Here is a 144179-nt window from a genome sequence, read left to right as displayed (position 1 = left end):
CATATTCAGCCATCCCCCCCCCCCCCATCCATACACCAGCCCACCTTCCTGTCCAGTCTCCATCTGTACATCAGCTCATATTCCATTTCTGAACCATCCACACACCAACCCATGTTCCTGGCCACATTCCATCCACATCCCTGCCTATGTTCCCATCCACTCTCTATCTGAAAACCTGCTCACATTCCATCCACCCACGTACCCACATTCCCATCCACTCTCCATCGGCACATCTGCCCAAGTTCCAGCTGATAGTCATCCACAAGCGATTCATCCACCTTCAACCCTGTGTGCTCTTGTGCAGCCATCAGTCATTGAATGTCTTCTGGAAGTACAAATGCACTATATTGGCTCATCCTGTATCCATTCTACTTGTCACCGAGTTCCACAAAGAACTCGAGCAAATTTGTTGAAGAAGTTTGGAATAAGTTTAGGAGTTTGATGCTGACATAGAAATGATGTGACCAGCCTATTGGGCCAAACTGAATGCTTGGATGTTGGCTTGGGAGAGGATCCTGAGGTCAGTCTGCTTTAAGTTGGAGGGAATTCCAGTGGATTTGAATGATCTTGCGGATACATTGATAATACCTCTCCAGTGGTTTGAGTTACCTGCTGTAAATATACATGGCAGTATTTCTATTATTATAGACATACACATTTACAGTGAATTTCTAAATTGCTAAACAAAAAACTAAACAAAAAGGAAGCAAAGCAATAGTCATCGGATAACAATGAAGAATTAACCAAAAATGTTCACTTGGGCAAAGCTGTAGGATAGAGATCCTCCAGGGACTTCAGCAAAGCCTCTGATAAGGTTCCACATGGCAGGCTGCTCTGGAAGGTTAGATTGCATGGGATCCAGGGAGAGCTCACTGACGGAAGGAAGCAGAGGGTGATGGTGGAAAGTTGTTTTTTTTACTGGAGGACCGTGACAAGCAGTGTGACTTGGGGATGAGTGCTGGGCCCACTGCTGTTTGTAATTTATGTCATATTGGATGAAAATGTACAAGACAGGATTAGTAAGTTTGCAGATGGAAATGGCACTAAAATGGGTGGTATCATAGATAGTGAAGGTGGTTATCAAAAATGAAATCAGGTTCTTGGTCAACTGGGCAAGTGGGCTGAAGGGTGGCTAATCGAGTGGCAAAGAAGACCTTTGATACGTTGCCTGTCAATACTCAGGGTATTGAGTATAGAAATTGGGACATTATGTTACAGTTGTATAAGATATTGGTAAGGCCGCCTTTGGAGTATTGTGTTCAGTTTTGGTAATCCTACTATAGGAAGAATGCCATTAAGCTGGAAAGAGTGCAGAATTTGAGGGCCTGATCTTGGGGAGAGGCTCGAGGCTAGAACTTTATTTCTTGGAGTGCAGGAGGTGAGGGGTGATCCTATAGAGGTATATAAAATCATAAGGGGAATAGATAGGGTGATAGGAACCTGAGGAGTAACTTTTACACAGAGAGAGGGCCGTGAGTATATGGAACAAGCTCTCAGAGGAGGTAGTGGGGGAAGACAATGTAATGACATTTAAAAGACATTTGGACAGGCACATGGATAGAAACGTTTTAGAGGGATATGGACCAAACATGGGCATGTTTGACTAGCATACAGTAGATGGGGCACTTTTGTCGGCATGGAGAAGTTGGGCCGAAGGATCTGTTTCTATGCTTTATGATTCTAGGATTCTTAGCCTAGTCAATAAATATTGTTTCTAATCTCAATCAGTCAAATTATTCTCAGGAATACTTTATGATGCAAAATTTGGGGAAAGAATACAAAAGGCTTCTTTATATTTACAATCAGAGGAGATGGAAAACTTAATTTAGAGAGGATTGGAAAACAATCAGTTTCTACTTCTTTCTGTTCTGTGCGTAACACAACAGGAAGCATATATTATGCTTGGAGGAGGTGTCCAACAGGTTTTTCAGAACGATGCAGATGAATAAATTTATAAGCACAGATTGTATATACTGTATCAAGCTTGTATTTTGTTTTGATGATTAAGACCTTGATCTAACTCAACATAAGATGATTAAAGACATAAACAGAATGATAGAAGCTATTACCTAGAAATACATCAGCACCAAATGTGTTTTATGATAGCAGCAGCACTTCTCAAATAAGTTACAGCAGAGTCGATATACTGTAATTGATCATTGGCGTCATACTGTAATACAGAGCCACCATCATCGAGCATGCATTGGTTTAATGTTACCATCCAATCATGCTGGCTGACGGTGCTATGAATCTGACAGGTCACATCCAGGTAGGAGAGAACCAGGATCTATGATAAGAATCTAATTGGCTGCTGCTGAGGTCAACCCCACCTCACCTAGATCAACCTTTAATTTGTTAGCTGTTGCCCTACCCTTTCCCCACACCTCTTTCTACGAGCTATCTCCCCTATAGAGGTATACAAGTGAAGGGCCCTGACCCGAAATATCATCTTTTTATTTCCCTCCACTGATGCTACCTGACCTGTTGTATCTTGTCCTAATATAATGCAGTCAGTCCCATTCCCGAGGACCGGTCTCTCTAAATTTGCCTATTCAATTCCTATTTGAAGGTGATTGATTCAATTGTCACAACGTTCAAAAGCAGTGAGTTCCAAATCATTGAGTCATAGAGTGATACAGTGTGGAAACACCCCTTTAGTCCAACTTGTTCACACTGACCAACATATCCCATCTACAATAGTCCCACCTGCCTGCTTTGGCTCATCTATATAACTAAAAGTCTCATCTTGACCACTTATTGTCTGCGTTGTATAATGATTTTAGAAAAAACGCTACCATATATCACTATGATCTTTGGACATCTTACTCACAGTTCTCCTCCACTGAGGCAGCCCCGAAGATTTTTCCGATCAATGAAAAATAAAAAAGTTATGAATATTTTAAAAATCTTGAGATCAGCTGATTGGTCCTCTCGCCTGTCAATCATCACGATGAAGGTAACGCCCCTACTGGGGGGGGGGGGGCAGGACTATAAAACCCCAGATGCCTGGACGTGACTCAGTCACTCTGGAAGATCGCGAGGGAGAGGCCACAACTGTGATTCCGCTGTGAGTCTACTGAACTGTGAGCCTACTGAACTGTGAGTCTACTGAACTGTGAGTCTACTGAACTGTGAGTCTACCCTTTATGTGCTTTATGTGGTTAACCCTTTATGTGCTTGCAATAAATGATTTGTTAGCCAGCAATGTGCTTGCAATGAATGATGATTTGTTAACCCTTAATGTGCATGCAATAAATGATTTATTAGCCAGCAATGTGCTTGCAATGAATGATCATTTGTTAACCCTTAATGTGCTTGCAATAAATGATTTGTTAGCCGGCAATGTGCTTGCAATGAATGATGATTTGTTAACCCTTAATGTGCTTGCAATAAATGATTTGTTAGCCAGCAATGTGCATGCAATGAATGATGATTTGTTAACCCTTAATGTGCTTGCAATAAATGATTTGTTAGCCAGCAATGTGCTTGCAATGAATGATAATTTGTTAACCCTTAATGTACTTGCAATAAATGATTTGTTAGCCCTTAATGAAATGAAATGAGTTGTTTGGCCTGCCCTGTGCTTGAAATTGAAATGGAAATGGAAATGAAATGAGTTGTTTGGCCTGCCCTGTGCTTTTGCTTTGCTTGACCTCATCTGAAATGAAAGCAAATGGATTGTATTGTTGGCTGGCCGCGCCTGCCCTGTGCTTTTGGTTTTGTCTTTGCTTTGTTTGAGCTCACCAGAAATGAAAGCAAACGGATTGTATTGTTGGCTGGCCCCGCCTGCCCTGTGCTTTTGCTTTTGCTTTGCCTTTGCTTTGCTTTTGCTTTGCTTGAGCTCATCTGAAATGAAAGCAAATTGATTGTATTGTTGGCTGGCCCCGCCTGCCCTGTGCTTTTGTTTTGCCTTTGCTTTGCTTGACCTCACCTGAAATTAAAGCAAATGTATTGTATTGTTGGCTGGCCCCGCCTGCCCTGTTCTTGACTTGACTTTACTTGACTTGAAATGGATTGACTTGACATGCAAATGATTGTTGGCCCTGCACTCACTGTGCTTGACTTAACTTGACACCCATGCTACCCCCTCCCCCGCACCCCCTCTCACCGCACACCCCTCTACTGCACACACCCCCTCCCCGCACACAATTCTCCCCCGCACACACCCCCTCCCCAGCAAACTCTCCTCCCCCACACACACCCGCACCCCCCTCCCAGCACACCCCCCAATGCCGCACCCCCCTCCCCGCCCACCCACCATCCCCCTCCCCCGCACGCCCTCTCCCTCCCCCACACGCCCTCTCCCTCCCCCGCACGCTCTCTCCCTCTCCCGCACACACCCTCTTTCCCTCCCGCACACACCCCCTTTCCCTCCCGGACACCCCCTTCCCCGCGCACCCCCCCCTTCCCCCCCACGCCCCCCCACCCGACTCGCACTCGGCCAGCCATCCGCCCCACTCGGCAGCCCAGCCCCCCCCCCTCCCTCCCCCCCCCCCAATGCTCAGGATTGAAGCCACTGAACACGCAGTAATTTGGTTGGGCTTCCGAAGTCTTCCCCCCCCTCCCCCTCCCCTCTTTCCCCCCTCTCTCCCCCCCTCTCTCTCCCCCCACCCACTCTCTCTCCATCCCTCCCCTCCTCACACCCTTCCCCCCCTCTCTCTCCCTCCCTCCCACTCCCCTCTCCCCCCTGTTCATCTCCCCTCATCCCCCCTACTCCCCCCTCTCTCCCCCTCTCTCCACCTCTCTCCCACTCCCCTCTCCCTCTCCCCCTCCCTCTCTTCCTCCTCCCTTCCCTGGACCCTCCCCTCCATACTCCACCTCTCCCACTCTCCCCCCATCTCCCACTCTCCCCCCCCATCTCTCTCCTCCCTCCCACTCCCCTCTCCCCCCATCCCCCTCTCTTTCCTACTCCCCCGTCCCCCACTCCTCCCCCTCCTCTCCCCCCCTCTCTCCACCCCTCCCACCCCCTCCTCTCCCCCCTCTTCTGCCTCCCTCTCTCCCCCCCTCTCCCACTCCCCTCTCCCCCCCTCTTCGCCTCCCTCGACCCTCCCCTCCCCCTCCCCCCTTCTCCTCTCCTCCCCCCCTCCCCCCCTCTCCCCCCTCCCCCCCCTCCTCCCCCCCTCTCCTCCCCCCCCCTCTCCTCCCTCCCCCCCTCTCCTCCCTCCCCCCTCTCCTTCCTTCCTCCCCCCTCTCCTTCCTTCCCCCCCTTTCCTTCCTTCCCCCCCCTCTCCTTCCTCCCCCCCCTCTCCTTCCTCCCCCCCTCTCCTTCCTCCCCCCCCTCTCCTCCCCCCCCTCTCCTCCCCCCTCCTCTTCTTCCCCCTTCCTCCAACCCCCTCTCCCTTCCCCCCACTCTCCCTCTCTCTCTGTCTCGGGGTGGTTAGAGTGTGTGGGGGGGGGGGGTGGTTAGTGTGTGTGTGATGCCGCAGACCGCCCCCCCCCCCACCAACCTCCGCAACCGCTCGTTGAGGGGACGGGACCCAATGGGTCCCCCTTGGTCGAGTAACCTCTAAATTCTTCCTATCTTATATCTGCCCAAATGTCTATGAAAAAAAATCCCAAACATTTACTTGTCAAGGGCATGTTTGTTAGATCCATGGACATTAATAATTTATCAATTTTAGCAGTGTAAACATCACCTTTTAAGCTAATTTGACTGATCTGTTCAATGACTGCATCTTTGTAAAAATTAAATTTGTATTTCCTGGATTGGTGTATCTGATGATTTTGCATGCAATTGTCTGCAGCCTCTGGGCTTCAACATGGAAACTGATAACAATCCATCCATGACATTGTAAGAGGAACCCTCAGTACAATTTCTCAAGCAATCTCAGGTTGAGGTGAAGTAAATCTCTGAAAGATACATTTCAAGGGGAATAGATTCTGGCTGCACTGACTGTCAGCTAACAAAATTATAATTCTTAATAACCTCAGGGTCTTCAGTGGGAACATGAGGTGCAGATGGTATAATACATTAGAAACGGGTTAATTGACTGCTGCATACAGGGGAAATGATTCAGTGAATACGAATGAGGTTGTGATCCTAATAACATAAGAGATTAACTCACATAAAGATCTCTTGCAGTTCAGATGTGTACCTGGCATGGAGCCGATTCACGGGGTGCTACATATGCAGTGTGTATGAAGCAATGTTGACAGTCTGGCAACTAATGTATGCTGTCGTTATTACAGGCAGGGCAATGAACAAGATCCATTCAGAGCACTCACGGGCTGTGTATCTAGCACGGCAACCACTTACTGTAACCACCTCTCACATACCATTTTTCTAGACAGAACACATTATTTATGAATCCCTTATCAGCACAGACTCCATGAAAAACGCTGGCTTCGTAACATGATCATATGTATAACACATTTAATGGTATTCAATGCATGTCCATCAAGAGTGATTAGGTTACTTTTTCAGTCTCCCTTTCACCAGTATGGCAGCTAAAGAACAGCCAAATGAATTACAGCCATATCTGTGACCTCAGCTTTTCCCGCAAGCCTACAGAGAAAAAAATGATTAATGCAGGCAAAATCAAACAGGGCAAATGTCCTGTGATTCTGAAGGGGTGACTTACAGTGCCCTCCATAATATTTGGGACAAAGACCCATCATTTATTTATTTGCCTCTGCATTCCACAATTTGAGATTTGTAATAGAAAAAATCGCATGTGGTTAAAGTGCACATTGTCAGATTTTAATAAAGGGCATTTTTATACATTTTGGTTTCACCATGTCGAAATTACAGCAGTGTTTATACATAGTCCCCCCCAATTCAGGGCACCATAATTTTTGGGACACAGCAATGTCATGTAAATGATAGTAGTTATGTTTAGTATTTTGTTGCATATCGTTTGCATGCAATTACTGCTTGAAGTCTGCGATTCATGGGCATCTCCAGTTGCTGGGTGCCTTCTCTGGTGCTGCTCTGCCAGGCCTGTATTACAGCCATCTTTAGATGCTTGTTTTGGGGGTTAGTCCTTTCAGATTTCTCTTCAACATATAAAATGCATGCTCAATTAGGGTCAGATTGGGTGATTGACTTGGCCACTCAAGAATTGACCATTTTTTAGCTTTGAAAAACTCCTTTGTTGCTTTAGCAGTATGTTTGGGATCATTGCTTTGCTGTAGAATGAACCACCGGCCAATGAGTTTTGAGGTATTTGCTTGAACCTGAGCAGATAGGATGTGTCTATACACTTCAGAATTCATTATGCTACTACCGTCAGCAGTTGTATCATCAATGAAGATAAGTGAGCCAGTACCTTCAGCAGCCATACACGCCCAGGCCATAACACCCCCACCCGTGTTTCACAGATGAGATCATATGATTTGGATCTTGAGCAGTTCCTTCTCTCCTCCATACTTTGCTCTTGCCATCATTCTGATATAAGTTAATCTTCGTCTCATCTGTCCACAATACCTTTTTCCAGAACTGTGGTTGCTTTTTTAAGTACTTGGCAAACTGTAACCTGGCCATCCTATTTTTGCGGCTAACCAGTGGTTTGCATCTTGCAGTGTAGCCTCTGTATTTCTGTTCAAGAAGTCTTCTGCGGACAGTGGTCTTTGACAAATCCACACCTGAGTCCTGAAGAGTGTTTCTGATCTGTTGGACAGGTGTTTGAGGATTTTGCTTTATTATAGAGAGAGTTTTTCTGTCATCAGCTGTGGAGGTCTTCCTTGGCCTGCCAGTCCCTTTGCGATTAGTAAGCTCACCAGTGCTCTCTTTCTTCTTAATGATGTTCCAAACAGTTGATTTTGGTCAGCCTAAGGTTTGGCTGATGTCTCTAACAGTTTTATTCTTGTTTCTCAGTCTCATAATGGCTTCTTTGACTTTCATTGGCACAACTTTGGTCCTCATGTTGATAAACAGCAATAAAAGTTTCCAAAGATGATGGAAAGGGCTAGGTGCTGCGAGCTCTCTTATACCTGCATTAAGGAGGCATTTAAACACACCTGAGCAATTACAAACACCTGTAAACCGATGTGTCCCAAACATTATGGTGCCCTGAAATGGAGGGACCATGTATAAACACAGCTGTAATTTCTACATGGTGAAATCAAAATGTATAAAAATACCCTTTAATAAAATCTGACAATGTGCACTTTAACCACATGTAATTTTTTCTATTACAAATCTCAAATTATGGAGTACAGAGGCAAATAAATAAATGATGGGTCTTTGTCCCAAACATTATGGAGGGCACTGTATCTTCTAGGATATGGCCACTAACAAAACACATCACAGATATAGCTGGAAAACAAAAAATTAAACTAGTAATGATCCTAATGATGTGTGTGTGTGTGTGTGTGTGTGTGTGTGTGTGTGTGCGCGTGTGCGCGTGTGCGTGTGCGTGTGCGTGTGCGTGTGCGTGTGCGTGTGCGTGTGCGTGTGTGTGTGTGTGTGTGTGTGTGCAGAAACGCCGAGATTTTTTCCATTTCGGTAGAGATTTCACTTTTCATTCCAAGTACCCACTCCTGATTACATTTCGTCGTGTTTATATACACACTTTTAATAACATCTTTCTCCCCCTCCCACCCCCAAAATTTCAAAATAAAACAGCTCTCACCCATAACATGTTGGTGAACGTTCAACCGTGTGATGTCACAATGCCCAATGCTCACAGATGTCCAATCGGAATGGAGCCATTTACATATTCCTTTGCAGCAGCCCCAGCCCCTCCCCCCCACCCCCGCAGCCTGTGTCGAAGCGCGTCATCACGTGTGTGGGAATGGGGAAAGAGGATTGGGGGTGATAGGGAATGGGGAACAGAAGGACTGTCCCTACTCCTCCCCCTTCCACTCTCCCTCCCCACTATTTCCCCTCTCTCCCCCCACCCCTCTCCCCCTCCCTCCACACTCTTCTCCCTCCCTCCCCTACCCCATCTCCCTCCTCCCCTCCCACCCCATCCCTCCCCCCCTCCCACACACATCTCTCCCCCTCCCCATCCCTCTTTCCTCCCGTCCCCCACCCCTCTCCATCTCCTCACCCTTCTCCCTCTCCTCCCCTCCTCCTCCCCTCCTCCTCCCACCCCATCCCTCTCTCCCCCACCCCCTTCTCCCTCCACACTCTTCCCCCTCCCTCCCCTCCCCATCTCCCTAATCCCCTCCCTCCCCATCCCTTCCCCCCTCCTCCACACCTCTCCCCCTCCCCATCCCTCTCTCCTCCCGTCCCCCTTCCCTCTCTCCCCCACCTTCTTCCCCCTACCCCTCTGTCCCTCATCCACCACTCCCCCTACCCCTCCCTCTCCACTCTTCCACTTTTTTCCCCTTACCCCACCCCTCTCTCTCCCTCCCCAATCCCTCTCCCCCCGCCCCCTTCCCCTTACCCCTCTGTCCCTCATCCACCACTCCCCCTACCCCTCCCTCCCCACTCTTCCACTTCTTTCCCCCTTACCCCACCCCTCTCTCTCCCTCCCCAATCCCTCTCTCTCCCCCTCCCTCCCCACTCTTCCCCCTCTCTCCCCCCACCCCTCTCCTCCTCCCTCCACACTCTTCCTCCTCCCCCCCTCCCCCACACCTCTCTCCCCCTCCCCCATCCCTCTCTCCTCCCCTCCCCCACCCCTCCTCCCGCTCTCCATCTCCCTCTCCTCACCCCTCTCCCTCTCCTCCCCCTCCTCCTCCCACCCCCATCCCTCTCTCCCCCTACACCTCTGTCCCTCATCCACCATTCCCCCTACCCCTCCCTCCCCATTCTTCCACTTCTCTCTCCCCCTACCCCTCTCCCCTCCCTCCCTTCACACTCTTCCCCCTCTTCCTCTCCCCTCCATCCTCCCCTCCCTCTCTCCACCTCCCCCACCCTCTTACCCCCCTCCGCCCACCCCCCATCCTCTCTCACCCCCTCCCGCACCCTCTCTCCTCCTCCCTTTCCCCCCCTCTCCCTCCTCCCCTCCCCCCCAACCGCCACCCCTCTCTCCCCCCACCTTTCCCCCCTACGCATCTCTGCCTCTTCCACCACCCCCTCTGCCCCTCTTCAGCACTCTTACCCTCCCCCTCCCTCCCCTTATCCCCCCCTCTCCCCCCCTACCCCCTCTCCCCTCCCTCCCACTCTCCCCCCCCCGCCCCCTCCTCCCCCCCCTCCTCCACCCCCCCTCTCCCCCTTCTCCCCTCTCCCCTCTCTCCTCCATCCCCCTCTCTCCCACTCTCCCCTCCCCCCACCCCCCTCTCCCCCCCCCCTCTCCCCTCCCCCTCTCCCTCTCTCCCCACCTCTCTCTCCCTCTCTCCCCCCTCTCCCCCCCCCCATTCTCCCCACCACCCCCTTCCCCTCTCTCTTGCCACCACTCCCCGCTACCCTCTCCCCCCCCCCCCCCCCTCCCCTCTCCCCCCTTCCTGCCCTCCCCCGTTCTCCTCCTCCCCCTCCCCACTCTCCTCCCTCCTCCCCATCCCCCTCTCCTCCCCCTACCCCCTCTCTTCCCTCCCAAATCTCTCCCGTTTCCCTCCTCCCCCTCTCCCCTCCCTCCCCTCTTCTCACCCTCCCCTCTCCCCACCCCATCTCCCCCTCCCCTTCTCGTCCCCCTCCCCCCACCTGTGTATTTGGGGGGTGGTTAGTGTGAGTGTGATGCCGCAGCCCCGCCCCCCCCTCGCAAACGTGCGTTGGGGAAACAGACCCAACGGGTCTGCACTTGGTCTAGTACATAACTAAAACTCTGATCTTGTTATCTTCCGGTTTGGTGGTCTTTCTATTTGCGCAAAAACGGTTCGCGATAGCACTACGATTTTTTACCAGTTCACTTACCGTTCTCCTGTACCAAGTTTCGTTCCTATCGGTTGAATGTCGTAAAAGTTAGCGAGGTTTAAAAATCTTAAAAACGACGTGTGCACAGATCGATCTCTTCTCCTGCCAGTCGGCGCTGTGCGAATTAGTCTCTTCCCCTGTCACTCCCCGGGACGGTCCGCCCCTTCCTGCATCATCGCATCCTTACTGGAGCTGAGGGTGGCTGGCGGAGATTTCCAACCGGAGTTTCAGTGGGACCCAAAGCAGACCCAAACCTCCCCCACAACCCACTCCGCCCTCACAACCCCCCCCCCCCCCTTGTCCCTACAGCCCCCCTCCTCCTCTTCATGTGTGGGGAGGGAGTGCTTGGGAATGAGGGGAAATAAGCCGTGCCTGCGCAGTTTGGGGCTATGGGCAAGTGGTGGAATATTGCATTGGGGGAACGGGTTGCGTTGGGGGAACAGGTCCTACTTAGTCTAGTTGAATTTAAAAAGAAAATTAATGTACAGAGACTCATTTAGAAAAAGGAAAAAAAACACTTGTGAAGTGGCTTCATGGATTCCAATGTGAGAAAATAATTGTTTCTCCTTGTTTTCCTTGAACATTGTGCAATGAAATAAAGGGGAAAAAATCAATATAGGGATGAAATAGTATGTCGATGAAGCATGTAAACATTTCTGGGATGTATGCAACCCTGAGACTACCAGATGTCATTCATGAATAATACTCCTAACATTTGCAATTTAGAAAGGAAGTTATTAAGGATGGAAAACTCAGACATAAAGTTGAAGGAATGCAACTCAATCAGTCCTTAATCCTTCGAATTACAGTCTGGTACATGCCAGATAACATAGCTTAAAGGGCTGTCACACTGCAGCGACCTAATTCAGAAGAATGTCTTTGACTTTCAAGCTGCACGTGCGCACGCACACACACACACACACACACACACACACACACAAATTTCCGCAATCTAGCTGAGGCCGCAAGTATGCGGGAACTTCCTTCGAGCATGAAGGAGAGTTCCAGTGACCTCATAGGACCATGTGTGGACCATGCTGTGAGTTTGAGTCAAGGGTAAACTCTTCCAAACTCGCAGATTAGGTCGCCGCAGTGGGACAGCCCTTTTATTATATATAGGCAGGACTGAAATTAATGAAAATATAATAAAAATGCAAGTCCAACCTATTTTCTTCTTTCAAATGCCAATTGCCATTATATACATTTCCACAAATCCCAACTTCTCCCTCATCAAGACACTATTTAACTGTTATCCCTTAATCAAGCTATTAATCAACTTCACTGATACCTTATTCTTTGACTTATTGTCTCTGTTCTACCTTATGTCTCTGACCTCCAATTTGCTTCCAGTTCCTCGTACTGGCGAGAGCAGGACCAGGGAGATACAGGACCTGAACGTGTAGCTGAGGACCTGATGCAGGGGGCAGGGACGTCAATCAATTCAGCTTGTTTATTTATGTATTGTATTTATTTACCTTTCTTGTACATCAGTGGAGCTGCACACTAAATCTCGTTGCACTGACGTGCAATGACAATAAAAGATATATTATTATTATATTATTAGATTCTTAGATCACTGGGATCTGTTTTGGAGTAAGGGGGAACTGTACAAAAGGGACGGATTGCACCTTAACAGGTGAGGGGCCGGCATTCTGGCAGGCAGGTTTGCCACTGCTACACGGGTGGTTTTAAACTAAATAACGGGGGGGGGTCAAATGGGATAGTCAAGGACGGAGTTAAAGGAAAAGGGAGTGAAGTGATAGTTAATGACCCCAGAATTAACGTGAAAGAAAGCTCACAAAGAGATAGGAGAGTATGGCCAAATGTAATAGGGACCGATTTGAAAGGTGAGATGCGGAAGGAATTGCAAATTTTGTATATGAATGCGTGAAGTATAAGAAGTAAAGTAGATGAGCTTGAGGCTCAGTTAGAGGTTGGTAGATATTGTGGGGATTACTGAGACGCGGCTGCAGGAGGATCGGGCATGGGAACTTAATATTCAGGGTTATACATCTATAGAAAGTTCAGGCAAGTGGGCAGAGGGGCAGGGGGGGGGGGGGGTAGCTCTGCTGGTGAGGGATGGAATTCAGACACTTGCGAGGGAAGACATAGGGACTGACAAGGTAGAGTCACTGTGGATTGAGTTGAGGAATTGCAAAGGCAAGAAGACACTCATTGGTGTTATCTACAAACCTCCAAATAGTAGCCTGGATGTAGGGTGTGTTTTGCAGCAGGAGTTAAAACTGGCATGTAACAAAGGTAATGCCACTGTGGTGATGGGGGATTGCAGGTGGACTGGGAAAATCAGGTTGGTTCAGGACCCCAAGAAAGAGAGTTTGTAGAGTGTCTCCGAGATGGATTCTTGGAGCAGCTTGTAATGGAGCTGACCAGAGAAAAGGCAATTCTGGATTTAGTGTTGTCCAATGAACCAGATTTGATAAGAGAACTAGAGGTAAAGGAACCGCTTGGAGATAGTGATCATAATATGATTAGTTTTAATCTGCAATTTGAGAAGAAGGTTAAGAAGAAAGGAGAAAGGAAGAGGAGGAGCCAGAGGGCTGAGAGAGAGCAGAGAAGGGGAGGAGACATCAAGGGCTATCGGAAATTTGAGAAGTCAATGTTTATGCCGCTATGGTGCAAACTGCCCAAGCGGAATATGAGGTGCTGCTCCTCCAATTTCCGGTGGTGCCCACTCTGGCCATAGAGGAGGCCCAGAACAGAAAGGTCGGATTCGGAATGGGAGGGGGAGTTGAAGTGCTGAGCCACAGGGAGATCAGGTTGGTTAATGCGGACCGAGCGGAGGTGTTCGGCGAAACGATTGCCAAGCCTATGCTTGGTCTCACCGATGTAGATCAACTGATATCTAGAGCAGCGGATACAATAGATGAGGTTGGAGGAGATGCAGGTGAACCTCTGTCGCACCTGGAAAGACTGCTTGGGTCCTTGAATGAGTCGAGGGGGGAGGTGAAGCGCCAAGTGTAACATCTCTTGCGGTTGCAAGGGAAAGTGCCCGGAGGGGGGTGGTGTGGGAGGGAAGGGAAGAATTGACCAGGGAGTTACGGAGGGAGCGGTCTTTGCGGAAAGCAGACAGGGGGGGAGATGGGAAGATGTGGTGAGTGGTGGGGTTACATTGGAGGTGGCAAAAATGACGGCGGACTATTTGTTGTATGTGACGGCTAGTGGGGTGAAAGGTGAGGACTAGGGGGACTCTGTCCTTGTTACGAGTGGGGGGATGGGGAGAGAGAGCAGTGTTACGGGGTATTGAAGAGACCCTGGTGAGAGCCTCATCTATAGTAGGGGAGGGGAACCCCCGTTCCCTGAAGAATGAGGAGATTTTCGATGCCCGTGTGTATTGTGTACAGTTTTGGTCTCCTAATTTGAGGAAGGACATCCTTGTGATTGAGGCAGTGCAGCGTAGGTTCACAAAATTGATCCCTGGGATGGCGGGGCTGTCATATGAGGAATGATTGAAAAGACTAGGCTTGTATTCACTGGAGTTGAGAAGGATGAGGTGTATCTTATAGAAACATATAAAATTATAAAAGGATTGGACAAGCTAAAAATCTTCCCAATGTTGGGCGAGTCCAGAACCAGGGGCCACAGTCTTAGAATAAAGGGGAGGTCATTTAAGACTGAGGTGAGAAAAAACTTTTTCACCCAGAGAGTTGTGAATTTGTGGAATTCCCTGCCACAGAGGGCAATGGAGGCCAAATCACTGGATGGATTTAAGAGAGAGTTAGATAGGAGCTAGTGGAATCAAGGGATATGGAGAGAAGGCAGGCACGGGTTATTGATTGGGGACGATCAGCCATGATCACAATGAATAGCGGTGCTGGCTTGAAGTGCTGAATGGCCTCCTCCTGCACCTATTTTCTATGTTTCTATGTTTCTATTATAAAAATATTTCCTTAGAACATATTTATATGAAAAAAAGATAATTATTTTAATAACAAGCAGCTGTTGCCTAGCACTAACCAATCTACTCATAACATTTCCATTGTTGACATAATTTTCATAACTGTGGCATGACACATTCATTTCAGCAATGTTCAATGACAGAGACCTGAATTCCACTTAAATTAGTTGTCCATCTTAAACAAAGCTAAAATATAAGATTAGGTAATTGAAAATTCAATGTAGACTTCAAGAATTCAAGAGTCAAGAGTGTTTTATTGTCATAGCAAATTCCTTGTATGTGAATACTTGGCCAATAAACTTATTCATTCATATGTCACAGATAGAACTATAGCGAGACAAGTGTTGTGAAACAAAGTGATCTTTATTGTGTTATACAGAGAACAGTTCCCACGCGACTGGGGAGGGTTCTCCCAGAGTTCTATATATATATATATATATATATATCAGGGCACACCCCTAAGCGACGTGACGACTTCTTCCCGCCAAACCTAGTTACGTGACCCTGCCAGTCCTAGGGCCGAGGGTTCGCCCAATAAGTGGCCTAACCACCAGGTGGAGCCACAGGACCCTCCCAGAACCAGAGGCACGAAAACGAAACAGCAGATGAATGAGGTGGCCGGACCTCGTACACACATCCCCCCCGCACAAGGGATGCAACCAGTAAAAGCAAAATCGGAAGTTGCCAGGACCGCGGACGCCCCCGACGAGGCTGGGTCATCTGGTTCACTAATATCCAAATGGGCCAGCTTCAGGCGAGCCACCGACGCAGTCTCACTCCGACCCCCATGTCCAAAACAAAAGTGGTAAATCCTTGCCGCAGCACCCGGAAAGGACACATGTATGGATGCTGCAGCGGCGACCGGTGAGCGTTGTGGTGCAGGAACACATACAAACAGTCTTGGAGAGTAGGGGGAACATGGGAACGAACCATCCCATGGCGAGACGTCGGGACAGGAGAGAGCATGCCCACCTTCTCCCGCAAACGGACCATCACAGACGAGGGCGGCTCCTGCAACCCACAGGCTGCCGGAATGAAATCCCCCGGAACCATAAGCAGAGTACCGTAAACCTATTCCGCAGAGGAAGAAGCCAAATCCTTCTTTGGGGTAATACGAATCCCCAGCAAAACCCACGGCAACTCGTCAATTCACTCCGGGCCCGTGAGCCAAACTTTCAGAGCGGCCTTGTGACGACGGTGGAACCGCTCCACCAAACCGTTGGATTGGGGATGATAGGCCGTACTGTGATGGAGCTGGGCCCCCAACAGGCGGGCCATAGCAGACCACAACTCAGAGGTGAACTGAGCCCCCCAGCCTGACGAAATGTCCACTAGGACACCAAAACGGGCGATCCAGTGGGCAGCGAAGGCTTTCCAACACCAAGCCGGAAATCGCAGTATGGTAGGCGAGAATCTCCCCATCCTCCAGCTGAGCAGCCGCTAAGGCGGTATAGTTAATACCCGGGGCCACATCAAGGACGGCACCGATGGCGGGCCGAGACAATGCATCAGCGACCCGGTTAATTTTACCCTCGATGCGGCGGATGCTGGTAGTGAACTCCAAGATATACGCCAACTGACGCTGTTGCCGAGAGGACCAGGGATCCGACACCTTCGCAAATGCAAAGGAGAGGGGCATGTGATTAGTAAAGGCAGTAAAATCCCGGCCCTTAACTGAATGTCCCGCTGATTGCCGGCCAGTAACTGAAACAACAGCTGCATAATCCGGGCCACCGTGGGCACGAACTGATGGTAAAAAATCACCATACCCACGAACTCCTGGAGCCCTTGCACCGTGAAAGGCAGCGGGAACTGGCAAATGGCCTCCACCTTATCCGGGAGCAGAACTGAACCGTGCAGAGTAAGAAAGTCCAGGCTGCGACCCATCCTGTCCATCAGGCGCTGGAAAACTTGCGCGGCGTTCTTCAGGCCAAAAGGCATACGGAGAAATTTTAATAGTCCAAAAGAAATGATGATGGCCGTCTTGGGCACGTCCTCCGGGCCCACAGGAATTTGATGATAACCCCATACCAGGTCGACCTTGGAAAAAAACTTGGCGCCGGCCAGATGGGCGGAAAAGTCCTGAATGTGTGGGATAGGATATCAAGCCGCAGTCGTGGCATCATTCGGGCATCGGTAATCTCCACAAGGCCTCCAGCATCCGGAGACCTTGGGATCCATGTGTAGCGGAGAGGCCCATAGGCTGTCAGAGCGCTGTACAATTCCCATGGCCTCCATATGGCGGACTCCGCCTTGGCAATACAGAGCTTGTCGGGAGGAAGCCTGTGTGCACGTGCGTGGAGCGGAGGTCCTGAAGTGAGGATGTGATGCACCACTCCATGTTTGGGGCTGACCAAATGAAATTGGGGGGGTCGGAATGTCGGGAAAGTCCGCCAATATCTGAGCATAAATATTGTTTACGGAAGTCACCGGGTTACGGATACAGTGTGGCATAAGGAGATCTACTCAAACGTCGCAGCATGAATGAGGCGCTGCCCCCTCATCCACCAACAGGGATTGGGCCTGAAGCAAATCGGCGCCCAGCAACAACTGGGAGACGTCGGCAACTGTGAATGGCCAGGTAAAATGGCAGGAGCCAAAGATGAGCGGGACCGTATGGAGCTGCAATTTACTGCAGTTAAAGAGGGCCCCCGTTTTCCGGAACGAGTGTCGACCCCCGATGGGGGCAAAACGTTAACCGTCGTCCCGAATGCCAGTCTCAAGCGTAGAGGCGGTGTATCTGGCTGACCGCCGCAGCGATTACTGGCGCCCGGCCCTGGCATTTCCTGGATACGAGCAGGGTGGGTGGCATTGACGGGCCGCGGAACCCCAGTGTTGATGATAGTAACACCACTTCCCTTTACCGGCTTCTCCCAGCGGCGCAGCCGAACTCTCGGTGGATACAGGGCCTTCCAAGGCACTGCCGACACCCAATCGAGCAAACCACCTTGTCCGCATGCTCCGTTAGCTGCAGAGGGTCTTCAAAATTTTCACCCGCGAGAAGCAGGCGGATGTCGTCCGGCATCTGCTCCAGAAAGGCATGTTCAAACAGGAGACCATCAGAGTAAGCATTTCGCTCTTGAGCACCGACTGCTTGCGATCATCGAGACCGCCCATGTACATGAGCCGTGCTGCTCGATCCCGGCGGCTGAGCCCGAAGATACACAAGAGAAGCGCTTTGAGACCCTCGTACTTGTCCTCAGCCGGTGGTGTGCGTAGTTAAGGGACCAGGCGACCAGTCGTCTCCTGATCCAGTGCGCCGACCATTAATAGCACCGAGTGTCATCAGCCGTGATGCAGCGAATGTGGAACTGGGCCTCGGCCTGCTGAAACCACACTTGGGGCTGCGATGTCCAGAATACAGGCAGCGTAAGAACGACAGCATTCTGCTGGGCCGGATCGACCGCAACTTCGGGTTGAGCGTTGGCTGCATCCATTATTCAAATCTAAAATAACTGTTTTGGATCGTCGGGGTCACCAATATAGCGAGACACGTGTTGTGAAACAAAGTGATCTTTATTGTGTTATACAGAGAACAGTTCACACGCCTCTGGGGAGGGTTCTCTCAGAGTTCTATTTTTTTTTTAAGGGCACACCCCTAAGCCACATAACGCCGTCTTCCTGCCAAACCTGGTCACGTGAACCTGCCAGTCCTAGGGCCGAAGGTTCACCCAATAAGCGGCCTAACCACCAGGTGGAGCCACAGAACAATGAAATTCTTACGCTGCAGCACAACAGAATACGTACTTCAATGAGAGGAAAAAAGTTCAGTGTGTATAGATATACACACATACTCAAAAAAAAAACAAATATAGTATTGTAGCGGCACCTATTGGTGCCTGTAGGTAGTCGAACCCTGCGGTTGGCTACCTCGGACAAGTGACCGCGGGGAATTGTTTTGTTTCGTGCGCTTTACTGGGCAAGCCCATTCATTCTGTTGACCACTGTTGTGGTAATAACACTGTATTTAGCTGTCTCACGATTACCACTGTTTTCACCTTACTTTCATAATAAAGTCTTTGAAATCAACCTACCGTCTCGACTCGCTAAAGTATAATAATAGTCTGCTGATGTTCAAAGCTTATTTGTTGTCGTGTTTAATAGCCTGATGGCTGAAGGGAAGAAAATGTTCCTGAACCTGGACGTTACAGTTTTCAGGCTCCTGTACCTTCTTCCCGATGGCAGTGGTGAAACAAGTGAGGGGCCAGGATGGTGTGGGTCTCTGATGATGTTAGCTGCCTTTTCAGGAAATAGAGGCGCTGATGTACATTCTTTATAATTGCATCAGTGCTGGGTCCAGGACACTTGGGGAATTATTGTCTAGGTCACATTTTGTGTGACCTACAATATTGCATAAAACTGATGGCACCCATATTGCATGCCAGCATAATTAACCATGTGCAATATTCCCAGGAATCCAGCTGTACAGGTATTGCTTTGCATCTAAACTTTCATGTTGCTTTTTGAAAAAGGAATGAATGTTGCCATCACTTTAAACAGTATATCGTTAAAGATATAAAAAGTATATCGTGAAGATACAAATGAAGCCCTGTGCTTCTCTCCATAAATTTTCAAACAAATATCAAAGGTTTCAAAGGTCTTTTATCGTCACGTGTACAAAGTAAGGTGCAGTGATATGCGAATTACCATACAGCCATACCAAAAAAGCAACAAGACACACAACTACATAAAAGTTAACATAAACATCCATCACAGCGGATTCCCCACATTCCTCACTGTGATGGAAGGCAATCTTCTTCCGAATGGCCTACTCCTGCACCTATTTTCTATGTTTCTATGTTTCTTCCCTCATTTTTCTCCCGCAGTCGGGGCAGTTGAACCATCCATCAGGGCGCTCAAAGCTCCCGCAGCCTGCGGTCGTAGCTCCCACGATCGGGGCGGTTGAAGCTCCCACGGCTTGGAGTTCCTGATGTCGGTCTCTAACCAGAGACCGCGAGCACAACGATGTTAAAGTCTGCAGGCACCCGTGGTAGAGCTCAAAGGTCGATCCCTGGCAAAGGGATCGCGGGCTCCACGATGGTAAGACCGCAGCACCCGCGGTGGAGCTCTCGGTCGGTCACCAGCAAAGGCCACCAACTCCTTGATGTTACGCCACAGTGCGGACGGAGATATGATACGGAAAAAAATCGTATCTCCGTCGAGGCAAGATATTAGAAAAAGTTTCCCCCAACCCCCACCTCCACCCCCCACATAAAACAAGCTAAAGAACACTAAAAACATACATATAACACATATTAAAAAAACAACGAAGAAGAAAGGGTCAGACAGACTGTTGTCGAGGTGGTCTAAGGTAGGTGAAAATTTCTAAAAACTGCAGATGCTGGAAATCTAAAATAAAATCAGAAAATGCTGGAAATACTCAGGAGGCATCTGTGGGATAAGAAGCAGAGTGAATGTTTCAGGTAGAAGATACTTCATCAGCTAAAGTAATTACTGCGCCACTTGTCCAATGATAGGTATACATTGATGTCTTCCTTAGTATTCAGGATGATTCCTAAGATATTGGAATCAAGGCTTAAAGAGTTCATAATAGCATCATATACATATATATATATATATATATAGAGAGAGAGGTGTTCCTGATAGTGCTGCTGTGATGGAAACCCTTTGCAAATCCCCGCCTGCCAATATTCCAACCCACTATCGGGAATCTGGTTGAGGCTTCAACCCTTGATTGTTGCTACTGAACCACTGATGAAATGTGCAGGGACTACTGTGATGGATAAAGACAGAGGGTTGGCAGTGTAGCCTGTGTCAGTGCTGTGGGGCTCAGAATGCACCCTGGCCAAGCAGTGGTGCAGTCATTGCTGGGGACCTCCATCAGCTGCTCCATCTGTCGTATGGTTGCACAGCTCTTCCCTGCCCCAAGATTTCTTTGTGATAACAAACTCAAAGGTGGCTGCTGCCCATTGAGTTTGTTATAATAGAAGCATCTCTAGATTGGGGGGAGCTGTGTCACATCCAACTAGAGGTCACGAGAGACACTACAATCTGGGTGGTATGTCAACATATAATGCAGTTGCTGCCATTCCTTAGCAATGGCCAGTCTCACCGTGCTAGCCAAGATGCAGTCTTGGAAATAGGCTCCACATCTCAAACTAAGACAACATCTCTCACCCCAGCCCTCTGCACACTGGCTCAGTGCTTCATGGCACACCGGGTCTGATGACAATGAGAACATTGTCTCATTGCGGAGGCAGGGGCTCACACCAGGCCCCAGCACAGCAGTGTGTAGCCCAAGCTGAGGTATTTTTTAATAATGCTTTATGGTGTGTATCTGTAAGTGTTCAGATTCCAAGATTAAGAACACTACAGTAAATTAGACATATGGGATAGTTAGAAATAAAGACTTGGATTTATATGGAAATGTAAGGAACAGCAAATGGTGATTTACAAATAAAGACATAAAGTGCTGGAGTAACTCAGCGGGCAGACAGCATCTCGGAAGAAAATGAACAGGTGGCGTTTTGGGTCAGGACCCTTCTGCAGACTCTTGCATCTGAAAGAAGGGTCCGGACCTAAAATATCACCTATCCATGTTCTCTAGAGATGCTGCCTCACCCCCTGAGTACTCCAGCACGTTGTGACTTTTTTTACATGGATTTATATACTACTTTACATCTTCCTATCTGGAGGTCCCATAAGAGCTCATGGCCTATTTTTGAAATGTTGTCACTTTAGCAAAGTACAAACACAGCAGCCACTTTATGAATCAACACTCACAAATACCAAAGAGATAATGGCCAGATGATCTGTTTTAGCATGGTTGGGTAAGTATAATACTGGCCAGGAATCCAGCAATGGCTTCCCTACTCATCTTCACCTGAGGTTGTAGACTGTCTCACTTTACCATATCATTCAAAATATACCACTTCCAACAGTGCAGCACTCCATCAGAACTGCAGTGGGATATCGGTCTTGATCTTTGTCTCTTTGGAACTGGATTTGAATTGCCAACCTTATGATACAGACCCAAGACCGACAGATCCTCAGTAATCATTTTTGCAATGTTTAACATTCCTGAAATAACATGATAAGACCATATCTGATTATAAAGACAATACTTTGGCCTGATGTCTAAAACTGCTAATTCCACTGATTCAGCAACCTGAACGCCCAGGAAGGAAGATTACAAGACCTGGTAAACACTGCCTGGTCCAACAGATTCTGGCCTTCCCACCATCGCAGGGATTTATAAGAGGTGTTGTCTCAAAAAGGCAGCCAGCTTCATCAAGACCCTATACCACTCTGGGCATACTTTCTTTTCACTCCTGCAATCAGGAGTCTGAAAGCTATAACGTCCAGGAACAACTTCCTCCAACAACCATCAACACTGTGGACTCTGAGTACTGTGCTCACAAACCTGTTTTGCTGCTTCTGTACATAAGAATTTCAATGTTTCGCTTTGGTATATCTATATATCTATCTATCTATATACTAGAAGTCTCATCTGGTGTCCGTGTGAGCATGTGTGTGCTTGTATGTTTTGTATCTTCCTCAAAATGCTACGCGCTAGTGTTTAAATATTGACATATTCTAACTAACATTTTTCGCGCCCATGCCGTACTCAGGTTCACTTAAGATTTCATCCTATATTTCACGTTATTCATGATTAAAGTTTTTTTTAAAGCCCAAAACTGCTTCACACAGAGAGCCTTTTTCCAGCAGCTTCCAGTGATGATGTCACAATGCCATCAAACAGGCGTCCAATCACAATGGATCTCATTTACAAATAACATCACAATGGGACGTTGCCAACGGTAACCGCAGCTTCTCACAGAGAGCCTTTTTCTAGCAGCTTCCAGTGATGATGTCGCAATACCACTCACAGTGCACCAATCACAATGGACTATCAGGCGGCCGAGTGCCACACCCCCCTGTCCTCCCCGGGTTATTCATGTTTCAAAAGTTTCAAAAAAAGCCAAAACCACCTTTTAAAACACCAGCTTCCAGTGACGTCACAATGCCCCCCCCCCCCCCCCCCACCCCAATGGTAGACGTCAGGGGGAGGGCCACATTTCAAAAACAGCTTAATCAGCTCCCCAACGGTCACTTCTGCACTGCTTGAGTCGACTCAACATCAACTTCTGCAACGCTTGATTCTAACTGCTTCATTTTCGTCATCTTTAAAGATAAGATTTATTTTAAAACACCTCGTGGTGTAAAAAAAAAGATTAACCTTGCTTTTATTCACTTTCTCGGCCCCGCTCGCTCGGCTCGGCCCCGCTCGCTCGCTCGGGCTCCCCCGCACAGTCGGCTCGGGTTTGCTCCTGGGCCTAGCCAAGATGCCCATTCGCGGATCCAGGCAGCGGGCAGTCGATGGTCACACCAGAGTCGGTTGCCTGCCCCTCTTCCGGGCCTACATCCGTGCTCGCATTTTCTTGGAGAAGGAACACGCGGTGTCCACGGGGACACTGGAGGCCTTCCGTAAATGCTGGTTGTCGTGGGGGGAGGAGAATGGTGTGTGCTGCCATCAAGGGGGAGAGAGAGAGAGAGAGTGAGAGTGAGAGAGAGTGAGAGAGATTGAGAGAAAGAGTACCCGCAACCCCCCTACATGTCGAGTCCACATTGCCCGTCCCCCCCCCCCCGCCTCCGCCACCCCCTCCCGCCAGCCCCCCCACACCCCTCCCCCCCCCTCGGGTTAGGGTTCTGGTAACTCTGCTCAGAGGTTTCATTTTTTTTTAAAGCGCGATTTTCATTGTGGGGGGTGGGATAGGGGGAGGTGAGGAATGGGGGAGGTGGGGGGATAGAGGGAGAGGTGGGGGGAGTAGGGAGTAGGGGAGGGGGGATAGAGGGAGAGGTGGGGGGAGTGTGGAGGTAGGGAGTAGGGGAGGGGGGATAGAGGGAGAGGTGGGGGGAGTGTGGAGGTAGGGAGTGGGGATAGAGAGGGGGGCAGTGGGGGAGGTGAGGAGGGAGAGTGGGGGAGTGGGATAGGGGGGAGGTGAAGAGTGGGGAAGGTGGGAGATAGATTATGGATGGAGGGAATTACTGAGTAGTGGAAAGGAGAGGGGAGGAGGAGAGGGGAAAGAAGAGGGAGGTTGAAGAGGAGGGGGAGGTAGTGCTGGGGTTGAGGGGGAATGGAGGATAGGGGTAGGAAGAGGGATGGCGATGCGCAGTGGATGGAGGGTTGCCGTGACTCACATCACAACGGGAATCTCTGGTATCACAACGGGAACCCAACAGCCGCACCTGCGCAGTTGGGGGCTATGGGTGAGTGGTGGAATATTGCGTTGGGGAATGGGGCCCAACGGGTCCCACTTGGTCTAGTATATTACTAAAACTCTCATCTTGTTTGTTTGTATGCGTGCGTGAGCCCGAAACTACGCCAAAACAGTATGATAGCGCTACAATTACAATTACAATAGTGCTTCCACCTTACTCACCACATCTTGTCCTGTGATGTGCTGTTGCAAGTTTCATTCAGGTTGATGGTATATTTTACATGTTATTCACATTTTAAATTTTACAAAAACCACTTTTACAAAAATCACTTTTGCACTTGCACTGCCCGTTAGCCGCGTACAACGTCACAATGATATCACAATGGGATCCCGAATCTAATTTACATAAAAATTTGCGATTAAAAAAAAATGTTTTAATCAAATTCTTGGGGGGAGGTTTCATTAAATAAAACATCGTGATTTTCATTGAGGGAGGGTGGGATAGCGGGGAGGTGAGTGGGGGAGCAGGGGGATAGAGGGAGATGAGGGGGATAAGGAGGGGAGTGGAGTTATGGAAGGAGGGTGGGAGTGACTGAGGCCCTCCGTGCGTGCGTTTTAAAAAATAACCAGGGTTGCCAACTGTCACGCTTTGAGTGTGAGAATAACGCATTTCGACAAATTCTCACGCCCTCACGCTGATCATTAATTTCTCACGCTCTGGCGTGAGAAATTCTGTGATCAATGAAAATTTCAAATCTCATAAACTGCATGGGCCGCGGGTGTTGGAGAGCCGGAGCTGATGCAGCGGCGGGAACAGATATGGGGAGCCGGGGCTGGCGAGTGTTTGCGGGGCTGGCGAGTCGCTCGCTGCAGCTCCAGCCATGGAGCAGCCCCAGTGCAAGTGTCCCGGGCCTTCGGAGGCGTTGCGCGGCTGCCGTGAGAGTCTCTGTGCCGAAGGGACAGAGACTCTCAAAGGGAGGGGGAGAGACAGAGGGGAAGGAGACAGGAAGACAGTGGGGGGAGAGAGAGAGGGGGTGAGACAGAGGGGAAGAGGATGGGGAGAGAGAGAGAGAGGAAGGAGAGGGGAGGGAGAGAGGGAAGAGAGAGTATAGAGGGGGGAGAGTGAGGTGGGAGAAAGGGGGAAGAGAGAGAGGGGGTGAGAGGGAGGTAGAGGGGGAGAGTGAGAGGGGGAGAGAGAGGGGAAGAGAGAGGGGGGAGAGAGGGGAGGAGAGAGGGGGAGAAAGAGAGGGGGGAGAAAGGAAGAGAGATAGGGGGTGGAGAGGGAGGAGAGAACTGGAGAGGGAGGGGGGAGAGGGAGGAGGGAGAGAGAGGTGGAAGGGAGAGAGGGGGGAAAGAGAGAAACGGGGGAAAGAGGGAGAGACGGGGGCAAAGAGAAAGAGGAGAAAGAGAGGGGAGAGAGAAGGTAGAGAGAGCAAGGGGGAGAGTGAGGTGGGAGGGAGAAATGGGGGAGAGATGGGGGGGAGAGATGGGGAGAGGAGGAGAGAGAGGGGAGAGAGAGAGACTGGGGAGAGAGAGGGGGAGATAGAGAAGGAGGGAGAAAGAGAGGAGGGTAAGAGGAGAGAGAGAGAGAGAGAGGGGGAGAGAGAGTTTGGGGAAAGAGAGGGGAGAGAGAGTTAGGGGAAATAGAGAGGGAGAGAGAGGAGAGGGGGAGAGGGGAGGGTGGAGAGAGAGAGGAGGCGAGAGAGAGGGGGGAGAGTGAGGTGAGGGGAGAGGGGGAGAGAGAGAGAGGGAGGGGGGAGAGAGAGAGGGGGAGAGAGAAGAGAGGGAAGGGGAGAGAGAGGGGGGGGAGACAGGGGAGGGGGGGGGGTGAGGAGAGAGAGGGAGAGACAGAGAGGGAGAGAGAGCAGAGAGAGAGGGGAGAGAGAGGGGGAGGGGAGGGGTGAGAGGAGAGATAGCGGAAGAGAGGGGGGAGAGAGAGAGAGGGGAGAGAGAGGGAGAGGGGGAGAGAGAGAGGAGAGAGAGGGGGGGACAAAGAGTAGGGGAGAGAGAGAGGGGGGGGGGAGAGAGAGAGGGGGGAGATAGGGGGATTATAGAGGCAGGGCTGCCAACTCCCATGCATCGAGCGTGAGAATCGCGCATTTTGCCAAATTCTCACGTTGATCACAAATTTCTCACGCTCTGTCGTGAGAAATTCTGTGATCAACCAAAATTTCAAAACTAATATTAACTGCATGGGCAACGGGAGTTGGAAGCAGAAGCAGTGGCGGGGACAGGTGCGGACGGGGAGCGGGGATGGCGAGTGTTTGCCAGGCTGGCGAGTGTGTGCAGGGCTGGCGAGTGTTTGCTGGGCTGACGAGTCGCTCACTGCAACTCCGGCCATGGAGCAGCCTCAGTGCAAGAGTCCCGGGCTGTCGGAGGCGTTGGAAGCGTTGTGCCGCTGCCGTGAGAGTCTCTGTGCCAAATTCGCCCAGGTGACCGGCATGGATCAGGCTGCGGCTCGGTGCATCCTGGAGGACAACCAGTGGCTGCTGGAAGTAAGTACCAAGCACTGGGTAGAAACGGTGGAAAGAAGTGGACTTCAAATGGAAGTGGTTGGAGAAAGCACCCTGCTTGCCCGCTAGATTTTCACTTACTGTAACTGCAGGAAAAATGTTCCCAATGTTGGGGGCGTTCAGAACCAGGGGTCACAGTTTAAGAATAAAGGGTAGGCCAGTTAAGACTGAGATGAAGACAAACTTTCTTCACGCAGAGAGTTGTGAATCTGTGGAATTCTCTGCCACAGAAGGCAGTGCAGGCCAATTCACTGGATGTTTTTAAGAGAGATTTACCATTTAGTTCTTGGGGTTAATGAAATCAAGGGATATGGGGAAAAAACCCGGAAAGAGGTACTGATTTTAGATGAATAGCCATGATCGTATTGAATGGCAATGCTGGCTCGAAGGGCCGATGGCCTATTCCTGAACCTATTTTCTATGTTTCTATGCTTGAGTATATGGCAATAAAATTCAATCACGATTTTGAAGCATTCATGCATGGTGGAGGTATAATGTAGTCATAGAGTGATACAATGTGAAAACAGGCACTTTGGCGCAACTTGCCCACACCCGCCAACATGTCCCAGCTACGGTACCTGCTTTTGGTCCATACCTCCAAAGCTGCCCCATCCATGTATCAGTCTAACTGTTTCTTTAATGTTGAAATGGTCCCTGCCTCAACTACCTCCTCTGGCAGCTTGTTCCATGCACCCACCACCCTTTGTGTTGAAAAAGTTACCCCTTACAAAGTTACCTCTTAAAAATAATTCATACAAAAAACATTGAAATCATACTTCTACAATGCACTAAAACATGATTTTAATACATCAAATTTCAAAAAGTCCCTACCCTGGGAGGGGGGACACCCTACTTCCACACCCTCTCCCCACTCGGTTGCTCCACTCCCTCACCGGGTACCCCCAAAGCCAGTGATCAGTGATGGCTCTGCCTCCCCACTTTCAAAAACGCTCCATGGCCCCTGGTTCAGACGGAGAACACTGCCAGATGTGAGCGGGGAACTGAGGCCAGTTGTCCATGATGTGTGTATCCCAATGCTCAGCGCTTCATGTTTTGGAGTTGGCTAATGTTATTGATTTGTAATTAGCCTGATTTGTAATTAGTTGACAAAACCTTAATTTATTAATCTGGAATATCCAGAGGGATGGGATAAGTGTAATATTAAAATGACATGCAAGGTGTCAGGCTGTCTGTCACAACATACAGCCCCGATAACCCACCCATTATTTCCTTCAGTTAAATATTGGGAAGGTAGCACTATTGTAATTTGCCACTCAACTATTATGTTTGTTTACCTCACTGATTATTCCTAAACTCCCCCCCCCCCCCCCCCCAAACCCAATTCCTTTGACAGGTTGAATAGAAATATCCCCAATCTCGTTGTTTTATTAATTGAACACATAGATGAACATCCTCAAGGAGTGTAATCAGATGGAAACTGATTCAGATGCGATATTTAAGAGCTTGTTCAAAGAAGGGGAATATTTTAAAGGAGTGACAGACAGCCCTAGGCCGATTGGACCGATTTTTCCAAATTGGGCCCCGTGTTAATTTTCCGTATTTCATATGGAAATACAAATTTGCTTTGTTAAATAAAGATTTTAAAAAAAACATTCGCCATACGGATTTTTTTACGGCTATCAGACACAAACAAAGTGTTAACGACTGTAGCACTTGTGTTGACAAGTAGTTATCCAATGCGTCATCAATGCATGGATCCCCATTCCTCAGTAAATGTGTAATTGTGTTTTAGAAGAAGTATTAATGCGCTGCGTTCCTTTGAATACAATTCACGCGGCGTCATTAACACTTCTTCAAAACATAATTACATTTTACTGAGGAATGTAGATTGATGCATTAAGATCTTTGATCATGAGTGAGAACTTCTTCTTGACCTGCAGCAGGTTAGTCATTCAATTTACCTACTGACCCACGTTGTGTCTCTCTGTCTTTCGCTCTCTCCCTCCCTCTCTCTCCCGTGTGCTCTCTCTCTCCCGTGCGCTCTCTCTCCCGTTCCTCACCTCTCTCTCTTGCTCTCTCGGCATTCCCGGAATCATTGACGTTTTGCGGTATACAAATATGCTGGAGAAACTTAGCGGGCAAGGCAGCATCTATGGAGCGAAGGCAATATGCAACGTTTCGGGTCGAAACCCTTCTTCAGACCCGGCTATTTCCTTTGCTCCATAGATGCTGCCTTACACCCGCTGAGTTTCTCCAGCATTTTTGTCTACCTTCGATTTTCCAGCATCTACAGTTCTTTCTTAGACGTTTTACGGTGATGGCTGCATCTGTGGTTCCTTTCTGTTGGGGGGGTAGAGGGGGGGGGGGGGGGAAGAGTCCTGGCCCGTGGCGGCTCCTGATAAGTGATATGTTCCCTCCGCGGGTGCTGCCTTGCCCGCTGAGTTTCTCCAGCATTCTGTGTTTTTTGTTTGGCTCTGAAGTTGAAGGTGGACCCCCCTGTGTCTACCTTCAACTCCCTGTCTGTGGTGGCTCAGCGGGACAGTCACGGGCTCTGGGGAGAGGGTTGCGTTTCTGGTCGAGACCCTTCTTCAGACAATTACAAGTACTCTCACCGACGAGAGTTCAGTTCAGTCTGAAGAAGGGTCTTCTCTCCAGAGTCGCTGCGCTGCCTGTCCTGCTGAGCTACTCCAGCTTTTGTCTATCTTCAATTTCAGAGTTAGATAAAATTGCAGACTTGATTTTTAAAATCTCAAAATTTTGTAACATTGCTAGAAAATGTACCTGCATCTTAGAGGCCGAAGGTTAGGTTGATAGCCAAGAAGGATAGACTTTGTTATCCCTCAGTACAGCAACATCAAGAATGATGTTGCTGTACTGAGGTATAGCCAAGTCTATCCCTCATTGCTAGCAGCTGATGGGAAGCGGCTGTAAAGTGATTGCATTCAGGCCCCACCACAGCTGCCGAACATCTGTCTCATCCTCCAGTTTGGAGCAGAAGTCCCTTTTGGCCTTTTTGATGGCCTTACCAAGGTCGTATCTGGACTTCATGTAGGCCACTGTATCCATGTGTCAGTGCGAGTAACCTCAATTGATCCCTTGTTCGCGGTGACACAGGAGTAAGCTCCAACGCCCGCCGTGATATTATCTATCACCCGCTGACCCACTCCGCTCTATGATCTTTGCTCTTGAGCTGGTCTCCTCACTGTTCAGACGGAGAGCACTGCCAGCGGTGAGCGGGCTGGCAGAAGGCGCTGAGATGGCAGTCGGTTCCGCTGGCCGGTGATGGAGGCCGCTCGTAGCCACACGAGCTGCTTCCCTCCCCGACAACAATGTGATGGCGCCCGAAGCGCCGTGGCAGCGGTGAGTGAGTGTTACTGGCATGAACCCGACCCCCTCCTTCTCAATGCTCATTCCCTGCTCGCAACTTTACCCCTGGCTAGACTCCCCACACGCTGTGAAAGGAACTCTCACCCGAATTGTCATGTTACTCACGACACGTGACTCATTTATAATTATTTATTTATATTTCTACGAAAATTTTTCCCAATTAGGCCCCGCACCTCCTAAGGCCGGCCCTGGTGACAGAGATACTTGCAGGGGAATGTGTGAGGAGATTATTATTTGTCTTTAGTTTTAGCTTGAACCAGGACATCTGAAGATTCAAAGTTTAATATAGTAATTATACGGATACTGACCCCAACCAACCACGTGATGAATATCATCCATTCTGGAGGTTTGACTATTATGATGCCATTTAAACTTCACTTGGATTTCAATCACTTCAATGTAAAAGTAATTGGGAATGGGGAGCATTGGAACAAAAAATTGACCTCGGTACATATTAACTGCAATATAATAATGTATGCATGTTGGTAGGTGCAATCAAAACAAAGATCTTTTTATCATTGTTGTATTATGAATACCACAGAAAATATTATGTATTTTCAAGATCACATTTAATAGAATAATATTGCTTCAATATATAGTTATTGGACTTTGTATTTCAGAAAAATCCCAGCTGAGAGGAAGACAGCAAAATACTGAAAATATTGGGGGTGAAAATGACTTCAGGACAGTTTGTTAGGAAAATGAAAGAAATGGTAACAGAATACTTATACAGCTGAGTGAGTATAATTTTATGGATGATAAATTGTGTTCCACCAATTGATGACTTATTTGACAAAGTAACTAGCATGTTAGATAACAAGGAAGCCAATGGATGCAGCAAATTTTGTTATAATTTGGTCTGTGAAGTGCCCCATAAAAGATTACTGCATTAGATAAGAACCTGTGGACTTGAACGTAATAGGTTAAGTCCAGGGGATCAGATATGGGGCTTTATGTGAGGTCCAGATATATTGTCAGTGCAGAGGGGCTAGGAGCAAGGCCAAGTGTGCATCCAGAGTCAAGGTCTGGAATAGTCACCCCGCGCGTGCTGGATTTGAAATGACCGCGGCGCTGCTGAGGCTGAGGCTGGGGCGAGGTCTGGGGGCGGCGGTGCGGCTGCTCCGTGCCCACGGGGAGGTAGAAGAGCGCAACCCGGGGCAAGGACTAGGCCTCAGCATCGGCCTCCCCCTCCCCCAGCTCCAGGCCGCTCGGCCCGTCCCCCCCACCCCCGATAGCCCCCGCCTCAGTGTGGAATTTTGCCATGGGGGACGGGCCCAACAGGTCCGCACTTGGTCTGGTATAACAATAAATTTCTCTTGACTTGCCTTTACGCCCGACCTCAAGCACAGCCGAAGATAGACACACATAAGCTGGAGTATCTCAGCAGGACAGGCAGCATCTTTGGAGCGAGGGAATGGGTGACGTTTTGGGTCGAGACACTTCTACAGATAGAGAGTTCCTGGGAGAGGGAAACTAGAGATATGGAAGGGTAAGGCATGAAAAGGACAGATCAAAGCAGATGCTGTTCAAGGAAATGTAGAATGGTTCATTGTTGGCTGAGGGGAAGGTAACAACGAGTCATACAAACAGTAGAGTCATAGTCATAGAGTGATACAATGTGGAAACAGACCCTTCAGCCCAACTTGCCCACACCGGCCAACATGTCCCAGCTGCACTAGTCTCACCTGCCTGAGTTTGGTCCATATCCCTCCAAACCTGTCCTATCCATGTACCTGTCTGTTTCTTAAACGTTGGGATAATCCCAGCCTCAACTACCTCCTCTGGCAGCTTGTTCCATACACCCACCACCCTTTGTGTGAAAAAGTCACCCCTCGGATTCCTATTAAAACTTTTCCCCTTTACCTTGATCCTATCTCCTCTGATCCTCGATTCCCCTACTCTGGGCAAGAGATTCTCAAAGTCAAAGTCAAAGTATCCTTTATTGTCATTCAGACCTTTTGGTCTGAACGAAATTTTGTGCCTTGCAGTCATACATATAATAAAAATAACAAAAACACACAATAAACACAAATTTAACATCCACCACAGTGAGTTCACCAGGCACCTCCTCACTGTGATGGAAGGCAAAAGTCTTAAAGTCTTTGTCTCTTCCCCCCTTGTTCTCCTTCTGCGCTGAGGCGATCCAGGCCTCCGATGTTGTGACCCCGCCGGGTGATGGTAAGTAAGTCAGTCCCGCGGCTGAATCCGAGCTCCGCGAACGGGCCGGTTCAAACTCCGCGGCCCGGGGCGGTCGAAGCTGCCGCCCTCCAGTCCAGTGGACGAAGCTGTTGTTGCGGGAGCTCCGGAAAAACAGGTCACCAACCTGTGACCTGCGAGCACCCGACGATGTCGTCCACTGGGCCCGCGGCCGAGCCTCCAAAGTTGGGCTGCCGCCGCTGGAACGCTGCCCCAGCCCCGAAGCCGCACCGCCGCCGGAACGCCGCCACAGCTCCAAAGTCGGGCCTCCGCCACCGGAACGCCGAAAATCCGCCACAGCTCCGAAGTCGGGCCGCCGGAACGCCGCCACTGCTCCGAAGTCGGGTCCGCCTGCCGGAACGCCGCCACAGTCCCGAGGCCGCCAGCTCCACCATTAGGCCTCAGCGCAGACGGAGACAGAGACGGGGGGACACGACAAGAAAAAGTCGCATCCCCCTGAAGGAAGAGACTAAAACCATGTTTCTCCCACCCCCCCACCCATACACAACCTAATAAACTAAATTTAACTAAAACAGACAAAATAAAACAACAACAAAAAGAAAAAACAGACGGACTGCAGGCGAGCCGCAGCTGCCAGGCAGCGCCGCCACTTCCGGTCTATTCTGTGCATCGGGACGACAGATGGCACAATGGGCTAAGTGTTCGGCTGGCGACCGGAAGGTAGCCGGTTCGAATCCCGCTTGGAGTGCATACTGTCGTTGTGTCCTTGGGCAAGACACTTCACCCACCTTTGCCTGTGTGTGAATGTGTGTGAATGTGTGTGAGTGATTGGTGGTGGTCGGAGGGGCCGTAGGCGCAGAATGGCAGCCACGCTTCCGTCAGTCTGCCCCAGGGCAGCTGTGGATAAAGAAGTAGCTTACCACCACCGAGTGTGACTGAGGAGTGAATGAATAATGCAATGTAAAGCGCCTTGAGTATTAGAAAGGTGCTATATAAATCCCATCCATTATTATTATTATTATTACCTGATTTATTCCTCTCATGATTTTATACACCTCTATAAGATAACCCCTCATCCTCCTGCGTTCCATGGAATAGAGACCCAGCCTACTCAACCTCTCCCTATAGCTCACACCCTCTAATCCTGGTAACATCCTCGTAAATCTTCTCTGAACCCTTTCAAGTTTGACAATATCTTTCCTATAACATGGTGCCCAGAACTGACCACAATACTAAAATTAATTAGGACAGTGAAACTAGTAGGAGAACTAGGATGGGGGAGGGGCTGAGAGAGGGAAAGCAAAGGTTACTTGAAGTTAGAGAAATCAATATTCATACTGCTGGGTTGTCAGCAGCCCAAGAAGACCGGGCAGTTGTCGAGGTCACGTGGGTAGAGTGGTTGTCCGGGAACGCGCATCCACCGCACCCCCCGCCCCCTCCCTCGCGATCCATGCGGACGGAGTGATGTCACGGGGCATGGGGCGTGAACGCGACGCTGGCACGTTGGCAGTTGGCATGCATGCGCGCGCGCGCGCGCTCCCGCCGCTGGGGGACAGACGGACTGACGGAGCGAGCGACGGGAGGTCCGATTGCCGCGGCCATGGCGGCTCCCTTGGCGCAGTTCGACGAGGATTGGCAGGATTTCTACGAGTTCAAGGCGCCCTCTGGCAATTTCAAACTGGACCAGGTAAACTCCAACGGTGTCCCGGCTCCGGCCGGCGTCCCCGGAACGCTGGAGCAGAGCCTGGAAGATTTCACCGAGCTTGACAACTTCTCCGGCGAGATAGTCAGCTTCAAATCGATGGAGGATCTGGTCAATGACTTCGACGAGAAGCTAACCGTGTGCTTCCGCAACTACAACACCAACACGGAAAACATTGCTCCGGTCAAACCCATCTCCGAGGAGAGCATAATGAGAGACGACGAGTGAGTGCGGGGCGGGGATCGCGAATGGGTCCGGGTCCGGGAATGTGTGGCGGGGCGGGGGAGGTTCTCGGTGATCCGTTGTTGCATCCATCCAGTGAATCTGCATTGATGCAAACTTTGTCCTCGACACTTGGTGGTTCTGTCTTTCAGTGCAACATCACCGGTGGACTATAGGTCCATGCTTGCAATGTCAGTTTCCCTTCTGCAGAGCTTTTCCAGGTGATGAGGGAATGTTTAATTATAATAATTCATTTTTCGAGCAGGTCAGTATGTTTTGCAGAATACATACTTCTCATCGGAACATGAAACTTTTTATGCAAGGTCATTTGCTGCCTGCAATGTGAAAAAAAGAACATTGATCATACTGGATTTGTTATGGGCTTACATGATATGTCATATTGGTAGAAACATAGAAACAAACGTAGAGGGATACAGCACAGAAACAGGCCCTTCGGCCCACTGAGTGTATCATCCATCCATTTACACTAATCCAACATTAATCCATAAAACATTTTTATATTGTCACCACATACTCATCGATTCACCACAAATTCTACCATTCACTTAGACACTAGGAGCCACTTACAATGGTCAAGTGACGGACTAATCTTTGCGGTGTGGCAGGAAACTGGAGCACCCAGATGCATCCCACAGTCACCGGTGCCTAGCTGCAGAATATAAATCTATGATAGACACAAAATGCTGGAGTAACTCAGCGGAACAGGAAGCATCTCTGGAGAGAAGGAATGGGTGACGTTTCGGGCAGAGACCCTTCTTCAGATGGGTGCGAACATTGTTTCCTCATAGAACTGTAGACGTGGTGCTGCATAGAGATCATCTGGGTGGGTAGCAAGCCTATGTAGCCCAGATAAATTATTATAAGAAAAATAAAAACAAAGTGTTGGAAATATTCAGATATTCAAATATTCAGCAAAATTATCAACCTCTATAAAGGGAAGTAGTGGTAAGATTTCAGGTCAATGACTGTTCATCAGAACTCACCTGAGTATTTCCAGTAATTTCTGTCTTTATTAAAAATGTTCAGCTTTTTGTTTCATTCAGTATGCCAAATTCTGTTTGTAAGAAATCCTTTGAGATTCTATGCAATATTGTTTACAATGAATTGTATATTGGAACCAATCTTCACTTCCGTTATTTTTTAATATTTTAAAATCATATTTTTTTTGTTCATCTTTATCTTTGCTGTTGTAGAGATGTGAATAACATTCTGTGCATGTCATATCTTACATTTTTCTAAATTACTCAATCTGTCTTTCATTAGTAAAGATACAAATATGGTGACCAGTTTATACAGTCAAAGTGAGGTATTGAATGAGTTTCATTGATTTTAGAAACATAGAAACATAGAAAATAGGTGCAGGAGTAGGCCATTCGGCCCTTCGAGCCTGCACCGCCATTCAATATGATCATGGCTGAACATTTTCAAACCATATTGTGAGTTACCTCTTTACTAAGTTTCCAAGTACAACACTTTGTTCCTGTTTTGACCCTGCTCATTTTTCTTAGCACCAAATACTGCTTAAATAATTCAGTAAAGGTGGTTTGCTTGTTCTGCCTTATTTAAGTAAGTTCCGAGAAAAAATCTATCCGGTAGTCGTGTTAATTTGATTAGTGGTACCAAAGTCAGTTAAGGGTCAATGTGGAGGAACTAGACCAAGTGCAGACCCGTTGGGCCTGCTCCCCCAACACATGATTCCACCACTCACCCGTTCCCCCACCCGGGGGGGGGGGGGGGGTAGATAGGCATGAACAAAATGTTTTAACAAAGTGTAATTTGATTTCACATGCTTGCTGTTTCACAAAGTATGGGTTTATTACCTGGAAATCAAGGAATCCTTTCTGTAACCGCAAGGCAGATGCAGGTTTATACCAAAGAAATAAACAAAATTCTGGAGTAACTCAGGCTAGGCAGCATTCCTGGATGACATGGATAGGTGATGTGTCGGGTTGGGACCCTTCTTCAGACTATTTACGGGGGGTGGGAGGGGAAAGCTCGAAGAGGGGAGGGGCAGGACAGAGAATGGCCGGGAATAGGTGAACAGGGGCAAGGGGGGGGGGGTTTTGATAGGCAGATTGTGGGACAAAAGCCAAAGATAAAAAAGACAGATGTGAGCCCAAAAGGACAGAGATGTGCATTATGGAGGTTGAAGGTTTTGAATTTTGTGGAAGGAATGCAGGCGCAGGGGGATGAGAGAAACAGCCAGGGTTCAGGGAAAGGGAGTGGAGGGTAGGATCTTACAGGAGAAAGGAGAGGGGACAGTAGATTATTTGTGGGATAGTAGTTACCTAAAATTGGACAATTCAATGTTCATATCGTAGGGTTGTAAGCTACTCAAGTAGAACACAAGTTTCTGTTCGTCCAGTTTGTGTGGGGCCCCACTCTGGCAATGGAGGAGGCCCAGGACAGAACTGTCACTATGGGAATGGGAAGGGGTTCTTAAAATGGTTAGCGATCGGGAGATCCAGTAGGCCTTGGTGGGCCGAGTGTAACTGTTCGGCAGAACAATCGGCAAGTCTACACATGATCTCGTCGATGTACAAGAGGCCACATCAGGAACATCGGATGCAGAAGATGAAGTTAGAGGAGGTGCATGTGAACATCTGTCTCAACTGGAAGGATTGCTGGGGTCCCTGGATGGGGGCGACGGATTAGGTATAGGGACATGAGCTGCATCACCTGTGGTTGCAGGGGAAAGTAACATCTGTACATCAGTGTCACATCTTCCCATCTCTACCCCATTCCACCTTCCATAGAGATCGCTCACTCGGCAACTCCTTCGTTCATTCATCCCTTCCCACCCAAACCATCTCCTCCCCAGGTACTTTCCAATACCCCATCCAGTGTTCCCCAAATGGCCTTGTTCTTTGGTAAACATGGTTTCCCCCCTTAGATGAATCCTTCACCCGTGTCTCCTCTGTGTCCTATAGTTCTACTCTGCTCTTGCTCGCCTTCTCTTAAACGGAACAAGGATAGAGTTCCCCTGGTCCTTGCCTTTCACTCCACCAGCCTCTGCATCCAGCACATCATTCTCTAACATTTCCTTCTGCAGAGACCGCTGCCTCTTCAACTCCTTGGTTCACTCATCTCATCTCATCTCATCCCACCTGAACCACTCCTCCCTCATGTACTTTCCCCTATAACCACAAGCGATGTACAACAATTCTCTTCCTAATCCCATACCGATCTTTCTCTCCCGGGCCTTCTTCGCACACAAACTGGAGGAACAACACCTCACATTCCGCTTGGGTAGCTTCCAATGGTATGAATTTTAGGTAACAACAAAAACCTCTCTACCTTTTCCCCCCCCAAACCCCCCCTCGATTTACCGGCATCACCTGTGCCCCACCTGGACTCTCACCTATTTCAGCGATTATCTCTGGCCTTTGTCCACCATCTGCCTACCTCACCAGTATTAACGTATTGCCTGCAGGCTTTGTCCTGCCCCTCCTCTCGTCCACCTTTCTTATTCTACCCCCTCTCATCTCTACATTAAGTCTGAAGAAGGGTCCTGACCCAAAACGTCCCCTATCCATGATCTCTAGAGATACTGCCTGACCGAACAGTGGCAGTTCTTGAGCTATGGGTATACACACAATACTACATTTAAAGAGATGAACAAGTTCTTTCATTTTATTTGACCATCTTAATTTCTTTATACTTTTTTTAAATAATGAAAACGATATATTGTAGAAATTATGATTGCAATAAATTTCATGAATGCATTTGTGATACCTATAGAGCATAACCTTCCCTGCAACAATTTTCTGGGGAAAAGCATGAGATCTTGGGAGAAGCATCACATGAGAATGGATGCAGATATGCTTTATTTGAAGAATTGCCAGCTGGTGGGGTACTGTATTGGCATTCCTTATTTGGCATATGCTTGGATTAATTGAAGTCAACAATATGTCTCCCCCGTTCCAATTAAAGTGTGACATGGGGAGAAGAATTAAGAGTTTTCAGATTTTTAAAAAAAAGTTAAATTAATTGCTGTGATCAAGAAGAGTGGACCCTTCAGGAGTTTAATTGAAGAGATAATTACTATTCAGAAAATAGACACAAAAAGTTGGAGTAACTCGCGGGTCAGGCAGCATCTCTGGAGAGAAGGAATGGGTGACGTTTCGGGTCGAGACCCTTCTTCAGACTGAAAGTCACGGGAAAGGGAAATGAGAGATAATGACGATGATGTCGAGAGATAAAGAACAATAGACAATAGGTGCAGGAGTAGGCCATTCGGCCCTTCGAGCCAGCACTGCCATTCAATGTGATCATGGCTGATCATTCCCAATCAGTACCCCGTTCCTGCCTTCTCCCCATATCCCCTGACTCCGCTATTTTTAAGAGCCCTATCTAGCTCTCTCTTGAAAGCATCCAGAGAACCTGTCTCCACCGCCCACTGAGGCAGAGAATTCCTCGTCTCAGTTCTAAATGGCTTACTCCTTATTCTTAAACTGTGGCCCCTGGTTCTGGTCTCCCCCTACATCGGGAACATGTTTCCTACCTCTAGCGTGTCCAAACCCTTAACAATCTTAAATGTTTCAATGAGGTATCCTCTCATCCTTCTAAACTCCAGAGTGTAAAAGCCCAGCTGCTCCATTCTCTCAGCAAATCACAGTCCCGCCATCCCGGGAATTAACCTTGTAAACCTACGCTGCACTCCCTCAATAGCAAGAATGTCCTTCCTCAAATTAGGGGACCAAAACTGCACACATTACTCCAGGTGTGGTCTCACTAGGGCTCTGTACAACTGCAGAAGGACCTATTTGCTCCTATATTCGATTCCTCTTGTTATAAAGGCCAACATGCCATTCGCTTTCTTCACTGCCTGCTGTACCTGCATGCTTACTTTCATAGACTGATGTACAAGGATCCCCAGATCCCATTGTACTTCCCCTTTTCCCAACTTGACGCCATTTAGATAGTAATCTGCCTTCCTGTTTTTGATACCAAAGTGGATAACATCACATTTATCCACATTAAACTTCATCTGCCATGCATCTGCCCACTCCCCCAACCTGTCCAAGTCACCCTGCATTCTCATAGCATCCTCCTCACAGTTCACACTGCCACCCAGCTTTGTGTCATCTGCAAATTTGCTAATGTTACTTTGAATCCCTTCATCCAAATCATTGATGTATATTGTAAATAGCTGCGGTCTCAGCACCGAGCCTTGCGGTACCCCACTAGTCACTGCCTGCCATTCTGAAAGGGACCCGTTAATCCCTACTCTTTGTTTCTTGTCTGCCAACCACTTCTCTATCCATGTCAGCACTCTACCCCCAATACCATGTGCCCTAACTTTTCCCACTAATCTCCTATGTGGGACCTTATCAAATGATTTCTGAAAGTCCAGGTACACTACATCCACTGGCTCTCCATTGTCCATTTTCCTAGTTACACCTTCAAAAAATTCCAGAAGATTAGTCAAGCATGATTTCCCCTTCGTAAATCCATGCTGACTCGGACCGATCCTGTTACTGCTATCCAAATTTTTGGCTATCTCATCTTTTATAATTGACTCCAGCACCTTCCTCACCACCGATGTCAGGCTAACTGGTCTATAATTCCCTGTTTTCATCTCCCGCCTTTCTTAAAACGTGGGATAACATTAGCTACCCTCCAATCCACAGGAACTGATCCTTAGTCTATAGAACATTGGAAATTATCACCAATACATCCACGATTTCTAGAGCCACTTCCTTAAGTACCCTGGGATGCAGACCATCAGGCCCTGCGGAAACAGGTCACGGGGAGAACAGATAAACTCCATAGAAACAAGCACCCGTAGTCAAGTTTGAACCTGGGTCTCTGCCGCTAAAAGGCAGCAACTCTACCGCTGTGCCAACCTGCTGCTGCACTGATCTCTCGATCCACCCTGTACTGACCCACCCTCCATTTATTCTGCAGACCCCCCCCATCCATTCTGATCCCCCAATTCATCCTGTACTGATCCCTCATTCATCCTGTACTGATCCCCCCCCATTCATCCTGCACTGATCCCCCATCCATCCTGTAGTGTTACCCCCCATTCATCCTGTAGTGATCCTCCCATTTATTCTGCACAGACCCTCCGATCCACACTGTACTGATCCCCCATTCATCCTGTACAAACCCCCCCATTCATCCTGCGCTGATCCCCCCCCATCCATCCTGTACTGATCCCCATACAAGAAGAATGGGGGGTTTAGTCTGAAGAAGGGTCTCGACCCGAAACGTTGCCTATTTCCTTCGCTCCATAGATGCTACCTCACCCGCTGACTTTCTCCAGCATTTTTGTCTACCCCCATTCATCCTGTACGGATCCCCCCCCATCCATCCTGCACAGATCCCCCCGTCCATCCCGTACTGATCCCCCCATTAAACCCAACTGACATCCCCCGCGCTCTCCCCTCACAATTTTACCTACTCCAACCAACACGCACTAATTCCTCTGCCTCAATCCATCCATTCTGCACCGATTGCCTTCTCACCCCCCCCCCCCACCCCCGCCATCTATCCATCCGCACTGATTCACACCCCCCGACCCTATTGTGCTGGAAATGTCTACAGAGCGAATATTTACTATGTTTGTTACCGGAATGCTATCAAATGTGTTTTAATTCCCAATGTTATTATTTGTTTTAATCCATAAAGATGGATTAGTTAAATTGTGAACACTTGAAACATCAAAACCGCAGTGTTTGATTGTTACTGCTACCGTTGACACGTTATTACAGAATTCATTTTAACGGCAAATCAATGCTCTCAATATGGAGTATCAGTACTGTAGTTATTTCATGAGCAACATTCACAACTATACGTTGGATTTATCCAGGTTTTACTTCTACAATCAGTCATATACATCACAAATTTGGTCAGGAGATATTTCAGTTGAAATGTTAACATTAATTCTGAAGGGGAATGATGGAAACAGTGTTTATCAATAACGAGGGGGCGCCGTCAAGTATGGCTGCACTGCCTGCAGCTGTGTGTCCTGTTCTTCCTTTTTTTTGTTTTTAGTGCCCTAGTAGTTTTGTTTTGGAGGTCTAATCGTTTGTGTGGGGGGGAAGGGGAAGGGGGAAACCGTATTTCTCGGTCCCTACCTGGCCGGAGTTAAGGTTTTCCTCCGAGCTGCATCTTCGCCCATTCCTCGCGGCCTACCAACGGGCCTGGAGCGGCGTTTCCTGCCGGGAGTGGCCAGCCAGAACTTCAGCTTCGGCGGCGGCACAGCGCAGAAGCAGCATCGCGGAGCGGGCGATGCCTTACCTGGGTCGCCGTGTGGTAAGCTCCGGAGTGCTGAGACAGCCGACTCCAACATCGCGGAGCTGCGGGGTCTGTGGAGCGTCCAGCTGCGGCGGCATGAGGTTTGAACACCGCGGAGCCTGGGATCTTTCGCCGAGATCGCCAGTGTCAGAGCTCCGACCAGTGCGGCCTGTGGACTTCGGGAGCCGCAGTCTCCGGGGAGGAAGCGGCTGTTCCAGACACTCCAAGCCGTAGAGAGTGTTCTCCCGACGACGGAGCTCCATCATCCGGCGCGAGGGCCTGAAACATCGGGATGCCGTTACGGCGACTGTGGAGGCCTTGAGGCCCGACCATGGGTGAACAAGAGGAAGAGGACTGGCCTTTGTTGCCTTCCCTCACAGTGGGAACCATTGTGGGGGGATGTTTTTATGTTAAATTCTTTAATATTGTGTTTTATTTTTGGTGTGCTGCAGATGGCTCAGAAAACATGGCTGCTGGAGTTGAGAGTGAACGCTGGCGCAATTGGCTGCCGCTGCTCTCTCCGAATTGTGCATTGTTGCTGTATATGATGTTTTTGTTTCATGCTTGTGTTAATTGTAAGGTGTCATGCTTGTTTTAATTGTAAGGTGTCCTTGAGAGTCCTGAAAGGCGCGCCATAAATAAAATGTATTATTATTACTATTAATTTTTTTTTAATCTGGTGGGTTCAAACTAGGTATCTTCATTGCTGTTCACAACACATACATCTAATTTGAATGTCCGGTAATGTGGCGTTTTAACACCTTTAAACATATTACCAAAAGAACATTTGCTGCAGTTATGTCCTTTGGCCATCTCTTGTCAGTTAGTGCAATGTTTAATCTGTCAGATGGGTATAGTCGGTTTTAACAGCTATTATCATAAAAAGCATTTAGAAATTTCCTTGTAACCTGTATATTTTGTTGTGGATAAATTATGTGGGAAGCGAGAGTGTTTCTGTACCAATAGCAATAACGACCCATGCTATGGCCATGTCATGATAATTTTCGGTCCTTCACAGAAAACATGGCACAATTGCATCAATCTGTAGTGTGCATGGTTAAACATATATGTTACCATGGTCCAAGATTTATTGACACAGGTTGATCATACGCTGAATAATCCAACCATATTTTTGTTTGGAAGTGGAAAGAAATAATAGAAATTGCATTAATTGCAATGTGTAAAAAGAGTTGAGATACTGTATTGTAATTTTGCTGCATGTCATTGAGGTATATATCATGTGTTGATTGGTGAATATGTTTAGTTTGTGACTTTATTTGAAGCAGAAATAATATGCGAATGCTTCATTGACCATCATTTCGACTGGTAACTATGAACTTCATCCGAGCTCATTATTGCACGCGTCATGCAAGCCGTCATAAATGACCACCTAAACTGTCATTTGGCAACCTAAAAAGCTGCCTAGGTTGCCCAGCTGGCAACAGGGGAAAAAAGTTAAGTGAGAGTAGCCTGATCTGGCTACTCTCTGGTAGCAAATTCACAACAGTCTTTTCAAAACACCTGTCTCTTCAAGACACATTGTCTTTTCAATACTCGTGTTTTCAAGACACCTTGTCTCTCCAATACACATTGGTGACAAAACCTTTGTAGTCTGCCGTGTCCAATCCTTTAATTGTGACAAAACCTCTTTAGTCTGCCGTGCCCAATCCTTTAATCATTTCCAATACACAAGCCAATCCTTTACTCATTTCCAATACACAAGCCAATCCTTTACACGTGGTCTTACCTTCGCTGTCTGCTTCTAAGGATCTTGTCTGGAACCAGGCCAACCTCAGACTGAGGGATCTTTGTTTTTTACCGGGAGTTTCTTCAGGAGGCCAGACTCAAAGGGTCCGACTAGAGCTCAGTTTTCTCCCCTTCAGATCCCGGTCAACTGCACCCTTTTACTCAGTCATCTGTTGCTGGTCCCAGCGAGATCCCTGCCGACTACAGCCAAACATCAAAGTTCATTTCTTAAAAAGCAGATAGCAACAAAAACTGTTAAAGGTAAACCGCGGCAATCTTTAATTGATTCGTCAGACGGGAGTGGCAATGATCTACAATGAGCACGAATGTTGCATAGTGCTTCTCGGGCTCCCACTCACAGAACAAAGGACAGCTAGCACAATTATACATTTTTCTTATCAGTAAAAGACTTCTACCAAGTCTGAATATGGCATGTCTGAAAGATTCTGCAGCCTTTCAGAATATAGGAAAAATGGGTCCAAATCAAGCTCATCCAATAACAAGTTATTACTTATTTCTGGAGCGTCAGCTATTTTTTTCAATCTTGACTTCTTTATGGCCTTGAATGAAGCACATGTTATTACTGCTGGATTCCATCTTAATTTCTTTATTGAAAAGAGAACCTGACGTCCATATTGTGTTCCATATACTTTACAAAGTCATTCAGACTTGGCACCGAGCCATTTTGTTTTACTAGACCATGCTTTTGTAGAAGAACGACTCAATTTTAGATTTGATTATTAGATTTGACTATTAGCTCTTTAATATAATAAATCAAGGAAGGTAGTGCATCCGTGGATAACAAGGGAAATCAGGGATAGTATCAAAACAAAAGATGAAGCATACAAATTAGCCAGAAAAAGCTGCCTACCAGAGGACTGGGAGAAATTGTCCAGCAGAGGAGGACAAAGGGCTTAATTAGGAAAGGGAAAATAGATTATGAAAGAAAACTGCCAGGGAACATAAAAACTGACTGCAAAAGTTTTTATATGTGAAGAGAAAAAGATTAGTTCAAACAAATGTTCGTCCCTTGCAGTCAGAAACAGGTGAATTGATCATGGGGAACAAGGACATGGCAGACCAATTGAATAACTACTTTGGTTCTGTCTTCATTAAGGAAGACATAAATAATCTGCAGGAAATAGCAGGGGACCGGGGGTCAAATGAGATGGAGGAACTGAGTAAAATCCAGGTTAGTCGGGAAGTGGTGTTAGGTAAATTGAATGGATTAAAGGCCGATAAATCCCCAGGGCCTGATAGGCTGCATCCCAGAGTACTTAAGGAAGTAGCCCCAGAAATAGTAAATGCATTAGTGATAATTTTTCAAAACTCTTTAGATTCTGGAGTAGTTCCTGAGGATTGGAGGGTAGCTAATGTAACCCCACTTTTTAAAAAGGGAGGGAGAGCGAAAACGGGGAATTACAGACCAGTTAGTCTAACATCGGTAGTAGGGAAAATGCTAGAGTCAGTTATTAAAGATGGGGTAGCAGCACATTTGGAAAGTGGTGAAATCATTGGACAAAGTCAGCATGGATTTATGAAAGATAAATCCTGTCTGACGAATCTTATAGAATTTTTCGAGGATGTAACTAGTAGAGTGGATAAGGGAGAACCAGTGGATGTGTTATATCTGGACTTTCAGAAGGCTTTCGACAAGGTCCCACATAAGAGATTAGTATGCAAACTTAAAGCACACGGTATTGGGGGTTCAGTATTGATGTGGATAGAGAACTGGCTGGCAGACAGGAAGCAAAGAGTAGGAGTAAATGGGTCCTTTTCAGAATGGCAGGCAGTGACTAGTGGGGTACCGCAAGGCTCAGTGCTGGGACCCCAGCTATTTACAACATATATTAATGATTTGGACGAGGGAATTGAATGCAACATCTCCGAATTTGCGGATGACACGAAGCTGGGAGGCAGTGTTAGCTGTGAGGAGGATGCTAAGAGGCTGCAAGGTGACTTGGATAGGTTGGATGAGTGGGCAAATGCATGGCAGATGCAGTATAATGTGGATAAATGTGAGGTTATCCACTTTGGTGGCAAGAACAGGAAAGTAGACTATTATCTGAATGGTGGCCGATTAGGAAAAGGGGAGATGCAACGAGACCTGGGTGTCATGGTACACCAGTCATTAATAATAATAATAATAATTTTATTTATAGAGCACTTTAAAAACAAACATAGTTGCAACAAAGTGCTGTACATCACTAATCATTGACAAAAAAGTTAATACACACCAATAATAACAGTTAAAAGATGGAGCAAGTAAAGATATTCAGATATTAAAAACACTACAAGCAGGAGCAAAGTCTCATGCATGGTCAAAAGCCAGGGAGTATAAATGTGTTTTAATACTGGATTTGAAGATGGACAGTGAGGGGGCCTGTCTGACGTGCAACGGCAGAGCGTTCCAGAGTGCCGGAGCAGCAACAGAGAAGGCTCTATCCCCTCTGAGCTTCCGCTTAGACCTCGGTACCTCCAGGAGCAGCTGATCAGCTGACCTGAGGGACCGAGCAGGAGCGTATGGGTGGAGCAGCTCAGAGAGGTAAGGCGGGGCGAGCCCATTCAGAGATTTAAAAACAAATAACAGAATTTTAAAATGAACATTGAAAGTAGGCATGCAGGCGCGCAGTGAAGAAAGCGAATGGTATGTTAGCATTCATAGCAAAAGGATTTGAGTATAGGAGCAGGGAGGTTCTACTGCAGTTGTACAGGGCCTTGGTGAGACCACATCTGGAGTATTGCGTACAGTTTTGGTCTCCTAATCTGAGGAAGGACATTCTTGCCATAGAGGGAGTACAGAGAAGGTTCACCAGACTGATTCCTGGGATGGCAGGACTTTCATCTGAAGAAAGACTGGATAGACTCGGCTTGTACTCGCTAGAAGTTAGAAGATTGAGGGGGGATCTTATAGAAACGTACAAAATTCTTAAGGGGTTGGACAGGCTAGATGCAGGAAGGTTGTTCCCGATGTTGGGGAAGTCCAGAACAAGGGGTCACAGTTTAAGGATAAGGGGGAAGTCTTTTAGGACCGAGATGAGAAAAACATTTTTCACACAGAGAGTGGTGAATCTGTGGAATTCTCTGCCACAGAAGGTAGTTGAGGCCAGTTCATTGGCTATATTTAAGAGGGAGTTAGATGTGGCCCTTGTGGCTAAAGGGATCATGCGGTATGGAAAAAGGCAGGTACAGGATACTGAGTTGGATGATCAGCCATGATCATATTGAATGGCGGTGCAGGCTCGAAGGGCCGAAATGCCTACTCCTGCACCTATTTTCAGTTTCTATGCTATATAGACACACTGAACTGTTCTGTATTTATGCTTACTATATTCTGTTGTGCTGCAGCAAGCAAGAATTTCATTGTCCTATCTGGGGCACATGACAATAAACTCTCTTGACTTGACTTGACTAGTGGGCAATTGTTTGAAATTATATTTACAATCTTTCCACACCAACAATACCCAAGTTTTGGGTCTCCAAAAAATCTGTGAGATTTTAACCAGACAGATCCTTTTTCTTAAAATGTTATCTCTTTGCCTGGCCATGCTTCAGCAAATGGCTTCTAATATCTTACCAATATCTGCAACCCATTAGGTGAGTCTTTTTAATCTGGCAAGGAGAGCTGTGAACCTGCCTAGCTTGATTATGACCTCAACTTCTACATTGAGTGTTAACTGAATGTAGATATACTGTCAAATGTATGTTTCCTTTGCTCTAATAGCACAGTTGTTTGCAATCTTAAAGTTCTGGGGAAGTGCTTATTCATTTTGCTCTGGATAGCATCGTTGACTCAGTTTCCGAATTAGTTTGATAAATATGCTGTGTTTTGGTAGCTTTATAGTTTTGTTCTTTGGCTTCTTACACATTTTCTCTCTATTACAAGTTGTCAGCAGCGCGTTAGTTTTTTCAACTTTTTTTATTTTTTTAGTATGTTTTAAAGTATGTTTTTAATGTTTCTTTGTGGGGGGTGGTGTGAGGGGGAAACCGTTTCGGCCGCCTCCTCCATGGAGAGGCGACTTTTTCCAGGTCGCCTCCCCCGTGGCCTAACAGCAAGGATCGGCGCGGCCTTTCCCGGAGACGCGCTCGGGACTTCAGCGGCGGGCGCAGCGTGGACTCTCGGCGTGGAGCGGGTGAGCCCTCGCTGGGGCTCGCTGGAGGGAAGCGCTCCGTTTCGCTGGCCCGGGGCAGCCGGCAGCCTGAAGCCGCGGTCTGCACAGCTCCAGCTGGCGCGGCGTCCGCAGCCCGGGATCCCTCGTGGGGGACCCGGGGGAAGAAGAAGCCATCACTGCCGGCCCGCGGCCAACTTCTACCGCGGGCCCGGCGTGAACTTACCATCACCCCTGGAGGGGGGCTTCGACAGCCGACCCTGCAGTCTGCGGTGCTTCTGTCTGCGGCGCGGCGGGGACTTTAAATCTTCGACCGCCGGCCTGCGGCCTACACCAACTTAAAGCCGCGGTCTCCAGTGGGGAAGAGCCGACTCTGGACTTACCTGGACTTGTACCTTGTCCTTTTACCATCTGGACGCCCGCAGCAACGGCTGCGGAGGGTTGAGGTCCCGACCACGGGGGAAAATGGAGGAGGACTGGCCAAATTGTGTGCCTTCCACCACAGTGATGAATGCTGTGGTGGATGTTTATGTTAAATTTTTATTGTGTTTTTGTGTGTGTTCTTTATAATTGTACCGCTGCTGACATATTCATTTCACTTGCACTTATGTGCAATGTGACAAATAAACCGTATTGTATTGTATTGTTATAAAGAGGTAGATGGGACTGCTCCTACCACGCTGCACTCCCCATCCCCCACACACATCCCTTTCCAGGTGATCACAGCTTCTGGACTTTATTACTTATTCCTTTAGAACATATATGAATCACTGGGAGGGTTATAGCTTATTATCTATTCCTAATTACCAATGAAATATTGGAGATGAGCCACATTATTGAATTGCTGCGATTCTATCCTTTTCTAATTCAGACTGATAAGTGATTTTGAGAGGAATTTAGAAGTTATGGACTTCTCCTGTGCTAGCTAGATCCTTGTAAATTTAAAAGATTGGATGTTTGGGAGATGTTGAAACTCTGGATTACTGCAGTACATCTTATAGATAATACCCATCACAGGCACTCTGCACAAGTGGTGAAGGAAATTAGGTTTTTAGATGGATGGGTTGCCAATCAAACTAGCTACTTGTTTTAATAGTGCTGAGCATCTTTAGTTTTGAAACACAATTGTTTGGCTTTGACAGAAGACTCCTTGTTCTTTAAGAGTGATATGACAGTCAGCTGTCAAGGACAGAAATGTAAAAGCATCCACTGTTATATAAAAAAACAAATTGGTATCAAACAAATTTAAGATATATTTGTGAAGCTAACATGAGGGAAAGGTATCAATATGCATAATTGAACTTACCATTGCAGGTTATCTCTCACTATACTTGACACAAATGACATAAATTCCAAAACTCCTTGTCGTAAAACCTCACAGCGCTCAAGATATGTTCTAAATGAACCAGTGTTATACAGGGTCATTATAACATAGCATTAATGGAGATGAAATACTGATGTTAGTTTTTACTCGCTTATTCCATTCGCTGCTCCAGTATAAAAAGAGAAGTGAAACGACGGGATTCCTCCGATTTTCTCCAACTGGAGTTTTGATGGCCTCGCGCAACTTTAATAAGCTCCTCCAGAGATGCTACCAGACCTGAGTTATTCAGGCACTTATTTGTCTACGTAAGATTCCAGCATCTCCAGTTCCTTGTGTCTACCACCCAACCATCACTGCGGAGAGTTAGAACATACTCCAGGGGAGAACTGGAACATAACCTGCCTGCACCCAGCCATAAACCTAACTGGGCGGAATGGCAAAACACCAACCTGGTGCAGCACAAACCGGAACCTTAGTTGGTAAATGAGCTGCTCGCACCCTGCAGAAGGTATCTGGAGACCAATAGTTAAATCCTGCCCCATGAACTGTCCTGTGTCACTATTATCTGTGAAAATCGCCTGTGCTCACCCAGTAGAAAGCGCCTTCAGTCCCGCAGAAGCCAGCAAACCCGACCTTGCAATCCTCCGGTCTCCCAGTGGTTAGGGGAAAGGGGCTGTCCCACTGCGGCGACCTAATTGGCGAGTTTAGGAGAGTTTGAAAAAATGTCATGTTGAAGACCTCCTTCGACTATGTAGAGGACCTTCTTCGACTATGTTGAAGATTAGCTTCGACTAGCTTCGGGAAAATTGAACACCGAATAGTGGAGAGTGAAGACGACCTCATTCGATCTCCTTCGACCTCCCTTGGACTATGTTGAATACTACCTACGACTACCTTTGATTACCCTTGATTACCTACGAATAACATGCCGACCTACTTCGACTAAACCTACGAGTAAAAAAAATATCGATTTTTTTTTTCCATGGCGACATTTTTTTACTCGTGGACATTTTTCAACACGTTGAGAAATATGCCGCGACCTAGCTGGGGCCTCGAGTACGCTGGGACTACTCGAGCATGAAGGAGAGTTACAAAGACCTCCTAGGACCTCGTGTCGACTATGCTGCGAGTATGAGTCGAGGGCAAACTCGCCAGAACTCGAGGAATAGGTAGCCGCAGTGGGACAGCCCCTGAACTCATCCAGCAGAAGAAGCCTGCAATCCTACAGGCATAGCCACCTGCACACCCAACGCACCGTCTCTAACTGACAATTGTGCCTCTGCTGCGTTGGCACTTTCAAAAGCACCTCCATGCTACCTATTAAGTAAGCCCCTGAGTTATTTAAGCCAAAGTGCGAACTGGAAAAATAAGACTCCAAAATGAAAAAGGGTTATGCAGGGTAGCGTTAAGCAAGAGATTCCTGTACATTCCTAACTGGCAATATTTTGCTGGATCATTCTTCGTTATTGCCCTATCTTGAAGGGATTGTCGGCTTTGTTTGGAATGGTTATAGTGACCACATTATTATTTGGTCCAAATTTTTTTAATGTTTGCGGAAAACAGGGGAATTGATTGTGGAACAGCATCACAACTTGAATACCCAAATTGAACATTCATGCAATTTGAGTTGGGAATTGGTTTGTTCTGCCATTAGTGTGCTATATAATGTCTTTTTTGCCAAGCTATCATTGAAAATAATCTGTATCAGGATTCAGATATTGGAGTTGCAAAGGGACTTGGGAGTGCTGGTGCAGGATTCCCAAAAGGTTAATTTGCAAGTTGTATCGGTAGTAGGCAAGTCAAATGCAATGTTAGCTTTTATATTGCGAGGACTAGAATATAAATACAGGGATGTAATGCTGAGGCATTGGTTTAACCGCATTTGGTTCATTGTGAGTAGTTTTGGGTCCCATATCCGAGGAGGGATGTGCTGCCATTGGAGAGGGTCCAGACGAGGTTTACAAGAATGATTCGGGGGTTGATTGGGTTAGCATATGATGAGCGTTTGACGACACTGGCCCTGTACCTGCTGGAGTCTAGAAGGATGAGGTTGGGGGGAACCGAATAATGAAAGGCCTAGATAAAGTGGATATAGTGGGAGAGTTTCCATTAGTGGGATTGTCTAGGACCAGAGGGCACAGCCTCGGAATGAGGTACCTTTAGAAAGGAGATGAAGAATTTCTTTAGTCAGCGGGTGGTGAATCAGTGGAATTCATTGTCACAGGAGGCCAAGTCCTTGGGTATTTTTAAAAGCGGAGATTGACAGATTCTTGCTTAGTAAGAGTGTCAAATGTTATGGGGAAAAAGCAGGAGGATGGGGTTAAGAGGGAAAGGTGGATCGGCCATGATTGAATGGGGATTCGACTCGATGGGCTGAATGGCCTAATTTTGCTCCTATGACTTATGACCATGCTTTGTCCTCCGTGATTTTATTTATAAATCAGTTATTCCTATGCATTTTAAATAGAATAAAAACTGTTCCAAAAATGTCACATGGGTTTTATTGCCACAAACTACGGTTCTGTAGAACAAAAGGTTCTGCATGTTTCATTTCCTAACTTAAAAGCATGGAATTTTTTCTGCTACTGTCAATTATAATGTACTTTATATTCTTCACTTGGATCATTGTGAATGTGCAATTTATCTGTCAAGTATTTTCCTCTACTCTATGCTACTGCATGATTTTGAGAGAGCTGCATGTTATTCACTGAAAATAAATGGGCTTCAACTTTGAATGTGATTAGAGCCCATTTCCCATGAGGAAAACAAAGCTGCTGTGCTGGGGTCTGGAAGCCTTTGTGCTCAGAAAATGTCTCGGGATGTAAATGGTGTAAATTAATATTCATGCTCTATTATACAGAATATATAAAACCATACCAAAGGCCCTTTTTTTTTAAACTAGGTGCTCTTTACAATTCTGTATACTTGCATCATAATGAGAAAAAACCTCTGTTCATTATTGTTTCTTACATATTTATTATTAATATAATCTCTCAATTGCTTCATGGTTATTTGACCCCTATAATTTCCTCCTCCTCTTGTAGGCAGGGTTATTGTTGTATAGTGTTTATTCATCCATTTTACTTTAAAGTGAATGCCAACAGATTATGGAAGCAATTCTATTGTAATTGGTTGTATAAATGCACATGGTGTTATTCTTTGAATCTGCTTATCCTTATCTTTTAACCTAGCCACCCATCTATATTTCATTCTCTCAGCATGCCTGCCTCTTCTCTCTTTCTCTATCTCATTCAACTTGCCTTGCTCGTGCCTCCTAATGTAGCATTTAGCCCTATTAGCTATAGAATGATAGTGAAGTTGCTGATGATGGGCAGGACACCTGGCAGTCCACAGATTAATCAGCATTTGCAACTGGTTTGAGTTTTGTCGGGAATCATCCATCCTCTTCACCAACGACGTGAAGATGCTGGGGATCTGGTTCAGACTGGCCAAGGCGTGCAACAAAAATTGGCTGGAGTGGGTAGGCATTGTTATCATATATCAGAGTGGGACGGTAGGGTCAGCATTTCTTCTCCACAATTGTTAAAACCTGGTCATCGGGTACGAGGTACTTATGGGGCTACTGTACTTGGGGCAGTGTGTGGCCCGTTCCCACGCTCTGGCATTCACCCGGGCTGTATTCTGGGGAATGAAAGTTGGAGCGTGTCCAATGAGTCACGATTCACAAATCCACAGGCAATGGGGTCAAAAGCTTACCCAACATTGCCCTCCTTGTGATGGCCACCTTCGAATGTGGCTGCATCATGCACTACATTGAGCCACAGCATGTGTCCACCAAGTATCATTACCTGCTGAGGTTTGACCTATCCCCAGTATGGGGAAGGATCGTCCTGACACTGATTCCATGCAATGTGCTAGCCAGCTGGACATTGTCCCACCACGTTGTGGAAAAATTCTTCCAGTCCATCAACTTACACCATACCCATCAGGCAGTGCTCAGCATGGGACATCCTGAAGGCGGAACAGGAATTGATGGATCCCTTGGAGCGGTTCCCTGAGCAGACTGCCCAGATTGCCTGGCAAAGTGCCTCATCATCACAACCCACTAACAAGCACCAAGACCTCACTTTGCTGGCGGTGAGAAGGGCCCTCCCTGTCAGATCCATCCTGTACTGTTGGAATCTTACGGACAATGCTTGGTGCCCTTGGGACAGCTGCTATGGAGAAAAGATAGTTGCCCAGCTCTTTGTAGAGTGTGGTTTCGCAAAGAGGCTCTGGAGAAGCATGTGTCCTTGTCATTGTTCATCCCGAGTAGCTGTGTAACAGACTGCTTTCTGATTTATGAACTGTTTGCAGGGACACATTAGGTGACGGACATCAAGACGGATTGAGTTGGATGATCAGCCATGATCATATTGAATGGCGGTGCAGGCTCGAAGGGCCGAATGGCCTACTCCTGCACCTATTTTCTATGTTTCTATGTTTCTATTGCTGGATGATCACTTATTCGATGAACTAGCACAGCACTGCACAGCGAGATATCCACAAGAAAATATTGCCGACTGTCCCAACCCAGACTGCAAGAGTACATGCTGAAGGACGCAATGCAAAAGCTCAGTGAGGGAGGACCACAGTCAAGGGTTCTTTCACTGCTGGACATTAAGGGGCTGAGTCTGGTGGGAATACCCCTCAGACAAGGGAAGGCGTTTCACCCCACAGAGGCAAATGAGTGGCTGTTTTGTGTAAAGACACGTACTAACTCTACTGAAGATATACACAAAATATTGGAGTAACTTAGTGGGACAGGCAGCATCTCTGGAAAGAAGGAATGGGTGGCGTTTTGAGTCAAGACCCTTCTTCAGACTGAGAGTCGGGAACGGGAAACTGGAGATATGAAAGGGCACAAAGAGAATGTAAGGTGTGAAAATCACCATCACAACCCACCAACAAGCACCAAGACCTCACTTTGCTGGCGGTGAGAAGGGCCCTCCCTGTCAGATCCATCATGTACTGTTGGAATCTTACGGACAAAGCAGACGACGATAAAGGAAATGTAGAATGGTTCATTGTTGACAATGGGGAAGGTGACAACTAGGCATTCAAACAGTAAAATTAATCAGGAGTGCAATGAAACTAGGGTGGAGGAGGGAATGAGAGAGGGAAAGCAAGGGTTACTTGAAGTTGGAGAAATCAATATTCATGCCGTTGGGTTGTATGTTGCCCAAGAGGTGCTGTTCCTCCATTTTACATTTGGCCTCATTCTGACAATGGAGGACGCCCTGGACCGAAAGATCAGTATGGGAATGAGAGGGGGGGTTAGTATTTAACAGCCAGAAGATCACATAGGCCTCGGCAGACTGAGCTAAGGTGTTCAGCGAAATGATCGCTGAGCCTGCGCTTGTTCTCGCCGAAATATAGGAGTCCACATCTGGAACAGGGGATACAGTAGATGAGGTTGGAGGAGGTGCAAGTGAACCTCTGCCTCACCCAAGAGGATGTTGGGGTCCTTGGACGGAGTCGAGGGCGGAGGTATAGGGACTGGTGTTGCATCTCCTGCGGTTGCAGGGCAAAGTATCTGAAGCCAACATTTGAGAGGCTGAGTGTGGTGGGGAAACCCCTCAAACAACAGAAGACATCACCCAAAGGGGCCTAGTGAATGGCATTGATGCTTATGTGCTAATACCATGTATAAAATCAACAGCACAAGATATAGAGCAACACTAAGAATGTATTACGAGTTTTCCACTAATTCCTTTCAATTTTTTTAAATAAAGTTTATCTTAGAAATAAAAAAAATCACAGAACAAAGAAAAGCTCCATGTAGCACTATGCATCAAGTTTCATTGTTCACAATATAGTCATGGATCTTATGAATTAATTAATGTGTCCAGATTCCAGCATGTCTCCCCAAGTAACTGAGTATTCACTCTAACTTTAAATAAGGAAAGGCAAATGTTAAAATCAGTTTTAGTTTGGAGGGAAGCAAAAGTAAGTTGAATGATAGCAGTCTGCCTTTCAATTTTCAGCTTTTTTTAATGACGCAGTGTGAAACAATCTCAGACTTGGAGTGATTTTCGGCTTTGCTTGTTGGATGGTAATCATTTGCTCATCTGCTGAGTTTTAAGATAAGTTTTATTTTGATGGCATAAAAATGAGTGATTTCTGGAAAAAGTCAAGTGACCTGCTACACTCAATTGTCTCCAAGCATTAAAGTCAAACATTCCAATAAAAAAGTATTTTGTATCTAAAATGTCAGACAAAAATAATATAATTTTGAAAACTGTGCTTGTTATACAGGTCTTAATATGTTAAATCTATTCCCCTTTCTATCGAAATCTTCATTCGTTTTGTTCTACTCTTAAAATCTGTGGATGATTTAGACAGGTGTGTTGTTTGATTGCAATTTTGAACATAACTGAGCATAATCAAGTGAAAGTAGAAATTGACTCTCGGTTTACTTTACGAGTAAAGTAGAATGGATGTGTGGCCTGTGAATGCTGAAATGGGTGGACATATCCTATTTATGTGCTGTACATAATAATGTGGTCTGCAAGAAAGAGTGACGTGATATGCGAATCTTGATGACCTGACATACTGATGTGTAACCAACGGTATTGCACATCTATTGGTAGTGTGACTGCACAATTTATCCACAAAATTGCAGTTTAGATCAGGAACTGCTTTGATTGCCATTTAAGATTTGATTATAAAATTCTGCTTGCATTAGGTATATGATTTATCTCAACTGACCAGATAAAAGGATGAAATATGTACAATTGCTGCTTAATCCACTTAACTGATATTTTAATAATACTGCAGCAGTAATAAAGAAAATGTATTTAACAACTTTTCAATATCTGTGGCTAAAGCACTAGAGATTTAAATAAAATGTATTTTTATAAAATAATTTTTATGAGATGTCAGCAACAAATGAAGTTATAATTGAATTTCAAGCTCCAGATCCAAGTGCTTTGGTTGCAAAAGATTAAATATCTGTAATCCATACTGTTACAACTCTTTTCTGTGTATAAAATAAGCCCTCAAAGCAATATTTTTTTCATATAATAGCTGGAAAGCATTGAAACATGGTTACAATTTGTAATGCCTGAAGCAATCAATGTTCAATGCTATGATGTCTGACTGATCATCAAGGTATTCTGAGCATTATTAACTTGAAAGTAATGTGGAAATAATTAGATTAATATTTATGTAAAACAAATGAAACACTAAGAAAATATAGAGACAAGGAACAAGAAAAATGACTGTTTTATGCGCATTAAAATTTGTTTTACAAAACCTGAAAGGAATTGGACTTGGTTCAAAATTGGTTCAGCAATATCAGCCCTGTATTAGCGGCTGATAACTGAGTCAAGAATGCCCAGGACCATTGTTCAATTAACTTCATAGCTCTCATTTAAAAGAGCTTTTGTTTGAAATCTCTCATGACTTATCTTTGAAGAAAAAAGTTTAGTCATCAGGTCTCATAGAGTCATAGAGCTGTACAGCACAGAAGCAGGCACTTGGGCCCACCATGTCCATACCAGCCAAGCTGGCATACTGGGTGAGATCAATTTGCCTGCATTTGGCCCATGTCCCTCTAAACCTTTCCTATCCATATCTGTCCAAATGTCTTTTAAAGTAGTAATTGTATCAATTTCTATAACTTTCTCTGGCAGCACATTCCTGATAACGACTACTGTCGGAATGAAAAAATTGCCCCCAGGATTTCTCCAAAATCTCTCCCTTCTAACTTTAAGCCCATGCCCTCTAGTTTTAGAAATCTCTATCCTGGAAAAAAGACTGAGCATTCATTTTATCCACACCCTTCAGGATCTTATACATTTCAACAAGGCCACCCTTCAGCCTCAACATTCCGGCTCTTCCAGCCTGTCCAACATGGTCGACAAGATTGGACGGCATGGATGAGTTCATGTGAAGGGCCTGTTTTCGTGCTGTATATTCTATAACCAGAATGCGTACAATACCTCATGCGTGATCTCACGAAGGACTTGTACAGCTGCATCACCCTTTTGTACTCGTTACTCGTCCCAAATGAAGGCAAGCGTGCCAAATGCCTTCATAACACCATCCACCTGACTCACCATTTGTATGAGAAGTATTAATTTAATATTTCCCCATCTTTTGTAGTCCTATACAAAGACAAATATGATCTTTAAGGGGAGCTATTCTTGCTCTTGCCTCCTTTTTACTTTACCTTGCCTGCTAGCTCCATTTCATATCTTTTTTGTCCTCCAAGAGTGCACACTTCTTGCGTGTACTCCTACAGTTCATTTACTCATGTAGGTATTTGCTTGCTCCTGACCTCCTTAATCTGACATGCCTCTTTTTTCCTGTATAGAATCTCAACCACTCTCGTCAGCCATGTTTCCCTAAACTTTCTGGTGTGCCCTTCATCCTAACAGGAGCATGCTGCCTGTATACTCTTGCTATCTTTTGAAAACCTCTTATTTGCCAGCCATCGCCTAACCTACAGACAGACTCTCCCAATCGACCTGCAAGTTCCCACCTAATGGCTCCAAAATTGGCCCTGTCTTGTTTTATTCTTATGCAAGAATTTTAGCAGATAGCACAGATTGCAGTCTAGAATTTTCATCAGAATCAGCAATGTAAATTCAAGTTATAAAAATTGTATTTCCTACTTCTTCTTCAAAGAGCAACATCTTCAAATTTATTTCAGAAAATACTTCATTTGTTCACATACTATTCAACATTGGATATATTTGTGTAATTTGTACAGCACAATGACTTGTACAGACACGGCAATTTTAAATAACCGATTAGTTGAATGAAGACGCCATAATCGTTACAGACCATAAGGAAATGTGTGGAGGACTGTGTTCCTACAAAAACCATCCAAGTGTTTCCTAACCAGAAGCCTTGGATGAACCAGGAGATCCTCATTCTGCTGAGGGCCAGATCCCGGGCATTCAGGACTGGCGATGCAGAGATGTATAACAAGTCCAGATACGATCTTGACAAGGCCATCAAAAAGGTCAAAAGGGACTTTTGCTCGGAGCTAGAGGATGAGGTAGATGTTCAGCAACTGTGGCAGGGCTTCCTACAAGGTGAAATCAGGAGGCAGTTCAAACGACAGCGAAACACCACTCCCTGGCGAGCTCAATGCGTTCTACGCATGCTTTGAAACACTTGGCAGAAACACTTCTTCCTCAATAACAATCAGTACGGAAGCATCTCAAGGCTGCGTGCTCAGCCCCCAACTCTATTCACTCTATACTCACGACTGTATAGCCTGACACAGTGTGAATTCCATCTTCAAGTTCACTGACGACACAACTGTTGTTGGACGAATTACAGATGGTGATGAGTCAGAGTATAGAAGTGAGATCGATCGATTGACCAAATAGTGCCGACACAACAACCTGGCTCTCAATATCAGTAAGACCAATGAACTGATTGTGGTCTTTGGAAGAGGAAAGATGAGGACCCACAATCCTGTTTATATCAACGAGATGATAGTGGAGAGAGTCAAAAACTTCAAATTCCTGGGTGTGCATATTTCCGAAGATCTTTCCTGGACCCGGCACACTGATACAATTATAAAGAAAGCATATCAATGCCTCTACTTTCTGAGAAGATTATGGCAATTTTGTGTCAGACAGGATTCTCTTGAACTTCTACAGATGTACAGTAGAAAGCATATTGACTGGCCACATCACGGCCTGGTTCGGCAACTTGAATGTCCAGGAGCGAAGAAGACTGCAAAAAGTTGTGAACACTGCCCAGAGTATCACCGGCTCTGACATCCCCACCATCTAAGTGATTTATTGGAATTGCTGCCTCAAAATGGCAGCCAGCATTATCAGAGACCCACACCACTCATTTCACCCCTGCCATCGGGAAGAAGGTACAGGAGCCTGAAAACTAACGTTCAGGTTCAGGAACAGCTTCTGCCCAACAGCAATTCGGCTATTAAACACTACAACCTCAAATAAGCTCTGAACTACATAGACTATTATTGTTATTGCACTATGTTGGTAGGTGCTTCACGGTCATCAACAATATACCCTCACTGTACCTTTATGCCATATTCTTTTAATTTTGATCCAGTGTATGAATTTATTATTGAAACGGGGCAGAATAAATTGCATTCTGTCCTGACATCTGTCATTAATTCATTTTCTGTTACATTTTAGCCCCTTTGTTTTCCTGGGAACTGAAGTACATTGTGGACCCATTAATAACACTTTTTAAATAATATTATAGACTTTATGGTAAAATCCAGTAACCCACTATTTTATTTGTTCATTCATATGATTGTGGACCACTGGCAATGTCAGAATTTACTGTCTACTCCTAATTGCCCCTGATCTGAGGAGGAACTTAACAGTCAGCCGTGTGGTCAGACATGATTGGCAGATTTCCTTCCCTGAAGGATATTTGTGAACCAGACGGGTTTTAAACACACTGGTGGTTTCAGGGCAATTATTATTGTGACGCGTAGACTTCAGTTACTTGTATTTAAATTCTCCGAGCTGTCATAATGAGGTTCAAACTTGTGTCTGAATTAATGATGTGCAAGTTTGAGCATTAGTCCGGTAACCGCTACAAAGCCAAACCCACTGACTTCCCTTACCACATACTATTTCCATTCAAAGTATTTACAGCTGTTTTATTTACAAATTCAATGTGCAGATCATCCTTGCTAATACTGAATTGCATGTACCATGTTTAACCCCATCTTCTAGTTTTATCAATATTCAGTTCACTCAAGCATTCTAACAAGATATCTCCTATTCTTGTGTCATTTGCATATCCTGCCATAATGTCTTCAAAACCCACACAGAATCCTTGATGTATTATTCACAATAATACAACAGGAATCTAAGGCAGTCTTTGTTCTCCAGGATAGCTAAATCAGAGCTGCTTCTAATCCACTGTAATCTATTTTGAAGCACCAGAACCTTTTGCATTGATTCAGCTTTCACTTATAAAATTCAGCAACAAATCAAATGAAATTGGTTTTTACTAGAGTACGTTAGTGTAGGGAATCTGCCGGCCATGCTTGACCATGTTGTTGGACTGTTAAGACCCTCCAGATCAGAGATTCTAAGTTTTACTATGGGGTCTATAATATTGATCAAAATATTGTCATATAATCAGCTCCCAGGAATACAAAGAAAATAGGCTAAAATGAAACAGAAAAATAGATATTACAAAGAAAATAGAGGCTAAAATGAACCAGAAAAATAGATATTACGACACATGCCAGGACAGAATGCAATTAAAAATTGCCCAAAATACATGGTGTAAAAAAAATAAAATGCTGAAGGAAGTCAGAAGTTCAGGCAATATCTATGGAAGGGCATGGGCAGACTATGTTTAGATTTGGGGCTCCTCCTTAGTCTGCCCATTTCCAGAAATGTGAAAGAGGTGATTGATTCAGGAGACTGAACTGTGGGGAAGATGCTTTTGAGTCCAGACATCTGGGATTCCAAGCTACTGAATCTTTTTTTCTCAGAAGGTAGAAGAGAGCAAAGGGAACGGTAAGGTTGGCAGACATCCTTGGCGATACTGCCAGCTGCCTTGATGCAATGCACCATGAAGATGGACTAGATGGAAGGAAGGGAGGACCTGTGTTGGATGGGGCCGTGTAATTGCTATACTGGCTGAGCTGCATCCCGCTATATACACTCTACCACATCTGCAGATGTTCAAAATAATCCTCGTGGACATATCAAATCTTCACAAACACATAAGAAAGTAAGTAAGAAAGTAAATGGGGGCAGAATTAGGCCATTCAGCCCATCGAGTCTATTCTACCATTCAATAATGGGTGATGTAACTTTCCCCCTCATCACATTCGCCTGCCTTCACTTTTATCCAGATTATTCCTCATAGCTGCAAGACTCTCTCAGCCCAGCTACTTTGTGAATGACAAACTTTTTTAGTTTGCAAAGCCAATTGCCAACTACTTTCCCAGTAGCAAAATAAAATACATTAATTTACGACAAACCAATTCTAGTTTGCTCTATCCAATCGCCGACTACTCTCTTGGTAGCAAAATACATACACAATTGGTCTTACCGTTGTCTGTATCAAGGATTTAGACACGGCACCAGATCAACCTACTACGAAGGACGCAAGTTTTCCCGGGAGCGTCTTCGGGAGGTCGGTCTCAAGGGGTACGAATAGTGCACGTTTTATCCTCCCCATCAGATCCCGGACAAACTATGGCCTCTTACTCAGTTGTCTGTTGATGGTCCCAGCGAAATCCTGCCGACTATGCCAATGTTAAGGTTCATTTTCTTAAAACAGCCAACTTACAATAAGTTAGGTAAAACCAATACAAGCTTTAATGATAATTTAGCTAGAGAGTGCTAGGAGATAGAAAGTCAACAGATACTTAACTCCTCCCAGCCACCACTCTAATGAATACAGCATCTTTTTATATTGTTTTGGAAACAGTCACATGTTCATACAGAGTTGCCGCAATGACGTCTAATATATCAATCATAGCTCTACCCATTCAAAGCATGCTTGTCACTGATACAATAGTCTTGCCATCCTGTGCTTCTATCAATCATAAAACTGTTGATCACAAACTTTAATTACGAAACCCCCTAATAACATGAACTTAGTCAAAGGTCTATCATCTGCAGTACCTTCTTAAACAATGTAAGGATGGGAAGGGGGAGGAGAGTGGGGAGTGGGAGATGAGCGGGGAGGGCAGGAAAGAGGGGGAGAGGGGTAGGGGGTGGGGGAGGGGGAAGAGTGTGGAGGGAGGGGGAGAGCGGAGGGAGGGGGAAGAGTGGGGAGGGAGGGGGGAGAGAGGGGTGGGGGAGGGGTTGGGGGAGGGGTGGGGGATGGTGGGAGATAAGTGGAAGAATGGGGAGGGAGGGGGAGAGGTGTAGGGGGGAGTGGTGGAAGTGGGATAGAGGGAGGGGTAGGGGGACAGAGGGGAAGGGGTGGGGGAGCGGGGGGGGGAGAGAGAGAGAGGGGTGGAGGAGGGAGATGGGGTGGGGGAGGGAGATGGGGAGGGGTGGGGGGAGATAAGTGGAAGAATGGGGAGGGAGGGGGAGAGGTGTAGGGGGAGTGGTGGAAGAGGGACAGTGGGGAAGGGGTGGGGGAGAGGGGAAGGGAGGGGGAGAGAGGGGTGGGGGAGGGAGAGGGGTGGAGTAAGGAGGAGAGAGTGGGGAGGGAGGGGGTAAGGGGGGTGGTGGAAGAGGGGGAGGGGGGAGAGGGATGGGGGTGAGAGCAGGAGGGGGAGGAGAGGGAGAGGGGTGAGGAGAGGGAGATGAAGAGGGAGGAGGGGAGAGGGGAGGGGGAAAGAGTTGGGGAGGGAGGAGGGAGGGGAGGAATGAGATGGGGTGGGGGAGAGAGGGGGAAGAGGGTGGGGGAGAGGGAAGGGGGGTGGGGAGGGAGGGGAGGAGGGAGATGGGGTAGGGGAGGGAGGGGGAAGATTGTGGAGTGGGGGGGGATGGGGAGAGGGGAGAGAGGGATAAGAGTAGGGACTGGAGAGTGGGAAGGGGGAGGGAGAGAGAAAGTGAGAAGCGTGGGGAGGGAAGGGTGGGGATAGGGGTAGGTGGGGTAGGTTGGAGAGGACAGAGGGGAGGGGTGGGGGGGAGAGGTGAGGAGGGAGGGAGAGGGGTTGGGGGTTAAGGGCGGAGAGTGCGTGAAGAGGGAGAGGGGAAGGGGGCGGGGGTAGAGAGGAAGGGGTGGGGTGAGAGAGGAATGGGGGTAGGAGGGGGCGGAGATGAGAGGTGAGGGAGCTGGAGAGGGAGAGGAGAGAGGAGGAGGAGAGAGGGATGGGGAGGGGGAGGGAAGAGAGGTAGTAGGGGAGGGGAAGGAGGCGAGGAGGAGCTGGGGTAGAGGGGAAGAGTGGCTTGAGTGGGGCGAGTGGGGAGGGGGAAGGGGTGGGAGGGGAGAGAGGGAAGTGGTGTGGGGAAGGAGGGGGGAGGGGGGGGGGAGAGAGGGAAGGGGGGGGGAGAGAGGGAAGGGGGGGGGGAGAGAGGGAAGGGGGGTGGGGGAGGGAAGGGGGGGGGGGAGGGGGGAGGGGGGGGGTGAGAGGAGGAGGGGGGAGGAGAGGGGTGGGGAGGGGGGAGGAGAGGGATGGGGGGGGGGAGAGGTGTGGGGGAGAGGGGAGGGAGGCGAGGAGGGAGATGGGGGAGAGGGGGAAGAGTGTGGATGGAGCGGGAAGAGTGGGGAGGGGAAGGGGTGGGGAGAGAGGGAAGGGGGTGGGGGACGGATGGGGGGAGGGGGTGGGGAGAGAGGGATGGGGGTGGGGAGAGAGGGAAGGGGGTGGGGAGAGAGGGAAGGGGGTGGGGGAGGGAAGGGGGGTGGGGAGGGAGGGATGGGGGTGAGAGGAGGAGGGGTGAGGAGAGGGGTGGGGGAGGGGGAGGAGAGGGATGGGGAGGGGGAGAGAGGTGTGGGGGAGAGGGGAGGGAAGCGAGGAGGGAGATGGGTAGGTGGTAGAGGGGGAAGAGTGTGGATGGAGAGGGAAGAGTGGGGAGGGGGAGAGGGAAAGGGGTGGGGGAGGGAAGGGGGTGGGGGAGGAGGGTGGGGGAGAGAGGGATGGGGAGGGAGAGGGGTGAGGAGGGGGAGGAGAGAGGGATGGGGAGAGGGAGAGAGGAGGGGGGGAGGGAGATGGGGTAGGGGAGGGAGGGGGAGAGGGGTGGGGGGAGAGAGGGGAAATAGTGGGGAGGGAGAGTTGAAGGGGAAGGGGTAGGGACAGTCCATCAGTTCCCCATTCTCAATAACCCCAATCCTCTTTCTCTATTCCCATACACGTGATGACGCGCTTCGACACAGGCTGCTGCAAAGGCATATGTAAATGATCCATTCCGATTGGACATCTGTGAGCATTGGGCATTGTGACATCACACGATTGAACGTTCACCAACATGTTATGGATGAGAGCTGTTTTTTTTTTTTAATTTTGGGTGGCGGGGGAGAAGGATTTTATTAAAAATGTGTACATAAACACGACGAAATGTAATTAGGATTGGATACTTGGAATGAAAAGTGAAATCTCTACCAAAATGGAAAAAATCTCGGCGTTTCTGCGTGTGATGATTTGCGTGCAACGAATCAAAGACTGGCAGCCACAAGTCAGGCAGACACACACACACACACACACACACACACACACACACACACACACACACACACACACACACACACACACACACACACACACACACACACACACACAGCTTTATATTATAGATAGATATAGATATAGGTAGATTTAAATGTATTTTTAATTAAATTACACTTACATTTCAGAGGTTGATTTTAACAGGATTTTTTTTAAATTAAGAAGCAAACTTTAATACACTGGAATAAAAACAGAAACTATTGGCATTAATCGGGTCAGTATTTGTTGTAAAGAGGATCCGAGTTATTTCAAATTGAGAACCTTTCATCAAACAGTTTTCTATTTCTCGTGCCAAGTGTCATATTTTCCCCCAACATGATTCAGGACTTTAAATTAGTTATGTCAAACAGTAGTCTTAACTTTATTTTTGAAGTAATGTTTTTATATAATATTTGCACCATTAGCAATAATTTCATGATTTTTCAGCTTTTGCTGCCAAAGGCAAATGACATTACAATAAATGATTCTTTCTGACATCAGCCTAAAGTAATAAACATGATGAGGTCATTTGATTTGAGAATGTAAATGTGGATAATTTTATTCCACTTCCTGCAGGTTAACTTTTGTACAATTTTCTCTTGGAAAGGGTTTGAACATTAAAAAAAATTTCCATGTGTTGAAATGTTTAAGCAGGAATGAATTGTGGTTTAATTCTGTCCTTGAGTGATTTGCTTTCATAGCAGATTGTGATAGGCACTGATGTGACTTTCATCTATAAATACCACTTTGCCTAGGTCATATGACGTTGGAGAATTGTGTACGTTTTTCTGTTCACAGTCTAATACGCATGTTTTGTGAGTTTAAATTTAAAATAGCAAGGTTTCTAAATGTTAAGTTTAATTTCTATTCATTTTTGCTGACTTTGGTATTAGGATACCGAAGATGCTTCTGAAAAATGTTTGAATTATAACACAGGCCATCTAATGCGTTGCACCTGTGCTGTTTTTTTTCCCCCCAACTGTCTCCTCTGATTCTGTTTCTCTGCCATTTTGCTTTTTATGTTATATTTATCTTTAAACATTTAGCTGTCCTTTAAATACTACCTTAATCGGTTGGGCAGGTGGACTGAGGAATGGTTAATGGAATTTAATTCTGAGAAACATGAGATGTTGCATTTTGGGAAGTCTAACACGGGGAGGGCTTTGGGGAAGGTTGTGGAGCAGAGGGATCTAGGAGTTCAGGTACATAGTTCCTTGAAAGTAGTGTCACGGATGGATAGGGTGGTCAAGAAGGCTTTCGGCACATTGGCCTTCATCAGTCAAGAGTATTGAATATAGAAGTTGGGATGTTGGTGAGGCCACATTTAGAGTATTGCATTCAGGTTTGGTCACCATGTTATAGGAAAGCTTGAAATGTGGATTTTGTTAAGCTTGAAATGTGGATTACTCTCACAGAAGGCAGTAGAGACCTGGATGTTTTCAAGCGAGAGTTAGACTTGGCTCTTAGGGCCGAACGGAATCAAGGGATATGGGGGAAAAAGCAGGAACGGGGTACTGATTTTGGGTGATCAGCTATGATCATTTTGAAAGACGGTGCTGGCTCAAAGGGCCGAATGGCCTACTTCTGCACCTATTTTCTATGTTTCTATGAAAGGGTTCAGAGAAGATTTACCAGGATATTGTCAGGACTCGAGGGACTGAGCTATAGGGAGAGGTTGAGCAGGATAGGGCTTTATTCCTTGGAGCGCAGGAGGATGAGGGGTGATCTTATAGAGGTGTACGAGGTCATGAGAAGAATACATTGGGTGAAAGCACAGTCTTTTCCCAAGTGTTGGGGAATCCAGAACCAGAGGACATAGGTTTAAGGTGAGGCGGGAAAGATTTAATGGGAACCTGAGGGGTAATTTTTTTTTCAACAAAGGGTGGTGAGTGTATGTAACAAGCTGCTGGAGGAGGTACTATGTCAACGTTTAAGTAACATTTAGACAGATGCTTGGATAGGGTAGATTTAGAGCGGGGGTGTCAAACTCATTTTAGATCACTGGTCAGATTGGGCAAAATGCGACTTCATTCGGGCCGGATCAGTTGTGCACGTGCAAATGCACGCGCGCCAGCTCCCACAGCTTTTGTTGCCTTCATTATTTTTAACCTACTCTCATGTGTCTCAGTCTCTGCTATAACTACTAAGTGTTTCACTTTACGAATTTTGTTTCTTATGAAGCCTAGCAAGCATTATGAGGAATGGGAAAGGTATAGCAACACTTATAGGGGTGTATTATAGACTGCCTAATGGGGAGCGAGAATTGGAAGAGCAAATATGTAAGGAGATCGCAGATATTAGTAGTAAGCACAAGGTAGTGATTGTGGGAGATTTCAATTTTCCACACATAGACTGGGAAACACATTCTGTAAATGGGCTGGATGGTTTGGAATTTGTAAAATGTGTGCAGGATAGTTTTTTGCAGCAATACATAGAGGTACCTACTAGAGAAGAGGCAGTGCTGGACCTCCTGTTAGGAAATGAGACAGGTCAGGTGGCGGAGGTATGTGTTGGGGAACACTTCGGGTCCAGTGTTCACAATACCATTAGTTTCAATATAATTATGGAGAGGGTCAGAACTGGACCTAGGGTTGAGATTTTTGATTGGAGAAAGGCTAACTTTGAGGGGTTGCGAAAGGATTTAAAAGGAGTGAATTGGGACATTTTGTTTGATGGGAAGGATGTGGAGAAGAAATGGAGGACATTTAAAGATGACATTTTAAGAGTACAGAATCCTTATGTCCCTGTTCGGTTGAAAGGAAATAGTAAAAATTGGAAAGAGCCTTGGTTTTCAAGGGAAATTGGACACTTGGTTCGGAAAAAGAGAGTTCTTTCCTACACATTTTGTCCGCTCCACTGCAAAATCTCCTCAAGGTATGTCTACTTTGAAGAAGTTCTCCTCTCTCCAACGAGAGTTCAGCAACATCCTCTCTCACTGCTCCCCCTCTGTGACCCATTCCTTCTCTCCAGAGATACTGCCTGTCCCGCTGAGTTACTCCTGTAACTAATTATGTGCCTCGGGGATCAGTGCTGGTCCCATTAATTTTAGGTTTCAAAGGTCTTTTATTGTCACCAATTAAAGTACAGTGATATGCGAATTACCATACAGCCATACCACAAATAAAGCATCAAGACCCACAACTACATAAAAGTTAACAAAAACATCCACCACAGCAGATTCCCCACATTCTTCACTGTGATGGAAGGCAAAAAAGTCCAAACTTCCTCTTTATTCTACGGTCGGGGCAGTCGAACCATCCGTTGGGGCGATCGAAGGTCCCGCGTCGGGGCGGTCGATGCTCCTGCGGCTTGGAGTTACCGATATCGGTCTCTGACCAGAGACCGCGAGCTACGTGATGTTAAGTCTAGGTCCCTACCTGGTCGGTGTGGCAGCCTTTTCTCCGGGCTGCCCGTTGACCCGTCCTCGTGGCCTACCTGCGGGCTTGGAGCGCCGTTTCCTGGCGGGAACCGCCCAGCACCTCGGCCTCGGCGGCGGCACAGCGTTGGAGCGCTGGAGTGGAGCGGGCGATGCCTTGCCTGGGTCGCCGCGCTGGAGCGAAGCGCTGGAGCTCTGGCGAGCTGGACCGCCGAGAGCAACATCGCCGGGCTGCGGGTCTGCGGAGCGTAGAGGCGGCGCGTGGAGAGGCGGCAGTGTGGAGAGGCGGCGCCATCTTTATCAACGGGAGCCTGGGAGCTCCAAACCGGCGCGGCCTTGTCGGCTTCGGCAGCCGCGGGCTCCAACCAAGAAGCGGCCGTTCCAAGTGGCCCAGCCGCCAAAAGGACTCTCCCGACGCCGGGGCAAGACCACCCGGTGAGAACGGCCAGGGACATCGGGCCTCCGTAGAGGCAATTGCGGTGGCCTCAATAGGCCTGACTTTGGGGTGAACATGGGGTGGGGACTGGACATTGTGCCTTCCTCCACAGTGCTATCCACTGTGGGGGGATGATTTTTTTGTCTAATTGTAGTCTTGTAGGTCTGTGTCCAAGATGGCTGCCGTGAAGAGAGAGTGGACGCTGGCACGATTTGGTTGCCGCTGCTCCCTCTTCACACTGTGTTTTTGATTTTCTGTTTTTGGATTGAATCCTGTTTTTAATTTGTGTCTCTGTGATGTCTTTATTATTTGTTATATTCCGATTATATGTTATTCCGATTAAATGTCTATTATTGTTATGTCTGTATTCTTTCTTTATGTGCTGCACGGAGAGGACGCTGGCGCTGTTCGCCACTTCTCCGTTTGCTATTGTCTGTTACTATTGTAAAGCGACTTTGAGTCTTAGAAAAGCGCTATAAAAATAAAATTTATTATTATTATTATTATTAAGTCTGTAAGCACCCACGGTTGGAGCTCCGAGATTGATCCCTGGCAAAGGGATCGCGAGCTCCGTGATGTTAAAGTCCGCAGGCACCCGCGGTGGCGCTCTCAAAAGTCGGTCTCCAGCAAAGGCCGCCAACTGCTCGATATTAGGCTGCAGTGCGGACGGTGATACCATACAGAAAAACAATGACATCTCCGTGGAGGTAAGAGATTAGAAAAAGTTTCTCCCAGCCTCCACATAAAACAAGCAAAAGAACACTAAAAAGATACATTTAACACATACTATTAAAACACAAAGAAGGAAGGGACAGACATACTGTTGGTGAGGCAGCCATTGCTGGTGCCTCTATGTTAACGATTTGGATGAGAAAGTACAAAGCATAATTAGTAAATTTGCAGAAAACTCTAAAATAGGTGGTAGAGTAGGCAGTGAATATAGTTATCAAGAATTATACTAGGGGCAAAGGGCTGAGGAGTGACTAATGGTCTCAAATTCCGATAAAAGTGTTACATTTTGGGAAGTTTAAATTAGGACAAGACCTCCACAGTGAATGAAAGGCACCCTGGGAAGTATTGTGGATCTGAGGGACCAGGAGTTCGTACAATGTTCCTTGATAGTGACATCACAGTAGATTAGATTAGATTAGATTCCTTTATTTGTCATTCAGACCTTTCGGTCTGAACGAAATTTCGTTGCCTGCAGTCATACATATAATAATAAATAACAAAACACAACAAACACAAATTAACATCCACCACAGTGAGTTCACCAGGCACCTCCTCACTGTGATGGAGGCAAAGTCTTAAAGTCACTGTCTCTTCCCTCCTTATTCTCCCTCTGCGCTGAGGCGATATGTTTTTACCCCACCGGGCGATGGTAGTCAGTCCCGCGGCTCAACCGAGCTCCGCGAACGGGCCGGTTCAAGCTCCACGGCCCGGAGTGGTCGAAGCTGCCGCCCTCCAGTCCAGCGGACGCAGCTGTTGCAGTAAGATAGGATGGTGAAAAGAGCATTTGGCATACTGCCCTTCGTCGGTCAGGAAAGCTAGTATAGAAGATGTTACGGTTGTACAAGACATTGCTGAAGCCACATTTAGAGTATTGTTTAGTTTTGGTCACCCTGTTATAGGAAAGATGACATTAAGCTGGAAAGAATGCAGAGAACACTGTAGAGGACTGGAAGGGAATGTTTGGTCAGGCTAGGATATAGGTTTAAAAGGAACCCGAGGGGATCAATGTTTCTATATAAAGCATTATGGGTATTTGGAACAAGCTGCCAGAGAAAGTAGTTGAGGTAGGTACTTCCAGAAGGCTTTCGACAAGGTCCCACATAAGAGATTAGTATACAAACTTAAAGCACACGGCATTGGGGGTTCAGTATTGATGTGGATGGAGAACTGGCTGGCAAACAGGAAGCAAAGAGTAGGAGTAAACGGGTCCTTTTCACAATGGCAGGCAGTGACTAGTGGGGTACCGCAAGGCTCAGTGCTGGGACCCCAGCTATTTACAATATATATTAATGATCTGGATGAGGGAATTGAAGGCAATATCTCCAAGTTTGCGGATGACACTAAACTGGGGGGCAGTGTTAGCTGTGAGGAGGATGCTAGGAGACTGCAAGGTGACTTGGATAGGCTGGGTGAGTGGGCACATGTTTGGCAGATGCAGTATAATGTGGATAAATGTGAGGTTATCCTATTTTGGTGGCAAAAACAGGAAAGCAGATTATTATCTAAATGGTGGCCGACTAGAAAAAGGGGAGATGCAGCGAGACCTGGGTGTCATGGTACACCAGTCATTGAAAGTAGGCATGCAGGTGCAGCAGGCAGTGAAGAAAGCGAATGGTATGTTAGCTTTCATAGCAAAAGGATTTGAGTATAGGAGCAGGGAGGTTCTACTGCAGTTGTACAGGGTCTTGGTGAGACCACACCTGGAGTATTGCGTACAGTTTTGGTCTCCAAATCTGAGGAAGGACATTATTGCCATAGAGGGAGTGCAGAGAAGGTTCACCAGACTGATTCCTGGGATGTCAGGACTGTCTTATGAAGAAAGACTGGATAGACTTGGTTTATACTCTCTAGAATTTAGGAGATTGAGAGGGGATCTTATAGAAACTTACAAAATTCTTAAGGGGTTGGACAGGCTAGATGCAGGAAGATTGCTCCCGATGTTGGGGAAGTCCAGGACAAGGGGTCACAGCTTAAGGATAAGGGGGAAATCCTTTAAAAGCGAGATGAGAAGAACTTTTTTCACACAGAGAGTGGTGAATCTCTGGAACTCTCTGCCACAGAGGGTAGTCGAGGCCAGTTCATTGGCTATATTTAAGAGGGAGTTAGATGTGGCCCTTGTGGCTAAGGGGATCAGAGGGTATGGATAGAAGGCAGGTACGGGATACTGAGTTGGATGATCAGCCATGATCATATTGAATAGCGGTGCAGGCTCGAAGGGCCGAATGGCCTACTCCTGCACCTAATTTCTATGTTTCTATGTTAGGTACAATAAAAACACTTAGAAGACATTTGGATGGACCCATGGAGAAGGGTCTCGACCCGAAACGTCGCCAATTCCTTCTCTCCATAGATGTTGCCTCACCCGCTGTTTCTCCAGCATTTTTTGTCTACAATGGATAGGAAAGGTTTGTATGCATATGGGTGAAATGCGTGCAAATGGGACTACCTTAGTGCATCTTGGATAGCGTGAATGACTTGAGCCGAATGAGCTTGTTTCCATGCTGTATTACTCTATGGCTGAATGATCTCTGATTCAGAGCTTACGAACATGCTAAAGTTTATTGAACCTTTTCTGATAGTCTACTTAGTGTGTTGCTATTATGTAGGAAATGTAGCACATTTAAGCACCCGAGCATTAACTCTTAATGGTGGCAGTACTCAGCAGTTAATGAATTTAAATGGTCTTGCAGATGAATTCCAGTCGATTGTTCAGCTGCCTTTTCTGCAGCTACTTGATTATGTATGTTTGATGTGCCAGAAATCAGCTAATCTATCCAATGCTGTAAACATCACTCACAAATGCCCATATGGTTTTGTTAATCTTAATTAAGAAGGCAGTGTATGATTGTTTCATTCGGCATGCTAATGCCTGCACTAAAATGAAAGTCTTGTGGCTACAATCCCAAATGGTACTATTAATTTAAATAGTGCTTCTGCCAGTGTCTGTATATGCCTGATATCTTTTGTTTTCGGGAAAGCTTAGGAGCACCTTACTTTTTGCAAAGAAACATAATCTGGATGGATTTATTTATATGCGTTGCATGTCTCCCAAAAATAGGTAGTTACACTGTCTAGTATCACAACTAGCCCTAATCCTCCCTCTGCCTTCCTCTCCATCCAAGTCTTACTATTTTTAAAGTTTCACCGTCAAACTCTGTTTCTGCATTTCCTTTTTTGTAACAAACCTGTTTCTCCCTGAGTGAAACTGCACTTCAACTGCAGATTGATGGTCCCAGTCTCATCAATCAATGACCTTCCACTCTCATCTTTCTTATTTTGATCATTTGATATTTGATCACTTATAATTTTGAAAACCATGTCAATTGCCTCTTGCTTTCTTGGAGATAAAACACCAGGTGGCAGTGGTCAAATTAATGACCAGTTAAAGATAAGGGCGAGTTGTGGTTCAGTGCCTCAAAATCTAACATTTATCTTTGATCTGCAGCCCATTGGCTTCCTCATAATTTGCCATTTAGACTCAATGATGGGAATGTGAATAGGTAATTATTTAATTAAACTGAATGTTTGTCTCCCTCTGTAAAAGATTCCACACGGTTATATGAAAAATTAGATCTTATTCCGAAATTGCTTGTGCTATTCCTCATTTTGTAAATTTGCTAACTTTAAACTGTTGTAATTGAAGCAGGTAAACTGTTTCAAGAGAGAGTTAGATTTAGCTCTTAGGGCTAAGGGAATCAAGGGATATGGGGAAAAAGCCAGAACAGGGTACTGATTTTGGATGATCAGCCTACTCCTGCACCTATTTTCTATGTTTCTTTCTTCTCGGTATGTTCTGGTTTGGGTAATCAACTACTGAGTGCCCATCCAAGCACTGCTGGTTTTATTGACTGGTTGGCTGTGCCTTTTTTTCTTCAACCTTTATCTGTGGGCGTTTTAGACTCCAGAGTGAAGTTTGTTTTAGATATGTCAACCCTACCCGGCTTTATCTGCGCATTGTTCCTTAATCAATTGTAAATTATCCTGCAAACAGAATTTGGCATTTCTATAAACTCTGTTTTTCTCGGTTTATCCTTGGATGTTTGTCTAACTAGTGGGAAAGTACTATATGTTGCTCTGCTTGTTATCCATGTTGTTTGACCAAAAGTGCGCAGTGTAAATGAGCTTTACGGGACCAAGGCTGTAGATCCAGATTTTGCTGTTCTTGAATACCCATTTGAGCTAAATATATGGTGGCATAATGCTAGTTGAGCTGTTATTTAAATTTTTTTATTTGTGTAAATTTATTTAAATTCCAAAGTTGTATGAAAATTGCAAATTTATAAAAAAGATACTTGAAGCAAATGTTTATTTGCATAAGATTTTCTGAATTGTTTTTGCATTGGATTGCAGGTTATAATGCATTTCACACAAAGTTTAATTTCTTCCAGATTGTAAATGGTCACTTTCCTCATTATCGTTCATGCATCTATTTTATTTCTAGGATTTGGAATGCATTGACTGATAACTATGGTAATGTAATGGCCGTGGACTGGAAGACCTCCCATATCCGTGCTTTGCACCTGCCAACACTTAATCTAACAGAAAAGGCGGTGAGTGATTTATCATTCCTGATCTCAATATCAATAAATTGGCAATGTTGGTTTCTTCTTATGGAATTGGCATACAGTCGTGTGAAGATATCTGTCATGATGATCTTTATGGGTTATTTTATGATTATCTTAGTCATACTAACCCCTCCAATTCTGTTTCACCATTCTTCTTTTGAGTGGCGTCCCATTCACTTTGTTCCATTCTTATCTATCCTGTCATAATCAATGATATTTCCATGATAGCTTCTCTTCCTCCCCTTGCGCCATTATTTGTTTAATCCCCATCTAAGGAGCTATGCTTCGCTCCCACCTATCCACATGCTGTATCTTGATGACACCATACAAAAATATTGCACTTATGTTCACATCTGCACTGCGTGCACCTGGTTGTACCTTGACAATACTTTTATTGACCCTTACATACTCCAAATTGTCATATTACTTATCTAACAAAGCACTAGATGAGCTTATCTTTCCTTCAAATAACTGTGAAAACCAATGCATTGGCTTTCATCAACCAACAACTCTCTTCCTTTGTCACTTACTTCTATCCTACTAGTACCAGTGCTAGTTGGACACCCATATTCTACTTTTCATTAACTTAAGACATTTTAAAACATTACTGCCCATGTCGCGAATCCCATCAAGTCCCATGTTTGTTAAACCTCCTTGGAAGCTATCAAGCATCACCTCAGCATAACATTCTCGGACGTTTTAAAATCTGTCCATAACAACACATTTTAGAATCCTCTCTGGTGCTGTCAGATTTATGTGCTCCATTTCTGATGACTTGATCAATTCTAATTTTAATTGCTGCATGTTTGGCAACTGTCTTCGGTTTCTGGAGTTATCAGATAATTATTCTTGCGTCGCTTATCTTTCCTCCTTTAAGTCACTCCTTTATAGTATTTAACTCTTTGATGGATCATCTGCCCTAATATGTTCAATACCTAATGTGTGGTTCAATATCAATTTTTGATTAATAATGTAGGACGTTCCACATTAGAGGTGATATATAAACATAAGGTGTTTTTGTCATTAATGTTGGGAATCAATAAGTAGTAAATGACCTAAATATCCCACTGCTGACAAGCGGTGTTCCTTTATATGTTTGTAATCTTGTTATATTGGTGCTTATTTTTAGAATTCTTCCTCCTCTGTTCCACTCCTGGCATTTTTGTTATCGTACGGTACCCCACTAGGGTAGCCGTACGATTGGCAGCCCCCTAACAGTCTGTTTGTTTTTTCGTCTTATTTTTAATTTTTAGTGTGTGTTAAAGGTTTGTGTAAATGTTCTCCGGTTTGTTTTATGTGAGGGGAGGAGGAGTGGGCGGGGGAAACTTTTTTTAACGTTTCTTACCTTGCCGGAGATGCGATTAATTTTCGGATCGCATTCTCCGGTCACTCTGCGGCCTATCATCGATGGAGCTGGAGACCTCCTCGGACTGACCTTGGGCCCCACCGTGAGGCGTGGACTTACATCGGAGTCGATCCCTTGCCTGCGGTCTTTACATCGGGAGCTCGCAGTCTCGGGAGAGGCCGTAGATGTCGGGAGCTCCAACGTCGCGGAAGGTTCGACCAGCCCCGACGCGAGGTTCGATCATCCGGCACGGGGGAGCTGACATCCCCCCGATGCAGGAGCTGATCGACTCGATGCAGAGGGCCTAAACCCCGCCGGCTAAGGGAGACAAGATCATCCCGTCAACAGAGGGCTCGAGGTCCCCGACCGCAGGTGAGCAAAGGGAAGAGATTTAACTTTTTTTCGCTTTCCATCAGTGAGGAATGTGGAGGAGTCTCTGTGATGGATGTTTATGTTAAAATGTGTTATGTGCATTCCGTTGCTTTTTATTTGTATGATTGACTTGGCAAATGAAATTCCTCGTATGTTGCAAAACATACTTGGCTAATAAAGTATTATTGTGATTGTGATTTTTCTATTGTGTCGACAGACATATGGATCAAGATAAAACAGCTTAATCATTGGGAATAGCTCAAACATGTAAAGTCTTAGACCAAATTAAGTGAAATCCAGCATTCAAACAGCTTTAAAGCCTTGTTCTCACTGTGCAGCTTGATTTGTTCATTTTATGGTTCTCATTGACAAGACTGTAGTCTCCCTTGGCATCGATTTGCCAAGAGTTAGTTAATTATCCAGATACTGACTGAACGGCGGTGTCACTAAACGTAGTCTGGACTAAATATGTCAAAGAGGACTTGACATGAGGAATCAAACATCCAGCAATTTTGTTGTTCCCATTGGAACTATTATGAAATAAAAGCAGAATGCACTTAGCAGGTCATTAATATTTGTAGGATGAGAAACGGAGTAAATGTTTCAGGTCAAGGACTTTCAGTAGAACTGGAAAAGTGAGAAAACAATTGTGATAAAATGTAGAGAGGGAGAGGGATGGAGAGCCAGAGGGAATTCATGTGATAGGGTGTAGACCAGGGGTTGGCAACCTACGGCCCACGGGCCAGATCCGGCCCGTAACCCGAAATCATCCGGCCCGTAGGCGGGTTTTTTTGGGGTTTTTTTCAATTCGCTTTCGCGACCTGGGAACTGTAGCCAGTCCCGGGGACTCGAGCTGATCTGGGAACTGCAGCTAGTCCCGGAGCACGCAGGCGACCTGGGCTCTACAGCCAGTTCTGGGACAGGCGAGCCGACCTGGGAACTGCAGCCATTCCCGGGGCACACAAGGGACCTGGGAACTGCAGAAAACTAATTGGAAAACACGTGAAAACTAACGCGAAAAACATCACTAAGTGTCACACTATGATGATAGATGTGGCCCGCCATCCGCTCATAGACATGGGTCCTGGCCCCTATGCAGAACAAGGTTGCCAACCCCTGGTGCAGACTAAAGTTGCCACGGTAACAATTACTTTAAAAACCTACAGTTGGACACAAAAGAAAAAAGAAACAATTTGTAGCATTGAACTATAAGAATATCTGTGGAGGTGTTTTGCAAGCTACCAAGGACTATAATGAATATAACTTAAATTTACTGTTACAAGACAGAAACCTGAAACACTTCCCTGCAATAATATTTCCATTTATGACTTGTCAAACTTGGGTTATGCTCTTCTAAAATTCTTTAATGTTTTAACATATTAGAAAAGAGCAAAGCATGTCCATGGAAGATGTGCACAGAAGACAGATGTTAAGAACCACGTGACATGCAGTCTTTTCCTTTTCACTGCCTTGTAGTATTTATGTACAATGTATGTTTTGTGTGTTGTCTGAGTCTGTGCTTGTGATGATGCTGCAAGCAAGATTTTCATTGTACATGTAATTCACCATACTTGTGCATGTGCCAAACTCGACTTGACATGACTTCAGGTGTTTTGTTGGTTCATTTAGATTCCTAAATGGCCTTGGAGAATGATCTCTGCATATTGTCATTAAAATTGTTCAATCAATCTCTGACCAGTTGTATTGATGGAAGAACTCCCTCTTCATAAAACGGAATCAATTTTTAGGATTTATTGAACCTGTTTTTCTTTTATTTTGTATTTTTCAGTTTTTCCTTTCTCAGATAGTTTTATCTGTTTGCGGAATCGGGAATTTTACTGTGAAATGAAACATGACTGCACACAAAATTCCAAATGCGGCCTGACCCAAGTCCATTAAAGCTGCAACATGATTTTTTGACTCGTATATTCAATGCCCCAACCGATGAAGGCAAGCATTCCATATACCACCTTTACCATTCTATCTACTTGTATTGCTACTTTCAGGGAGCTATGGACTTGGATCCCAAGATAATCATAATCACAATAATACCTTATTAGCCAAGTATGTTTTGCAACATACAAGAAATTTAATTTGCCAAGTCAGTCATACAAATACAAATCAACGGAACACACTAAATCCATTTTAACATAAATAGTGACTCCACCACATTCGTCACTGTGATGGAAGGCGAAAAAAAGTTCAAATCTCTTCCCTTCTATGCTCTCCCGTGGTCGGGTGCCTCGAGCCCTCCATTGATGGGACGATCTTAACTCCCATAGCCAGCGGCGTTTGGGCCCTCCACATCGGGGCGATCAGCTCCTGCATCGGGGGGATGTCAGCTCCCCCGCGCCGGCGATCGGACCCTGGGTCAGGGCTGGTCGAGCCTCTGTGTTGTTGGAGCTCCCGACTCTGCCTCTCCCGAGGCTGCGAGCACTTGATGGTAAGTCCGCAGGCCACGATTGGAGCGATCCCAGGCAAGGGAACAGCTCCGATGTAAGTCCATGCCCCGTGGTGGGGCTCAAGTTAGTCCGAGGAGGCCTCCAGCTCCATCGATGGTAGGCTGCAGAGCAACCAGAGATGCGACCCGGAAAACAATCGGATATCCGGCAAGGTAAGAAACTGCAAAAAAGGTTTACCCCTCCCCCATCCCCCTCCCCCCACATAAAATAAACCGGAGAACATTTACACAAACTTTTAACACTAAACAATTTTAAAAAATCATTTTTGTCCATCCTATTACTAACAAAAGGCTTTAGCAGTGACAGTTGGCCTTGGGATATGCTCACAAAAACCACACCCGAAATGTGTATTAGTTCATTTCCTCACCTGTTTCTCTCCTATGTCTCCAAAGGACCTACTGAAGGCTTCTTTATAATACAGTTACTCTATTCTGCCGCTGGACTGCCAACTGACTCCAAAGTTTTGTTCAGTTTAGTTTAGAGATTCAGCGCAGAAACAGGCCCTTAGGCCCACTGAGTCCACACTTACCAGCGATCCACGTACACCAACACTATCCCACACGCAAGGGACAATTTGCAATTTTTATCAAAGCCAATTAACTTACAAACTGAAGGTTCCAGAGGAAACTGAAACACCCAGGAAAAACCCACACGGTTACAGGGAGAATGTACATACTCCATACAGACAGGACCCCTAGTCAGGATTGAACCTGGGACTCTGGCGCTGTAAGGCAGCAACTCTTTATCGCTGCGCCACGGTGGAACACTAATGAGTAAAGCTAAAAGGTGGAACTGATGTATAGAATTAAGAGGTTAGATTCAACCCTTTACATTTATGCCAGCCATTTGAAAGGGATCGCTGACCTTGAATGTAAAGTAAAGCGGTTTATTAATTTTCATTATTTTGCGTATCTAAATACTTTTAAGGATTTAAAGAAAAGTGAAGACATCTTATTGAAATTATTTAAAACTCTGTGAGACCATACTTGGAATATTTTGCACAAGTCTGGTTTCCCTACCGCATGTATTTGTAATGGAAGGAGTGCAAAGAAGGTTCACCAGATTGATTTCTGTGATGTTGGGGAATTTCCTCTGACAAGGGATTAAACAGACTGGACATATATCTTTGAGTGAGGAGAATAGGAACTGGTCTCATTGAAGCATGTCAAATTTTTAAGTGGCTTGACATGGTAGATAGAATAAAGGTAATGGACATTCAGGACTGCGATGAGAAATTAAAAAAAATAATTATTGAGGGGAGGAATATGGATTGTGTGCAGACAGATAAGGGTTGATACAGTGAAAAGCTACATTTTGCATGCTATCCAGGCAAATAATACTATATACAAATAAACAGTGCAGAATATAGAGTGGCAGATATTGGGAAAATGCAGGTTTAAAAAAAGTGAAAGGCCTCAACAAAATAGTTTGAAAAATTGGGAATTTGCCCTTGGTATATGAGAGGTTTGTTCAGGAGTTTGCTAAGTAGGGAAGAAACTGTTCTTGAATCTAGTAGTTTGTGCATTCAAGCTTTTGTATGTTCTGCCCAACAGGAGAGGGGAGAAGAAGGAATAACAGGTATTTGAGTGGCCCTGGACTATGCTGGATGCTTTCCTGAGCCAGCGTGAAGTGTCGATGAGGAGGCTGGTTTGCATGATGGAATAGGTTGCGTTCACAATTCCCAGCAATTTCTTGTGACCTTGCATTGTTGGGCTTTCTTGGATTCATTGCTTTCATAGTGTAATTGTGGCTGGACCAGGACAAATTATTAGAGATAGTTACACCAAGGAACTTGAAGCTATCAACCTTTTCCACTGCATCCGACTGGGGCGTGCACTCCACCAAGCTTACTGAAGTCAATGACCAGTTCTTTCGATTTCCTGACATTGAGGGAGAGGTTGTTGTCTTGACACTGTGTTACTAAGCTCTTATCTCTTTCCTGTACTTGATCTTGTCATTGTTTGAGATCCATCCGGCTCACTAGGGTGATATAATCTGTAAATTTATGTTTGCAACCAAGACTGGTTTGATTAAGAAATGGGTTCAGACAGCAATTGATAAATATTAATGCTTCATTACCTTCAGATATCTAATCGTCTGAAGAACCTCAGTAAAATGTATAACTTGGTGTTTATTAAATTTCAGGGATAAGAGACTCAGCAAAAGTGTAACCTTCAACATGAAATTGCAGAGTGTGTTCTCATCGACTGGATCAAGTGATATGCTTTTGCCCATCATTTACTTTGCATTGCAGCTTCTGGAGACAGCAGTTATGCAAAGTAAGCAATTTTACCAATGAGTGCAAAGGTTTAATTGGCACATACGAAAGGCATTGAGTAAATGTAAACCATTTACTTCAATGTCTGCATCTGTTCGGAAGTTTTCACCGTAAAATATTGTCTCCTCAGTTGCTTCCTGGCAAGTAAATTTGCCATGGAAGGAGTATAGCAAAGATTTTACTTGCCTGTTTCCAGGGTGGTGGATTAGCATACAAGGAAAGATTTGGACTGTATTGTCAAAAATTTAGGAGAATGAGATGGAAATCATGGAAACATACAAAATTATTACAGGGCTTGACAGGTTCAATGTAAGGAAGATATTTCCCATGTTTGTGGAAGCTGGAACCAGAGGGCACATATTAAGAATATGCGTTAGGTCCTTTAGGATTCAGATGCCAAATTTCATGCAGAAGGTAGTGAAACTCTGGAATTCTCTAATTTGGAGGCTTATGGAGGCTCAGTCAATATACAGTGCCGTCCATAATGTTTGGGACAAAGACCCATCATTTATTTATTTGCCTCTGTACTCCACAATTTGATATGTGTAATAGAAAAACATCGCATGTGGTTAAAGTGCACATTGTCAGATTTTATTAAAGGCCATTTTTATGCATTTTGGTTTCACCATGTAGAAATTACAGCTGTGTTTATACATGGTGTATAAAATGAATAAAAATGGCCTTTATTAAAATCTGACAACGTGCACTTTAACCACATGTGATTTTTTTTTTCTATTACAAATCTCAAATTGTGGAGTACAGAGGCAAATAAATAAATGATGGGCTTTGTCCCAAACATTATCAAGGGCACTGTTTTCATTCAAAATAGTGCAGGATAAATTTCCAGACATTAAGGGATTTGAGGGACAAGGGATTACACCTCCATGGTTTTTTTATTTGGCAAGGAATTCTCCCTCTTCCTCCCTAAAGGCAGCACCTCTACTACTGTGCCATCATCACTCACTGTGATGTCTAACAAATAAAACAAATGTAAACAGTGAAAAGTAAAACTTCTGAGATTGAGTGACGGAAGTTGTACAGAATCCTTCAGACCTAATCTCGCCTTGTCTCCTCGCTTAATTATTTTATCATTTTAATTTTCTTTCAATGTAAAGAGTGCATGAGTCATTACCATACTGGAATACAGGGCTGCTGATGTGATGTTGAAGGTAGACATAAAATGCTGGAGTAACAGGCAGCATCTCTGGAGAGAAGGAATGGGTGACGTTTCGGGTCGAGACCCTTCTTCAGTCGGAGTTATTCCAGCATTTTGTGTCTACCTTCGATTTAAACCAGCATCTGCAGTTCTTTCCTACACGATGTTATGTTGAAATTTGTTTCAAGTCAGATGGATTCAGTTCTAAAATCATCTGGTATTTCATTTCTATTTAGAGCTCTAATACTATCCTTAGTTGATACTCTTATACTGCCTTCCTGTTTTCCTTCTCTATCATTCCTTATATATTTGTTGATCTTCTTTACAGTGTACAGTAGTTACATCCTAACCCAAGTTGCAACTTCATTAATCTTATTCATTAATTTATGGATCTGGATTTCGATTCAATTTATTAAATCCTTCAATCTGCCCCATGTAGTTAGTGAAAATGTTGCTATTTTTGGTTTAGATTGCTGGTTCTTGTTTCTTTTACCATTACTTCTGCCAGATTAGTTTAAATGTTGCTAATAAGAGCATTGTTCAGGTACAAACTATCAATCCTGTGGCAACATCTAAAAACATTTATCGTTCTTAATTTCTAGTGTTTCCCATCTGTATTATGTCACCAAAGAGAAGTGCTGGAGGAGTTCAGAGGAAAACTGGGCAAATTCTCCTGAGCCTGATGGACCACAAATCTAGAATTCTTAGTGGCATGAGCAACAACAGGTGCATGAGCAACAAACTTCCAAAATTCTGAAGCAGTTCCTGCAGATTTGAATATAACACTGCCAATTAAGATAGGAAAGTTATAAATAAATAGGGATTTACAGCTTTAAATCTGTCATGAGCAAAGTGGTGGATTCCATTTTTAACAGGGTACACAAATCTAGAATTCTTAGTGGCAGACAGAGATAACAGGTGCATGAGCAACAAACTTCCAAAATTCTGAAACAGTTCCTGCAGATTTGAATATAACACTGCCAATTAAGATAGGAAAGTTATAAATAAATAGGGATTTACAGCTTTAAATCTGTCATGAGCAAAGTGGTGGATTCCACAGGGTATTTAGAAAATCAATACAGTTACAGAATCATACTGCACAGAAACAGAACAAGTCGATGCTGATCATCAGAAATCAATTGACACTAAATCCACATTCCCATCAACCCCCCCCCCCCCACCCCCCAAAGATTCCACCACTACTACAAACACAAGGGTCAGTTTGCAGTACCCAACTAATTGGCATTGGTTTATCATTGTCTCGAGCACCGAGATACAGCGCAAAGCTTTATTTGCATGTTATCCAATCACCTCAGATCATCCTATACATAAGTACAACCAAGCACAAAAGTACTACAAATAGTGAAGAGAAAAATGTCAGATTTCAGAATATATTTACAAGTGGAAAAGAGGTTTAAGAGTGCAGTGATTGTATTGGATGATAGTGGAGCCCTTTCTGGGACCAAAAGTTGTCATGCTCTGGCGTCATCTTTCTATATGTCTTTGAAGGAAACAGGATCACCTGTAGGAAGTTCACGCAGTTGATGAGAAATTGCAAACTCCACACAAAGAGCACCATCAGATATGATTGAATCCAGGTCACTGGAGCCGTGAGGCCACTTTTCTAAATGTGCTGTTGTGCTGATCTATCATATAACTAGGCTTAATCAATGTCTTTTAGGGGGGGGAATCATGCCCTGTTTTGAAATTGTAATGAGCAATAGATGGGGAAAGCAGTGGATGAAATATGTTTTGATTCTCAAAAGATGTCTGATTAGGTGTCTGATGGTTATGTAAAATCACAATTTGCAACTTGGGTGCAACATATGAGCAAAGTCAGCAGATTTGTTAAAGAATATAGAAACATAGAAAATAGGTGCAGGAGTAGGCCATTCGGTCCTTCGAGCCTGCACTGCCATTCAATATGATCATGGCTGATCATCCAACTCAGTATCCTGTACCTGCCTTCTCTCCATACCCTCTGATCCCTTTAGCCACAAGGGCCACATCTAACTCCCTCTTAAATATAGCCAATGAACTGGCCTCAACTACATTCTGTGGCAGAGAATTCCAGAGAACAAAAATACAAAGCCTATAAACAGGTGTCAACATGTACAAAATGGATCTGCTATTTACAATTCATATTAATGACATGGGTAAAAATATAGATGCTCGGAAATCCTTCCCATTCCTGTTGAACTTTGAACACAAATGTGTGCGCTGGCACTAACGTGTAGAATGTTTATTGCTACCAGTTGTGAAATTTCTTGGGCAAGATTGAGACTCCACATAGAGAGCACCATCAGATAGGATTGAATCTCAGGTAAATTTCAATTAGGGGTGAAATGCAGACTCATCAGACAATATTGTTGAAAAGCAATAAGAACAGAAAATGTTAGAATCATTTAACAGGTCAGCCAACATGTATGGCAGGAGAATTAGTTAATGTTTGAGATTGATCTGACATTTACTCAGCTTCTCTTTGCACAGTTGCCACCTGACCTCCTGAATTTTTACACTTTTTTTTGTGGGGGTTCTAATATGTGCAGTATTTTCATTTACAGAAAAGTAATATTTACTATCATTGTGGGTGAAGCCAAGAGAGAGGCTTAAAACTCAGTGTGGTGGCCTTCAACAGCACAGGATTGTGGTAGAACCTTTATCATTTGGTCACTAGATCTACAATTTGTACAGTATTGCCATTCGAGTAAGGCCTTGGATAAAAGTATTGGATTCAACTTTTCTGCTGATGTGAAGATAGGCTACAAAATAACCGGCGAGGAGAACACAAAATGTCTACAAAGTAATGAAGACCTTTTATATCCTCTACACGGGTGCTAACTGAGTTGGCAAGAGGAAATGCAAGTCAGGCACTTTGTTGGAAGGAATACATAGAAATAGAAAGAGAATACTAAAAGCAAAGAAATCTATTATTTGTTCAAGAAGTAAAAATGCAGATACAACAAACAATTTGAAAGACAAATGGCTTGTAGGTAGGTTGACCATGGAATTTTGGAGAACAAGAATCACATTCTATTGGGAACAAAAAAATTCTGAAAAGGATCAACAGGAAAGATGTTGAGCAGCGACATTGACTGTATAGAAAGTCTAAAACTAAGAGTAGTAGTCTCAAAAGAATTGGCCACTAAAAGGAGTTGGTAAGCTTTGCACAAAGGATTGGAATTCTGTACTCTAAGAGCAGTGGATGTTTAATTATTAAGTGCATTCAAAACTGAAATCAATAGCTGAACACAAGAGAATTGGAGGAACAAAAAAGCTTTTCACTGCACCTTGGTACACCTGACAATAAACATAACTAAACTAATATATATGTTTTTAATGTAGATTTTCCATTATTTTATTGAATGATTGAGCACTAGTTGTAATTTCAATATTAGCGCTTTTGTGATTGGACTTTTTTTTTAATAGCTTTCTGCAGCTGTCTAGGAGGACTAATAATTGAGATTGACCTCTGCTCCAGTTCTTTTGGTTCTGATCAGGCCAGTGTAGTGAATACTTTGTGAAGTGGTACTTTTCTTCTGCCATATGCTCTCAACACATGGATTTGAGATTCACATTTGAGATAAAATAAACAAAGGAGATTAGAAATGTAGGATTAACACTTTTAGGAAATCTTTGGAAGTTCTATATTTATGAATTATGAGTCTTTGAATGGAACTTAATATCTTCACTAATCTCATGAGAAAGCAGAAATGTATAAAATGGGATTATGTATTTCTTTGATTTGTATCTCTTTCCAACAACTTCCAGTTATCGGACACAACATAATAAACCAAAATTATAATCAAGGTTGCTCAACAAGCATAATTGTGGTAGGTGAACAGTGTGCTATACCAGTTGATTTGTGGGAAATACTATTTTGGATAGGTACGGTAAACAGAGATGGAAAGTCAGGAAGCCATCCAGAAGAGAAATGGTAAAGTAAAATCTAGGGATGCCAAGGACCGGGAGTTTCATAGCAGAAAGGGTGTGGGAAGAGCAGATTAAGACTGTTACTGAAATTAAAATAGGGGCTGACTTTAAAGGGATGAAGATGGGGATGTGATTTGGCATGGGATCAAAAGAGAGTGTGACTGATCTGAATGATGGTTACAGAAATATATCAGATGGCGGTCCAAAAGTTGCAAGGCATTTGGGGAAAAGCCTGCAGTTTTCAGAATTGTACATTTTGAATTCTAAACCTGCACGGAGCTGTTCACAATCAAGAAGGTGTTGTTTGCAAGTAATATCTGCCAGGTAAATAAAGATGTGTGAAATATTCAATTCTACAATTGTAACTGCTAATCTGATTCAATCTTTATATTGGACAGCTGTTTACAGTATCATTCCCTTAGCGGAATGAACCCGCACTTTTACTTGTAGTGCAACGTATAACAATTGAATCTTTGCCTTGAACTCAGAAATAGATAGATACCTGGGTTATCTCTTAAACTACTGTGTGGGGGGGGGGGGAGGGATATTTTTCAGAATAGCTTAGGCATACGTGGTCTTATAAAATGTCATATAGGTGAAGCTAAGGTTTTTTGCAGCAATGTAATTCATGAGAGTTGTGCTGGAAGGCAATAACATTGACTTTATTTGTGTTTTCTAGTTGAACGATAACCTTAACCTTGATCTTTCTGATGATGAGGAACTACGGGATCAGCTAGACATGCATTCCATTATCGTCTCTTGTATAAATGATGAACCACTCTTCACAGCTGAACAGGTGACATTCAATTTCTTCTAATATGTTGCAATGAAGCAGCTAGATTTTTTAACTCTAGAATGTCCAATTTAATTAACAAAATAACTGTTCAGGTTAACAAATACAGAAAATGCTGGAAATACTCATATGTCAGGCAACATCTGCAGCAAGAAACAGGGCTAAATTTTAAATGGAGAACGAATAAAGCTGGACAGACAGTGACATTGATCTCACACCAGATTCGCACATGGCAGTGTTGCTTCCTACATAGAAACATAGATAGAAACATAGAAAATAGGTGCAGGAGTAGGCCATTCGGCCCTTCGAGCCTGCACCGCCATTCAATATGATCATGGCTGATCATCCGTATCCTGTACCTGCCTTCTCTCCATACCCCCTGATCCCTTTAGCCACAAGGGCCACATCTAACTCCCTCTTAAATATAGCCAATGAACTGGCCTCAACTACATTCTGTGGCAGAGAATTCCAGAGATTCACCACTCTCTGTGTAAAAAATGTTTTTCTCATCTCAGTCCTAAAAGATTTCCCCTTTATCCTTAAACTGTGATCCCTTGTTCTGGACTTCCCCAACATCGGGAACAATCTTCCTGCATCTAGCCTGGCCAACCCCTTAAGAATTTTGTAAGTTTCTATAAGATCCCCCCTCAATCTTCTAAATTCTAGCGAGTACAAGCCGAGTCTATCCAGTCTTTCTTCATATGAAAGTCCTGACATCCCAGGAATCAGTCTGGTGAACCTTCTCTGTACTCCCTCTACAGCAAGAATGTCCTTCCTCAGATTAGGAGACCAAAACTGTACGCAATACTCCAGGTGTGGTCTCACCAAGACCCTGTACAACTGCAGTAGAATCTCCCTGCTCCTATACTCAAATCCTTTTGCTATGAATGCTAACATACCATTCTCTTTCTTCACTGCCTGCTGCATGCCTACTTTCAATGACTGGTGTACCATGACACCCAGGTCTCGTTGCATCTCCCCTTTTCCTAATCGGCCTACCTAGCTGGTCTTGTAAAGTTCTCACAAATATCTTGGGACTAGTGTTTCAAATGTGAGAGCTGAGCCAAGCAACAGCCTGATGTTGTTATATTCACAGAATTGTACCTTGCAGATTCCTACATCGCAGTCCTGGGTGCATATGATCCAATCAGCAGGACAGACTGCTGGTGTTGGCGGCATAATAGTATACCGGCAAGATAGTAGCCCTTGGAATTCACAACATTGATTTTAGAAAGTCAACCACCAACTGTCCTCCCTCAACTGTTAAATTGGTGTTTCTCCATCTTGAACAACCGTTGAAAGAAGTACTGAAATAGCAGTGGTGCAGCGTGTACTCTGAGTAATAATAATAATAATAAATTTTATTTAATGGGCGCCTTTCAGACATCTCAAGGACACCTTACATAGTAATCGGAATAACATATAATCGGAATATAACAAGTAATAAAGACATCACAGAGACACAAAATTAAAAACAGAATTCAATCAAAAAACAGAAAATCAAAAACAGTGAAGAGAGAGCAGCGGCAGCCAAAGCGCGCCAGCGTCCACTCTCTCTTCACGGCAGCGTCCACTCTCTCTTCAATATCTGTCTCAGTGGCTTGGTAGGTGGCCCAATTCAAAAGGATGTAGCTCCTTCCTATGATTTCAACCATCACATAAATCAATTTTTCACCAATTTGATTAACTACATGTTTTAGCAAGAAACTGCTGAAAGCACAGGATAGAGCCTTGGCCCCAGCTGCAGTACCGAAGATTTACACTCCAGAGGATCCGTATTCCCGAACCAGCTGCTCTCTAGTCAAGCTGTTCCAGTAAAATTACAACACTGGCATGTCCCAACAGCGTGGAAAATCGACCAAATATTTATCTTTCACAAAAAGCATGAGAAATCCAATTTGGCTAATTACTGACCCTGTGTGTGAACTACCGGTCATCAGTAAAAGATGGAACTTGTAGTAGACAATGAAATCAAGTGACCCCTGCCCAATTTGAATTTCACCAGCGCCACTAGTCTCCATATTTCATCACAACCTTGTTCAACATGTGGATCAGAGAGCTGAATTCTAGAGGTAAGGTGACAGTAACTGCCATTGACTGTCAGGCATCATGGTGCTGTGGTAGCACTGAAGACAATGGAGATCAAAGTGAGAGGTTGGAAGAATGGCTCACATAAAGGAAAACGTTTGTGGTTGTTGACTTTTCTGTAACCATGAGGTAGAATTGGTCACGTTGCAAATGATTGCTTAATTTATTTCTCAAATTTTCAGCATACAATTCAAGATTGTATGCTGAATCTAGCCAACACACAAAAGTGCCAGGTTATGACCATCTCCAACAAGGAGTGTTGAAGCACCTTTCTTGATATTCAAGACTATACCATCACCAAGTCCCCACTACCAATTTTCTGCAGATCACCTTTAACTAGTAACTTAACTGAAACAACCACAAGCGCTCTGGCTGCAAGAACAGGTCAGAGGCTCATTATTCTGCCTGTCCCACTTACGCGATTATTTAGGCGACTGCCGGCAACTGTCATAGTCGTAGCAGGTCGCTGAAAAACTGGTGACTGGACCCCCCCCAACAACAATGTCTATGACAAGTTACAACAACCTATCACTCAGCAACATCTATATTACTAAAAGTCTGATCTTGACCACTTCCTGTTGTTCTGTATATTGATTTTAGAAAAAAAGCTGCCACTTACGGCTGTGATTTTTGGCCACCTTACTCAGAATCCCCCTCCGCTGTGCAGGACAAGAGGATTTTTCCCATCGATTAAAAATAAAAGAGTTATTAGTGTTGTAAAATTTTTGAGATTCTCCTGAAGGCCACGCCCCTTCCGGAGGGACTATAAAACCCGGAAGTGTGCAGGCGCCTCAGCAAGATGGGGGAGCGAGAGGTCGCAATTCTCAGTCTGAGCTGTGAATAACACTGAACACGGGTCTACTAAACTGTGAGTGGTTCTACTGACCTGTCAGTGCCCTTAATGTGGTTTGAAAATGTAGTTTGGAAATGCCAAAGTATGTTTTGGTTTGAAAGTGATAAAGCTGTGTTGCCTTTGGTTTGAAAGTGCTAAAGCTGCGTTGCCTTTGGTTTGAAAGTGCTAAAGCTGCATTGCCTTTGGTTTGAAAGTGCTAAAGCTGCGTTGCCTTTGGTTTGAAAGTGCTAAAGCTGCGTTGCCTTTGGTTTGAAAGTGCTGAAGCTGCATTGCCTTTGGTTTGAAAGTGCTGAAGCTGCATTGCCTTTGGTTTGAAAGTGCTAAAGCTGCATTGCCTTTGGTTTGAAAGTGCTAAAGCTGTGTTGCCTTTGGTTTGAAAGTGCTAAAGCTGCCTTGCCTAATTAAAGCTGCCTTGCCTAATTAAAGCTGCCTTGCCTAATTAAAGCTGCCTTGCCTAATTAAAGCTGCCTTGCCTAATTAAAGCTGCCATGCCTATTTAAAGCTGCCTTGCCTATTTAAAGCTGCCTTGCCTAATTAAAGCTGCCTTGCCTAATTAAAGCTGCCTTGCCTAATTAAAGCTGCCTTGCCTTCTATATAATTAAAAGTCTAATCGTGACCACTTCCTGTTTGCGCTTTATATTGATTTTAGAAAAAACGCTACCGAGTACGGCTGTTATTTTTGGCCATCTTACTCAGATTAGTCCCCCTACGCTCATCAGGTGCCGAGGATTTTTCCCATTGATGAAAAATAAAAGAGTTATTAATGTTTTTAAAATGTTGAGATTCTCTCTCCTGTCAATCACGCCATGAATGCCACGCCCCTTCTGGTGGGAGGGACTATAAAACCCGGAAGTGTGGGCGCGGCTCAGTCTCTGCAAGATGGGGGAGGGATAGATATAAATCAACGGCCACAACGTTTCTGTGATCAATTCAGAACATGGTTCTGTTATTACCCCATTTTTGTTTTATTCAGTAGATTTATCCAAGAGGGCATAAATTATTGGTTTTCAGTTAGAAGTAAAATTGCTTGAATTTATTAAATGAAACAGAAAAGGCCGTTTGTGCCTTTCGAATCCTTCGTATAACTCAAGTCCACAGTCTCAGTAACCCTTTCCAACTGAATTGGCATCCTTTTCACTGGCTGACCAGACTGCATGCAGTACTCCAAGTGTAGTCTCACCAACGACCTGTACAGCAGTACCGTTATGTCCCAACCTTTGAGCTCAGTACCCTCAGTACGAATAATGGCAAGCGTGCCGAGCATTATCTTTACAACATAGAAACTTGGAACTGGAGATGCTGGAGTAACTCAGAAAGACCTATCTTTGTTGTGTCTGCGAGAGGCAGAGCGATAGCAGAGCTGCGGGACACAGGAGACATAGATGAGGGATCCATCTATGACGTTGGGGGGGGGGTCAACTTTTAGTAATAAAAGAGGACATCTTGGATGTCCTTGAATGGAAAGCCTTATCTTAGGACCTCATGCGCCGTAGACAGAGGAATTGAGAATAGGGGATAGCATAGTTGCAAGAGGCATGGTGGGAGGAAGTGTAGTCCAAGTAACTGGGAATCACATCCTCAAACTCGATCAAGTTAGTAAGCCACAACCTGCTATGACAAAGCCGTGCTGACTGTCCCTAATTAAACCATTCTATTTTAAATGGGAGTGAATTCTATGCTGAAGAATCCTCTCCAATAGTTTCTCTACATGAAGCTCACCAGCCTATTATTCCCTTGGTTCTCTCTACTTCCCTTCTTAAATTAAGGGACCACATTAGTTACTCGCCTGTCCTCCGGAACCTGGCCTGTGACTAGAGATGATGCAAATACAATACCCTCCATAATGTTTGGGACAATGGCCCTTCATTTATTTATTTGCCTCTGTACTCCACAATTTGAGATTTGTAATAGAAAAATATTACATGTGGTTAAAGTGCACGTTGCCAGATCACGTTGTCATAAAGGCAATTTTTATACATTTTGGTGTCACCATGTAGAAATTACACCAGTGTTTATATTTAGTCCCCCCATTTCAGGGCACCATAATGTTTGGGACACAACAATCTCATGCAAATGAAAATAGTCATGTTTAGTATTTTGTTGCATATCCTTTGCATGCAATGACTGCTTGAAGACTGCGATTCATGGACATCACCACTTGCTGGGTGTTTTCTCTGGTGATGCTCTGCCAGGCCTGTATTGCAGCCATCTTTAGCTTATGCTTGTTTAGGGGGCTAGTCCCCTTCAGTTTTATCTTCAGCATATAAAAGGCATGTTCATTTGGGTTCAGATCGGGTGATTGACTTGGCCACTCAAGAATTAACAATTTTTTAGCTTTGAAAAACTACTTTGTTGCTTTAGCAGTATGTTTTGGATCGTTGTCTTGATGTAGAATGAACTGCCAGCCAATTAGTTTTGAGGCATTTGTTTGAACTTGGGCAGATAGGGTGTGTCTATACACTTCAGAATTCATTATGTTACCACCATCAGCAGTTGCATCATCAATGAAGATAAGTGAGGCAGTACCTTCAGCAGCCATACGTGCCCAGGCCATATCACCCCCACCACCGTGTTTCACAGATGAGGTGGTATGCTTTGGATCTTGGGCAGTTCCTACTCTCCTCCATACTTTGCTCGCCATCACTCTGATAGACAATAGGTGCAGGAGTAGGCCATTCGGCCCTTCCAGCCAGCACCGCCATTTAATGTGATCATGGCTGATCATCCCCAATCAGTACCCCGTTCCTGCCTTCTCCCCATATCCCCTGACTCTGCTATTTTTAAGAACCCTATCTAGCTCTATCTGCAAAGCATCCAGAGAACCTGCCTCAACCGCCCTCTGAGGCAGAGAATTCCACACTCACAACTCTCTGTGAGAAAAAGTTAATCTTCGTCTCATCTGTCCTCAAGACCTTTTTCCAGAACTGTTTTTAAGTACTTCTTGGCAAACTGTAACCTGACCATTCTATTTTTGCAGCTTACCAGTGGTTTGCATCTTGCAATGTAGCCTCTATTTCTGTTCATGAAGTCTTCTGCAGACAGTTGTCAATGACAAATCCATACCTGATTCCTGAAGAGTGTTTTGATCTGTCGGACAGGTGTTTGGGAATTTTTCTTTATTATAGACAGAATTCTTCTGTTATCAGCTGTGTAGGTTTCCTTGGCCTGCCAGTCCCTTTGCGATTAGTAAGCTCACCAGTGCTCTCTTTCTTCTTGATGATGTTCCAAACAGTTGATTTTGGTAAGCCTAAGGTTTGGCTTATGTCTCTAACATGTTTATTCTTGTTTCTCAGTCTCATAATGGCTTCTTTGACTTTTATTGGTACAACTTTGGTCCTCATGTTGATAAACAGCCCCAACAAAGAGTCTTTAAAGCTTTTGTCAATCTGCACATTGAACACATTTTTCTCTCTATAGGAAAATGAAAATGAATGTGTAAAGGCACATTTTATAACCTAAGTGTGCAGGTGTCACTGTAATTTTTAAATTCAATCATGTTGAGCTCCTTACAATCCAAATATTTGACATACTGAAGAAGAACAAACTGGCAGATTCTCAAAACGTAGTGTGCCCCTGGATTTGTCTAGGCGAAAAAGTGAATTTCAAATTTCTTTTGGAGCTACCTAAATGAGATCTGTCATACCTATAATGCAAGGCACTTATAATTGGCTTTTGCTTAGAAGTGTTTTGATAGAGGTGCTTTGAAAAACGTGGTGTATGCTTGAGTTTAACATTTTCCAGTAACAGAGTAGATGATCCAATTACTATATATAATAAGAACATTGCAGTTTATGTTGCAGTTATTTTTGACAAATTGATTCAATACATTAATTGTATTTATGATCTAATAATTGCAGATTTAAAAATACTTTCTTGCTTCTTCACAAGGTAATTGAGGAAATAGAAGAAATGATGCAAGAATCTCCTGATCCTGAAGAAGATGATACACCCACTCAGTCTGACCGACTTTCCATACTTTCCCAGGAAATTCAAACACTCAAGAGGTCTCACACCAGCAATAGTTATGAAGAACGTAAGCACCCGTGACTGCAATTAATTAAATTTGGGCTGTGGGAACTTTTTTCAGTGTTGTAGTAAGACAATATATGTTTGCAATATTGTAAAAGGTAGTTTATTCTCCACGATAGGAGTTTAGCTAGAATAAGGTAGAAGGTTTGTTTCCAATTGCTATTTAAAAAACAAACATTATAAATTGGAGAGTGAATGCAAGTAACTACAGGTGCTGGCTTAAAAAAAGACACAAAGTACTGGAGTTACTCAGCGGATCAGGCAGAATCTCAGGAGAATATGGATTGATGATTCAAGTCGGGATCCTTCAGACTAAATTGTGCTTCAGACCGAAGAAGGGTGAACATTATGAATTGTAAAGATATGGAAATCATCCATTGCAGTTTAAATTAGCCAGATTAGATAGAAGGGATAACACAAACGTTTCAGAATACTAATGGGATAATATACTGCTTTCTTTGTGTCACAGTGTAGTTTAAGATCCTATAGCTTTTAATGGTTATGTTCTTGAATTTCAGTGTGTTGTAAAGTGACAAAATCCCATTTTATTAATGTTTATTACCATTCTTTCTTAATTAGCCCAACAGTAATTACCTTTAATACAATGTTCCTATTTTCTTTTATATTTTCATCGTTAATGTACACATGATCTACATAGAATAGCCAAGAATTAGACATTCAAGGTAAATGTTATTAAACACAATACCAGTGTTTGGAATGTTCTGTTATTTCTTAGTGTCATCCCCACCACCTCCTTAACTACCTCTCCAGCTAGAAATGTCTTTCTAAAACAAATAACTTCCGTCTCTGCCGTTGAAAGAGTGACAAGAACAACCTACTGATTTTTCCAGATTTCTTCCCTGCACTTTCCCCGTGAGAACTGTTTATATTTGTTGTAATTATTGTGGCTCATTCAGTTTGTGTAAATCAACGGAATTGCTGAATGTGATATTTAAAATTCTAGGCTAAACCCTTGAGTCTGTATAGTGAAATGAAAATCTTGCCTCAATTGGACAGTAAAAAAATATTGCCATGAAGTAGCCTGTTAATTATGAAATATCAGTCACATATTAAAATACAGAGAACACAATTTACTGACGAGTGTTTTAACTTTTCTTATTAAATGCTAAACTATCCATAATTGCAATTCATCCTGGTTATCATATTTGAATATCCCCTTTACCAAAACTTGGATACTATCACATCCTTCATGGCTACTTTATTTTTAGAACATTTGTGAATAGAATTAGTATCCCGAGTTCAATAAAGAATCAGTACAGAATAAACAGAAAATGTCATTTAAGCTTTGATGTCAGAATGTGCCTGATCCCTTGCTGTACCACATTTAGAAAGGATTTATTCATTGGGATTTAGTAATATGCATTTGAGCTGACTCAGATAAAGACATTTTTACTAATTTCTAAAGAATGCTTGGATTTTTGACCCCCAAAAGTAATTATCTCTTGTTTTTGTCAGAAATAAGTTTCAGAACGGTTTTAATTGGAGAGTCTGTACAGAATAATTGATTCAATGGAATAAATTGGATTAAACCAATAATGTTGTAATATACAATTTATAGATGCCACTACCATCAGTCTTTGCATGATTCAGTTACAAATGCGTGGAGTAACCAATTTTTTTAAAAGCAAGTCATGTTTTTATTACTGAAACAAAGGGAGAAGGAAGCTGCAGCCTTTTATTTAAGAATAAAGACGTAGAAATTCTATTGTAAATTGCAATATTTTTGTATACTACACAAAAGAATTGTATTTGAAATTCTAACTGAAATATATTAGAAATTTTATTTCTAATTGATAGCACCATATTTACATATTGCATTATGGTAAAGCATGGCACAGTGCTTTGTGCGTATGATGCGGTTCTGCATGAAGGTGAATGATGTGTCCAGTGACGTCAAATTGTATCATTTGCACTGCTGGAACAGTGTGAATATGCAATGTGCATTTGACAAAGTCCTTGACTGTTAGAACAGATTTTAAATAGAGGAGCTAAGAAAGTAATTGTAATCTTAAATAAAAACTTCTCACTTTCACAAATATTATCTAACGTACATGTTTCTCATCTGCACTGCTGGAGCAGTTTGCTAGGAGCTCAGTGCTAGCTTCAGACAACTAGGCTGTCATTGCTCCTAATGGAGCTAATATGCCAATAGACCAAATCCATCTTGGTAAAAAACTCCCCATGTCATAATTAAATGCATTCATATTGATGATGCTCCATAGAAGGACAGGTTATAATGCTTGCCCATTGAAATCAGCTACACATTCTATGTTTTAATATTCCAAAAAAATGAATTCTATCATCAACACAATGGTAAATATTTTAAATGTTTCCATAGCATTTTATAATGTAGTTCTCAGACATGTGAGTTAGTAAATTCTTGTGGTTGTCGGGAGCAAAGCTGCCATAATTTCCTATTTTTACTTACTTTGAGAATGTGAACTGGTTTCTTCTTGAAACAGTATTATTAGATAGGGATCTCTATCTAATAAATTATTAACAACATTTTTGATGTGTCATAGGATTTTGATCCATTAACAGTAAAGAAACTGCCATATAAGTCTCACTCTGTAACTATGGAGCTTCAAAGGTGATTGTGTTTCTATTATACCCTTTCCCTCAGTAGTGTTGTAGTGACAGTAGCAGTGAGAAGAGCACATAGCCCAGATGGAGCTGCAGGGTAAGGCGGGAGAATGACAGCCAGAGCAGTGTACTGTTCGGGATGTCAGATGTGGGAGGTCATGGTGTCGGATGGCCCTCCAGACGTCCACATCTGCACCAGGTGCAGCGAGATGGGGCTCCTAAGGGACCGTATTAGGATCCTGGAGCAGCAGCTCGATGACCTCTGTCTGGTCAGGGAGAGTGAGGAGGTCATAGAGGGGAGTTATAGGGAGGTGGTCACTCCAAAACCACGGGAGAGAGACATGTGGGTCACGCTAAGGAAGGGCAAGGGGCAGAGTCAGGGACGAGTGAGTACTCCAATGTCGGTACACCTTGCAAATAAGTACTCCTGTTTGAGTACGGATGGGGGTGACAGCCTGCCCGGGGGTAGCGAGAGCGGACGGGCCTCCAGCACAGAGACCGGCCCTGTTACTCCTGAAGGTAGGGACAAAAAGAAGAGGGCAATAGTAATTGGGGACTCTATTGTTAGGGGGTCGGATAGGCGATTCTGTGGACGCAGTCGGGAGACCAGGATGGTGGTCTGCCTCCCTGGTGCCAAGGTCTCGGACGTGTCTCAACGCGTCCAAGATATCCTGAAATCAGAGGGAGAGGAGCCTGAGGTCGTGGTACATATAGGTACCAATGACATAGGTAAAAAAAGGGAAGAGGTCCTGAAGGGAGGATTTAGGGAGTTGGGAGGAGAGTTAAGGAAAAGGACCAAAAAGGTAACAATCTCAGGATTACTGCCTGTGCCACGCGATAGTGAGAGTAGGAATGGAGCGAGGTGGAGGATAAATGCGTGGCTGAAAGACTGGTGCAGAGGGCAGGGATTCAAGTTTCTGGATCATTGGGACTTCTTTTGGGGAAGGTGGGACCTGTACAGAAAGGATGGGTTGCACTTGAACCCGAGGGGGACCAATATCCTGGCGGGGAAATTTGCAAAGGCTACTGGGGAGACTTTAAACTAGAATGGTTGGGGCGAGGGACTCAAATAGAGAAAGCTAGTAGACAGAATGGGAGGCAGGAAGCAGAAAAGGGAAGCACTCGGACATAAGAGGAGAAAGAAAAAAAAGGAAATAAACAGAGAATAAGAGGCGGGGGGTTTCTTAAATGTGCATATTTTAATGCTAGGAGCATTGTAAGAAAGGTGGATGAGCTTAGAGTCTGGATAGACACCTGGAAGTATGATGTTGTGGCGATCAGTGAAACATGGTTGAGGGAGGGCTGTGATTGGAAACTAAATATTCCAGGATTTCGTTGCTTCAGGTGTGATAGAATTGGAGGGGCAAGAGGTGGAGGTGTTGCTTTGCTAGTCTGGGAAGATATTACAGCAGTGCTTTGGCAGGATAGATTGGAGGGCTCATCTAGGGAGGCTATTTGGGTGGAACTGAGAAGTGGGAAAGGTGTAGCAACACTTATAGGGGTGTATTATAGACCGCCAAATGGGGATCGAGAATTGGAAGAGCAAATATGTAAGGAGATAGCAGATATTAGTAGTAAGCACAAAGTAGTGATTGTGGGAGATTTCAACTTTCCACACATAGACTGGGAAACACATTCGGTAAATGGGCTGGATGGTTTGGAGTTTGTAAAATGTGTGCAGGATAGTTTTTTGCAGCAATACATAGAGGTACCTACTAGAGGAGGGGCAGTGTTGGACCTCCTGTTAGGAAATGAGACGGGACAGGTGGCGGAGGTATGCGTTGGGGAGCACTTCGGGTCCAGTGATCACAATACCATTAGTTTCAATATAATTATGGAGAGGGTCAGAACTGGACCTAGGGTTGAGATTTTTGATTGGAGAAAGGCTAACTTTGATGAGATGCGAAATGATTTAAAAGGAGTGAACTGGGACATTTTGTTTTATGGGAAGGATGTAGAAGAGAAATGGAGGACATTTAAAGGGGAAATTTTAAGAGTACAGAATCTTTATGTTCCTGTTCGGTTGAAAGGAAACAGTAAAAATTGGAAAGAGCCCTGGTTTTCAAGGGAAATTGGACATCTTGTTCGGAAAAAGAGGGAGATCTACAATAATTATAGGCAGCATGGAGTAAATGAGGTGCTTGAGGAGTATAAGGAATGTAAAAAGAATCTTAAGAAATAAATTAGAAAAGCTAAAAGAAGACATGAGATTGCTTTGGCAAGTAAGGTGAAAGTAAATCCAAAGGGTTTCTACAGCTATATTAATAGTAAAAGGATAACGAGGGATAAAATTGGTCCATTGGAGAGACAGAGTGGACAGCTTTCTGCAGAGCCAAAAGAGATGGGGGAGATATTGAACAATTTATTTTCTTCGGTATTCACCAAGGAGAAGGATATTGAATTATGTGAGGTAAGGGAAATTAGTAGAGTAGCTATGGATACTATGAGTTTCAAAGTAAAAGAAGTACTGACACTTTTGAAAAATATAAAAGTGGATAAGTCTCCAGGTCCTGACAGGATATTCCCTAGGACATTGAGGGAAGTTAGTGTAGAAATAGCCGGGGCTATGACAGAAATATTTCAAATGTCATTAGAAACGGGAATAGTCCCCGAGGATTGGCGTACTGCGCATGTTGTTCCATTGTTTAAAAAGGGTTCTAAGAGTAAACCTAGCAATTATAGGCCTGTTAGTTTGACTTCAGTGGTGGGCAAATTAATGGAAAAGATACTTAGAGATAACATATATAAGCATCTGGATAAACAGGGTCTGATTAGGAACAGTCAGCATGGATTTGTGCCTGGAAGGTCATGTTTGACTAATCTTCTTGAATTTTTTGAAGAGGTTACTAGGGAAATTGACGAGGGTAAAGCAGTGGATGTTGTCTATATGGACTTTAGTAAGGCCTTTGACAAGGTTCCTCATGGGAGGTTGGTTAAGAAGGTTCAACTGTTGGGTATAAATGCAGGAGTAGCAAGATGGATACAACAGTGGCTGAATGGGAGAAGCCAGAGGGTAATGGTGGATGGTTGTTTGTCGGGTTGGAGGCAGGTGACTAGTGGGGTGCCTCAGGGATCGGTGTTGGGTCCTTTGTTGTTTGTCATGTACATCAATGATCTGGATGAAGGTGTGGTAAATTGGAATAGTAAGTATGCAGATGATACCAAGATAGGGGGTGTTGTGGATAATGAAGAGGATTTCCAAAGTCTACAGAGTGATTTAGGCCAATTGGAAGAATGGGCTGAAAGATGGCAGATGGAGTTTAATGCTGATAAATGTGAGGTGCTACACCTTGGCAGGACAAATCAAAATAGGACGTACATGGTAAATGGTAGGGAATTGAAGAATACAGTTGAACAGAGGGATCTGGGAATAACCGTGCATAGTTCCTTGAAGGTGGAATCTCATATAGATAGGGTGGTAAAGAAAGCTTTTGGTATGCTAGCCTTTATAAATCAGAGCATTGAGTATAGAAGCTGGGATGTAATGTTAAAATTGTACAAGGCATTGGTGAGACCAAATCTGGAGTATGGTGTACAATTTTGGTCGCCCAATTATAGGAAGGATGTCAACAAAATAGAGAGAGTACAGAGGAGATTTACTAGAATGTTGCCTGGGTTTCAACAACTAAGTTACAGAGAAAGGTTGAATAAGTTAGGTCTTTATTCTCTGGAGCGCAGAAGGTTAAGGGGGGACTTGATAGAGGTCTTTAAAATGATGAGAGGGATAGACAGAGTTGATGTGGACCAGCTTTTCCCTTTGAGAATAGGGAAGATTCAAACAGGAGGACATGACTTCAGAATGAAGGGACAGAAGTTTAGGGGTAACATGAGGGGGAACTTCTTTACTCAGAGAGTGGTAGCGGTGTGGAATGAGCTTCCAGTGGAAGTGGTGGAGGCAGGTTCGTTGGTATAATTTAAAAATAAATTGGATAGGCATATGGATGAGAAGGGAATGGAGGGTTATGGTATGAGTGCAGGCAGGTGGGACTAAGGGTAAAAAGTTGTTCGGCACGGACTTGTAGGGCCGAGATGACCTGTTTCCGTGCTGTAATTGTTATATGGTTAGATGGTGGAGATCCTTGATGATAGATGCTGCGTTCTTGAGGTGAAACTTTATGTAGGATGCTTTTCATGGTAGGGAGGCTGTGCCCATGTTGGACTGCTCACATTCACCAATCTCTGCAGTCCCTGGATGCAACCAGTCAGGATACCGTCTACACTCATCCTGATATGTAGTATTCAGTGATATGCCAAATCTCTTTAAACATCTTAGATATTAGAGGTGCTGCCGCATCATCTTCATGATTACATCTATGTGCCAGGAAGCTGCTAACTCTCTCCAACCCCTCCAATGAAAACTGGCTTACGGTCTCCTGACTTCCCTTTACTGAAGTTAATGATAAGTTCCTTGGTTTTGTTGATGTTGAGTGAAAGGTGTTGCGGCACCATTCATGCAGGTCTTCTATCTCCTGCATGCAGACCTCCCGTTTTGGCCAACAGCAGAAGGCTTTCGAGTTGTGCTTAGCGGCACGGTCATGGGCATAAAGAGAGCAGAGCAGGAAGCTGAGAACAGAGCCTTGCAATGCACCTTTATTGATGGTCAGTGAGGAGATGTTGTTACTGATCCGCTCTGATTTTGGTCTACACTAAGGATCCAGTTGCAAACGGAGGCACAAAGGCCAAGGTCTTGGAGTTTGGTAATGATTTTGGAGGGGATGAATATGTTGAACGCCAATGTGTAGTCTATGTACCGCAGCCTGATATGTGTTTCTTTTATCCAAATAGCCTGAGCAGAGTAGGGAGCCAGCAATCTGCTGTTGACCTATTGGTGCAATAAATAATTGATGCGGATCCAGTTCATTTGAGACAGTTGTTGATTCACTCGCATAACTAACCTCTCTAAACACATTATTGCGGTAGTTGTAACTGCTACAGGATAATTGTCATTGAGGCAGGTCACCATGCTCTTCTTGGTAGATAGATGCCCTTTTGATGCAGGTGGGATCCTCAGACTCAGAAGCGAGAGGTTGAAGATATCCTTGAATATTCCAGTCAGTTGTCCACATAAGTCGTTAGCACTCTGCCAACAACGCTCTCCTCCCTTAACCTCAAACTAGATTGTGCCGTGGTCAGTGAGGAATTTACATCAATGTGACCTGTGATGCAATTGGTACACAGGGAGAAATGAATAATGAAATTAACAAGGAAGTGAATAATGAAACTTATGGAGCACAATAAGATAGCCAAGGGATAGAAGAAATTAAATATGGAATACTACTTTAAATTTAGTTGTGGGAACAAAACAAATAAATAAAAGTAATAATAGGTCAATTTAACATTCATATCAGAAGGTACTGCTTCTCGAAGAATAATTAACATTTTGAATACGGTTAATCACCCTTAATCTATGCCCTCTAGTTTTAAATTCACCCCTAGCCTGGGAAAAAGAATGACCAGAAACCTTTATAAGGTCACCTCCAAAATGTACTCATAAAATAAAAATACTTCTAAATATGAATCTGCAGTGTGATGAAGAATTTTACTTTGATGTATGAGCCAGAAAAGTCTGAGAAAATGAAATTTGGTCATAAAAATCCCTGCTGAAATCATTCTCAGTTATTTTCCTCTCCCACCACTTCTCCTAGCCCACCACCCTTTACCCGCCACATTATTATCACTATAAGCAAAATTACATTAAATTAAAATGATGCAAATCCCACTCTAGGTGTAGTTTGTGTCTGAAGGATGGATGGCTACAATTAGATTTCTGTTCAAATAGAATCTTTTTGATGATAATTTTGTTTGGACAGTTGGCTAGCTTCTCATATTTGCATTCCTTAAACAACTCCTTAATGCCATGAAAACTGAAATACAGTTTTGTTTCAGATGTTTAAGTATTCTAAACCTAGTTTAGGATTTCATTAAATTGAAATACTTTTAAACAGTTAATTTATCTCAAAGTTCTGCCTCCTAAATATTATTTTAGATAATTTACTAAATATTTGTAGGTATCCCTCGCAGATATCCCTAAAAATATTCCCGAATAGAATTTTAGAAATTTCTGTCTTAAATGTTTTGTGTATCTTCTGGAGTTTGATATATGGTTTTCTAAATTATCAATGGTTGACTGGCTTGACACCAGCATTTGCTTTTATTCAAAAGGCAAGCAAATGAAAACAAAAATGATAACTGATCTTCGCATTCAAATTGGATAGGGATTGTACAAGATTGCAGTACTTATCAGTACTGAGCACATGGCTCCAAACCCTTTCAATAAATGTTATCACAAGTTTTGGTAAACTTATAATTTCATTGCTGCATGAAGTGCATTCAAATGTTCTTTAAATGTGCCATTCATTGGCTCTTATTGATAGCTCTTGTCAGAATGAAGTCAAATACAGTTGCTGCATTGGAATACAACCTGTTATAGTTGTAATTCTATGCTAAATGCTGTTGCTAGTTTGATGGCAATTTTTCTTGTATTATACCAGAGAAAGCCACTCTTGCGAGAAGAAATATTCATTGCTTATGTTAAAAAAACAACTGTTCCCCATATATTTACGTGAGAAAGCTATATATTTTTTGTTGAGCATTAAAACTGATTGTGGAGTATCAGTTAGTGCTTCAGTTCATTTTACATTACATACAGCTAAATGGATTTTAAAAGCGACCCATTGGTTTTTCACCAGAGCCAACATTTAAGTAAACTTTTATTTGTTGAGATATTTGTTAACTTTCATGCTCATTGGCCTTTTAAAACATTCTCTTTCTAAGTAAATAAGTAAGCCAAGAAATGCCACTTCCATCAAATGCATCAGAAATGTGTGGAACCTTTAACACAGTTAATGAACATAAACGGTGCCAATAATCAATTTTCTTCGGCCATTTTATGTGTGGTGTCAGCTTAGCTGGGTATGCATATTATGTGCCATTTCAGCATATAAAAGAGGGGTTAGTCTGCAGAAAGAGATCTGGACTATGTTACAGATTTTCTTTCAATGGAATGTTGCATTATTTCCCAAGCCAAGAGGCCAAGCTTAGGAAGAAGTGTAAACATATATTTACAAATTAACCTAAAAATAACACACATGCATGAAGAGTTCTGATGGATTTCAAAAATAGAGCTGGGCCCCAGAGTCATGAGAGGGAATAATTTACTTTCTTGGTATCATGTGTCAGGCTTTTCAATTATAAAGGAAAGCAATGTTGTGAACTGTGTGGATGGAAGCATGCAGTAACAAAGATGTTAAGAGGTGAAGTGAATGGGCAAAGATGTAGAATAACTTTATTGATCGAGAAGCCACTTTGAAATGATCCAGGGATCTGAGTTCTGGTCGCACTTGGAGCCACCCAAGGCATTGAATGTCATCTAACAAAGATGCACAAAGTCATAAAGCTGCTGCAGAAAGTTTGAAGAAGTGCTTAGATTCGAAGAGCTGTTGCACATTTATGCAAAGTTGTGATTTAGTGCTTAGTTCATTTCACTGTTTGTATATCAGTAACTTCCATCCCACATCTAAAATCTGGGAAGGGAGCTGTGGTTTTATGATGATTGTCAGACATTAATCTTTGACGAAGGAATTGAATTTTTCCTGGTTTCTGCAGCATGTCAGTGGAAGTGAATAATGACTTTCTGGCACATATGCAACATTTGAAAGTAAATTTCACTTTGTTGGGTATTAATTATGGCAGAAGATTTGCAATGGAAGAATGAAATACAAACAAGGTCTGGTTTGGTTTTAGAATGCATTTTTGCAGCATGATATTGTATTGAAAAGTGTCAGAGCACTTCACATGATGAATGCCTTTTGAAGTTTGGTGACTATTGCACAGTACATCAGAGACAAGAAGGGTAATTTTGGCCCAGGGCTGCCAGATTATTACATCTGCTGCTCTGTGCTACAGCTCTATATTAGGGAGATTTGACCAAATGCTTTGAATCATTTCACAGACAGATCCTACCCAATCATTTATTCTGAAGCAAATCGGGTATGTTTCTGTCATCACATTAAATGAAAGATTATAAATATAATGCCATTATAACAGATTGTTACAATTGAAATGAGTTACACATGAGCTCCATTCAGAACTTCACAGATGCAGTAAATTTACTATGGATCATAGCGATATATGACTCCAGGTTGTTTCATTGCCTACAATGCCCTCCATAATGTTTGGGACCAAGACCCATCATTTATTTATTTGCCTCTGTACTCCACAATTTGAGATATGTAATAGAAAAAATCACATGTGGTTAAAGTGCACATTGTCAGATTTTATTAAAGGTCATTTTTATACATTTTGATTTCACCATGTAGAAATTACAGCTGTGTTTATATGTAGTTCTCCCCCCCCCCCCATAGAGACTTCAGCCAAACAGGCTTACCAAAATCAACTGTTTGAAACATCATTAAGAAGAAAGAGAGCACTGGTGAGCTTACTAATCGTAAAGGGGCTGGCAGGCCAAGGAAGACCTCCACAGCTGATGACAGAAGAATTCTGTCTATAATAAAGAAATAAAGAAAAATCCCCAAACACAGATCAGAAACACTCTTCAGGAGTCAGGTGTGGATTTGTCAGTGACCACTGTCCGCTGAAGACTTCATGAACAGAAACACAGCGGCAATACTGCAAGGTGCAAACCACTGGGTAGCTGCAAAAATAGGATGGCCCGGTTACAGTTTGCCAAGAAGTACTTAAAAGAGCAACCACAGTTCAGGAAAAAGGTCTTGTGGACAGATGAGATGAATATTAACATATCAGAGTGATGGCAAGAGCAAAGTATGGAGAAGAGAAGGAAATGCCCAAGAACCAAAGCATACCACTTCATCTGTGAAACATGATGGTGGGAGTGTTATGACCTGGGCATGTATAGCTACTGAAGGTACTGGCTCACTTATCTTCACTGATGATACAACTACTGATTGTAGTAGCATAATGAATTCTGAAATGTATAGACGCATCCTATCTGCTCAAGTTCAAACAAATGCCTCAGAACTCATTGGCCGGCGGTTCATTCTACATCAAGACAATGATCCCAAACATACTGCTAAAGCAACAAAGGAGTTTTTCAAAGGTAGAAGTTGGTCAATTCTTGAGTGGCCAAGTCAATCACCCGTTCTGAACCCAATTGAGCATGCCTTTTATATGCTGAAGAGAAAAATGAAAGGGACTAGCCCCTAAAATAAGCATAAGCTAAAGATGACTGCAATACAGGCCTGGCAGAGCATCATCATGGAAGACACCCAGCAACTGGTGATGTCCATGATTCGCAGACTTCAAGCAGTCATTGCATGCAAAGGATTTGCAACAAAATACTAAGCATGACTTATTTCATTTACATGACATCGCTGTGTCCCAAACATTATGGTGCCCTGAAATGGGGGGGGGGGCTATGTATAAACACTGCTGTAATTTCTACATGGTGAAACCAAAATGTCCCAAAATGGCCTTTAATAAAATCTGACAATGTGCACTTTAACTACGTGTGATTTTTTTTCTTCTATTACAAATCTCAAATTGTGGAGTACAGAGGCAAATAAATAAATGATGGGTCTATGTCCCAAACATTATGGAGGGCACTGTATGTACAGCCGTGAGGAAATGGGTAGCACTCTCTCTGAGCCATTCTTCAAACACAACACAGTGTTCAATCCCACTCATCTTAGTTAAAGCCCTGTCCCACGGTACGAGTTCATTCCAAGAGCTCTCCCGAGTTAAAAAAAAATCAAACTCGTGGTAAGCACGGAGAATGAATGTAGCGGGTACGTCGGAGCTCGGGGACGTCTCTTAGCGGCTTGTAACGCTAACGGCAGGTACTCGGGAAGACTAGCTAACGGCAGGTAAGCACCGGAAGACTCATGAAGATTTTTCAACATGTTGAAAAATGTCCACGAGAGCCCCGAGTACCGACGAGTGGCCATTACCGTAAATCTCCGAGTTCGAATCAGGGCAAACTCGGGAGAGCTCTTGGAATGAACTCATACCGTGGGACAGGGCTTTAAACAACATTTTAACAAAAGCAGAGTTAACACAAACATTGTGAGAGTTTTGCGTGATTGCCTAAAACAATGTGCAAACTTCTATATTTAATCGATGAATGGCATTTTTTTTTTCAGCCATTACTAAATTGTGTTGTTTAAGATATCAAGGCCTAAGATTTTCCAACCATTTTCAGAGAATGGGCAGAGAAACTATGTTGGCTTTTAATCACCTTGAACCTCTTTAAAGGCATGGGCAATTGAGTTAGTACTTAAGATTTAGCAGAAAGGAAGATAAGGAGTTTTTGATGATAGACATTGTGATGATTCATATGAGTTGAATAAAGAAAGGATGTCTTCAGTTATACTTAATACAGAAATAATGAATGGCACCCTTGAAGTACAATTTTGTGTCGCCAGGAAAAGGATGAGAAAGGCATAGCATGCATCTTCTGTTGTTTGAAAAGGTTCAATCATTGGTGAACAGCTGGGAAAGTGAGCTGCAAATTGTGAAGTTGAAATGAAATGAAAAAATACTGCACAGGGAAATTGAGGATGTGCATTTTGCTTGAGTAGCAATATGATTTGTAACTGTTAAAGAAATATTTGTGGACGCGGAGGATAAATATCATTTTATTTGTGGCTGGCCAGTTAATTGAAAATCATCTGATAAGCATGTTCTGAGAAAATGGAGTTTATATTTAAATAAGTATGCCAAAGAAAATTTGAATCTTTTCCTTGCTTTCAGTTGTGATTGCAACAATTTATTTTCCCAACAAATTATTTGGGTAATACAGAAACAGATTTGTCATTTATTGATACACAAAATGTTAAAATATTAGATTTCAGAAACTGTCAGCAAATTTCTTGTTTATAGCACATTCCATTTGATCCCTCAGCTGTTCTGATCAACATATTTTCAGGTGTGAAGCGATTGCCTATGGCTGAATTAAACGAACTTTTGGAGGAAATTGAGAATGCAATAAAAGACTTTTCAGAGGAGTTGATCCAACAGCTAGCCTTGCGTGATGAGCTTGAGTTTGAAAAGGAGGTGAAAAACAGCTTTATCTCCATCCTTATCGAAGTTCAAAACAAACAGAAAGAACACAAGGAAACAATGAAGAAAAAAAAGAAACAGAAGAATGGAAGCCCACAAAATGGAAAGCAAGAGAAAAGCCATATGCCAGGAACGGTGAGTAATGCCGAGATTAGTGGAGGAATAAATTTAGCATTATCATAATTTAAAAAAAAATATGACCCAACAATTTTTTTTAATGCAATCCTTATTTAATTTGTTTGTGGAATAATTGTTATTGAGGAGCAAATTTACAGAGGTTTGATTTATCAATCTGCATTATGGAAAGCATGGCTATATTGTAGCATCTTGTGGAACGTTATCCAGAGACAGAACTGTTCCTGCAGATGGGGATATGGGCGGAGGGGGGGAGTCTTAATTAAAAATGTCATGGCTATAAAAGTGATCTAGTCCCAGGGGAGTTTGTTCTGTCCTATTATTTGACTGCAGGCTGTCAGAGATGCACTTTAAAATATTGCTTCCAACTGATTAATAATGAGAGCAGGTGTTTGAAATATAACCAAGCATTTTTGATCTTGGTTTTATCCAGTATTCTTATTGCTTCAGCTCCCATTTAATATTGCAGCACAATTAACTTTTAGAATGTACAGCTCCCACATGCCATTTGCGTCAAGAAGGGTCTCAACCCAAAATGTCACCCATTACTTCTCTCCAGAGATGCTGCCTGTCCGGCTGAGTTACTCCAGCTTTTTGTGTCTATCTTCGGTTTAAACCAGCATCTGCAGTTCCTTCTTACACATATCATTTGCGTCGCCAGATTCATTCCCTTTAATGTTCTGAAAAACCTAGGTCAACAGCTAGGGAAATGAAAATTTATATGCAGGACCAGAGCTCGAATCAAATGTTTTTCTTTACATTCAGGGAATGCACAATTACTTCTTGTTGATGCCATGCCACATAGTACTACTGCTGCAAGTGTGCTGAATTCTCCCTATTTACACTGCATGATGATTAAGTTATCTATGAATAGGCTTATTCATCCTGATAATTATAACAACTAATTTTCTTGCATGTTATTATATAGTTAACATTACAATATCTGCACAGGCTTTTTGTTACAACTTCATTGAAGACTAACTGGAAAACCAACACCAAATTTCTCCCACTAAGCCAATTCAGTGGATTAACACGTCAAAGGAATTAGCACAATATGCTGGAGAAACTGGAAGGTTTATTTTGAAAGAGGAGGGATAATTTCACAACAGTGAAGCTGTGCATTTGAACATTGCTACATCGCTACACCACAGTGATAGTTAAGGGATTATCCTAGGGTTCTTTCCGATCTTACCAGTGAAAAAGCTTTTAAATCGAATTGTAATTATGTCTTGTAGCTGCACTACTACTAAAGAGATCTTTAAATTAATATTTTAGACAGTGAATTCCATTATCTAATTTCCTCGAGATGCACTGTCCCAGTGCAGATATTTCTGTCTGGTTTGACATCATCAAAAATGACTGATCAATGGCAGCATTTTTGCCCATTAACATTAAATTTCATATAGTTTCCCTCTTCTTTGTTATTAAAGATACAGTGCCCTCTATAATGTTTGGTACAAAGACCCATCATTTATTTATTTGCCTCTGTACTCCACAATTTGAGATTTGTAATAGAAAAAATCACATGTGGTTATAGACCTTCAGCCCAGAGACATTAGGTTAGACGAACTGGGTACCAATGTCTGACTATGGGAGTGTGTAGGGGGTCACCTGAAATGAATGGAATTGGGAGTCTGCCGGGTACCACCCACTGCGTGTAGACCTAGGGGACCCCCCAAGAGACCAAAAAATGGGTGCTAAATAGATGAGTGAGGTACCACTTAAATCCACTACCATGGTGTGCTCACTGCCACGCCTATATCGGCCATGATCACATTGAATTGCGGTGCTGGCTCGAAGGGCCGAATGGCCTTCTGCACTTATTGTCTATATCAACAATACAAACGGCAGATATTTTTCCCGCTGCAAAAGGCCTGCCAGACCCCCCACAAAGGGCCTAAAAAATGGGCTAGCATATAGACGAGCAAGGTACCACTCAAAAATAATGCCAAAAGTTGAGTTCATAGAGTACAAAATGGGTTATGCCAGACAAATAGTCCGCTGCACTACAGGTACCAGACACCCCAAAAATGGACACCCTAGACCCTGCTGACCAACTAGGCTAGCCTAGATATTGTGGGTACCAGCTAAAACCAAGTTTAAATGATTTATCACACCTTGGGGGATATAAAATGATCTATGTCAGAACAATTATCCACTGCCTTGGATCTACCAGACCCCCTAAATGGATCCTTGGGCCCATCTAGGCTAGCCTAGAAATTAAAGGTACCAGCTAAAACCAGGTTTAGATGATCAATCACAGCCTAGGAAATAAAAAATCACCCATGCCAGATTAATAATCCATTGCCTTGGTCCTACCAGACTCCCCAAATAGTCCCTTAATTGCACAACTGGGGGGGAGGGAGGGGGGAGGGGGGGGGGGGGGGGGCACAAGGCAGCAGATAATTGATCTGGCATCGGTCATTTTGTATTCCCCAAGATGTGATAGATCATTTAAAGCAAATATTTAGCCCAATGGCAAACGTGGTTCAAAATTGACATTTTGGTCCCAAGCTCATTTTCATAATGGCAGGCAGTGGCGAGTGGAGTGCCGCAAGGCTCGGTGTTGGGGCCGCAACTGTTTACCATATATATTAATGATTTGTAAGAGGGAATTAGGAGCAACACTAGCAAGTTTGCGGATGACACAAAGCTGGGAGGCAGTGTGAACTGTGAAGAGGATGTTAGGAGATTGCAGGGTGACCTGGACAGGTTGAGTGTATGGGCAGATGCGTGGCAGATGCAGTATAATATAGATAAATGTGAGGTTATCCACTTTGGCGGCAAAAACAAGGGGGCAGATTATTATTTCAATGGGGTTAGGTTAGGTAAGGGGGAGGTGCAGCGAGACATGGGCGTCCTTGTACACCGGTCACTGAAAGTTGGCTTACAGGTACAGCAGGCAGTGAAGAAAGCTAATGGAATGTTGGCCTTCATAACAAGAGGATTTCAGTATCGGAGTAAAGAGGTTCTTCTGCAGTTGTATAGGGCTCTGGTGAGACCACATCTAGAGTATTGTGTACAGTTTTGGTCTCCTAATTTGGTGAAGGACATCCTTGAGGGGGATCTTATAGAAACATAAAATTATAAAAGGACTGGACAAGCCAGATGCAGGAAAAATGTTCCCAATGTTGGGCGAGTCCAGAACCAGGGGTCACACACAGTCTTAGAATAAAGGGGAGGTCATTTAAGACTGAGGTGAGAAAAAACCTTTTCACCCTGAGAGTTGTGAATTTATAGAATTCCCTGCCACAGAGGGCAGTGGAGGCCAAGTCACTAGATGGATTTAAGAGAGAGTAATGCCCCTGTCCCACTTTAAAACCTGAACGGAAACCTCTGGAGACTTTGGGCCCCACCCAAGGTTTCCGTGCGGTTCCCGGAGGTTGCAGGTGGTTGCCGGAGGTTGCAGGTAGTGGAAGCAGGTAGGGAGACTGACAAAAACCTCAGGGAACCGCACGGAAACCTTGGGTGGGGCGCCAAGGTTTCCGTTCAGGTTTCCCAAGTGGGACAGGGGCATTAGGTAGAGCTCTAGGGGCTAGTGGAGTCAAGGGATATGGGGAGAAGGCATGCACGGGTTATTGATAGGGGACGATCAGCCATGATCACAATGAATGGCGGTGCTGGCTCGAAGGGCCGAATGGCCTCCTCCTGCACCTATTCTCTATGTTTTCTATGTTTCTATGTATATGGCCCAATGTATTTACCAAGTTTATTATTAATATACTTGTGTAAGGAATGATTCATTAAAGAGTAACAAACTAAAGTTTAACCCTACCCCTAAGGAAATTTTCTTTTGTTATGTTACATAGTTACATTAAACCTTTCAACCTTTAAATTCAGAAGATATTAACTCCAAATTGTGTAACATATTCTGTACTTCAATATGTTTACCTGAGAATAATTCTGAAAAGAAAACTGGGTCTACCGTTACTCAGTTCTTAGATATGGCCATTTCAAGACAAACAGTATGCACCGTAAGCAGTCAGAAGTTGTCATTAGCAAAATTGGCAAAAAGTGAACAGCTGGGACATTTTTTGCAATGAGTAAAAAATTAGCTTGATAACTGTTTCGAAGTTTTATATATGTTTTAATATAGATGATATGATCTTCACAACCATGTGGAAAATTTAATGGGTTGCGCATGGGTCGAGATGTTAAGAAAAATCACATATATATGCCACAAAATGCTCATTTTTGCATTTATTTCTAGCTCATTGCGTGCTATGATTTCCCGGTAGCGTAATGAAATGGTAAATCATCATTACAGTTTACAGGACCCTCCATGTACATTGTCTTACTACTAGTACTAGCTAGGTTTGGTAATTTGCCCAGGATAATATTAGCCTAAACTGTACTAAAAAGCTTTTAATGGGAGAGCAATGTGGACCAAAAATACTCTCCTTCAAAGCTTGTTCCTCCATTTGAATGTAGACAACTTTAAAAACCTAGGTCATCGAAGTATTTTTTTTATTAGTTTGGTTCGGGGTAGTAAACCTAACAAACATAAATAACAAATCATCAGTTTATGAATCACTAAAAAATGAACATTATTGTAGCAATTATCTTCTTGTTCTGTGATACAAGGTAAGTAAATATTGCAAATGTTCCACTGTGGCGGTCCTTGGATATTAGGCACTCCTTGCGTCATCCCCCTCGGCACTTGTGGGACAGGGATGAGGGACTGCCCATTGGTTTCCGGTTGCTGCTTGGGGGTGGATCTGAGAATTTGTCATGCCTTCATTAAAGGACTTTTGAACCTGTCTGGCGTCTAGCCTTTTTCTGACCTCGTCCAGGCCACTACATTGGTGATCCCGACGTTCATCACGCATCGTGATGGACCAGAACCTCCACGCCATCACGCTGAAGCTCCCGACTTTGTGGACTGAAGAGCCTGATATCTGGTTGCAGCAGGCAGAGGCACAGTTTGCTCTGCGGGGAGTGACGGCACTCTTGACCAGGCGACTGCGAGGCGAGTAAAACCTTACCTCCGCCCCGCCCCGCCCCCCCCCCCCCCCCCCCCCCCCCCGGGCAGCTAATAAATATGCGGGCCTTAAGGCCCTGCTCATCAGGAGGTTTGGCCGTAGCGAGTCTGAGCGGGCAACTCAGATTCTGTGTATGGACGACCTCGGTGACTGCCGGCTGTCGGCCCTCCTGGAGGACATACTTGCCCTTATGGGCGACCACGAGCCCTGTTTTTAATTTAAACATGCCTACCTCCAGCAGCTCCCGCCCGATCCCTTTACCGCTCCTTCGAGCGCATTCACTCTTCATGAATGTCAAGTGGCAGCGCCTGGTGCACTCCATCACGCTGGAGCTGGTCTCCCTCGGCTTTGGTTATCTGGTTGCACGCCCTGATGGCCCCTTTGTCCGCGGATGCGACTTTCGCGCGCATCCTAGCGGATTTCCCAGACATCCTTGAACCCCACTTCCGCTCCTCTGCCCCCAAGCACGGGGTGGAGCACCACATTCTGACTACCGGCCGGACAAGCTCCGTCTAGCTCGGCAGGAGTTCCGCCAAATTGGCATTGTGCATCCCTCCAATAGCCCATGGGCGTCTCCGCTCAACATGGTCTCCATGGCGGGTGAGGGCTGGCGCCCGTGTGGGGATTACTGTCACCTGACTGATGCGACCATCACCGACAGGTACCCGGTCCCGCACATACAGGACTTCAATGCCCACCTGGCCAGAGCATCGGTGTTCTCCAAGGTGGACCTCGTGCGCGCGTACAACCAGATTACGGTCCACCCGGACGATATTCCTAAAACAGCAATTATTGCGACGTTTGGACTGTTTGAATTTTTGCGGATGCCATTCGGGTTGAAGTACGTCGCGCAGAACTTCCAGCGGCTTATAGATTGTGTGTGCCGTGGACTTTGTATTCGTCTACTTGGATGACGTACTCGTGGCCAGCCGCTCGCGGCAGGAGCACAGCATCCACCTCCGCCAGCTGTGTCAGCGCCTCAGCGATTACGGGTTGGCTATCAACTCGTCCAAGTACCGTTTCGGGGTGTCAGCCATCGACTTCCTCGGCTACCACGTAACTCCACAAGGTGTGGTGCCTCTGCCGGCCAGGGTGGACTCTGTCCGCCGGTTTCCCCTTCCGACCACAGTTAAGGGTCTACAGGAATTTGTGGGGACGGTCGCATTTTATCACCGCTTCTTGCCGGCAGTAGCCGGAATCATGCGCCCGCTTTGCCACCTAATCACCGGTCACCGCAAGGAGATTCAGTGGTCCGACGAAGCGGTAGCGGCGTTCGAGAATGATAAGGAGGCCCTGGCTGGGGCCACGATGCTCGTCCACCCACGGGAGGATGCCCCGATCGCTCTGATGGTCGACGCTTCTGAGGTGGCGGTCGGGGCAGTGGTGGAGCAGCTCGTTGACGGGTGCTGGCGGCCACTGGCCTTCTTCAGTTGGCACCTCAGCAGTGCTCAGCGCCGTTACAGCGCTTTCGACCGTGAGCTCCTCGCCCTGTACCTCGCTGTATGCCACTTTCGGTACTTCCTGGAGGGGAGGCCTTTTACAGCCTTCACGGATCAGAAGCCGCTAACTTTCGCGTTTGCCAAGGTTTCAGACCCGTGGTCTGTGCGGCAGCAGAGGCAGTTGGCTTACGTGTCGGAGTGCACCACCTCAATCTGCTTCATGGCGGGCAAGTGGAGGGCTGACGCCTTATCGGGACCCGCGGTCCACGCCGTTCTCCAGGTGGCCGAGGGTATTGATTATTCCGCCCTGGCAGCCGCACAGATGGAACGGCGGCATCGGGCTTGTAGTTGGAGGAAGTTGTCTGTGGTCCTGGAGTCGCAAAGCTGCTGTGCAATGTCTCCACTGGACTTCCGCGACCTATCGTCCCCGTCGCCTGGCGGCGCAGGGTGTTCGAGGTGTTCCACGGGCTTGCCCATCCCTCCATCCGTGCGACGTAGCCTCCCGCTTCATGTGGCACGGGCTGCGCTAGCAGGTTGGACATTGGGCAAGCACCTGCCAGACCGCCAAGGTGCAGCGACATGTGCGTGCGCCGTTGTAGGGGTTCGCCATCCCTCGGCAGTGGTTCGACCACATTCACATGGACATCGTGGGGCTGCTGCAGCCGTCTCATGGAGCGGTTTCACCACCAGTTCAAGGCTGCCCTAAAGGCACGGCTCAATGATCCGGACTGGGTGGACGCCCTGCCGTGTGTTTTGCTGGGAATCCGCACCGCACCCAAAGAGGACTTGGCCTCCTCCTCCGCCGAGTTGGTGTAAGTGGGGCCCCGTTGACGGTGCCCGGGGAGTTCATCCCAGCTGGCACGGGTCCAGGTGGAGCAGCCTTCGGATGCCTGCAACGTCTTCGGCAGATGGTGCCGGTGCCCACGTCTCGTCATGGGTCCTTCCGTCCACACGTTCCCTCTGCTCTGGAGGACTGCCAGTTCGTCTTCCTGCGCAGGGATGCTCATCGGACACCCCTCCAGCGGCCGTACGAGGGTCCCTTCCAGGTCCTGGAACATGGCTCGTCCACATTCGTCCTGGACATGTGGGGTCGCCGTGAGACCATTGGGGCTGAAGCCGGCGCATGTTGACATTGATCGGCCGCTGCTGGTCGGGCGGCCCCGCCTGCGGGGGCGCCCTCCGTCTAGGGTACCTCCTCCAGTGGCTACTCCGTCCCCTGCACCTGTTGGTCGGTTGCCGGTTCCTGTGCCGGGCTTGGTGCACACCCGGGCTGGTCGTTTCGTGCCTCCGGTTCTTGGGGGGAGTCCTGTGGTAGTTCCTGGATATTAGGCCACACCTTGGCTCATCCCCCTCGGCACTTGAGGGACAAGGACGGGGGACTGCCCATTGGTTTCCGGTTACTGCTCGGGGGTGGATCTGAGAGTTTGTCATGCCTTCATTAAAGGACTTGAACCTGCTTGGCGTCTAGCCTTTCTCTGTCCTCGTCCAGGCCACTACACCACTGTGATATATGGTAAGTATTGCAAATGCTTCAAAATTCATACTTACAATTTTAAACACAATACTGAATGTAATTAATCTAAAGTACAGAACAAGTATCTTCAAACTATTTGCTGACCATGCCACAGATAAAGCATCCTATAATGGCACAAATTGAGCCTGACAATAAACAACATTATTGAGTTTAATATTTTAAGCATACACTCACTGCATCACTACTTATATTGCAATTATGTCCATACTATAGGATGTCTGCTACGGCTTTCCGTAGTTTTTCTTAAAGACGGGAGATGACTCTTGCAGCTTACAGCTTATCAAATTAAAGTCCATCCCTATTTAAGATAAATCACCATCATATAACATAATATTCCAGCTTAAATTGTACAGGCCTATATAGCATAGTTTGTTGCACAAATTACACACGGCTTTTATATGCACTTGCTGATACTTGATCCTAACCACATATCAGTCATTGTACCTCTCTGCAGGCCATGTGCTCTGGGCATGGTATTGCCCAATAGCATTGGTTTTAACGTAAATTATCAACTGAACATTATAACTGAATCATGCATGATATCCCTGCATTATAATAGCAAACTATAATTATGTAGCAAAGTAAAACAACTTACCTCAAACAGCCGTAAACAGTAATTCTTTACTGCAAAAACTTCCATCCAATCCAATGTTGATGTATTGTTTGGCTGCAGCTAAGGAGAGCTTGTCACCGCATTCAGCCAAATGGCCGAATATATAGAAAGCCAAATAGGACACTCCAACAGTTTATACGTACTATTAGCCTCTTGTCCCTCTTTTCTCATTGAAATGGGTTGTTGTGGAAATGGCCGATAAAGTGGTTAATGTTTTGACATGAGTCACTTTATATTCACTAGCCAAAGGTTGTGGTTGATCATATAAACCTGGTTCAGCTCATATCTTTAATACCTAGACTAGCCTACTTGGGCCCCAAGGACTTATTGGGGGGGGGGGGAGTTCTGGCAATGGGTTATCATTCTGGAATGGATCATATTGTATTTCCTAGGCTGTAATTGATCATCTAAACCTGATTTTAGCTGGTACCTTTAATATTGGCCCAAGAGTCCATCTAGGGGGTCTGGTAGGCCCAATGCGGCAGATAATTGTTTTGTCAAATTTATATTCCCCAAGTTGTGGTAGATCATTTAAACTTGGTTTCAACTGGTACCCACAATATCTATGCTTTGTGGGGTGTCTGGCAGGCCTTTTGCAGCGGGAAAAATGTCTGCCGTTTGTGTTGTTGATATAGACATGGCGGTGAGCACACCATGGTAGTGGATTTAAGTGGTACCTCATTCATCTATTTAGTACCCATTTTTTGGTCCCTTGGGGGGTCCCCCAGGTCTACGCGCAGTGGGTGGTACCCGGCAGACTCCCAATTCCGTTCATTTCAGGTGACCCCCTACACACTCCCATAGTCAGACATTGGTATCTAGTTCGTCTAACCTAATGTCTCTGGGCTGAATGTCTATTAAAGTGCACGTTGTCATATTTTAATAAAGGCCATTTTTATACATATTGTTTTCACCATGTAGAAATTACAGCAGTGTTTATACATAGTCCCCCCATTTCAGGGCACCATAATGTTTGGGACACGCGGCTTCACAGGCATTTGTAATTGCTCAGGTGCTCATTAATTGCCTCCTTAATGCCGGTATAAGAGAGCTCTCAGCACCGAATCTTTCCTCTGGTCTTTCCATCACCTTTGGAAACTTTTATTGCTGTTTATCAACATGAAGCCCAAAGTTGTGCCAATGAAAGTCAAAGAAGCCACTATGAGACTGAGAACAAGAATAAAACTGTTAGAGACATCAGCCAAACCTTAGGCTTACCAAAATCAACAGTTTGGAACATCATTAAGAAGAAAGAGAGCACTGGTGAGCTTACTAATCGCAAAGGGACTGGCAGGCCAAGGAAAACCTCCACAGCTGATGACAGAAAAATTCTCTCTATAATAAAGAAAAATCCCCAAACACCTGTCCCGACAGATCAGAAACACTCTTCGGGAGTCAGGCGTGGATTTGTCAATGACCACTGTCAACTGAAGACTTCATGAACAGAAATACAGAGGCTACACTATAAGATACAAACCACTGGTTAGCAGCAAAAATAGGATGGCCAGGTTACAGTTTGCCAAGAAGTACTCAAAAGAGCAACCACAGTTCTGGAAAAAGGTCTTGTGGACAGATGAGACGAAGATGAACTTATATCAGAGTGATGGCAAGAGCAAAGTATGGAGGAGAGAAGGAACTGCCCACGATCCAAAGCATACCACCTCATTTAAGTTCCTTGGAACTTAAGTTTTTGGAATTTGAGCCTTTTAAGTTCCTTTGAACCATCAACTCCAAGAACCTGAAATGGGGGGGCAACATCGACTCCACAGTCAAATAGGCCCAACAGAAGATGTACTTCCTGCGGCAGCTGAGGAAACACAATCTGTCACAGGCAATGATGGTCCAATTCTATACTGCCATCGTAGAGTCTGTCCTCACCTTCACCATCATGGTCTGGTTTGGCTCAGCCACCAAACATGACATCTGGAGGCTGCAGCGTATCATTTGATCAGCTGAGAAGGTTGTTGGCTGCAACCTCCCCCCCATTGACGAATTGTACACTGCAAGGAACAGGAAGCGAGCGGTTAAGATCATCTCTGACCCCTCTCACCCTGGCTACAAACTCTTTGAATCACTTCCCTCTGGAAGTCGACTCCGGACTGGCAAAGCCGCCACAGCCAGACATAAAAACAGCTTTTTTCCACGAGTAGTAGCTCAACTCAATAACCAAAAGTCTGTAGCCTCATTTTGCTCTGGTATTTTATTTCATTCACATGTTTAAACTGTAATGTTTTATTCTTAATATTTAATGTTTTATGTGTCATATTTAATTGTTACTGCATATCGTGTTGTTACTTGCGAGCGGAGCACCAATGCAAATTCCTGGTATATGTACATACTTGACCAATAAACTTAGTCATTCATCCATTCATTCATCTGTGAAACATGGTGGTGGGGGCGTTATGGCCGCGGCATGTATGGCTGCTGAAGGTACTGGCTCACTTATCTTCATTGATGATACAACAGTTGATGGTAGTAGCATAATCAATTCTGAAGTGTATAGACACATCCTATCTGCTCGTTCAAACAAATGCCTCAAAACTCATTGGCCGGCAGTTCATTCTACAGCAAGACAATGATCCCAAACATACTGCTAAAGCAACAAAGGAGTTTTTCAAAGCTAACAAATGGGCAATTCTTGAGTGGCCAAGTCAATCACCTGATTTGTACACAATTGAGCATGCCTTTTATATGCTGGAGAAAACTGATGAGGCCTACCCCCTAAAACAAGCGTAAGCTAAAGATGGCTGCAATACAGGCCTGGCAGAGCATCATCATGGAAGATACCCAGCAACTGGTGATGTCCATGATTCGCAGACTTCAAGCAGTCATTGCATGCAAAGGATATGCAAAAAAATATTAAACATAACTACTTTCATTTACATGACATTGCTGTGTCCCAAACATTATGGTGTCCTGAAATGGGTGGACTATGTATAAACACTGCTGTAATTTCGACATGGTGAAACCAAAATGTATAAAAATTCCCTTTATTAAAATATGACAATGTGCACTTTAACCACATGTGATTTTTCTATTACAACTTTCAACTTGTGGAGTACAGAGGCAAATAAATAAATAATGGGTCTTTGTCCCAAACATTATGGAGGGGTATTATAAGTCCCAATTTATAGCATTGATATGGTAAGGAGATGTATTTTGCAAAATGTTACTTTTATCTTATTTTTCATTTCAACTTGGAATGCTGCTGTTTCAATGGCAGCGTGAACTGAAAAAATTAACCATTAAAAATTGTCTGGGGTGGAACCCTCTCCAAGACAGACGTGAAGCTCACCGTTTGACCTGTTTTTACAAAATGTTAAATGGTCAGCTCGACATAGACTACAAGACCTACACCAAACCCAAACCAATTAGGAGCAGACGAGGGCATTCGATCCAATTTGTGATCCCAGCTACAAAGACAGGTGTATACAGCAATTCGTTCTTCCCCCGCACAATTAAAGCATGGAATAATAGTAAGATTAAACGAGAACTTACCAGTTTGAAGTTTGATCTGTATTTTATGAGGAGTTACGATGAGGGATTACGTGAAGAAGCCCGCCAGGCGCATGCGTTTCATTCTTCAAAGCAGCGGTGTGGAATCACAGATAACTGTAATGACTAAACATAGTAAGATTAGAGAAGAGGTACCAGTTAAGTATATGATCTGGGTGGGAGCGGAGGGCACGTAATCCCTCATCTTAACTCCTCATAAAATACAGATCAAACTTCAAACTGGTAAGTTCTCGTTTAATCTTACTATTTTACTTCGGAGTCACGTGAGTGACTACGTGAAGATTTTAAAGCTCTGTGATTTCATGCCGTGGAACGAGTCCATGCATCACGTCTGCCTTGACTATTGGGAGGATTGTGTTAACATAATTTGGACATGAATTCGACATTGAAATCATAAAATTTTTAACACAAGTTTATAACCCCTTTATATGGGTTTAAATTAATTTACAGAACTTAAATTGTTTCTGCAAATGTTCCAGGTTTCATTACTGGTTTATTACAAATAATTGGAATGTTTTTCCCCTCCAGACCATCCTTGTGCCTTGAGGATTTGGTCCATTGGTACATCCAACTGTATCGCTGCCGATGTAGCTGCAGCCCTGGTGGAAAGAGATTTTTAAAATTTTAGTATCCACCCCAGCCTGTGTTTAGCAACTGTTTCAGCCATCTTGAGATGGTCTGGACCGTCACTCTTGGTGTGGTTGCTAGTGGCTGATAAAAAATGTGCCTTTTCATTGCCTCTTAGGATATTCGTTTTCTCCATGTGTAACGACAGATGTTTTATTATACACAGACGGTCATCTGTTGGGTATGACCTAATTGTATATAGAGGCCTGCTGATCCCTTTTTCTGTTCTGCTTACTATCTCATAAATATGAAACGTAATATTTTCCGTTGAGAAAGTCATGTTGTCCAGTCTTGTTTTGCAGTGACTGTATCCTTTGTGCCGTGACCAATACCATTAGCATGACCGTTTTAATGTCAGTCTGTGTAAGGACAGAACTGTTGCTGGAGACCAATTCCTGAGCATCTTCAGGATTATACTCACATCCCATATATGGGAGTATCTGGTACTCCTCATAGGCTTTGTACCAGTGGGTCAGTCCCAACAGTGTAATGGTCTGTCCCCTGCCATAGGTAAGTCGATAGGGCACTTCTGGCGCAGTTGATGGCACTGTAACTGAGCCCCTCATCGTAGTGGAGGCCTGCCAGATATTCCAGAACAGATGGGATGTTCATGTCTCTGATTCCATGTTTGATACCACTGGGAACCATGGTTGTGTAGGCCAATCGGGTACTACCAATTCCAGATGCAGAGTCTGTTGTATTTCCTTAATACCCGACTGATGAGGCAGGAAAGGAGGGAATGCGTAAATAAACAATTTCCCCTCCCCTCCAATGCAGCGAAAAATGCATCTGTCGCCGCTGCCCCAGGGTCTGGTTCCTGTGTAACATAACTTGATAACTGGGACCTGGTGTCTGCCACTGAATTTAGTCTTCCTGGTAGATAAGTGGTTGATATCCAAATATCTTTCTGAAGACACCATTGCCAATTTGTATGGCCAGATTGTCACATGATGTCGATTTGTTTCCACCCTGTGGTTAATGTATGCTACCACGGTGGTATTGGTATTGGTGGCTCCGCACCAATTGTACTGGCATCAGTTTGTAGTACCATGGAAAAGGTTACTGACAATGCTTGGATAGGAACAAGGCTAGAGTTATCTATCCACCATTTTAGTTCCATTTTAGCCTGATTGGTAGTTTCACAGATCTGTCAAAGTGACCTGCATAATTTAGAGTGCTTGTTTTTTGCTCTCTGTATGTTTTGGTAATGTAGAGGTCCAAATTGTGTGGCTGGAAAGGCAGCCATCATTATGCCAATTACTTTGGCTACCAATCTGATGGATGGTTTGCTGATGTCAGTGAGGTTTTTATAAGCCTCTATTAAATCTGTAGCCTTTCCCTTAGGCAAAGTCACCGACATGTGAACTGAGTCAATGGTGAAACCCCAGGTAGTCCATAGTAGTGGGAGACGTTAGTTTAGATTTAACTGGATGAAATGAATCCCAGTTCCCCAAATAACTTTTTTGTGGCTGTTAGTTTGTTTTGCCAATTCCAAAGTTTTTGCACATAATGAGTATGTCATCTAAATATGCCATGACCATGTGTATACGTTTCTGTAGAAACGCTTGGGCTGGTTTCAAATTTTTTTGTGAACAGCCTGGGCTGATGATAACCCATTTGGCAGTGCTTTATACTGCTAGAGTTGTCCCATCCAGTTGAATTTAAGTAACATCTGTGGTCACCTCGTATAGGCATTGAATAGTAAGCATCTTTTAAAATGATGCTGGCCATTGAAGTAACCTTTGGGAATTAATTGTTAAGCAGTAACAAAGGTATCTATTTTGTTAGATCTATGATGATGCGATGACCATCATCTTTTTGTTTATATATTGGACACGAATTTTAATGGTTCGTGTTGAGTTTTCTCAATTACACCTTTTATGTAAAGCCGCTTCAGTTCAGCTTGCGCTTTTGATTTCCTTTATCAGAAAGCACGAACATTCGGTTCAGTATATGTTGAACTGGAGGGCTGTACTTGTGTATAAACTCTGTTGTATATCCGTGGATACTGCTTAAGATGTAGATATCGGTTGTTATCATGCTCCATGCATTCAGAAGAGAGTGTTATCTCCACCCAATCTCCGTACCCACTGTTTGTAGGGAACCAGACCCACCTACCTCCATAGTTACCAGTGGCAGGTTTACCTTTTTGTAGGTTCTTCGCTGTTGTAGCGCTGGGGTCTGGATTTACGGTTTGGTTAGCGTTGGAGGTCCCGCATCTTCCGAGAAGGCCGGTCTGGGCCATGGCCTAAAAGACTTATGTTTTTGAGTACCGGTCCTTCGAGCTTTCACCAGTTTTGCTGGTGGGTGCGTGGGGGTGCTAGGTTCCAGTAGGTTCTCTTGTTCCTGCACCCCTTGCACACTTTCTTCTGCGGACCCCTCTTCCAGGTCAGCCCAGAACTGACCCGCAGTGTTTCCCTCTGATGAGGTAGAAGCACTGTGCAGCCCTCAAAGAGGTACTGCTGTGGGTTATCATAGGGCCCACAGTGACCCGACTCCATGTCCCGGAGTCTGTCACGTTGGAGCAAAGCTCCATACACCGCTTCTTCCCGCTTCAGCGCTCTCGGGCGCTGGCCGCCGGCGGTGATTCAAAGTCGGACTCCTCTGAGTCCACGACCTTGTTTGTTTTGTGTCTAGCCTTTCCTTCCCGGCCGCGTGGATCTGGCCGGTGCGGAGGCGACATCGGGCACAGCTGATCCCACTATCGGGTGATCCAAGTGCCGCTGGCTGCTGCTGGCTGCCCGCTGCTCTACGGTCCTCCTCCCCAGCTTTGTCCTTACTGTCCTTCCGTGGAGTGGATATGGCCGGTGTGGAGGACATCTGTGCACAGCTGATTCCATCTAGCCACCAGCTTTGTCGCAGCCCGTTTTTTCTGCACCTGCAATCAGCATAGAAATGCAACAAAAAAAAACGCAGCTCTTACCTGCAGGTCCATTGCTACGGGTGAGCGTCATTCTAACCCGTCTGCTGCCGTTAATGACTGTCAAAGTCAACGGCCCCATTTGAATGGTCTCCCGCCCGGCCGTGGTGTTCTGGCCCGCGCGGGACCAAAAGTCGGCACTGCTCTCCTTATAATGGGAGATAAACGTGCCTTTGGCTGCTGCTGCCGGCTGCCTGTGACTCCGCTGTCTCCCCCAGCCAGCTTCACTAGCAGCACTGTGGACACTCCTTTGTCCAGCTTCCCCTCCTGTACAGACCTAGCGCGGGGAAACATTAGTTTTGCTCCCTCTCCCGCCCGGCCCGGTGCGGGAGCGAGTCGGGAGCGAAAGTCGGGCACAGCTATTCCCATTACGGGAGCCGACTCCGGCCGCAGCTGTAGTTCCCTGTTGCGCTTACTCCACCTGGCTTAGCTACGGCAGGAGCGCAATCTCCTTTTGTCCCCTAATATTAAAAAGGGGACGGAGCACAAATACAACCCACTGTCTTTGTGGGTTGTTGGCTCCGATTTCCTCCACCCATTTGGGGTGAAGTTTGGCACTCGCTCCCGTTATGGGAGATAGTGGTGCCGACGTCCGTTGCTGGCTGCCTGCTGCTGTTCAGCGGCAGCTCGGGAGCCTTCCTGCAATCAAGAAAAAAGGTAAGGAAATCTCTTACCTGTTGTTGCTGGTTCTCAACCTGCCGTTCGGGAGGAACGTCCTTCCTCCCGCTGTGATTTCCGCAGCCGACAGACCCCTGTAGCGTCCTCGGGGCTGTTGTCCGAGTTTGTCGGACTGACGGCTCCGGAGTACTCCGTTCTTTTTACCGGAGCTGAAGATGCACGGACTCCCGCTAAGGGAGACTGTCGTGCCACTGGCCGTTGCTGGCTGCCTGCAGACTCCTCCCCTGCCAGCTTTCAACAGCCTTCTGTAGAAAAAAGGTAAGTATGGAACGAAGTTCCCTTACCTTACTGTTGCAGGTTCGAAACCCTGACAATGACGAGTTGCAATGCGTGTAGCACAATGTCACGCATGCGCCTGGCGGGCTTCTTCACGTAGTCACTCGCGTGACTCCGAAGTAAAATCTCCACCCAACTATAGTTACCCAACCAGATGCAACTAAATTTAAAGTAGCTCTTTCTTCCCAATAACCCTTTCTGGCTTAAGCCCTCCCTTCACCACCTCCAGTTTAAATTCCATTTGGAATATTTTGAGGACCAAGAAACCAAGAACCAAGAACCAAGGCAAGCAGGTTTGAATGATTGCACTTCTTGGAATAAATTTGGGGCATTAACTGAAGATTTCAGCTTCAAGAAGTTTTTATTTTGCTTTGGGGTATCTCTTGCCTATTAACTTTCAGCTAAGCAAGGATAGGAAGTAAATTATAGTTTTTGAGTAATTTCTAATTATGACATTAGGCAATGGAAGGATTCCGACTCAAAACGTCACCTATCCATGTTCTCCAGAGATGCTGCCTGACTCTGAGTTACTCCAACGTTTTTTTTCTAGCAGTAGCAACTCACCTTGATGGAATTACATTTGATTTCAACATCAAAACAGCTTTGTTTATTGTAAAATATTGATGGTTCATTACATGTTGGAATATTTCTGAAAAATATTAGATGGAAGGCCAACGAATTCCATGAATTATTCCATATAATATCTGTTTCATCATTAAATCATTGTCAGCATTGGAAATAAATGTTAGTCTATTGTCAGGCTATTTTTGCTTTGTCCTTCAAATTCTTGCTCACAGATTGACAAGGATAGGATTTAGGGAAATATGCTTCAGATGATTTGGATTTTGTAGTAATGAGGAATTTGGTTTAAAGTATAGTATATCTGTATAAAAGATGAATGTATAAAACATGTATCCTTATGCTAATAATATATGCTGTTTTGCCATGAGTTGCTTTTTAGTATTAAGTGCATAAAGTTAGTCAGATAACTCTAAATATATGTAACAAAACAAGTACTCAGGTATTTGGTTCAACATCTGAGAGGGAAACCGTTAATGTTATAGTTCCATAATCTTGTTAAAACTGGTATGTTCAGGTAAAACGCCTTTTTTATGCAGGAAAAGAGGATGAAGTGAAATGAACAACAAAGAGTCTTTGGTAGGATGTAATACATGTTTTAATGAGTTGTGATCCTTTCATTTTTATATCAAATGTTTTAGCACTATCTCAAATTTATCTACACAATTACAAAAACTCATTAAAACAACTACATATGCAGATACATGGTATATGGTGGAAGGATTTTAACCGAATCCTTATATCAATTATAATTTTGGAAACACTAACAGTGATGCTTTAAATGTGTGTTAATGGTTTGTCTTCATCTTCTGTCTTCTTGCTCTTGTCCCTGCTATGTGTTGTCAGTTGTGAGCCTGCAATTTTCATATGCTCTTTCTCTGTCCTTTTTATGCTTTTTCCTGCTTCAGCGTTTCAGCATGGAGGGACTCTCAAATGTAATTCAGAATGGCTTTCGCCAAACATTTGGAAGCTCAGGTGGCGAGAAACAGGTGCCTTATATGGTTTATACTTCTAATTCCCTTCCAGTCATTATTTCATGTGGTTGCAGTTTGCATCATTTGTGATTATAGACTCTTTAGATGGTGTACATTTTGTCATAATTGTTTTATTAAACAATTGAAATTGTTTTTAGATGTGGGCCATTTAATGATAGAGCAGAAAGCTAGGACAATTTTTACTTCTATATTAACTGTCTACAGTGGTTATTGCAAGGCAATTTTTTTAAACCAAGGCATGCTTAAGGTGTTGTCTTAATGAATTTTTCTTTAGTGATTGCTGGCTTTTCCCTCGATGAGTCAAAGATCTTCCAATAATAATAGCAACCAACAATTTATTGGTATTAGGAACTAGGTTAAGCATTAATCTAACTAAAAAATATATTGTTCAGGCAAATAACAAACTTAGCATCTTCTTTTCGAAATGCATGTTTTTTTATTCTTAAATATTCTCTGAGGACAACTCGAACATACAAAAGACCATGAAACAATCTGGCTCAGAGAGGGCTGAATTTTTAGGGTGCATCCAGGAGAGCTTTTAGATCAGGTATTGGGGAATGCCCTCTGGTCAAATGGATGGAATGTCAGGGAGAGTGTATTTTGGAGATAGTGGCCATAACTGTATATATTAGAAACAAAGAACTGCATGGGTTTAAAAGGCTGTGTGGTTGCCTCCTGTGTGCCATAACAATTCTGTTATTCTGGTTTGCATTAAAAATTTGATGTGGACTTTGGTAGAGCTACAAGGAAGACTACAAAGTTATTGGTTTACAAGATGTCTCTGAATTTTCATTTGAGAAATTAGTTTCTTCTACCTTATTAAATCTTTTAATCATTTTAATTATACCATCTGTAGAAACGTTTAGAATCTCTGGAGAAAAGGAATAGGTTATGTTTCAGGTCGAGACCCTTCATCAGACTCAGTCCGATGAAGCGTCTCGACCCGAAATGTCACCTATTCCTCTTCTCCAGAGGTGCTGCCTGACCCACTGAGTTACTCTGGCATTTTATGTCTGTCTTCAATTAATCCAGTGAAAAATTTCCCAAATATAAGTAAAAATACAGGTGCATCAGAATCTAATTATCATTGTTCTATCTGCAGTAGCAGGTGGATAGCTCCCCAATTGATTTAACCTAGAATGCAAATTTCAGATTTGCATTATGCACCAAACATAATGTATTTTCATTCTAATTACAAGACAGAGGTGAGCTGGCAAGTGATAATCTTTTGGGAACTGAATTTCCCTTGCCCCCCCCATATTAGGCAGAACTAAACCACTGATTAAAATGGGGTGAATGCTATTCAGTTTTGGTGATTTTACACTTTAGTGTATTGCTCAATGGCAGAATACTTTGTGACTAAATTCCAGACATTAAAGAATTTGAGGCATCATTTTATTTGCTTCACTGAAGAACAATTCTACAGTTGTAAATTCTGCATATCTTTCCAACAGCTGACTGCGTCTCTTTTTTTTTCCCGTGTTCCATTTACATCCATACCATCTCTGTGGTTTGCTGTGTGTATAGGGATATGTTTAAGAATACAGTCTGTTATTTTGCTATTTAGCTGCAGAGGTATATGTGATTTATATCAGTTATTTACTCGTATATCTGAAGGATTGACATTAATTGTTTCCAGCATGTAAATAAAAAGCATGAAATGGTGCAAAAGATTGGATTTAACCAGAAGCTATTTCCCCTCGTGTTTTCCTCCTACTGGGTATAGCCTGCAGCCAGTGAAGGTGTACATATAGTTGGTGAAAATATGGCACTTGTACCAGCAAATGTATATTAATGCCTCTCATAGCAGATCTATATTACTTATTTTACTCTTTTTGTAACAGTATTTGACTACAGTCATTCCTTATGAAAAGAAGGCTGGACCCCCATCTGTAGAAGATCTGCAAATTTTGACTAAAAGTGAGTAAAGATCATCTTATAAAATGGAGTTTATCCTCGGGCTAGCTTTTACCATTTAAAATGTTTTGTGGGAAACTTTTCTTCAGTTATTTCCAGTGAACAACAGTACAACAATATTACAACCCTGCTATTACAACCCTGCTAAATTGCAATTTCAATACACTAAGGGCATTAGCATAGGGAGACACAAAATGCTGGAGTAACTCAACAGGACAGGTGGGGGGTTGAGAAGGCAATCAGTGCGGAATGGATGGATTGAGGTGAATTAGTACGTGTTGGTTGGAGTATGTAAAATTGTGAGGGGGGAGCACGGGGGATGTCAGTGGTGTTGAATGGGGGGGATCAGTACAGGATGGATGGGGGGGGTCAGCGCAGGATGAAAGGGGGGATCAGTACAGTGTGGATCGGAGGGTCTGTGCAGGATGAATGGGGGATCAATACTGGATGAATGAGGGGATCAGTACAGGATGAATGGGTGGTTCAGTAAAAGATGAATGGGGTATCAGTACAAGATGAATGAGGGGATCAGTATAGGAAGAATAGGGGATCAGTACAGGATGAATGAGGAGATCAGTATAGGATGAATGAGGGGATCAGTACCGGATGAATGGAGGATCAGTATAAGATGAATGGGAAGATCACTACAGGATGGATGGGGGGGATCGGTGCCGGGTAAATGGAGGGTGGGTCAGTACGGGATGAATGGGGGGAGCAGTGCAGGATGGATGGGAAGGGGGGTCAGTACAGGATGAATTGGGGGTCCAGTGTAGGATGGATGGGGGGGTGGCAGCAGAATCAATGCGAGGTGGATGGGGTGATCAACGCAGGATGAATAGATAGGGGGCGGGGGTAGATGGGGATGGGAGCACAGGGGATGTCAGTGAGGACTGAATAAAGGCGGGAATGGGAATCAGTGAGAGATGGAGAGGAGGGGTCCCAGGATAAGAGGAGTGGAGGGGGGCGTACAAGAGAGAGGGGGGGGGGGAAGGGGCAGAGGAGGTGGGGAGGAAGGAAGGTCAGCGCTCCTCGGGCAACATCGCCCCGCTGCCTTGGCCGTCTCTGTCCATCGCCAAGTGCCGCTGCTGGGGGGGGGGGGGGCCAGTTGGGATCTCCTCGCCACCGCCTCCCCTCCTCCGCTCCTCCGCCAGCCAACAGCAAGGTGCGGGGCCGAGCGGTGCAGCTCGCAGCTCAAAGATCCTATAGCTATAGGATCTTTGGTGCAGCTGCTTCAGACGGTGGAAGGAGGCCTCAGACGGTGGAAGGAGGCCTCCCCCTCCCTCCCTCCAGGCCTCGGCTAGCGGGAGGATTTGTTTAGAAAGTGGTTATCGCCGTTAGCGGATTTGCAGGCAGCGGCTGCTATTAGGGCGGGCGGGGTGTGGGAGGAGGAGGAGATGGAGCGGCTTTCACGGCCGCTGCTGCCGTTGTGCGGGGCCCGTCATTCGCTCCGACCCTTCGTCACCCCGCACAGCCGTCGCCGACACAAAACGTCACGTTCCTTTTCTCCAGAGATGCTGCCTGACCCGCTGAGTTACTCCAGTTTTTTGTGTCTATATCGGTATAAACCAGTATCTGCAGTGCCAAGCCGGGCAAAATGACTCGGCGTTTAGGTGGCCCGGCGGCACTTTGGGTGGTCAATGGCACCCGGGCAACCGTTAATTTCGAGCCCTGCTTTCCATTCTAGGACATCTGAAATGTCCTCTTTCTTTATAAACATGCTTTTCCTCCCTGCTTTGATGGTGGATCCCTTACCCACAATTCCTCTGTGTCTCGTAGGGGTTAGAGTTCCCTGGTCCTCTCATTTCACCCCACCAGCCTCTTCATCCAACACCCAACATATCATTCAAGCTAAAGGTGTAGCCACAGGCATTCACATGGGCTCCAGCTATGCCTGTGTAACTTGAAAAAGTGAGAAGATTCAAAAGATAAGTTATTGAGGTGAGGACAATTCTGCCAGGTGGAGGAGAGTGTTAGTAGAAGGAAACTGATTTGGTCTCTTTTCAAGGAAGAACCAGAGGGCTCTGAGACCTTCCTGGTGGGGGCAAAGGCTTAAAGGGACTAGACGTCCATGTTTTTGGTACACTCTCACTGCATCCACCCCCATTTTGTTCTTGCGTTCTACCCATATGGCTTTATTTGGAAGGAATAGGAATACTTTATTGTCACATGTGACATCGCACAGTGAGATTCTTTGCTTGCATATACAATGTATACAAATAGCAGCCAACTACGGCGCTGACAAAGTTACAAAGCATGTCGGCTCCCCATTTTGTCCCCCACACCTCAACAGTTCCCCCTAGCTGGGTCCCCATTGTCCTTTGTCGTCGTCGTCCCCCTCCCATTGTCCATTGTTGTCTCCACACCTCCCTCACCGTGGTCTCCCAATGCTGAGTCCTCCATTGTTGTTCCCCATCCCCCTCACGGCAGTCCCCCCACGACGGGTCCTCCATTGTTCTTCCCCTCCCTCCTACGATGGTCCTCCCCATTATCGTCGACCGCGGGTCAACCCGCGAGACTTCATCGCCGCCAAGGCCCCATCGTCGCAAGGCTTCACCACTGCAGCCGCTTCACCGCCGCAAAGGGCCTCACCACTGTCGACGCCCCACTTCATGCCTCCGTGGTGCCGACCCAGGCCCCAGCTGAGGGATCCGTCAGCCGCTTTGCCCGACCCGTGCTTCTACCCGCAAGGCCCCGACCCGGACATCTATGCGCCATATCAGACTTTTTAATCAATATTGCAATGCACCCCCTCGGGGCCGGGCGGTGTCAATAGCATTTTTATAGCAAGTAGAGAGTGTGTGTGTGAGCAGAGGGGGGAGCCCCTGTGAGTGTGAGTAAAGGTGATTGTGAGTAAAGGCCAGGAAATTGTGTGTCCCCCCTATGTTTTAAAAGCGATTTCCGCCAATGCAACATGCACATCGTAACGCCTCCTTTCCATGCCTCAATGTTAAGTTACTAGTCCTGTCCTATTTTAAACTATATCTGTATTACAGCAACAAAGCCACATTCCAAAGTGCTGATCAACAATCTTAAGTTCAGCTGCCTTATTAGTCAGACCATGCATTAAAATAAATGTTTTTTAGCCTTGCATTACTCTCATATACTCACATCTATGTCTACTTTGCCTATTGGATTGCCTTAGATTTTTGACATTTGACTACTTTCTCACTCCTTTACTCTGACTCAGCATCTATTTTTTGTCTCATTCCCATAGTCAGTTCCAAACCACCCCAATAGCACCAGCAAAGCTTTCCTCAACAATATTGGACCCCCCGTTTTTGTTAAGATGAAGCCCATCCATCTTGCACGGATTCAGCCTTCCCCAGAAATAGTTCCAGTGATTTGGAAAATTAAAGCCCTTTCACCAATCCCATCAATTTAGCCTTGCATTCATCTAACATTTCCTTTATTCGGGCATTATTTATTAACACTGAAATTTGTAAATAGAAACCACTGTACTTTTCCATTTGGTTTAAAACTAGAGATTCCATTTGCAAATCATGAGCCTTCCTTTTACTCTGAAAGCAGATCATGAAAATGTATGAAGTGCAAAATGATAGTCAAATTATTACCTTAACGGTTTGAAAAACCATCCAAGCTTAATTTATAATCTCTTCTCTAACGTTCAAAAAATGCCAAACATTTAGAGGCTAAATCTAATCCTACTGACAGCTTGATATTAGGGATAGATTTCCCAAATGCAAAGTCAATAGTTTGATCATTCACGTCCATTTAATTTGAATAGTTTCTGCAGATGTTTTTTCATCAAAGTTATGATTGCTGAGGTTTTGATTTTCCATTTCTGTTTTTGTTTAAATACTGCAAAAAAAATTTAAGTTTCATGCTGCACTGTAATACCATCTCCTGAATTTTAAAAATCTTGATTTTAGAATCTAATAAGCATTTTATTTTAGTCCTTCAGGCAATGAAAGAAGATAGTGAAAGAGTGCCAACCTTGTTGACAGATTACATTCTTAAAGGTAAGTGCAAATTTACTTCTGTCATTTACTGATGAGCATGAATGTCATACTTTGATCTATAATTATCCACACCTTTATATTGGTACATAATGTTATTTCAGTGTCTGCTATTTTACTTCAATCAAACTTAAAATTATTACAAACCTATTCTGTATTGCTTGCCCATATTGACATCACTGTTAGAAAGATTTGAGCACAATTTATTCTATATTTTCATGGACTGCATACAGAAATTACCTGCAATCCAGATTTTGATTTTTTTTTCCTGAAAATGCACTACAAGACATCCCAAGGACATGAAAGGTAGTAACTAATGCACATTCTTGTTCCCCTGACGGCTACTCCCAAAGGGAGGCAAGCTAGATGGAATTCTATGTCGTCTTAAATGTAGCACATGGAATGTAAATTGTAGATCTAGTCCAAGCTTTGAACCCCGAGTGTTAATGGTGCCATTTATATGCAAGACTGTTTAAGTAGTCTGACAAATCACTGCAGAAATGTTTCATTTGCAAAATATTCATACTGATGGCTATGCTCAGACACATATCTTATCCCTGTATTCAACATACACCATAACCATATAACAATTACAGCACGGAAACAGGCCATCTCGACCCTTCTAGTCCGTGCCGAACACGTATTCTCCCCTAGTCCCATATACCTGCGCTCAGACCATAACCCTCCATTCCTTTCCCGTCCATATAACTATCCAATTTATTTTTAAATGATAAAAACGAACCTGCCTCCACCACCTTCACTGGAAGCTCATTCCACACAGCCACCACTCTCTGAGTAAAGAAGTTCCCCCTCATGTTACCCCTAAACTTCTGTCCCTTAATTCTCAAGTCATGTCCCCTTGTTTGAATCTTCCCTACTCTCAGTGGGAAAAGCTTATCCACGTCAACTCTGTCTATCCCTCTCATCATTTTAAAGACCTCTATCAAGTCCCCCCTTAACCTTCTGCGCTCCAAAGAATAAAGCCCTAACTTGTTCAACCTTTCTCTGTAACTTAGTTGCTGAAACCCAGGCAACATTCTAGTAAATCTCCTCTGTACTCTCTCTATTTTGTTGACATCCTTCCTATAATTAGGCGACCAAAATTGTACCCCATACTCCAGAATTGGCCTCACCAATGCCTTGTACAATTTTAACATTACATCCCAACTTCTATACTCAATGCTCTGATTTATAAAGGCCAGCACACCAAAAGCTTTCTTTACCACCCTATCTACATGAGATTCCACTTTCAGGGAACTGTGCACAGTTATTCCCAGATCCCTCTGTTCACCTGCATTCTTCAATTCCCTACCATTTACCATGTACGTCCTATTTTGATTTGTCCTGCCAAGATGTAGCACCTCACACTTATCAGCATTAAACTCCATCTGCCATCTTTCAGTCCACTCTTCCAACTGGCATAAATCTCTCTGTAGACTTTGAAAATCTACTTCATTATCCACAACCCCACCTATCTTAGTATCATCTGCATACTTACTAATCCAATTTACCACACCATCATCCAGATCATTGATGTACATGACAAACAACAGTGGACCCAACACAGATCCCTGTGGCACCCCACTAGTCACTGGCCTCCAACCTGACAAACAACCATCCACCATTACTCTCTGGCATCTCCCATTCAGCCACTGTTGAATCCATCTTGCTACTCCACCATTAATACCCAACCATTGAACCTTCTTAACCAACCTTCCATGAGGAACCTTGTCAAAGGCCTTACTGAAGTCCATATATACAACATCCACTGCTTTACCCTCATCAATTTCCCGAGTAACCTCTTCAAAAAATTCAAGAAGATTAGTCAAACATGACCTTCCAGGCACAAATCCATGTTGACTGTTCCTAATCAGACCCTGTTTATCCAGATGCTTATATATATTATCTCTAAGTATCCTTTCCATTAATTTGCCCACCACTGACGTCAAACTAACAGGTCTATAATTGCTAGGTTTACTCTTAGACCCCTTTTTAAACAATGGAACAACATGCGCAGTACGCCAATCCTCCGGCACTATTCCCGTTTCTAATGACATTTGAAATATTTCTGTCATAGCCCCTGCTATTTCTACACTAACTTCCCTCAATGTCCTAGGGAATATCCTGTCCGGACCTGGAGACTTATCCACTTTTATATTTCTCAAAAGTGTCAGTACTTCCTCTTCTTTGAATCTCATAGTTTCCATAGCTACTCTACTTGTTTCCCTTACCTCACATAATTCGATATCCTTCTCCTTGGTGAATACCGAAGAAAAGAAATTGTTCAATATCTCCCCCATCTCTTTTGGCTCTGCAGATAGCTGTCCACTCTGACTCTCTAATGGACCAATTTTATCCCTCGTTATCCTTTTGCTATTAATATAGCTGTAGAAACCCTTTGGGTTTACTTTCACCTTACTTGTCAAAGCAACCTCATATCTTTTAGCTTTTCTAATTTCTTTCTTAAGATTCTTTTTACATTCTTTATACTCCTCAAGCACCTCATTTACTCCATGCTGCCTATAATTATTGTAGATCTCCCTCTTTTTCCGAACCAAGTGTCCAATTTCCCTTGAAAACCATGGCTCTTTCCGATTTTTACTATTTCCTTTCAACCGAACAGGGACATAAAAATTCTGTACTCTTAAAATTTCACCTTTAAATGTACTCCATTTCTCCTCCACATCTTTCCCATAAAACAAAATGTCCCAATTTACTCCTTTTAAATCCTTTCGCATCTCCTCAAAGTTAGCCTTTCTCCAATCAAAAATCTCAACCCTAGGTCCAGTTCTGACCCTCTCCATAATTATATTGAAACTAATGGTATTGTGATCACTGGTCCCGAACTGTTCCCCAACGCATACCTCTGCCACCTGACCCGTCTCATTTCCTAACAGGAGGTCTAGCACCGCCCCTTCTCTAGTAGGTACTTCTATGTATTGCTGCAAAAAACTATCCTGCACACATTTTACAAACTCCAACCCATCCAGCCCATTTACAGAATGTGTTTCCCAGTCTATGTGTGGAAAATTGAAATCTCCCACAATCACTACCTTGTGCTTACTACTAATATCTGCAATCTCCTTACATATTTGCTCTTCCAATTCTCGCTCCCCATTTGGCAGTCTATAATACACCCCTATAAGTGTTGCTACCCCTTTCCCATTTCTCAGTTCCACCCAAATAGCCTCCCTAGACGAGCCCTCTAATCTATCCATCCAAAGCACTGCTGTAATATCTTCCCTGATAAGCAATGCAACACCTCCACCTCTTGCCCCTCCAATTCTATCACACCTGAAGCAACGAAATCCTGGAATATTTAATTTCCAATCACAGCCCTCCTGCAACCATGTTTCACTGTTCGCCACAACATCATACTTCCAGGTGTCAATCCAGGCTCTAAGTTCATCCACCTTTCTTACAATGCTCCTAGCATTAAAATATACACATTTAAGAAACCCACCCTCTCTTATTCTCTGTTTATTGTCTTTTTCTTCTCTCTCCCCTACATTTTGGGTCAGAGTGCTACCATTCTCTGCCTCCTGCCTCACACACTGACTGCTAGCTTTCCCAATTTGAGTCCCTCCCCCCCAACCATACTATTTTAAGTCTCCCCAGTAGCCTTTGCAAATCTCCCCGCCAGGATATTGGTCCCCCTCGAGTTCAAGTGCAACCCGTCCTTTCTGTACAGGTCGCACCTTCCCCAAAAGAGGTCCCAATGATCCAGAAACTTGAATCCATACCCACTGCACCAGTCCCTCATCCACTCATTTATCCTCCACCTCGCTCCATTCCTACTCTCACTGTCGCGTGGCACAGGCAGTAATCCTGAGATTGTTACCTTTGCAGTCCTTCTCCTTAACTCTCTACCTAACTCCCTAAATTCTTCTTTCAGGACCTCTTCTCTTTTTTTACCTATGTCGTTGGTACCTATATGTACCACAACTTCAGGCTCCTCTCCCTCCCATTTCAGGATTTCTTGGACCCGTTCAGACACATCCCTGACCCTGGCACCAGGGAGGCAAACTACCATCCGGGTCTCTTGTCTGCGTCCACCGAATCGCCTATCCGACCCCCTGACTATAGAGTCCCCTATTACAATTGCCCTCCTCTTCTTTTCCTTACCCTTCTGAGCAACAGGACCGGTCTTTATGCCAGAGGCCCGGCCGCTGTCGCTGCCCCCAGGTAGGCTGTCTCCCCCACCCTTACTCAAACATGAGTACTTATTTTCAAGGTGTACAGCCACCGGGGTACTCACCAGTCCCTGCCTCTGCCCGTTGCCCTTCCTAACTGTGACCCAGTTTTCTGTCTCCCGTGGTCTTGGAGTGACCACCTCCCTGTAACTCCTATCTATGACCTCCTCGCTCTCCCTGAGCAGACAGAGGTCATCGAGTTGCTGTTCCAGGTTCCTAACACGGTCCCTTAGGAGCCCCATCTCGACGCACCTGGCGCAGATGTGGACGTCTGGAGGGCACTCAGACTCCATGACCTCCCACATCTGACATCCAGAACAGTAAACTGTCCTGGCCCTCATTCTCCCCCTTATTCGAATACAATAAAGCCTTACCCGGGATACAAGCCAATCAGCTGCTTCCTCTAGTCCCGTAACGGCTGCTTCCTCTAGTCCGTTCGACCAATCAGAGGCTTCCACCAGCCCCCTTAATTTGAAGTGTGATCTGCTAATGGAACGTTGCAGATTTTGATAGTCCTCCCTCTGTAACGGCTCCCGGGCCTCTGCTGAGACAAGCCCCGCGATGGGTTTTTTAACTCACCACACGAAGGTCGCTCCTCCCTCTGTAACGGCTCCTGGGCCTCTGAAAACAATATGGCATGTTCCTTGGCAACTTCTATTTCCTAAAATTCCTACCACAAAAAAAAACTCTTGTAGTGTTTATAGCAAACAAAGTTGAGCAATTTTACTATTGTGACCTCATCTTCAGGTACTTTATTGCAGGCTGAATCATGTGAAATGTCATTCAGTGAAGATTAAATGGGAACTAACAGAAATAGAAGGGCAGATAAATGCACACTGTTGTTAATTCTATCATATGGACAAAGAGAGTTTATTCATCTCACATTGCTGTGAATATAAAGTAATTCAGTCACTGACCGGTTCCACATTGGTTTCTAGATGGATGACATGTTACTAATTACACACCCAGAGATTTCAACTCCATGTTTGGAGGTACAGTGATGGTTATTAGGGATATTATAATGTGTAATAGAGAATTCCTATTCAAATAAATGGAGGAGCTGCAATGCCCACAGAATTGAGGTGGGCCTTTTGTAAAAATTCCATTAGAAATTGATGGAAAGGAGGGTTGGATTATTATTTGTGTTTCCACTTGTACTCTACCCACCCTCAAGTCAGGCAAAATACACCCAAAGTGCATTCTGTGGCCTGACCTGAATCTGCCTACGTTTCTGGAATTCAGACTCTCTGTATAAATCAGCCCTTCATTTGTAATTGCGGCCAGCATCAAATTCTCTGTCAATCCACAATCAAGTCTCAGCCTCTTCTCAGACCAAGAACAAATTCCATCAAGAAACCATGAGCATGCAAAAATGAACCAATGATTACAAGTGGTATGACTTAACAATTAAAATACTAAGTCTTGGTTTAAATGATTGCTGAGGCTTTACTTGTGGGAAATAATACAGGGCTAATCCAATATGGTGACTATTTGCAGACCTATGTTGCCAATATGTCTGACTCTCTGGCTTCAGCCACCCTGGTCAATTCAGCAATCAAATGATGCACCAACAGAGAGATATGAGAAGAACTGAAATTCAAGCTTTATTCCACTCTATACAGATTGGTTAGCAGCAATTTGGTGCCAGCTGTGGAAAGTTGAGGCCAAGCTTTGCCTTCCTTTGAGGATAGGGTCCCCCGACACAAATAGAAAATCATTTATAAATAGAAAGGTAATATATGACACTGATAAAATGTATTCAATTCACCTGAACCAATTTAATAACAGTGGATTGCAAAAGCTACTTCCTCATTGAATTCTCTTCAACTTTTTTTTATGTTGCTTTGAGATTTTTTTATTTCTATTAAATTTATATTTTCTTTCCTCTCTGACTTTGTTTTGCTTTTTTGTTGTGCTAGCATTCGTATAAAGGCTGGATTGACTGAGGTTTGTGTATACTATACAGAGCACAGACGACAATGGGGTATTTGTTGTCATCAGTAATTGTAATGTGTGCAGTTCATAGGAATTAGTATCGTGGTCTTTTAATGGTGTAAAAGATTAATTTATTTCTGGAATCATGGGTGATTACATGGTGGTTGGTTTAATAAGGGGTTCGTGCATGTCTGTCGCTTCACCAGAATCCTAATAACTAAGTAAATGCCTTTTAACAAATCCACTTCTATCATATAATGTATATCATACTTTTATTTTAGTTTTCTAACAGATACATTTAATTGAAACACTGCTGGTGGAAAGGTGTTTATTTCATTCTGTAAATGTGTGTGTTAAAAATCACCTGACTTTTTTTTCTCCACATAAAACATATTCTCCTTTCTCGTGCATGCATGAGCTCTCGTGTGGATGGGAAGTGGAAGCATGTTCTCTGTGAATATCTTCATTGATTGTTGGCTGGTACAAAATGAGAACTGGGTGATGGAACTTTTAAATAGGAATATGATCAGTGAGCTTTGCTAAATTCTATCTTCCTTTGTGGGAAGAGTTTCCTCATCTTCAGGAAAGCATACCTGCTAATTTGGCAAAATAATTGAAAATTTCGAATGATGTTTAAGAACAGTTAATTAGAGAAATTACAGCCAAATGTGAATAATAAAGGTTAAAGTCTAAAATAGTTTCACGATTCAGATTTAACCCAAACAGATATAAGCTCAAGTATGGCTTTTTAAAGATTTTCTTTTAACATTTGCGTTTCAAATATATCAAGAAAATCTTATTTTACAAAGGACTTTTGCCTGTATGATCTGTTTTCTTGGTATGTGGTGTTCTGGCATTTACGTATTTAAGGGATAGTTGAGAGAGTGGCAGTTTGTGGAGGAGATTAGTAATAGAAGTAATAATTCCTTTGCGAGTTTGATTGCAGACATTAAAACATGTGCCCTGCACCCTATTTACATGTATATGATTCCTCGCAATTTTTTCTGGGATTCCTAATGAATAAAAATAAATGTTGAGAGACAAGATTTTTAAAGCCTACTCTTTCACCAGTACAAAAATATCAGACTTATTTCTTTAGGTGTTGATGTCCATATCCTGGCCACATTCTCCCCACAAATCGTCAAAAGTGTTTAATTGAAATATGCTACAAAAACTTAACAATGACATTCTTATTTGAAGCAGCATAATAAGTAAGCACAATACACATAGAAAATATGTAGTAAACAAATTTAAATGGATTAATAACCCCAATTAGCGCAAAAAAAACAAAACAAGTCCTTAGTAGTCAAAGACGGTCCATAGTGCAGAGTTGAGGTTAACATTGTGTAGTGTTCAAGAACTTGATGGTTGTTGGGATGAAGCTATTCTTGAATCTGGTCACAATGGTTTCTGACTCCTTTACCTTCTTCCTGATGATAGGTGTGAAATGAGAGCTTTGCCAAGGGTCTTTGATGATACTGGCTGCCTTTTTGAGACAGTACCTCTTATAGATCCTTTCGATGGTGGGGAGATCAGTGACAATGATGGACTGGACTGTGTCCACCACTCTTTGTAATCTCCTTCAATCCTGGGTTTTCGAGTTACCGAACCAGGCCATGATGCAACCAATTACTATGCTCTCTACCGTATACCTGACGAAGTCTAAGAGGGTATTCATCGACATAACGGATCGCCTCAATCTTCTGAGAAATTAATCATTAATTGGCTTTCTTTATGATAACATTAATGTGCTGGGCCCAGGCCAAACCTTCAGAAATATGCACACATAGGAACTTGAAGTTGTTGACTCTCTCTGCTGCCAGTCCATCGATGAAGATAGGTTTGTGGATCCTTGGCCATCCCCTTCAAAAGTCAACAATTGGCTCCTTGGTCTTGCTCATGCTGAGAGCAAGATTGTTGTTCTGGCACCGTTCACAGATTTATAATCTCCCTCCTATACTGATTCATCGTTACCCATCATTCGCCCAATAACGGTGGTATCGTTGGTGTATTTAAAGACAGTGTTGGAATTGTGTCTGGCTACCCAGTCACAGGTATAAATTGAGTAGAGCAGAGGACTGCACACACAGCCCTGATGTGCTTCTGTGCTGATGGTTATTAAGGAGGAAGTGTTGCCAATTGTGGTCTGCCGATGAGGAAATCGAGGATCCAGCTGTGTCGGGGTGAGCAGGGACCCAGTTCCCTGAGTTTGATAATACGTTTGGAGGGAATCATATGTTGAACGCCGAACTGTAGAAATTGAACAACATCCTAATGTATGTCTTGTTATTGTCCAAGTGGTTGAGTGCAGAGTGGAGAGCCAGCAAGAATATAGGATGAGGAATAGATACCCGTCCCCTCAAGCCTGGCTACCTTTCAATACAAAACATGGCTGATTTGTGCAGGTATCAACTCCTTATGACCATCAATTACCTGATCTTTAAAAAATGTATCTATCTCCTCTTTAAAGACTTCAAATCAGGTAGCCACAAATCTCTGGCGTAGAGAATTCTAGGGATATGCCTCCTTCTGCGAGAAGAAATTCCAATGCACCAGTTTTCGATGACCTTCCCTTTGTAACTGCATCTCTTTGTTCAAGACTGTCACAAATGGAAGTACTGCAGCTTCTACCCTGTCATATTCCATTTGGATTTTGTATGTTTCAGTAAGATGTCCGCTTATTCTTCTGAATTCCAAAGAATAGAGATCCAACTTCATTGCCACTTGTTATAGGTTAATGCTCTTGTCACAAGATTTCGGCCTCTGAATTTATTTTACACTGCTTACACTACAAGCTAGAAAAACCTGTCCAAAACTTTGTACGGTACTCCTCGTGTGGCCTCGCCAAGATCCTGTACAATAGTAAGAAACTCTATTGCCAAGATTTTGCCACTCAATCTATCTATCTATATTCTGTGCTGAGTCCAATTTTAGTGTAATTGCAAATTTGGATAGCTTACCTTCTGTTCGTGTTCATTAGTAAATAACTGCTAAAATAAGGCTAAAAGATGATCCTTGGGGCATGTCATTAGTTAAATCCTTCCAGCCTGAAAAAGACCCATGCATTCTGGCTCTGTCTTCTGTGCAATAACAAATCTTTAATCCATGCTCATGCACTCTCCTATACCATGAGCTATGTATTCAAGAAACAAAGATATGATGATGAATTTCATGATCGGAAGGCTAATAGGTTACATCAATGGAAGCACAAAGTTCCAAGGTAACTAAGTGTGAAAAGCAGTTTTTTAAAAAAGCTAAGTTTATAGGGAAATGTGAGACCATTAACATTTTGATCCAAAAAAGAGTAGTTTTAAAGACTAGTTAAGACTAGTCCATGTGCACTAAAAAATAGAGAAAAGCCATTGAGACTAAAGATAATGGGACGTTGGTCTTATGGCAAAAGGTTTTGAATTCGAATATACTAACCTTGCAGTGTACAGGAGAAAAATGGATTGGAAGAATTTGCTGATAATGCCTTGAGAATGGCGGCAGTAGATCTATGGAAAATAAATACTGAATAGCCTTTTTGTGTATTATAAATAATTTAGAATTCTTTGTAATTTCTCAAAAATGTGCTCTCTCCAGCTAAGGGGAAATCAAAACATTCCCTTTGTCCAGGGAGGATGTGCAGCAGTTTAATAAAATGCCCTCTAGGAACAACCGTCATTGTCATGTTGCAATCATGCACCAGCTGAAATGAAAAAGCTTGATGTTATGAAGGACAAATACTTAAGGATCTGGGAGACTTCATCTCATTTATGTAATTTTAAACATACCCACTTGCCAGTGCCTACATATATTAAACTAAATAAACGACATTATTAAATGCTTCAGAATCAGTCATCCATTAGTTTCCTCCATTTGGAGTTCTATTGAAAGAAAACAACATGCATATTTACCAAATGTGGAATTAACATCAACATTTGGCAACAGAGAATATTTTTCTGGCACCAGCACTTATTACAAATTACTTGATAAAATGGTTTTAGTAGATATTAATGATTAAGAAATTTATTATGAGCTTTAATTCTTTCATTTTATTAAATAAGACTTGCCTCGTTGTGTTCCCTGTTGATCATAAAAATATATAACTTAAATGAATTGTACAACTGAATAACTGAAAATATTTACCTTTATCCGTTTTCCAGTGTATGCGCACGTCCTCCACTTCACTAAGTTTCGAGCACAATTTTCCAATTTGAAGCTTTGCATTATAGTCTTCTGATTCTACAAAAATGGTAATAATGTATTTTTATTCTTTTTGCAGTGCTCTGCCCAACCTAAAGCCAGCACTCTGTCTTCACATCAGACTGGCTTGAAGACCACATTCTGCTAGATCCTGTGAAGAAAGAAACACTTTTTTTTTTAAATCCAGAGAGCCTAGTAAACAAATTTCCCAACTTGAGCATTTTGCTTACCTTCTCTTCATTTAATCTAACTAGTCCATGGAGAGTAGTTCTATTAGTGATGATAGTGTTGCTTTCCACAATCCCGCCACACCAAACTTCTTCACTCCTTCAACAAACAGTGTTAGACAAGCCAACTACAGGTTCAAGTATTAGCACTATACCGCAGTGCAAATCCAGCTGCTGTTTTTATTAGCACATAGAACAAAATAAGGCCTGTATACTTTTAACCATGAGTATTGTATTAGCAGTGTAATATCTATTTTTACAATATGCAGAATCCAGAGGTTAACTTTTTATCATTAATGAAACTGTTCAAGAAACAGTGGATGTAAATAGGCTCAAGAGGTTGAAACAAACCATAATGCAGCAAATCTGTACTTATTATTTATTCCAATTATGTTAATTTTCAAAAAAGGAACAAATGGTTTAACTGCACTATTAAGGCATCCCCTGAGAACATGGCTCCTTTAATGCAATGCTCGCTTTTTGGGGTGTTAAATGAGTTCAAGGTTTGAAAATGTAACTCATCGAGTTGCGTGATTAGAAATCAGACAGAATTCTGTAAATTTGTGTGATCTGTTTCTAGATATTCTCCCATTGACAATGATTTAACGATGAGGCACTTGTTGGTAATAATGAAGGAGCTAATCTGCCGACAAATTTGCTTTTTATATCTCACAACTTCAGTTAGATTAAGAAATGCAAATGTTTAGGAAAAAATTGCTGGTATTGGTTAGTATAAAAATAATTAGACTGGTCTCCCCAACCCCTCTTCAAAATTCACTGCTACTAAAATTATTTTTTAGCGATTAGTTGGTCTCCATAGCATTTTCTGGTGTATGATCATTTTGAAACATTTTTAATTTGAGGAGAGAATATGATTACTTCAATGAGTGTTAAATGAAAGCTGAAAGGTCCAATATAAGCAGTAAGACTGTCGGAAATACAATTGAGTATTACTGCATCAAGATCACATTTACTCTTGGAAAAGGAAGTCGTTTAAATTTGCAAAATTGTTGGCTGAATCTGGAAAATAATCAGTCTCAACTGGGCCCAGCAAGCAGGATTGTGTTTATTGGGCCATATTGTAGAATGTTTTGTACTCATTCTGTGTTTCAATTAATTTGATGTACCATACTGGTTTATGCTAATGTGCAATGAATGTTAATAGGTACATAATTAGTAGCCTAGTTAACTTACATATTTCTTAATGGTGGACATAGGAGAATAGCTGTATGTGCTTAGTCCATGTGTAAATTAAAGGCAGCACGCTAATCATGTTTGTCAACTGAGTACCATGATTTCATTTAAGATGCAATATGAATTATTTTGAAGTACAGACTTTTATTTTAACTTGCCTCATCTGTCCCTTTCCTTGTCTTTTGCTGCCATGGTTATCAACAAAATCAATCATAAAATCCCCTAAACATGACTGGGAACCAGTTCACATATGGAGCACCAATGCATGCAGCAGTTTTAAAATGAAAGCACAGTTTTGGTACAGTTGCCTACACGTTTGGCTGAAAGCTCCAGCGAATAAGTTGCTGCATGGAAAGGAGAGCCTCATCAATGTATTGTGTACCATCACATATGATTTACAGAATGGAGGGACAGGAACATGGCACAAAGCATACCAGTCAAAACTGGCAATACCACATTATTATGGTTGCATGAGCAATTTTTTAAACTATGCTGAAACATATCATCTTCTAACAGTATCTGCAGCCCTCGTTGAACTAAGCATGCCTGTGTGCACAGTGTTGTAGTAAACCTGTAACTTGGTATGGTTTTGTATTTTTAAGTGGTGTTCGTTGTAATTTGTTTATCCTACATCTTTGACAGCTGTAAAATTTGTGGCAGTAATTTTATTTCATAATTGAACCTTTTGCAAACAAATAAAGTGATTTTCACATTTTGTGGTGTGAACTGTATGTGTGTTCTAGAATATTTTATTCATACAGTTAATAGTAAACTTCTCTGCAGTATGAAGCCAGTGCAGGTAAATCATGGCCGATCAGTATTACCACTCAATATATTCCTACTTTTCATAATCTTTTTGGATCCATCCATTCTAGTAATCATCTTTGAAATTCTTAGTTGATGTCAATTTCCAGAGTTGGAGGGGAAATCCAGATTTCTGATACACTTCAGATAGTTTTTTCATCTATTTATGCGATTTTAACATGGCTGGGGTTTATTAGCCATTCCTAACTGCTAGGCCATTTCGGAGGACAGTGGAAAGTCAACCACTTTACTATTGATCTGGAATTTCATACGGGTCAGCCAACTGTTTGTCACTCTTGAACACATTGCTATAAATTTAAGGATATGTCCTTTGTTCTACACTACACTTTAAGGAACGATTAATCCATTGCCATATTCTTCTTGAACACTTCTTAATGTGAGTACAAATAAAGTTGTCTTGCAACAATTGCACAGGTCCTGGGTGAGACAACCCATGGCGTATAGTGTACGGTTTTACTTGTCTTGCCTAAAATAGGATATACTTGTCACAGAGGAAGTGGAGCAAAAGTTCACTAAACTGCTTCAAGGAATGGTGGATTTGCTATATAAATAGTTTAGACTGAGACTGTTGGAATTTAGAAGAATGAGAAGCTACACATTCTGGATCTATTAAGAGCCTGACAGGCTGGATCCAGGGAGGATGTTACCACTGGCTGAGGTCTAGAATTAGTGATCACTGTTTTGGATAAGGGGTAAGGCAATTATTACTTTGATGTGAAATTTCTTCTCACACTGGATAGAGAATTTTAGCAATTTACACCCTGATCGGTCTCTGGATATTTATGGATTTTTGATTAAGCAGAAAAATGACATTGAGGTACAATAATCTTGAATGATGAAGAGCTGGTTGAAGAGCTGGATAGCCTATTCTTGTTTCTAATGTTCAATCCAATATCCTTTAATTGCCTATAATTCAGAATCTATGTTACCCATTTTAATATTTATAACCCATCTCTATGAGAATGGCTCATTGTCTTTGTGTACAAAAAGAATGAGGAAGGATCTGTTTTTGCTCAGAAATAGGTATTGGACAACCTCCAATTGTTACTTGCCTATTATTTCAAGAGGAATTTATTTGAAAGATGGGGAAAGAAATGAAAGGAATGGAAATTGTGCAGAGCAGCAACGTGCATGTAACCCAGTATTCCAAAGATGCTATCAGCAATGATGGGGAAGGGATTCAGAGAGATGATGAGAGACATGATCAAACCAACAGATTTTCCATAAGCTTTTAAAGAGAAATGTAGAAAGAATCTGCACATTTGTCAGATACATCAACAAACGTAATTTGGAGCGAAAACTGGAAAGATTTGTGTGTATTTTAAAATATATGATGTGTATATTCAGACAAAGTAGACTGCAGTGGAAATTCTGGCTGGGGTCTAGGACCGGAGAAGACCCGGCAGCAATAGTGGAGAGGACAGTGCGGCGATCGATGATGGTGCCTGACGAGGGCGGATACATGGAAGTGAGGATGCCGCTACCAGGTGAAGGGGCAAAGGAGGACCTGGCATGGGGGGACACTGTGGGGAGGGGGGGGAGAACAAGGGGGGACTGCTGTGGGGGAGGGGGACGGGGGGGAACATAGGGGGACCTGGAGCGGGATACTTTAAACACCATTTATGTGGCGACTATGCATACCTTGGGATTGCAAGCAAAGAATTTCACTGACTTGTCACGTGACAATAAAGCATTAATTCAGTACATGTGACAACTATACTACTGGTAAATGGGATGAGTATGGATTGATACTCGGAGACACCAAAGAAGGTAGCATCACTGGAGAACATGGATAGATGATGCTTCGGATCTAGACCCATCTTCAGACTCTCAGTCTAGACCTGGACGTGAAATCCAGATGAATTAACGGCCCTGGCCTGCTAGCAGCCATGGGAGACGTGAGGATCGGCAGAGTCATTTGTCGCAGCCCACAGGCGGCCGGAGAGCAGGTTAGGGGTGGTGACGGCAGCAGGCATAGCCCGGAAGCAGTTGAAGCAATGCAGGCTGGTGGTACCGTCGACAATCTGTCCTGTGGTTGATGTCAGTAGGATTGATAGATTATCAAGAA

General features: G+C 44.2%; 1 protein-coding gene across 5 annotated transcripts; it reads left to right on the top strand.

Moving 5' to 3' along the window:
- Positions 1-33374: 33374 nt before the first annotated feature.
- Positions 33375-142012, top strand: fez2 (fasciculation and elongation protein zeta 2). Of its 5 annotated transcripts, XM_033025837.1 has the most exons (10): positions 33378-33780; positions 72288-72396; positions 84637-84753; positions 91580-91724; positions 105204-105496; positions 123569-123649; positions 125500-125575; positions 129487-129552; positions 135662-135689; positions 139945-142012. In XM_033025837.1, the coding sequence occupies exons 1-9, from the start codon at positions 33455-33457 to the stop codon at positions 135670-135672; spliced, it is 1224 nt and encodes a 407-aa protein (XP_032881728.1). In that variant the 5' UTR covers positions 33378-33454; the 3' UTR covers positions 135673-135689; positions 139945-142012. The 5 variants fall into 5 exon arrangements, with proteins under 5 accessions (XP_032881731.1, XP_032881728.1, XP_032881727.1 ...); XM_033025836.1 differs by lacking the exon at positions 135662-135689; XM_033025838.1 differs by lacking the exon at positions 135662-135689 and having other exon boundaries at positions 33380-33780; positions 105228-105496.
- The last annotated feature ends 2167 nt before the right edge of the window (positions 142013-144179 follow it).

The sequence above is a fragment of the Amblyraja radiata genome, chromosome 8, assembly GCF_010909765.2.
Source record: "Amblyraja radiata isolate CabotCenter1 chromosome 8, sAmbRad1.1.pri, whole genome shotgun sequence".
Classification (NCBI taxonomy): domain Eukaryota; kingdom Metazoa; phylum Chordata; class Chondrichthyes; order Rajiformes; family Rajidae; genus Amblyraja; species Amblyraja radiata.
Note: the sequence above shows the minus strand (reverse complement) of the source record. Positions and strands in the feature narration are given on the sequence as shown.

Coding starts and splice junctions, on each gene's coding strand:
- fez2 (XM_033025836.1), top strand. CDS start 33,455: ATGGCGGCTCCCTTGGCGCAGTTCGACGAGGATTGGCAGGATTTCTAC. Junction 33,781..72,287: donor AGCATAATGAGAGACGACGA/GTGAGTGCGGGG, acceptor TTTTATTTCTAG/GATTTGGAATGCATTGACTG. Junction 72,397..84,636: donor TTAATCTAACAGAAAAGGCG/GTGAGTGATTTA, acceptor TGTGTTTTCTAG/TTGAACGATAACCTTAACCT.